The 106571-nt window shown below is 39.2% G+C and overlaps 1 protein-coding gene and 1 long non-coding RNA gene across 9 annotated transcripts; one reads left to right on the plus strand and one right to left on the minus strand.

Moving 5' to 3' along the window:
* Window positions 1-495: 495 nt before the first annotated feature.
* abhd18 (abhydrolase domain containing 18) lies at window positions 496-89780 on the minus strand. 8 transcript variants are annotated; one of them, XM_072584159.1, is made up of 15 exons: window positions 89550-89779; window positions 77257-77340; window positions 74747-74849; window positions 68133-68253; window positions 66824-66908; window positions 53871-53971; window positions 49119-49197; window positions 46839-46925; window positions 42849-42874; window positions 39804-39942; window positions 34575-34664; window positions 22116-22217; window positions 14887-15262; window positions 6973-7135; window positions 496-1826 (listed from the first exon to the last, which is right to left on the minus strand). In XM_072584159.1, the coding sequence occupies exons 4-15, from the start codon at window positions 68222-68224 to the stop codon at window positions 1775-1777; spliced, it is 1392 nt and encodes a 463-aa protein (XP_072440260.1). In that variant the 5' UTR covers window positions 68225-68253; window positions 74747-74849; window positions 77257-77340; window positions 89550-89779; the 3' UTR covers window positions 496-1774. The 8 variants fall into 8 exon arrangements, with proteins under 8 accessions (XP_072440260.1, XP_072440258.1, XP_072440259.1 ...); XM_072584157.1 differs by lacking the exon at window positions 77257-77340; XM_072584158.1 differs by lacking the exon at window positions 77257-77340 and having other exon boundaries at window positions 89542-89779.
* On the plus strand, window positions 45677-48517 carry LOC140485713 (uncharacterized). The gene is made up of 3 exons (XR_011962415.1): window positions 45677-45927; window positions 47707-47832; window positions 47918-48517. It is a non-coding gene; the product is annotated as an uncharacterized lncRNA (long non-coding RNA).
* Window positions 89781-106571: the final 16791 nt, after the last annotated feature.

Consider the following 106571-nt stretch of genomic DNA (forward strand, 5'->3'; position numbering starts at 1 on the left):
TCCTTAACTGTACTGCGAAATGTACCTAGACCTCATGGTCTTTAGCTTTTTAAAAACGCAGCTCACCACCACCTTTGAGAATAATTAGGTATGGGCAATAAATGTTGACCCAGTCACCAATGCCCATTTCCTGCCAATGAACTTAAAGTCAAAAACACTGATGCGTTTTAATTACCATTACTGTAGCAATGCAATACCCGTAACTCAGTGACCCCAGTAATGTACTTTTAATAGAACTAAATGTCCTCATGTCAGGAGTGCTTTGTAGAATGTCTGGTGCCAGTCTGCTTATAACCAGCAGTGTTGAAACATGAAACATATCAAACTTTGAAATGGCAATTATAAAAGCACATGCAAATGTTTCTTAAGACGACATTTAGGATCAAGAACAATTTCTGATTATATCTCCGCTTTAGGCAATAATTGAATCTAATGGAGGATGATTAAAGATAAGAGATATAAACAAGCTTTTATTGTGAATATTCAGCTCTGAAGATGATTCAAAGATATGTCCTGGGAAGAAACAACCAATTGTAAAACAATAGAGAAACAGTTCTTGAAGCTTTTCAAGGTCTATTTCTATGTCAAAAATTGACATGACATTAATACCAATTCTAAAATTTCAATGCCACCAGTACCATCACTTTTGCTTGGGTGGGGTGTGTGATATTGGTGTTCTGCTGCACTGTGCACAAGTCTCAAAGAGACACTGAGTCGGTACAGAATTTCCTGGAGTTACACCAATCGAAAGGTACATGAAGATACATATTGGTGGTGGTGGGGTTGTTAGCATCATAGACAACAAATTATAACACTCCTCACTCCTAAATACAACATCCGTCCTTTACACAAAAGAAGCAGTCCTGTTTTGAGTTTTAATAAAAATTGTAAATATTTAAATTTAATTATAAAATTCACATGACATTAAACTACATAATCAGTTTTTTGTGATGTTTTGCATGCAAACTGTGCTAAATTGAAACCAGAAATCATGGCTTTCACACAGGCAACCAGTATCAAAGAGATTAAGATTAAAAGATTACAGAGTCATTTCAAATCCATTGCAGATTCATCAAACCAGAATTAGTTAATCAGAATTAAAATGTCAATGGTATTTTGGACAGACAATATCTGCAACTTTTATTCATTAAATAAAACTGTCATCTTGTTACATCAAGATCATGGTTTTTAAATTCAGTAGGCACTATTTAGCACAACGTAGCACCAGATTTCTCTCTTTAGTATGTTCTTGTGCTGATATCCATTACATTTTTTCAAGTCAGTTCTAATTTCTAGCACACGAAGTTTAGTTTTCTTAATACTTTATAATTAGTCTTATAAAAACGAAATTTGCATCATTTCCCCTGCAGTTCATACTTGAGTCATGAAATTGAATTAAGGATGCTCCAACATATCCAACAGTTAAGTGAAAATGTAAAGAACGATTCAATCAAGTTGACTATTGGTGTTACAAGGAGCACCTTGGTTGTACCATTTATGACTATTATATTAATAGTGCTAATCAGTTTCAATAAATTCTGAAATGTCAGGCCAATAATAATTTGTACAGTGTAGCAGTACAGGTTTGTTAGTACTGAGTAGCTTTCAACCTGTAAGGAACAATTAAGTTTCCATTCATTCTTCAGTACATAGTTGCTTTCACAGTTCTTTTGCTTACAACAATAATTTGGACAGTGTAGTGCTCTTAGATATAAATGGCAACCACATTAGTAGTACAGAGGAGTACAATTAGCCTGGGATCCAATGTTCAATTCTAGACGGAGTACTTCTGAAGAAAACGGTCAAATGCATCATAAATGGCTTGTCTGTAAACAAAAGAATTGTTGAATTGTGAAGAAAGATGAAAGAGATGAAATATGATTATTTAGCATTTTCAGTCATATCAGTTTGTCTCAATTATACATTATCCTGTAAACCAGTGGGAACAAAGAAGAACAAAGACAGAGACCTTTGATTAGAGTTCTAAATTTATCCTAAATTCTAGCAAACAAGTCTGAATACTCACATGCAGAAGTTACAAAGTGGTTCCCAACCACCTATAAACTTTTCAACCTCCATCATTACAACCATTACCTTTCACATCAAGACTGCAAACCACATTTTCAAAGCAAGGTGAGACTGGTAGCCATAACTGGTCAACCCATTTAGCTGATGAAACAGTAAAGAAAGCTCTATCGCCTACTTTTACAGGAAAGCGTCCAGGTCAATTCATCAAATTAATCTAAGGTGGTATTTATACTCCATAATCTCTCTTCACCTAAAATTTTAATCATAATCTATTTTCTTCTTAAAATGCATCGAAGCCATTTGCTTCAACTCCCAAGTGGTGACAGGTTTCAGAATTTTATCACTCGTTCAAGTAGAAATTTATTCTAAATTTTCTAATGGAATTATGCTCGACTAATTAGGACACCTAGATCTGATCACCAGCACAAGTGGAAACATGTTCTGTACCTGATAAAATCCTTTCATTATTTTAATGATCTCTTACACAATCCTTCTCTTTACTAAAGAAAAGCCCAAATCCATTCAGTTTTTCCTGAAAGTATATCCTCAAAGTTCTGGTATAATACTTTAAACTTGGACGGCTAGTTGTCAGAGCTCGGTACTGACTCACCCTAATTATAGGAACATTGGGTGCCTGACATGGACTAAGACCACTCTCCTTTCATTTCCCATCCACTTCATTTAGATTGTTATGTATCCTCATAATTGTTATGTAGCTAGATACGCATAGCTTGAGATTTCTGTCTGTTCCTCTGCATGTGCAGTTTGACTGTCAAATTCTTAACTTTTATTTCTAGTTCTTCCTCCATTTTAAAGAAAAGTTCTCTCCATTCCTCTCACTTTCACTTCCTTGCTTCCTTTCATGTCTCATTTTAGATATTCTGCCCACCCAAGATCCTACTCCAACTCCCCAGTATTCCTCAATTTCCCTGCACTCCTGCTACTGTTCCAGACCTGACAAGTCAGTCTACAACTTCATTACTTCTCTCCTGGTATCCTCTGACGGGGCCATTAAAGCACTCGACACTATGAATAAGGTTCCTATTTGGATGCTTATATCAAAACCTTGAATGAAATATGGCTGAGGGTTAATGATATTTTCTCCTACCTGGTGATATCCTCCACAATTTGCCATGCAAAGACTGCCATGGCAGTTGTGTGGCTCTTAGCTGAGGATTAACCCACTACTTCACTGAACATCTCATATTGTTTTCTATCCCCTTCAGCTCTTATTTAAAATCCTTGTTCTCCATTACCCAACTAATAACCATTAAAATCCTTTGATCAAGATATCTCCAACGTGTTTTTTCTCTTCAGCCTCTGCCCTAGACAACGTTTCATCCTTGGTGATTTCATAAAAATAAGAGCTGGAGTATGCAATTTGACTGTTTGAGTCAAGATTAGAGAAGCACAGCAGATCAGACAGCATCTGAGGAGTAGGAAAATCAACATTTCAGGCAAAAGCCCTTCATCAGGAATGAGGCTGGGAGCTTTGGTGGTGGAGAGATAAATAGGAGGGGGGTGGGGCTGGGGTAGCTGAGAGTGCAATAGTGGATGGAGGTGGAGCTAAAGGTGATAGGTCGGAGAAGAGGGTGGAGCGGATAGTTGGGAAGGAAGATTGACAGGTGGGACAGGTCAAGAGAATGGTGCTGAGCTGGAAGGTTGGAACTGGGGGTAAGGTGGAAATGAGGAAACAGGTGAAGTCCACATTTATGTCCTGGGGTTGAAGGGTCCGATGCAGAAGATGAGGCAATCTTCCTCTAGGCATCGGGTGTGAGGGAGTGGCGGTGGAGGCGGCCCAGGACCTGCATGTCCTCGGCAGAGTGGGAGGGGAGAGTTGAAATGTTCGGGCATGGGGCAGTGGGGTTGATTGGTGTGGGTGTCCCAGAGATGTTCTCTGAAGCGCTCGGCGAAAAGGTGTCCAGTCTGCCCAAAGTAGAGGAGATCGCATTGGGAGCAATGGATACAATAAATGACATGTGGAAGTGCAGGTGAAACTTTGATAGATGTGGAAGGCTTCTATAAGGCCTTGTACAGAGGTGGCGGAGGTGAGGGCACAGGTTTTGCAACACTACAGACAATTAGCATGGCCAATTCACCTAACTTGCACATTTCTTTTTGGACTGCGGGTGAAAACCCACGCAGACACAGGAGAATGTGCAAACTCCACACAGTCAGTCTCCTGAGGCGGGAATTGAACCCGGGTCTCTGGCGCTGTGAGGCAGCAGTGCTAACCACTGTGCCGCCCTGTTAACTGCTGGGAAGGACACATGCCCAACCCTTTCCCAGTAACTGGGTGTCAGGGGAAGGCGCTGGGAGGGGAGGGTGAGTTGTTACGGGGCGTGGACCTGACCAGGTAGTCACAGAAAGAATAGTCTATCAGAGTGGTGCTGGAAAAGCACAGCAGGTCAGGCAGCATCTGCAGTTCTCACTTTCTCCAATTTGACTGTTTGAGTCTGTTTCATCATTCAACAAGATCATGGCTGATCTTCCACCTCTTCTTGACTGCCTACTGCACCTGCATGCTTTCCTTGAGTAACTGGTGTATTAGCGCACACAAGCTTTGTTGCACATTCCCCTGTGAGTTTTTAGTCAGATAATAATCCACTGTCCTGCTTTTGCTCACAAAGTAGATTATCCACTGCATATTTCATCTGCCATGCATTTGTCCAATCATTCAGCTTATCCAAGTCACACTGAAGCATCTCTACATCCTCTTCACAGCTCATTCTCCTACCCACCTCTGAGCTATCTGCAAATTTGGAGATATTTGAAGAGATTTCCTTCAATTCAGTAATGGGAAGATGTAAACTACTGTCTTGAATTCCAAGTTACTGGCTTAATGCCTGGTAATTATTTGAGGCTAAAACAGACTATTTATATTTGACCTCAAGTTGAGCTTCTGTCCATATAGCCATGTAATCATTACCAAGGCTGACTCATTTCCACCTTCACAACATCACTGATTTAGTGATTGCCTCAGCATATCTGCTGCTTAAACCCTCACCCATGCCTTTATTACTTTGATTTGGAGATTAGATTACTTACTTTAGATTATATTACTTACAGTATGGAAACAGGCCCTTCATAAACAAGTCCACACCGATCCGCCGAAGCGCAACCTACCTAGACTAATTTCCCTACATTTACCCCTGCCCCTAACACTACAGCCAATTTAGCATGGCCAATTCACCTAACCTGCACATTTTTTTTTGGACTGCGGGTGAAAACCCACGCAGACACAGGAGAATGTGCAAACTCCACATAGTCAGTCGCCTGAGGCAGGAATTGAACCTGGGTCTCTGGTGCTGTGAGGCAGCAGTGCTAACCACTGTGCCACAGTGCCGCCCTGTTAACTGCTGGGAAGGACACATGCCCAACCCTTTCCCAGTAACTGGCAAGCTAATCCCGATGCTGGTGTTGGTCTGGGGTGTACAAAGTTAAAAATCACACAACACCAGGTTATAGTCCAACAGGTTTAATTGGAAGCACTAGCTTTCAGACAGCTGCTCCTTCATCACCACCTGATGAAGGAGAGGCGCTCCGAAAGCTAGTGCTTCCAAATAAACCTTATTACTTTGAGACTTGACTATCCAAACCACTAGTGATGGCCGCCTACATTCTATTCTCTCCAAGGTTTAGGTTATCCAAAATTTTACGTTTCACATTTTTACTCATACTCTGATTCAGCACTTACCATTGTGCTCGCTGAATTACACTAGGCTACACAACACCGAGATTTAAAAATTTGTATCCTTGCAGTCAGACTATTTGTTTTGAGATGGAAGTAGCAAGAAGATTGACTTTGTTTGAAAACAGCACAAAGTTCCATTCAGTTTTAAAAATATTTTCCCATCTGAAATTTGAGATTAAGCAATTATCATAGTCTACAATCTCTCTTGATTCATTTCTGTATTGGAATACATATCTGACAATAACCTGCAAATGGTACTGAATTCTGGTTGAATCAAGATAATTAGGTTAAATGTTTTGACATTTTAATTAAATGAAATATTACCCTCAGCAGATGGAACTGGTTCTCACTGAGGGAGGACACATACGCATAATATACCATAGAGTCGTGGAGATGTACAGCATGCCGACCAGTATCCCAACCCAATCTAGTCCCACCTGCCAGCAACTGGCCCATATCCCTCCAAACCCCTTCTATTCTTATACCCATCCAAATGCCTCTTCAATATTGCAATTGTACCAGCCTGCACCAATTTCTCTGGCAGCTCATTCCATACATGTACCACTCTCTGCGTGAAAAAATTGCCCCTTAGGTGTCTTTTGTATCTTTCTCCTCTCACCCTAAATCTATGCTCTCTAATTCTGGACTCCCCAACCCCAGGGAAAAGACTTTGCCTTTTTATCCTATCCACGCCCCTCATAATTTTGTAAACCTCTATAAGGTCACCCCTCAGCCTCCGACGCTCCACAGAAAACAGCCCCAGCTTGTTCAGCCTCTCCCTATAGCTCAAATCCTCCAATCCTGGCAACATCCTTATAAATCTTTTCTGAACCCTTTCAAGTTTCACAACATCTTTCCAATTTAGATGTGACAGATTAGTTGAAGAAAATATCTCTAAGTTTGTGCAGAGTGCTCCTCTGGAGTTCAGGGAATACTGCCAGCTTGAGCATGCCCCCATTGGGGGGGGTCTTGCTATTCCTTTAAGGGACGACATGTAATTGCTGACATTCCAATGTCCCAAAACCAGCAAAGTGCTGTGAAGCTGCCTATTTGATAACTCATCTCCGCAGTTCACAAAATAGTTGGCTAGATACTTATTTGCCCCCTCAGCTGTGTATAATGCTTAATGTAGAAGAAAAATGCAATCAATTACCTATGAAAAGTGTTTCTGCTTGTACCTTTATACTCAACAACATTTCTCTTCAAGGCAACAGATAAATGCCAGTTTGGTAACTCTTCATTGCTTTTACCTGAACAGGCCTTGTTTGAAAAGGTAAGCACTGATGTGACCACCTTCCAAGTATCTGATTTCACACCCTGGCCAGATTTCATTAAGACTACGTACTCCAGCTCGAGGAATGTAGGCATCTTCCTTTGCTTGGACCACTATGATCAGACTAGGGTCTACTGGCACTGCAAATTAAATCACACAAAAGATATTTAGAACTTTCAAGAAAACAGATAAACACAGTTAAGGTTTAAATAATAATAAAACTGGCTAGATTAATTAAGTGGTCTTCATGATGCATTGTTTCACAGATAAAGAGGCAGTTTGTTAGTCAATTTTCTGAAGATGTCGTTCAGGGTCACACTTACAGCTTACTCAGATATAGGCAGTAATGCTTATAATTTAGTTTCTTATTGTCTGAACTTCCAAGAGCTGGCAAAGAAGGTTATGCAAGGAGCTTTCAAATATTCATGCTGTAGCTTCAACAGCCACATAACTTTCACAGAAAACAGTCCAAAAGCCACAACATTCTCTGACTCCTTTTCTGACAGACTGATCGTCTCCTCCATGAGGTCTTAGTTACCATACATCTGCTTTTAAAGGAGAAGATCCTTTCCAGACTTGCTGGAACCAATTCCAGGTACTGATCTCATTAATAGCCAACATCACTTATTTGTTTAAATATAACACTCTTTCCCTATGATGAAACGGAGGTCGAACATTTTGGTCAGGAACTAACCTGCAATTAACTTCCAAGGTTGGCCTCATAAATAAGCAAAAGCTCATTTGATCTAGGGTGCTTTTAAACACAAGCTGTTAGCTACAGTCTAAAAGTCATGTTCAGTTCACAGTTCCCCATTCACAACTCTAAACTAAAATTCATAAAATAATAAAATTAAAATAATGAAGAAGAGTTCTAACAATACTGTAGGGAATCTAAACTAATCTAATGCACTTTGCTGAATAACTTGTGGAAATCTTTTAAACTACATTCACTATATTTCTTTATTCAGTAATTTGTTAAAAATAAACTCAGATTTGTCAAGTGACTTGCCCGTAATAAATTCTTACTGCTTGCCTTCAATTAAAACATCTATTGCTAAATGCTTGTTATTTTATTTCAAATTATGGATTCTAAGAGTCTGCAACGATAACAATTGTTATTATTCTAAGTGCTATAGCTATAATTACTATTAGACTAATTGGTCTATAATTACTCAGCTTATTTTTCTCAAATAAGAGCATGACACTACTTGTTTGTCAATCCCGTGCAATTTGCATTCTTTAAGATTGGAAAATTGTGAACAAGAACAAAGAAAAGTACAGCACCAGAACAGGCCCTTCAGCCCTCCGAGCCTGCGCCGATCCAGATCCTCTACCTAAACCTGTTGCCTATTTTGTAAGGATCCGTATCCCTCTGCTCCCTTCCCATTCATGTATCTGTCTAGATACATCTTGAATGACGCTATTGTGCCTGCTCCTACCAACTCTGCTCACAACGCGTTCCAGATACCCACCACCCTCTGCATAAAGCACATTCGACACATATATGTCTTGAACTCTTCCCCTCTAACCTTGAACTCACGACCCCTAATAATTGAGTCCCCCACTTTGGGAAAAAGCTTCTTGATATCCACCCTCTCTATACTTCTCATGATTTTGTGGACCTCAATCAGGGTCCCCCTCAACCTCCATCTTTCTAATGAAATTAATCCTAATCTACTCAACTTTTCTTCATTGCTAGCACCCACCATGCCAGGCAACATCCCGGTGAACCTCCTCTGCACCCTCTCCAAAGTATCCACATCCTTTTGGGAATGTGGCGATCAGAACTTGCCAGAGCCATTTTGGTTCAGACTCCTTACTTCAATAAAGTGCAAGCCCTTTAGACACTAAAAATAGATTAACTAGTTATTTGTTTCTTTGCAGCTTATAGAACTTTGACATGGGTCAGGCACAAATCCAGAAAATGGCTATTTCAAAACGTAATTTTTCCACAGGAAGCACGTCAGGAAACCGTAGAAAAAGTATAAAGCACAATAAATAAATGTGATTTTTCTTGTCTTTGTTCTAATTCACCTGAATATAAAGTATTATTTATAATTAAGTAATGAATGTTTTATTTCTGATTTTCAATAGCACCATGCAGACTTGTAGGCTACTCACGGAATAAAACAAGTTATTCAATTTCTTCCCAATTCACTGAAATTTTAACCTGAATTGACAATTAACTAAGATATAAATTGTTGTTTAATACCTGACTTTTGTATGTCTTCAAAGAGAGACTTATTTATAAATTCTCTCGGCTAAAAATTTAAATAAAACACAATTTAATTTATAAGAGAAACAGATAAAAGTTTGTACAAAAACACTTACCCTTGCTAACATTTTACCCACAGTTTTCACATGAACATAGTGACATATGGCAAGTTTAAAAGTTGCCAAACAACCAACATAGAAAGCTTTTTTTTCTGGGTAGGCTGTGGGCTGTCCTGGGGAATTTTTTTATGCCAATGTTAAATAGGAGATATTCCATGTTTGGCACAAAGTCCTTTCAACTTCAGAACTATCATTACTGTTACACTCAACGAGAAAGCTACTTCAGTGTTAAACTGGAAAAATTATGTACTTTGAGACCTTGGTACTAAAACATGATGTCAGAAATGGAGGCATTATTTTCAGCCATTTTGAGAAAGTTAATGAAGGAAAAAGAAATGTGAAATGTGATGAGCGTGAATAGATCATGGTTGCAGTTAACGTACAAAGTGTTAGAAATAAAGGTGCTAAACTAAAATCAATATTTACCATTTATGGAAAGAATTTTGTAGCCTTAATAATACTTTTGTTTCAGTTAGGGAAAATTAGGAACTAAAAATATTCCTGATGCTAAGGTTGACAAGAGAAATAGACATTTAAAAACTGAATGTGGGTGACTTTATTTATGAAGGACTAACAACATTAGAAAAGTAACCCCTCATTGATTCATCATATCTCAAGAGACTTAAGAAATAAGTAACATATTCCAAAACTGGGAATACATTGCAGAAAATGTAACAGCAGGAACTAAACACTAATTTAGAGCTTTACACTAACAACTGTAATAACGCAAGGTTTGTGAAGGTTTGCAGCTCAGGTTGAGGTTTAGGATGTAGGTTTGCTCGCTGAGCTGTAGGTTTGATATCCAGACGTTTCATTAGGCGACCTCCAAGTGAAGCTAAGCTGTTGTCTCCTGCTTTCTATTTATATCTTTCTCCTGGATGGGGTTCCTGGGGTTTGTGGTGATGTCATTTCCTGTTTGTTTTCTGAGGGGTTGATAGATGGCATCTAGATCTATGTGCTTGTTTATGGCGTTGTGGTTGGAGTGCCAGGCCTCTAGGAATTCTCTGGCGTTTCTTTGCTTAGCCTGTCCCAGGATAGATGTGTTGTCCCAGTCGAAATGGTGGTTTTTTTCATCCGTGTGTATGGGCTATGAGGGAGAAGGGATCGTGTCTTTTTGTGGCTAACTGGTGTTTGTGTATCCTGGTGGCTAGCTTTCTTCCTGTTTGTCCTACATAGTGTTTGTGGCAGTCCTTGCATGGAATTTAAAAGATGACATTGATTTTGTCCATGGGTTGTACTGGGTCATTTAAGTTTGTTAGTTTTTGCTTGAGAGTGTTGGTGGGTTTGTGTGCTACTAGGATTCCGAGGGGTCTCAGTAGTCTGGCTGTCATTTCTGAACAACAAACTCGCATATCTGGACGTCACAGTAGAAAGAAAGGACAAGGGAGAATTACAAACCTGCGTATACAGAAAACCGACAAACACTGACCAAGTACTTAACTACACCAGCAACCTTGCCAACACACACAAACGAAGCTGTATCAGAAAACTACTCTAACGAGCCACCACACACTGCAGCACAGACGAACTTTGAAAAACAGAGGAGAACCATCTATATGACGTATTCAAGAAGAACAGATACTCAAAAAACACAGTGCGCAGATTCCTCAAGAACAAACCACGACAAGCAGACCAAACACAGCCAGAAACCCTAACCACCTTACCATATATCAAAGAAGTTTCAGAAATGACAGCCAGACTATTGAGACCCCTCGGAATCCTAGTAGCACACAAACCCACCAACATTCTCAAACAAAAACCTTAGGGTAGATAATCTGCTTCTGATGAAATTAGGTGATGTTCTGAGATTGCAATTAGGACATTTTCAGTGATTAATGTGCAAGAATGCTGAAAGAACAGAGAATTAAATTTGCTTATAAGTAACCAAACAGGATTGAAGGTAGTCCTGATCTTAAAGTTATCAAGATAAAGGAATTGAACAGTTTTTTTCATTGTTATGATGTAGAACATAGTTAAGAATAGTTGGTTGGAAAAATTACAGATTAAAGAACAAAAGTAACAGTTCAACTAGGTGCAAATGGGTTGGTTCAAAAGCATGGGGCTCAATGGATAGTGATCACAACAAAATAGTGGTTTAAACTTTGGTAGAGGAATTATGGAACTGGAAAACTAAGGAACTTAATTATAGAAGGCAAGCAATAGGTGAAATTAAGTAAGAAACCTTATTAAACGAAGGGAAATAACAAGAGTCATCATCAACACAAACACGTAATTAAAAAGATAGTCAAATAAGACATACAAAGACTTATGATGAAAGGAGCCATTTGAGAGTAAGGGAATGGCCGTAATTCTCACAAATACATTTTCCGAGGAATATGAAAGTGAAACTGTAGGACTCAAAATGAATGTGGTAGAACAATACAGTGATAAAAATCTAAATCAAACTAATAACAAAGTTCAGCATTAAAAATACAAAAATCACCAGCTCAATGCCCATGCATCTCAACACTTCAGGAAGTTGGCAAATACATGGTAAGAGGCTTGAGTGCAATGTTTCAAACAGCTTTGCAAACAGGAAATGGGCCCAAAAAAATCTACAGAACAGAGAAGATTGTTTAAGATAAGCCTGAAAACAGTTGATCAGCCTGTTACTTATACTTTGCCTACAGTAGTTATTTTAATTAACGTGTTCAGGCATGTTACAATACGCTTTTGCAGCAGGTGAGACTTGGGCCAAGGCCTTCTGGCCCAGAGGCAAAGTAGAAGAAAGGCAACCACTCTGCAACAAGAGTTCATTAGCAGTGGAATCACTGAAGTCAAATGAGTGAACAATCAAGAAGCATCAGCGAATGGGGAATCATCCACTTTGACTTTTAAAGGTTGGGTTAGGCTTGACTAATTGAAATTTTGAAGAAATCACAATATGCTGATAAAGAGAATGCAGTAACTTTTCACAGGGTGTCTGCTTAAGTGTCACACAAGAGATGTTATGAGAGCAAAAGTGTCTGCTTTATTCTATAATGGCTGTCATTTACAATACCAGTTGTTGCCCATCCCTAATTTGCTGTAACTAAGTGATTTAATTGGCTATTTAATCAGACTGTTAAGGATCAATTACAATGCTGAGAGTCTGCAATTCAGGCCAGACTAGGTACAGACAACAGATTTATGAACAATTTTAGGGATTCAGCAGTTTCAATTTCTTTCAATTCCAGATATATTAATTGAATTTATTATGAAATGTTAATCCACTATCTGCCACATTGGGATATGAACCCATATCTTCAGAACATTATCCCAGATATCTGGATTACTGGTCCAGTAACATTACTACAACAGCTTTAGGTGAGGGATAGAAAATAAAGAGTACGTGTAAATTTATATTTTAGATACTAGATTACGGTTTGTGAAATGCTACGAAATGCTAGTGAAACATCTTTTGTTTTCCATTTAAGAAATTTACAAATGCACATGTGTCATAATGATAAAGTTAATGCAAAGTGGTAAAACAATTCAGAATACAAAGGACAAAGATCTAGGAGGTGGTGTAGACACATGGATCTTCAAAGAGGAATGTAATAGAAAACTCATAAAAAGCAATGGGTTGATTATTAAACAAGGGTACAGCACTGATTATCAAAACAAAGTAATTCATTTGAATTTTTAAAAGACATTAAGAACAGATTTCAGTACACGTAGTTCATCCTCAACGCGATAGTCATGTTATAGAGTCATAGAGATGTACAGCATGGTCTTTGCAACCCTGCATTATAGAAAATTTGCACTTTAGAAACTTGCTTAAAATGTTGGCAATGTAATCACATTACAGCTAACACACGTTTTAAAAGTTCGTGCTTTAGAAAGTGTCCCATATTCGTCAGTCATAGCGAATTTGTGTTAATGAAACGTGCACTATAGCAAAACGATTTGTATTGCAAGCTGTTGTAGTATTTCATGATAGTGGTGCTCTGCAATTGTTTTCTCACTGCGACTCCATTGCAAGGTTTGAAATCATCATGACCCTTCAACAAGAATCATGTAAGTGAGAGCAGGGACCTAATAGTGAACAGGGGCAGGGCTCAGAGGGAGGTTGAAAGTGTGGGAGCTCCTCAGAGGAGGAGGATGGCTGCTGTAGCTAGAGTGGTAGTCCACCAGTCTTTACTGCCTCAGAATTCAACTGCAAAACTTGTGCTTGTGACTGCCCTTGGAATCTTGACATTCTCTTAAAAGCTCTGCATTACAGGGTACAACAATAATTAACCATAATTACCCTAAGAATAAGAGATTATATTTTTTGATAAATAAATGATTGAAAATTGAGAGGTATTTCTCTGTAAGGAAGATGGAGGAAGGGGCAAATAGAAGATGCCAAATTTATGGAAGTATTCAGGAGGCTTGAAGTCAAAATCAGAATTTGTCAGCAAATCATTAATGGGACTATAGACTCTGCTATCATTGTAAGTACAAAAGATAGATATCACAAGAAAATTTTCTTGTTATTGGACTGTGGGATGTTATACCATGAATGATAATTAAAATAGATTACTAAATTAAAAATATACTAGGTAAGTGCTGAAATGAAAAATATAAATGCATACATTGGAATAAATAAAATATGCTCAAATGATGCCTTTTATTAAATCTACAATGGTGGACACGAGTGCGCTTGACTGATGTTAAAATTGATGATAAAGGATTACCCACTGTAACAGTTAAACAGAGTTTACAAAGCAATAATAAAAACCAGCTGATTAGCAAGAATAAGGATTGTAATTATTTCCTAGAAATGCAGTTCTTTTGTGTTTGCCCTTCCCTGTAGAGGTTAGTTCCATGCTAGAGAGTACATACAAGTTCAGACCTTTGTCAACGCAATCTCAAGTTGAGCAATATGTAAATACAGATGGGGACAAATCCACCATTTAATTCATTTCTTGTCCAGTATCCTCTGCTACTTTCCCAGGGGAAATAAATTCTGCCTCTAAAACAGCAAATTACTCTGATATCAACCTTCTGACATTGGTCACAAAGATGTGAATCATGTTCATGCATAGAGTTCTAAAAAACAGGTATGCATTAGCTATTACAGAGCCCAAAAAGAAAGATACTCCAAATCTTTGAAAGCTTCATTTAAGTTCTTTTTTTCAATTCTATCCAATATTCTTTGGAGAAGTGACTGATGCAAATTTCCATGTGTACAGTCACCCTTCCAATTACCTCGGCCAAAGTTGTCATTTTCCACATGTCAATTTGGACAATGATTTTAACAGACTATTCCAAAATAGAATAGAATAAAATAAAACTCTATTACTGTTGAGTCAATCGTACTATGGCCAAAGAGTCATTCAAAGCTACACTTCCAGCAATGATGGGATCAGCATTTGAAGCTGCATGAGAAACATTTCCTTTCTGATATAAAGACCACCTATAAAACCTTAACCATTACCCTTACTAAAATAAGCTAAACACATGGCAAAACTACCCAATGAACTATCAGAAGAGATTCAAATGGTTCCTAAACAATGAGACACAATGCCATAATTAGGTAGATTACACCACTTTGTACATATTTTGAATTTCATTGAAAAGTTTAAATTACCTGAGAAATTTCCAATGTGTGTACATTCATCCATAACTCCTTTCATGAAGAGTATAGATTCTCGTGCTAGGGAGGCCTTCCTTTTGTCCATCTTTAACAGTTCATGCTTTACACTGGATGAATACTTGCTAATATTTGTTGATGACATTTGGTGATTTAGGCAACCAGTGTGTGAAGTACCTTCAAGTAGAATTCCTTGTGTCGAGGCATTTAAGGCAGCAGTGTCTGTACTGAACCGAGTAACTGTGGCAGTCCTCATCATTTCTCTCTTGACATTTAAATCTAACATGCCTGTGGCAAGATCACGATGATCCAAGTTTTCAAAGGTTGATGAGGAGTTCTTCACAAAATCCTGGCCCATTTTAAAGGAATCTGCCTAAATATAAGATACTTAAAATTTAGAAATAATTTAAAAAGCATTCTGATATACTCCTTTCTCTCCCCAATCTCCAAAACAGGTAGTTAAGAATCTGAATCTTATACCATGATCATTAGAATAATCCCAACCAAATTTTTTTCCAAACTAGGAATGCAGAGGTCAATTCTAACACTTTAAAAATCTTGCCGACCAGGTGAGCATTTACTTGTCATTTACCAACTGTGACTATGATGTCTGGGAACATTCAGTTCTACGTGGTTTATTTATGTACCACAGAGTACCTATGCACAACCTGGAAAGTAGAATAACTTTCCTCCCAATCATTACCCTTTTTATATTATCCCTACAAAGGATACTTTTCTGAAAGACTTTGAGTGTAAATACTGTAATGAACTATCCTGTATATGGTTATTGGTCTTACAATAAAAAATCAAGATCAGCCAACATCTGCAACAACTCAGTCACAGTTCAGTGAACATGATTTGAAGAGGTTAGGCAAATCTGGAAGTCAGTCTGTGATTCAAATTGTTGCACAATTAGAGCTCTTTCTCCTCACTTTAGAAGTCCCATTTCACCTCCCAGTTCCTTAATCATCATTTTACAGCTGTAATAGGAGTTAATGCGAACTTAGTCTGCTGTAAAGCTTGTCAACAGCTCACACAAAACCAACTTCATGGTCAGCTGACAAAAGGTGTAATTTAGCAGGACAAGACCAGTCTCTAAGTTCAACTTTCCTTAAACAGGAATGCCTAGTAGTGCCCATTACTTCATCTGAAAGCCGACAAAGTCAGCAAGCTACCCACTGTGTCCAAGGCTGAAGTTAAGTAAATAACTATTCCTTGATATTAAAACTAGAAATTCAAATTCATTCAACAGAAGGATGAATGAACTCAGCATGACACAGGGCCATGATGTCATTCAAATAATTTGTGATCATGTCTTTTGTTCTACGTGGATGAATGTTTTAAAAATAGATGTCACTTACTTCCCCCTAGGAACAAATAAACACAGCAAGTTACATCTCTCACTTACTAGCAGCTGATTTTTGACCATCAAGATGCTGTCGTTTTAAGAGGAAGGGACTTGCAGACGATACGTTTTGCTTTAAGAGTAACACCAGAAAGGGACAGCAAATAGGATATATATATATATATATCAGAATCAGGTAGACAAACTGTTTTTCTATTAATGCTGGAAAAGTGTTTTGTGTGAAATTACAATATCTAAGACCTATGTAAATCAGCAAATTAATTGGGAAATTAAGATATTGGAACTGGTTGAACACTTGTAAGAAAGGATAGATGTAACAAAGCAATTACAGGATTATTCCTCCTGGCTGATCTCTCACATTGTGCCTCCTTTAAATTTGAGGTTGCGCACAATTTTGCTGCCTATGAATGACTCTCACCAAACTTTGCTCTCCTATCAGCCATTTGTTTGCTTGCAAGACAATATTGATTTTGAAACTTACATCCTGATTTTCAAATGACTCAATGGCCTCATCCCACTCCATCTCTATAAATCTCCTCTAGCCCCATATCTGCACTCCTCTAATTCTGGCCTAATTTTAATTGCTCCATCATTACTGGCTGTGCCTTCAGTTGCCTAGGCTGCAGGATTACCTCACCATCTTGTTTTTCTCCCTGAAGACAATTCTTAAAGTCTACTACACCTTTTACCAAACTATTGATCATCTCACCAAATATATTGGCTTGATGTCACACTTTGCTTTATAATTATCCTCCAACATCCTGGATGTTTTATGACATTAACAGTGTTATAAGTTGTGTACACTTTGAGGTAATAAGATCAACTTGACAGACTTTGAGATAATTTGGACAGGTATAAAGGATGTAATGGAATTCCTGACGTGAAAAGATAAACTATAAAATCACTTTGTACATATCTAGGGGAAATCACAGGTGTCAAAAACAAGTTAAAAAGGCTTGTTATATTGGATAACATAATTACAGATTTGAAGCAAGGCGTACAATTCAAAACAAAAGTCTGCCTTTCTAATATCATGACTAAAAATGATAATTTTAATAAGGCAATGCATGGTTCATTTTTTGTTCAATGATAACTGAGATATACTAAACACAAATTGGTGCACAGCATGTTACTTGTAACATTAAATCGCAAAAAATGACAAGACAGCTTAAAACAATCCAAGGGCTCATACCAGAAACGTTGATTCTCCTGTTCCTTGGATGCTGCCTGACCTGCTGAGCTTTTCCAGCAACACATTTTCAGTTCTGATCTCCAGCATCTGCAGTCCTCACTTTCTCCTCTATGTACAAAGTTAAGCAGTCAAATCCTACAATGAACTCAATTATAATTCAGGACAATTCTTGCCACTTTTGCTTTGACTGCAGACTGCATTTTTCACAAGGAAAGCAGGAGCAATATATTGCAGAATTAACCACACAGCCTTGTACCACCAAGCTATGCAAATTAAGTCACACAAAATGTTCACTGTACATTCCTAATCTTTAGTAAGTAGGAAGACAGCACAGCCTGGCCAAGTAATTCAAGCTAAAGCTACAAACAGAAGCCAAACTAATGTACTGGAAGTATGATCACTGCTGTGATTAGCAGAAATGCTTCAACTTGTAATGTCTGATGAACAGTAATGAAATTACTGAAACTATGATGTGTTGCTTTATGAAGTTGTTGAGAGACAAACATTGGAGAGAACTGCCCGGAAAACTTCCTTTCTACTCTGAAAATAGTGACATGGGATTTTTTACAATAGCCTGAGTGAGCAGAAAAGGCCTCAAATTAGTCTCACGCACTTTGTACTACTCTAATGTGACAACTTAGATCATGTCTTCAGTTTAAGAATGAAGTTGAATCTTTGACCTTCTGACCCAGAGGTCAGAATCTCCATTACCAAAATAATTTGTTTGAATTTGTAAATCAAATGTGTGCTTGAAACATCTCTACACCTACACAACTCTTTCTAACCACCGTAACATTGAAGCTAAGTAGTTATACAGAGGAACATTGATTATCCGGCATTCAATTATCCGAATTTTGGATTATCCGGCAAGACTGCAAGGTCCTGATACTTGGCTAAACTATGTTGTCCAGCATTCGATTATCCGGAATTAGATTAATCAAATGAAACACTCCCTGCCCGTGTCCTTTGGATAATTGAGGGTCCTCTATATTTTGTAAAATCAGCATTCAAAAAACATTACACAAATCTCATTAGATAAACTCAGAAAATGCAGAAGAAACTCAGCAAGTCTGGCAGCATCTGTGAAGAAAGAAACAGCATTAAGATGTTTTGAGTCCGATATGACTTCTTCAGAACTGAAGGAAGTTGAGAAATGACGGATTCTAAAGTTAACTCTATTTCTCTCTCCACAAGTGCTGTCAGAACTGACTTTCTCCAACAATTTGTTTTTATTTCAGATTTCTAGCATCTGCAGTACTTTGCCTTTAGTCATACAATAATCCTCTCACTATATTTGAAGCAGAAGATAGTTCTTTCAATGACATCAAGAGTCACCGTTCCGAGGGGTGGCAAACACACACAGACTAACACTCCAGTCTATGACAGGAGATTCCAATCTAGGCTCCTTCAGAAATATGAACTGTACTTTAAATCTGACTGGTCTGTCATAGTACAGAACAGTCGATGGAAGGCAAATTACGCCACCCTTTTCACAGCCATTAGCTGCTATATTCTGTGATTTTAAATGCTCAGCATCACAGATGACCACTTTGACAGCTCCCGCAAAAGGATATGATAAGTGCAAGGTTCAGTGCAAGCAGGGTTGACTAGGTAGGTCATGGAACGTGTGCAGGCAGAAAGGGACCTAGGGTGTTGTGTCATGTGAAGAAATGGGTAGGGTGTTGATATTGGAGTTGAGGGTGGGGTCTCATCCCAGGGAGGGCAGGATTTTGGGTCTGGTTGCAGGAATTGTTGAGTTCTGGGGTGCAAGAGTGGGGTGTCACCCAGTGTTGCGGGTGAGTGGGGATAAGGGTGGACAAAGTTAAAAAAATCACACAACACCAAGTTATAGGCCAAAAGGTTTATTTTGAAATACTAGCTTCAGAGTGCTCTGAAAGCGAGTACTCCCAAATAAACCTGTTGGACTATAACCTGGTGTTGTGAGATTTTTAACTTTGTCCACCCCAGTCTAACACTGGCACCTCCACATCAGGGATAAGGGTGTCAGGTCCTGACTAACGAGCCACCAGAAAAGCTGCACCAATATTTTAATCATTTAAGTGGGTTGAGCTGAATAAAGGTCTTTGCTCTCTTGAATAATGTGTTCTGGATCAAACAGAAAAAAAATCTATTTTGGACTATCTGTCTGGCATAATTGTCCCTTAATGATTAAAATAATTCATACATCATGCGGTATTTTACCTTGGAACCAAACTTGGTCATATTGTCACTTCAGACTGAAGATTCTAGCTAAGAAAATCTGACTTCATGAAAAATAACATGTGAGTTGCATCAATCTTTGAATCACAGCTCAGTGCTCTTCAAAGTTAGTGGCAATTCTCCATAAGCTATTTATTTCTTGCCCTCAGGCTCCAAGGCAAGACTTTAAAATACACTGGGAGACAGTAAGGTCTGCAGATGCTGGAGATCAGAGTTGAGAAGGTGTTGGTGGAAAAGCACAGCAGGTCAGGCAGCACCAACCTCCGCATAAATCGCATCATCCGCCGACATTTCTGCCACCTACAAATGGACCCCACCTCAGGGATATATTTCCCTCCCCACCCCTATCTGCTTTCTGCAAAGACCATTCCCTCCGCGACTACCTCATCAGGTCCATGCTCCCAACAAGTCACCCTCCCCTCCTGGCACGTTCCCCTGCCACCGCAAGAATTTCAAAACCTGAGCCCACATCTCCTCCCTTACCTCTGTCCAAGGCCCCAAAGGAGCCTTCCACATCCATCAAAGTTTCACCTGCACTTCCACATGTCACTTATTGCATCCGTTGCTCCCGATGCAATCTCCTCTACATTGGGGAGACTGGATGCTTTCTTGCACAGCGCTTTAGAAAACATCTCCCAGACACCTGCACCTATCAACCCCACCACCCCGTGGCCGAAAGTTTCAACTCCTCCTCCCACTCTGCCAAGGACATGCAGGTCCTGGGCCACCTCCATCGCCACTCCCTGACCAACCAACGCCAGGAGGAAGAACGCCTTATCTTCTGCCTCGCGATCCTTCAACCCCAGGGCACCAATGTGGACTTCACCAGTTTCCTCATTTCCCCTCCCCCCACCTTACCCCAGTTCCAACCTTCCAGCTCAGCACTGCCCTCATGACCTGTCCCACCTATAAGTCTTCCTTACCACTTATCTGCTCCACCCTTCTCTCCAACCTATCACCTTTACCCCCACCTTCATCCACCTATTGTACTCTCAGCTACCTTCTCCCCAGCCCCACCCCCTCCCATTTATCTCTCCACCCCCCAAGGCTTCCAGCCTCAGTCCTGATGAAGGGCTCCTGCACAAAACGTCGATTTTCCTGCTCCTTTGATGTTGCCTGACCTCCTGTGCTTTTCCAGCAACACACACTCAACTTTAAAATACGTTGGCCTAACTAACAATAGTAAACAAAAATTATAAATACTTTCCAGGTATCATATTTCATATTCAATCATAAAATCCCAACAGTGTGGATGCAGGCCATTTCATCTACCAACCCTCTGAACAGCATCCAACCCAGACTCAACCCCCTCTACCCTATCTCTGTAACCATGCATTTCCTATGTCCAATCCACCTAACCTGCACACCTTTGGAATACAGAAGGAACTTTCTCATCTTGCCAAAGATTCTGCTCCAAATTACCTTGAACTTGTTTTCTCTTTTTACTGACTCTTCTGCCACTTGAAACAGTTTATCATTATCTAGTTTATTAACACCCCTTAGGATTTTGAACTCTTGCTTTACATTTTTTTTCACAACAACCATTAAAACAAAACATTGCCTTTGCTCCCAAGTGATTTTACAAGGTTCCAAAATCATTACAACTGTCATGAGGCTCCTGCTTCACTAGCAAGTGGCACCTGACACGCTCTAAGGCAGCATAACCACTAAAAGCACACTGTGATAAGAGCACAGACCTTTTGACCCATTGCTATTTAGCACCAGGTACAGCATAACAATTAGCTTGATGGGCTTCCCTTAAATCACAACTTCAGTAGTTTTGACTATGTATTAGCTATGAACATATTAGCAAAAGACAATATATACAGAATATTGGCATAAATTAATTTGCCCCAATGGCTGAATAAAAGCATCCATTATGAAAGCATAAAACAAGTCTGACTGATATATTGAATGTATGCTGGCAGCTACATCAATACATGCACAGCTGGCCAACATATCACGTGCCTAAAAAAATGCTGTACATCCGGGTTTCTATGAGTGATGAGTGGTAGAAATCACTAATAATTCATCAACCCATTTCTTTTCAGTACCAAAAGCCATTAATTGCTTCACTTATTTTGAGATGTTAAAATGACAGTTCATGATAGGAAAGGAAAGAATAAGTTGGTGTCCTGACAATAAGTACTTACTTCTGAGGTAATACCGATTAGCTACGTTGGTTTGATTATATCAAAATATACTGCTCACGAAACGACTAAACAATTATATTAATGAGAGACAGTTGAAACTAGAGGCCTCGGATTAATAGATATTCAGTTTCAGATTTCACAGGGGCAGTATTATAGAAGGATTTTAATCATCAAATGACCACCCATGGAAAATCTTTAAATATAATTTTAGTATAATTTGAAAAAACACCATGGTACAAAGGCAATAAACATATTCAGCACAGTAATATATAGCACATTAAAAACTAAAACTTACTCCACAGTACTCCAGCAGTCTGATAATTTCTTCTTCATAAACAGTTTCAGTGGCATACTGCTTTTCCAGCTCTCTCCAGTTCACAGCTTTACTTAAAACACCCTGTGAATTGTAATAATATTAAAATAAACAACATTTCATGGACCTATACTAAATTCTTTAAAGGACTGCAGCTACACTTTCTATTTCAACAGAATAAATTAATTTCCTATTATTCTCAGACCAGAGAGAAACCAACACTATCTGCATGATGTGTAAAATATCATTAAACATCACACACTTTCGCATTGAAAAATAATTAGTTTACAACACATACATAATAAACAGCTGCTTGGTAGTACAGATTTGAATACTAAAAGTAATCCTGCACAATAACCCTGGCACATATAATAATGCTTTGCTTTAATGTGGGTAAACTAATGGAGCTTTCGGTCTCATTGAGTGTTGTAGTTTTCATTTTAATGTTGCTTCCCTTATGATGGGTGCCATTTTGATGCTGTCTCTCCTGCTCTCTAACTCGAGACTGCTCCCCGTGCTCCACCTTCCAATGTGCAGCCTTCCTCTGTGCCTGACCCTAACCCTTAATTTTCAGCCTCTCCTATGAGGCAGGAGGTATTGCTGCCAGAGGTCTGCACGTGGAAGCTTTTACTCACCAGGCTCCAGAACACTCACTTGAGCTGTCAAATGTCTCAGCTATGTCATAACTGCTGCAGCTTTCAGCAAGAGACTGCACTCCTCTTTGCTGCTACCAGTATCCAGGATGCACTCAAACGTGGTGAAGCTGCTCCTCTTGGACAGTAATGGGACCTTGGCCTTCCTCCTCTCCATCTAGCAGGCAGGCATCAGTCATGATTTTGCTTGGTACCTGCTCTCCATATCTGACTGTGAAGAGGATAGTCAGAAGGCATGGATCTGCAGCAGCAGGAAGCAGGACATTTGGGTAGCAGGAATGGCAGCAAGCAGGAGGTACAGTATTGAAAGAAAGATTTACCCTTTCATATTTTAAGATTTATTTAATTTACCAATGTTGGATTTTAGTAGTGTAATATATCTCAATTGACGGGGTATATATACACTTTTTCTGATAAGGAAGGTCCCATAGAACCTAACTCCAGTGTTAAACTTAAATCTTCTAGAAATCAATATTCCATTTCATTTCATTTAGAGTTGTGATTTTCAAGATCATGACCACATCTTTAAGTGAAGATTTACTGTAGCATAACCTGTTGAGGTTATTTGAAATTCAGCATTCTTCCACTTGTTCTGATTAGTGCAAAATGAAAAGCTTTGTCTATATGTCTCTCATCAACAATATTCAAATATATTAAATTTACAAAGTGATGTTTGAAGATACTTTGGAGATGCTGGTGTTGGACTGGGGTGTACAAAGTTAAAAATCACACAACACCAGGTTATAGTCCAACAGGTTTACTTGGAAGCACTAACTTTCAGATCGTTGCTCCTTCATTAGGTGGCTGTAGAATAAGATTATAAGGCACAGAGGTGTTTTTCAATCTTATTCTCCACAATCACCTGATGAAAGAGCAGTGCTCTGAAAGTTAGTGCTTCCAAATTAACCTGTTGGACTAGAACCTGGTGTTGTCTGATTTTTAACTTATGTTTGAAGAGGTCATTAACTTAAATGGCAAGGTGATGACATTGCCAATTTGCCTTTTATGCACATTCCCATCTTTGGATGAGTTGAAGGCATTAAAACCATAGAAGCCATTCCACCAGTCATATCCTTGTCAGCTTTAACTGGAATAATCATTTTATAATCTCACTGACTTGCTCTGTGCTAACAGCCTTCTCGTTCATTGCTTCAAATGTTTATCCAAGTTTCTCCACAAAGATTAAAAGATCTCTGCCTGAATCAATCGCTGTGATGAAGCCTTCCATGCTCAAAAACTACACACTATTCTTTTCTGACCTTCCTACTATAAACTACTTTTTAAAATTAGATTAGATTAGATTACTTACAGTGTGGAAACAGGCCCTTCGGCCCAACAAGTCCACACCGACCCTCCGAAGAGCAACCCACCCAGACCCATTCCCCTATATTTACCTCTTCACCTAACACTAGGGGCAATTTAGAATGGCCAATTCACCTAATCTGCACATTTTTGGACTGTGGGAGGAAACCAGAGCACCCGGAGGAAACCCATGCCCATGCAGATACTGGGAGAATGTGCAAACTCCACACAGACAGTTGCCTGAGACGGGAATTGAACCCGGGTCTCTAGTGCTGTGAGGCAGCAGTGCTAACCACTGTGCCACCGTTCAGCCCATTTTAATTGATGTCAAGTCATTGACTCCAACTAAAGAAAATACATCCTCATCAATTCTATTGAATCCCTTCACAATTTTAAAAAGCTTCTGTAATTCTTCGACTTCATTGCTCAGTAAAAATAGTTTCTGCATCTCTCATCTCTCCTTGTACATACAATTGTTCATCCCTAATACCATCTTGGTAAGTCTCTATTTCACATAAATTATGGAGCTGGTAAAAAACAGATATAAAACGACTTTTAAAGAAGCATTTGGACAGATAAATGAACAGGGCAGGGAATAGAAGGATAGGGACTATGTGCATACTGATGGGATTAGTTTAGAATGGAATCATCGTAGGCCAAAGGGCCTTTTCCTATGCTGTACTGTTCTATGTTCTATAAAATAACACACCCTGATTCGCATGCAGGACACTCTTGATGAAGATGATCATTGCCTGACACTTGTGTGGTGCAAATGTGACTTGCTACTTGCCAACCCAAACTTGTCCAGATTTTGCTGCATTGAGGCATGGACTACTTCAGTATCTGGGGAGTTGCAAATGATGGTGGACATTAGCAAACAACGTGTGCAGTTTGCCACCTCTGACCTCATGAAGGAAGGAAGGTCATTGATGAAGCAGTTGAAGATATTTCTACTGAAGGATTTCTTGTTAGAGATGTCCTAAAAAGTGGAGGTGATTGACCTCTAACAATCACAATCAGCTTGGTTTGTGGCAGGTATGACTCCAACATGCGGAGAAACACCCCTCCTAATTCCCAGTGATTCCAGTTTTGCAAGTATTCCTTGATGCCGCATTTGATTAAATGCGGCCTTGAAGTCAGGGACAATTACTCTCACCTTTGGAATTCAACTCTTTTGCCATGTTTCAACTGAGACTGTAATGAGGTCAAATGCTAAGATACCCTGCAGGAACCCAAACTGAGAGTCAGTGAAAAGGTCATGTTAAGTACATAGTGCTTAGTAGCATTGTTGATTATACCCTCCAACATTTGACTGATCATCAAAAGCAAACTGATGGATTGGTAATCAGTCAGGTAAGGTTTGTCCTGTTTCTTGTATATAGGACATGCACGGGCAATTTTCCATATCATCGGATATATGCCTGTGCAGAGGCTGTACTAGATCAACTTGTCTAGAAGCATGGCATGTTCTGGAGCACAAGTCCTCAGTACTATTGCTGGAATGTTGTCAGGGCCCACAGCCTTTAAGTAACCAGTACTTCCATCCATTTCTTGATGTCATGTGGAGTTGAATTGGCTGAAGACTAGGAGGCAGAGACAGGTCATACATTCATCATTTCTGACTGATGTGTTAGGCTCCTTCATTATCAATATAGGAATATTTGTGCAGCGACCTCCTCTAAGGAGTTATTTAATTACCACCACCATTCATGAGTAGTTCAGGCATGACTGCAGAATTATTGTGCTCTACCATTTGCTGTTTATGCTGTTTGGTACATAAATCGTCCTGTTTTGTCATTTCACCAAGTTAATACCTCAATTTTAGGCATGCCTTGTGCTGCTCTTAGCAATCCCTCCTGTATACTTCATTGAACCAAGGCTGCTCCCTTGGCTTGATTGTAATGGTGGAGTGAGGGATAAGCTCAGGCATGAAGTTGTAGATTGCATTGGAGTACAGTTTGACTGCAACTGATGACCTACAGTACTTCACGGATCTGCAATCAATATTATCAGTTTACTGAATATGGTTGCCTTAGTTATAATCATTTCACAAGTTCCTCTGTAGTAACTGAGTTTTTGGGAAGAAATTAACTTCCACTATGAAAACTGACAAAGTACTGGTTTAGTGTCTCTGCCATTTGAGTTTCCCATTACCTCACCTTTTTCTCCCTCTGAAGAGCCAACGTATACTTTCACCACCCTCTTCCTTATTATATACATTTTGGAGCTTTTAGCACTAATACTTATATTTTCTGCTAGGTTCTTTTCATAGTACATCTTAGCACTTTTGATCTTGTTTTTAGTAATCCTTGGCTGATGTTTAAAGTTCTCCCAGTCCTCTAGAGAGCCACTAACTTTTGCAGTATGATATGCCTGAGTTTTTGCCTTAATGTTATCTTTGACTTCATTGTTAAGACATGGATGATTTTTCACCTTATTGCAACTCCTCTTCCTCTCAGAATTATACATTAATTGAGAGATATTTTGTACTCCCTAAGCATTTGCCACTGTTCTTTAACCGAGCTGGCTCTACTAGGGCCAAATCAGTCCTCAAAAATTTGCACAACACTAAAAATCTAGTATATGACTTTGTCTTCACTCTTTCAATCTGAATTGAAGGCCAGCATTTTAAGATCACTCCTTCTGAGAGGATCCTTAACTACAAGGCCATTCATCAATCCTTCCCTGTTACATAGTACCATATCTAAAGTAGCCAGTTCGCTGGTTGGCTCTATGACATATTGTTGGAGAAAGTGAGGACTGCAGATGCTGGAGATCAGAGCTGAAAATGTGTTGCTGGAAAAGTGCAGGTCAGGCAGCATCCAAGGAACAGAAGAATCAACGTTTCAGGCATGAGCCCTTCTTCAGGAATCTTCAGGAGCCCTTCTATGACATATTGTTCTCAGAAACAATCCTTTATACACTATGAACTTGTCCCCAAGTTTGCCCTTACCAAGTTGATTAATTCACTCAATATGTAGGTTTAAATTACCATTGCGACCTTCTCACAAGCCCTCATTATTTCCTGGTTAAAGTTGCTTTGAAGGGTTTGTAAATTACACACACCAAGGAGTTTCTTCCTTTGCTTTTTATTTTCACCCAAACCGATTCAACACCATCACCCATAGTACTAATATCATTTCTTAATACAGCCTTGATGTCATCCTTAACCAATAAAGCAATTCCATCTCCTGCTCCTTCTCGTCCATCCTTTCGGAATACTGAGTACCCTTGGACATTTAACTCCCAGTCCTGATTCTCCTGTGACCATGTTTCAGTAATCCCCACCATGTCATACCCTTTAGTCTCTATTTGTGCTGTCAGCTCATTAACTTTATTCCAAATATTACATGCATTTAGGTACAAGATTTTTAAATAAGTTCTACTGATTTGTCTTTCTCTTTGAATATCATCTTGTACATAATGCTTTCCACACTCTCCATCCGTGTTAACACTGATTGTGTGTGTGTGTGTGTGTGTGTGTGTGTGTGTGTGTGTGTGTGTGTGTGTGTGTGTGTGTGTGTGTGTGTATATGTGTGTGTGTAGGGGTTGAAATGGCTGGCAATTGGAAGGTGGGGCTGATTGCAGCGCACAAACCACAAATGTTCCCTGAACCAATTCCCAGGTTTGCACTCAGCATCTCCAAAGTAGAGGAGATTGCATCGGGAGCAACGGAGGCAATAAATCAGATTATGGGAAACACAAGGGAACCTCTGCTGGACTTGGAATGATTCTTTGGGGCCTTGAACGGAGGTGAGACGGCAGGTGTGAGGGTAGGTTTTACGCCTCCTGTGGCTGCAGGGGCAGGTTGCAAGTGTGGAGGAGGGGATTAGTGAGGAGTGTGGGCCTAACAAGGGAGTCACAGAGGAAACCATCCTTGCGAAAAGCAGATAGGGGTGGGAAGGGAAATATCATTTTGGTGGAAGATGATGCTCCCATATTCCCAATTCCTCCACCTCCACTGTATCTGTTCCCAGAATGAGCAATTCCACTACAGGACATTCCAGATGTCCTCCTAATTCAAGGACCTCAATTTCACCTCCCCCAAGATCAACAATGCCCTCAAGCACATCATCTCCATTTTCTGCACCTCTGCCTTCAAACAAACACCCCTCAGTCACAACAAGGATACAGTCTCCTGGTCCTCACATTCCACCCAACTAATCTCCAAGTCCAACCCATCATCCTCTGCCACTTCTGCCACCTGCAGTCTGACCCCACCACAAAAATGATGTTTCCCTCCCCACCCCTATCCAATTTTTACAGGGACCGTTCCGTGACGCCTCATTAGGTTTACCCCCCTCTACACCTGGAATCTTCACCTGTGGCTGCAAGAGGTGAAAAACCTGCTCCCACATCTGCATCTCACCACTGTCCCAGGCCCCAAAGAATCATACCAAGTCCAGCAGAGATTCACTTGCATTTCCTCTAAACTGATTTATTGCATCAGTTGCTCCTGATGTGGTCTCCTCTACATCAGAGCCACCGAGCGCAAACATGGGAACCGGTTCAGGGAACATTTATGGTCCGTACGCTGCAATCAACCCCACCGCCCAGTGGCCAGCCATTTCAATTCCCCCTCCCATACCCCCAACGATATGTCCATTCTGGGCTTCCTGCACCATCAAAATAAGGCCACAAGCACCTGGAGGAAGAATACCTCATCTACTGTCTCGGAAGATTACAACCATAAGGCCTTAACATAGGCTTCAACAGCTTCCAAAACCTCCCCAACCTCGTCCACCTCATCCTAGGCCTAGCCCTCCCATCCCTTTCCTGACTTAAACTATCCATCTCCCTTCCCACCTAATCACTCCACCTTTTCCACTGAACAATCACAACCACGTCCTACGTGCATCCACCTACCATCATCCCATGCACCTCCCCCCCCGCCATACCATTCTCACCCTCCCCCATTTATTTTTCAGTGCCCTTCCCCTCCCTCAATCCTGATGAAAGGTTCTGACCTAAAACGTCGACTCCCCTTCTCCTCTGATGCTGCTTGACTGCTGTACCTTTTCCAGCTCCAATCTTTATCCACTCAATTTATTCCAACTTTCAACTCATATTTTGATCTTTTATGGTTCCTTCCATCACCACGGTCATTAGACTGTTCGTGCCTGAGAAGCTAGTTTATCAAATAATTTACCTAAGTTCATATGTCACATCTAATGCACTTCTTTCACTCATGCATTGGTAATATCTTCATTAAAACACTCAACAGAACTTGCAGGAGGAACAAGAACTCTTGATATTTATTCTCTCATTAAGCCTAGGATACAGAAGAAATTACAGTGCCCACACTGTACTCAAAATCAGCTAAGTCAGTCCTCCTTGTGTAATTCAATTACATGCTAAATATAGCAACTCCAGCCATCAGCTGAGTTTTATGAAGAATATTTCAGTAAGTTATTTTTATTTCTGCAGCATAATTGTAAATATTTCATTTTTTTAGCCATTTACATTTCATGAAAGTTCACACAATTTAGTTGAAATACTATCCATTACAGAGATGGTTTGTTTAGGTTTTAGATTGACTTCCAGTTGCCCTGAAAATCAAACCCCCCCACCATTATCCCTTCATGGTATCACATGAAAGCACCTTTTCCATTCACTGAATTAATTCATCTGTAACAGCTTACTTTTTAAATTTTCTAAAACCCTGTCCTTTAGACTTCAAGTCTTAAACTGCTGTGCATTGCAATTGTACTTCTTTTTCCACATTCTTTTTGCAGCTCGATGACACCTTTTTTCCCCCTCATCATAAATTCTCAAAGTTAACTGGTTATATCAGAAGCATTTGTAAATTAAGTTATTCAGCCAATGACTTAACCTCTGGTCACCTGAAAATGGAATCATTCTAGAACCATATTCAAGCAGGATTCAAATTTGACACAATATTACTTGATTAGGTTTAACTGCATTAGAAAGCAGTCTATATGTGTGTGATACTTCTTGCTTTATAACCGTTTTATTAATTCATTCAAGTAGAATAGATAAAGAAATGCTTACAGACTTCATAATTAGTACTGTTATACTGAGCATTAAAGTATGCATATATGTAAAGAAAAATTGAAAATATTTTATTCAGAGCTTACAAGTTAAACCAAATATATAGAACAATACAGCACAGAACAAAACTTTCAGCCCTATATCTTTATATACACTACTGTATGTTATATGAATCAAAATTTACTTAATGGAAGATACAAAATTAACTTTTAGCAATCACTCTACAAATATAATTTCCTCCCTGAAACCATTTGGGACACGATTTCAAAACATAAAGAATACAAAGATCCAAATACGTGGATAAAAAAACAATCTGAGTATGTACTAAGTACAGCTGAACAACCTAAGGCAATCCATATCCATTGTCTTGCAATGCCATTCTAACAAATTATATAGAATCCTACTGTACCGAAGAGGCCCTTCAGCCCATCAAGTGTGTAACACCAAAAATACATTGCTACTTACACTAGTCCCAAACTAGTGTTATAATACTTCAACTGCTCATCTAAATACTTTTAGAGGTTGAGAGGTTTCCTGCCTCAACTACCCTTCCAGAATCCACACCCTCTGAGTGAAAAATATTTCCTCAAATCCCACCTAAACCTAACTTCCATGTTAAAATTATGCTGCCTTGTTACTGACCCTTCACCCAAGGGAAACAGCTAATTTCTGTTCACCTTGTCCATGCCCCTCATAATTTTATACACCTCTATCAGGCCCCCACTCACCTTCTTTGCGCCAAAGAAAACAACCTGAGCTTATCGAGCCTCTCTTTGTAGCTGAAATGCTCCATCACAGGCAACATCCTGGTGAATCTCCTTTGCATGCTCTCCAGTGCAATCACATCCTTCCTATTGTGTGGTGACCAGAACTGTACACACAACTCTAGCTGTGGCCTAAACAAACTTCTATTCAGCTCCAACATCACATCCCTGCTCGAATAATCTTGTCCCATGACTGATAAAGGAAAGCATCCTGTGCCTTCTTAACTACCCTATTAACCTGTCCTGCCGCCTTCAGGGATCTAGCAGCAAGTGCCCAAAAATCCTCTGAGCTTCCTAATGTTTTGCCATTTTTTGAGTACTCCCTTCTCTTGTTCTTTCTTCCAAAGTGCCATCTCCCCATATTTATCAGGGTTAAATTCCATATGCCACTATTCTGCCCAACTGACTAATCTATTTTGTTAACAACCTGGTCAATCTTTGTTTTACCCTAAACTTATCATACTACCCCCACAATCTCATCTACATGATTACAATTATCACAAACAATAAGGAATCCAGCATTAATGCCTATGGTAGGCCAGTGCACACCAGCCTCCAGTCAAAAACAGCCTTCTACCACCACCCTCCGTCTCTTGTCACAAAGCCAATTTTGGGTCCATCGTGCCAAGTTACCCTGCATCCCATAATTTTTTACTTTCTTTATTAGTTTCCCATGTGGGAACTAGTCAAAGGCCTTGTTGAATCCAATGTAAACCATATGAACTGCCCTACCTTCATCCAAACACTTGGTCACCTCCTCGAAAAATTCCATTAGATTTGTTAGGCATGACTCCCTGACAAAAACATGCTGCCTATCCCTATTCAAACCTTGCCTCTCGAAATGGATATTGATTTTCTCCTTCACTATTTTCAATGGTTGTAAGTACTCATCTTCTGTCAAAATGAAACATTACAAAATATTTTTCAAGTAATGGCACGTGTGTAGAATAAATTATCTAATGCAAGATGGAAGAAACATTTCGTAACTCCAATCTATAAGCCTTTCCTCTCCCCCAGTAATGGGCTACACATGCTTTTTTAGAACGAATCAAAAGTAATGTTTTATGTCCAATGTTGCTATTAACACAGGAAAATTAAAAACAATTTAGAAATTCAGACACTCAAATGACTGTTATTGACTCAATGGCTGCAACCCAAAGGGGATAGCTTCCATCTATCACAAGTTAGTTGAGACCAATTAAACAATTTCACATAGGTTGTGACAACTACAGACCACTATCAATCTGACTGAAGGTTGAAACTAAATTTCAGAGTTGTTTTTAAATCTAATTGTTTTATCAACTTAGAAATTATTGATGTTACCTAATTTTAAGTTTAAAAAGGAACTTGCAAATAAATTATTGGAATTTGCTCAAGTCTCACAAGGTTTAAATATTAAATTTGCATCTGGATAGCACCTTTATTGAAGTAAAAATGTCCCAAACCCTTCATTGGTATCTTGATTTGAGCACACAAAACAATTATTTAGTAACAAACAACTAAAAGCTTGATCAAAGAGATAGATTTTACGGAGCATTTTAAAAAAAGAAATGAAAAGCACAGACATATTAGGGAGAAAACTAGAGTGCTCAGAAATTGGTTGGTTGAAGACACAGCTGCCAAAGGTATGGCAAAGAAAATGGGGGAACACAGTTCTTGATGGTTTATGGCTGGTAAAGATTACAAAGATGGTGGTGAGGGTGGGAGCAGGAGACGAGACTATGGAATGATTTGAACAAAAGAACGGGCAACACCACATTTTAGGATATACGGAGGATCGAGATCGGCCTGTCATTTTCAAGCGAAAAAGGGCTATTTTCTTTTTCACAGAAACGGCGGTGCCAGGTTTAAAAGTGGAGCTTTAACTAATGGCAGGAAGCTTGTTACATTAATATGTAGCATGGAGGCCAGGAAGGAAAGTTGGGCAGTCAGAAATATAGTTAAAAATAAATTGGGAGTAGCAGTGGTTTGGTTTCAAGAGCAGGATGATCTCAGGCAAGACTGAAGATAAGAGAGAACCTGAGTTCAGAGCTGGGTTCTGGTATTTGTTCTGGAGAGTGGGTGTGGGGGAAGGTAAGGGAAAGTTGGGTTTTGAGAAAGGGGATGGAATAAATGCTGCTGACGCAGAACTTATTGGCCTCAATCTAAGTGAAAGATACATCCAAAAGCCCCAAACATGTTAGACATTAAGAGGAAGGGGTAAGTGATCAACGGAAACAGTAATGGGCTACATTCCAGGATTATTTTGGAAATTTCAGTCATAGATGACAAGGCTTGATAGAGCTTAGTGTGGTCTAGCTAAGGTGATTGCTAATCAAATTGTACGCATTTATGCTTATATTTACAAAGACACTGACCATATTACCCAATGGCAGAGTGAAGGTTACTAAGGACAAGAGAATCAAAAATGGAGGGAAGAGACGTGTTAATTAGATTAAGTAGTTAAGTATACCTGCTAATATATCAAAACCTCAAAACAATGAACTGTTGGCAATCTCAAACTGCTGTTGTAAGTGACATCACAGAGAGATTTTTCCAGAGGTTGACACAAAGCAAGTTGGCTCTGAGAAAGTGTCACTGGACCCGAAACGTTGACTCTGATTTCTCTTCACAGATGCTGCCAGACCGACTGAGCTTTCCCAGCAATTTCTGTTTTTGTTTCTAACTTATAGCATCCACAGCTCTTTCAGTTTTTACTAAGGAAGTGGAGTTCGAATTGGAAACGAAACATTGAGCAATTAGGAAGACAGAAAGAGATAATCAGCAATTGAATTTATGGGAAGAGAGAGATTAGGTAACACAGCAAGGTCATGGATTTGGCTGTAAACATGGGTAAGTAAAAACTAAGGGAGGTCAGGCAACAAAGAACTTACAGAACTGCAGCAAACTGTATTAAAGTTGAAATCATTAAGCAAAGGCTAAGTAAGTAAAGCAGTAAGAGTATCCTGGTGAGAAAAGTAGTGAGAAGCATGTATGGGCAATAGAGAAGAACTTAGAACAAGGTGTGGTGTCAAAGGAGAATACAGTGCCAGGGGAACACGGGATAGATGAAAGTGAGGTTCGCAAGCTCAGTTTCTTTGAGGTGGAAATGTCAGCAAGAATGGACTAAGCTTGTAAGAAGCTATGAGTGCTTCATGAATCTCTTCACAGAATGGTTTGAGGGGAATAGAGGAAAGTTGCAGGCTTATCCCAGATGATTAAGCACTTTTCAATTAAGGTATGCAGCATTTAGGATTGATGATTAGCAACATCACAATGAATTGGTATGGGACAGTGAGGTGGAAGCAGCAGAAAATTTAGACTTTAATTCCAAATTTGTTTTATGCTGCAACTTCTATGAAGTGGTGATAATTGTTATAAGTTATTTTAAAACTTTCAAGTTCCTATTTAAATAAAGTTACTTAGCTCAGAGCTTAATGTTTGTAATTTAAACTGGAAAAGTAAGCTCAAAATCATTATCATCATCAAAGGTTGCAATTCTATTTTCAAGAAGAATTTCATAGAGAATCTATAGTATAAATGTAACAAGACAACATTTTACAGAAACAGATAAACTCTGAAAAATTAGTGGGATGTTGTCAGAAAGTTTAGAAAATATTCCATTCAGTTTATACGTACAATACTTATACATCTGAGGACATGCGTAAGTATTGTACATAGCAGCAACAAAGCAGCAAATCACAGAACTGGAACCAACAGTAATTACTCACTGTAGTAAAAACACCCGAGGCTGTAGACCAAGACAGACAAGGTACCAGGGGTATGGGTTTCGGCCAGTTACTTGCAGCCAATGATGCCATCTATAAACAAAATATTTAGTGTCATTGCAATTAGTAGAAAGCAGTTTTCTCCAGAATCCACATATCAATTTTTCTACAAGCTAAGACTTAAACTCGCTTCTTTTACTCAAACGCAATTTGTCCAAAATTCAAATATATTTATATTCCGTGATAGGTACTAACCCAAAAGTGCATAAACATAAAACAATGTATGAGGACGTTCTCTTCAAGAACTAGTTTCCCCTGACAGGCTGGTAAGATGAGTCGATCAGTAGCTAATAGAATTCAATCTAGATGCAGAATAAACAAGACCAAGGAATACATGATGAATGGGAAGACTCTATTAAGCACTGAGGATCAGAGAACCCTTAAGGTAATGGGGCAAGTAGATAAAGTGGTGAAGAAGGAATGTGGGATACTTGCCTTTATTAGCTGAAGCATAGAGTTTAAGAGAAGGGAGGTTATGCTAAAACTGTATAAAATGTTGGTTATGCTACAGTTAGAGTATTGCCTGTAGTTCTGGGATCCACATTACAGGAGGGATGAGATTGCACTGGAGAGCGTGCAGAGATTTGAAGATGTTACCTGAGCTAAGAGTTTTCATTATAAAGACAGACTGGATAGACTGGGGTTGTTTTCCTTGGAGCAGAGGATACTGAGGCGGCTGGGGGGCGGGGGCGGGGGGGGTGGAGGGGTGCATGATTAAGATGTATAAAATTATGAGTGGTAAAGTTAGGTAGGCAGGAAGCAACTATTCCTCTCAACGGAGGGATCAATGATCAGGGAGGATTGATTGAAGGTACAGGGCAGGAGGGAAGAGAGGACATTTTGGTGGGAAGATGAAACTCGCTACCTGGAAGGTTGATAGTTGCAGAAACCATGACAACATTTATGTAGTATTTTGATGTTCACTTGCAATGCTAAGATGTATCAGGCTAAGTGCCAGAAAATGCAATTAGAATAGTCTGGTGCTAGTTTTTGACTAGAGCAAACTTGATAGGCTGAAGAGCTTTTCTCCTGGGATGCAGACCTCTATCGTAGAATCCCTATGTGGAAATAAGCCATTCAGCCCACTGTGTCCACACCAACCTTCCAAAGAGGTGCCCACCCAGACACACCCGTGGTTAAAGATGCCCTCCAATGCATCTCATCCACATCCCGCACCTCTGCCCTCAGACCCCAACCGTAACAAGGACAGAACGCCCCTGGTGCTCACCTTCCACCCTATCAACCTTCGCATAAACCAAATCATCCGCCAACATTTCCGCCACCTCCAAAAAGACCCCACCACCAGGGATATATTTCCCTCCCCACCCCTTTCCGCCTTCCGAAAAGACTGTTCCCTCCGTGACTACCTGATCAGGTCCACGCCCCCCAACAATCCACCCTCCCATCCTGGCACCTTCCCCTGCCACCGCAGGAACTGTAAAACCTGCGCCCACACCTCCTCCCTCACCTCTATCCAAGGCCCTAAAGGAGCCTTCCACATCCAAAGTTTTACTTGCACATCCACTAATATCATTTATTGTATCCGTTGCTCCCGATGCGGTCTCCTCTACATTGGGGAGACTGGACACCTCCTAACAGAGCGCTTTAGGGAACATCTCCAGGACACCTGCACCAATCAACCACACCGCCCCGTGGCCCAACATTTCAACCCCCCCTCCCACTCTGCCGAGGACATGGAGGTCCTGGGCCTCCTTCACCGCCGCTTCCTCACCACCAGACGCCTGGAGGAAGAACGCCTCATCTTCCGCCTCGGAACACTTCAACCCCAGGGCATCAATGTGGACTTCAACAGTTTCCTCATTTCCCCTTCCCCCACCTCACCCTAGTTCCAAACTTCCAGCTCAGCACTGTCCAGACTTGTCCTCCCTGCCTATCTCCTTTTCCACCTATCCAATCCACCCTCTCCTCCCTGACCTTCATCCCCTCCCCCACTCACCCATTGTACTCTATGCTACTTTCTCCCCACCCCCACCCTCCTCTAGCTTATCTCTCCATGCTTCAGGCTCACTGCCTTTATTCCTGATGAAGGGCTTTTGCCCGAAACGTCGATTTTGCTGCTCCTCAGATGCTGCCTGAACTGCTGTGCTCTTCCAGCACCACTAATCCAGAATCTGGCTTCCAGCATCTGCAGTCATTGTTTTTACCACCCTCCTAGCCTGTCCCTGTAATCCTGCATTTCCCAAGTCTAATACACATAGTCTGTGCATCCCTGGATATTACAGACAATTTTGTACAGCAAATCCACCCACACTGCCCATCTTGGGACTGTGGGAGGACCCGAAGGAAACCCCACAGACATGGAGAATGTGCAGACTCCACAATGGCAGTTGCCCAAAGGTGGAATTGAACCTGTCCCCCTAGCACTGAGGGGCCACTTAGCCACCATACCACTCTAATGACACTACAATAGACTAGTTTTTGTTAAAAAACTTGTTTTCAGTAACTGGTCATGTTTCCAATTTGCCTGGAAGACGAAAGTGGAAAAGCAAAAGGGTCAATAAGAAGTTATTTATGATGAGTAGGGGTGGGAGAACAGAAGTAAATTGCGCGTGGTTCTGTTTTAAAGCAGTTGACATTAGCACAAACTGAGAAAGAGAGAAAGCTGCTAGATGCAAGACTCCAGAGATAAAGAATATTAGAACTCTTTGAGGTGGTAACAAACATCTTTAAGTAGAGGGAAGAAATGCATTTAATAAGTTTGGATTTTTAGAAGGCTTTTGACAAGGTACCACACATTAGGCTACTTAAGAGGCCCTGGTGAAGGTAGTATACCAGCATGGATAGGGATTGGCTAACTAATGGAAGACAGAGGGTGGGATAAAAGGGGCATTTTCAGGCTAGAAATCTGCAACTAATGGTATGCTACAAGGATCAGTGATGGGGGCACAATTATTACAATATATATATATTAATGATTTGGATAAGGAAAGTGAAGAGTCAAGTTTGGGGATGACACAAAAATAAGTGGAAGTGTAAGTGATGAGGATGACATAGAGTCTGCAGAGGAATATGGGCAGGTTAAAAGAGTCAGTTAAAAACTTGGCAGAAGGAATATAATGTGGGGAAATATGTGGTTATGCATTTTGACAGAAAGAATACAAAAGCTGAATATTTTTTAAATGCAGAAAGACTGCAGAAAGCTACAAAACATAAGGATTTAGAAGTCCTTGGCTATGAATCGCTAAAAGCTTACATCCAAGTTCACTGGGTAATAGGGAAGGCAAATGGAATGTTGACCTTTATTTCAAAGGGAATGGAATATAAAAGTAGAGACAGTTTGCAAAAAGCACTAATCAGGCCACAGATGGAATCCAGTAAACAATTTTGGTCTCCTTATTTAAGGAAAGATACACCAGCTTCAGAAACAGTCCAAATGCGGCTCATTAGACTGATGTCTGTCTTATGAGGGCAGGTTGTGTAGATTGGGCCTCTACTTGATGGAAATTATTAGAAGACTGAACACGGTAGATGCAGAAAAATTATTTCCCCCCCATGGGAAAGTCCAGGACTACAGGGCATTATCTCATAAGGGAATCATATATTTAAGACAGATGATAAAAAATTTCCTCTCCAAGGTAGCGAATCTGTGAAATTCTCTACCACAGAAGGCTGTTGAAGCTGGGTCATTGAAGTCTACTGAAAGCTGAGATAAACAGATTATTAATTAGTAAAGGAATCAGGGGTTATATGGAAAAGGCATAGAAGTGGAATTGATAACTAACTAGTGCAGCAGACTCAATGAGCTGAATGGCCTATTTCTGCTTCTATGTTTTGTAGCGTTGGAACCAGAATTCAGACTCAAGGAATTCACATTCAAGTCATTCATGTTGTTTTGGGGTTGAGCTGGGAGTTGATAACCATGCAACGGTTGAAGGAAGTCTGAAAGGACAACTATACAAGAGCAAAGAACGATGCAATCTCAACCCTTGCTTGAATTTTTGAAACAGTACTCAGATCAAATAGTTAATTTTCCAATTAATGAGTTATTAAGGTATAAGTCAAAAGGGTGTAAAAGGAAAGCTGAGTTAAGAAGTTCAGCTTAGAGAATAAATAAGTGTTCATTCTACTTTTAATATATTCCACTACTTAAAGTAGAATATAATTAATAATATTTGTTCATTGACTTCTGTTTAGATGTGTGTCTTGTGGCTTAATTTATTTGGTAAAATTTGGGTTTTTAGATTTCCAGATAAAAATGTTTCTAGTGTCTCCCAAGATCTTTAGCTCCGAGTAATGCATAACTAGTCAAATATCTTATAATAGTAAATCCTCTTGTATCCATTGCATCATTCCCATTTTTCTGGCCTGCTCATGTTAATGTTGTTCCTATTTGATAAATCAATCAGGTTTTCTGCTCCACTACTATGCCCATCCAAGTCTACACATTTCTGTACACTGATGTCTAGTCTTTAACTACCCATCTCTTCTTCCGCCTTTATTCCATTCTCTCCTCATCCAGCAATCCCCATCACTGCATCCACTCTGCAGGTCCCCAATCTTCTCTTCAGTTTGATGCAAAAGTTTAAATCCTTCATGTTTGTAATTTAAAAATACAAACATTTTTGCAACATGCACGACAATATTCAAGATTTTTCTTACATCAAGTTAAAATACTACTTTTCATACTTCTACAAAATTCCACCAACTAAGCTACTTCAAGGAGATCTAGACTATGTGTTAATGATGTTAACTGCATACTAATTTTCAAAACGTAGGAAAGAAGTGGGGTACATTGGCCTAATGGTAAAGTTGAAAGGCCAGATGAAGCTAAGCCAAGTGAGCAGAAAGTCCAGCATTAAAGCCCAGGAGGAATTACCTATGGGAAAATGGAACCAAAAGAGAATGGCAAAATACAAGGGCCTGGGAATCAAAATAGAATTGCTGAATCTGACAGCTAAAGTATAAGTCAAGAATAGAGAGGCCAGGTATGGAAGGGTCAGGTAAACATTGACAGTAGTAGGGATTCGCATCTAACAACTAAATGACCAACAACTAAATGACAATCATTCATCCCAAATGATAGTTAAAGAAATACAAAACTCGAAAATGAAAATTACTTCGCACAGTCCATTTGCAGTACTTTCAACGTTTATTTCCTTCAGATAGACATGTTCTCATCTTTATATAGCTTTATGAAATGGTGAAACTTACATGACCTCCCATTGATATCCCGGTCATTCCTAGAGGTCCATAACCCCCTCTCTCCAACCAATGAAGAATTGCCGCAGACTCCAGGACTAGAGCTCCTCCCATTACAAACAAATCAGACACATTCCTTAAACTTGACCTCCTGTCCACAGAAAATAAGATGGAACAATCGAAAACTGGATCTATTTAATTGCAGCTTTAAGACTTTTTGCTACAAACCATCTTGTTATTATCAATATAAAGATCAATAGAAATCTCTGAAAAAGTTTCCATTTCCTGAAGATACAAACATATGATGCTTTATGGTTCACAGATTTTCTTCTATACCTCAAGAGGCCATTCTTGAGGCACGAACATAGACAGTGATCTAGACTAACTGACTATAACACAGGCCAATATTGAAGCGTTCAGCCTCTTCCTATGCGATATCATGGGCCATAGAATGGTGGACAATGTCAGCGAGCTGGCTCACTTTCCATTCCGATTTTAGATATATGGAAGCAACTGCACCACTTCTGTTGTCATGAAAACTACTACTCTATGGCCAATATAGAGATCCTGAACTCAGATCTTTCCCAATATCCGAAATAAAATTTACATAATTGCTGAAATGAAGGATTAAAGTCACAATTTCTTTCTCTTACATTAGATTTCATAAAGGATTAACTCTGTTCATTTTGTTAATCTGTTCAGTTCACTTACCTCAACATTGATCCAGATATAAACAGGCAACTCAATTTATCTGAATCTTCACAATTTGTAATGTTCTGCAGAGATGAGAATTGGAAACTGTGCTACCTAGAATAGTCAAACAGATCCCCAACACAAAATGCTAACAGTACTGATTATATCCAATTAGAAATTCCAGAGATCCCTGGTCACATTCACCTGATGGAGGAATAGCGCTCTGAAAGCTTGTGATTTTAAATAAACCTGTTGGACTATAACCTGATGTCGAGTGACTTCTGACTTTGTTCACCCCAGTCCAACACTGGTACCTCCACATCATGGCTAGCAATAATTAAAAAAGTTCATCCATACAATGCCACTTCTTTGGTTTACTGCGAGTTTATGCTAATGTTCTGACCTGCTGAAAGACAGGGGATTAAGTCCTAAATTTGCTAATCAAGCTCAAAAATTGAGGCATCAAGCTTGAAGAACAAAACTTCCTGCTCAGTACAAAAGTTGTTTCTTGTTTTTCTCCAATTGTACTTATTGAAAGAGACCGCAATCTGGAGAGATTCATGACAAAATAAAACACAGGAACTGATTAAGAATTTCAACTATCCAATGTTTTAAAAATTAGGCTTAAATTGAGAACAGAACAGTTTGGGGGTAAAACTAATTATCGCACAATAAGACAAGGGTTGTGAACTGATAGAAATCTCCCAGCCCAAGCATATACAGATGCAGATTCAATAAAAGAAGTAAAGAGAAAGTAGTATATCTTAGCATAACATGCTATGATAAAGGCTTACTATAAGTTATCATTTAGAATTTTGGATTTTAAAGTTGAGGCAACTTTTGATATGAGCAGCAAAAGTCAGAAAGTCATATTTGAGTTCAAATATTATTTCCAAGAAAGCAGGTAACTTAAGCTAAATGAGTAAATAAACTATCTGGCAAGTTAATTGATGTGATATTTGCAAATAGAGCTTTGTGACACACAAATGGGAAGAGTAAGGACCACAGTTAGGTTTCAGTCGAGAATAACAGTTTACTTGTGGCAGAGCAGATTTTCACAGCTGAAACACAGTTTTAACCTAGTTTTAGTATTTAAGCAGACAAGGATTTCCTTACATTTCAGTTAGGACAAGTCAGTGAAGTAACCAGTGTCATTGTATTTCAGAGAAAAACAATAATATAGATTAGATTAGATTAGATTCCCTACAGTGTGGAAATAGGCTCTTTGGCCCAACCAGTCTATACCAACCCTCCGAAGAGTAGCCCACTCAGACCCATTTCCCTCTGACTAATGTACCTAACACCATGGGTAATTTAGCAAGGCCAATTCACCTGACCTGCACATCTTTGGACTGTGGGAGGAAACCCATGCAGACACAGGGAGAATGTGCAAACTCCATACAGATCCTGGTGCTGTAAGGCAGCAGTGCTAACCATTGAGCCATCGTGCCGCCCAATATAGAATTCACAATATAGAATCACATCTGTTCAGGTGTAGAAAGTCACCAATAGCAAATGCTTGTAACTTCAAGAGGTAAGAAAGAAATTGAAGGATTAAGATAGGAGTGACTGTGTCGGATATTGCTGGGAAAAGGTTGAATCTTTATTATTGCTATTTAGGTTATGATCTTTCTAAATTGTCACACACAAAAAAAATCTTGTTGTCCTTTTCATAATAGAATTGTGCTCTTTGTTTCCAAGAACATTGGCAGCCTTGCATCAACATGTTCAGCGAGCGCACACCACAGTAACCAAACTGCAAAAGAAAACTGATGATCTATAACAACAAGCAGAGAGAGCTGAAGAAACTCAGTAGCTCTGGCTCTCCATATCTTTGGAGAGACAAGAGTTAACATTTCACTTTTATTATTTTGATCCATCAAATCAGATTTCACTCCAAGATCTGAAAGTCTTCTGTATCACCATCTGCTAGGATCATAATAATAATATCCAATTTTATCTCCTAAAACGTAATGTTTAGGAAAAGTGAAATTGTGAATCAGGAGGCGTTTCTCAAAATCAAAGAAATTAGTTGTCTTGCAGGTCCTTGACATTGACACAAATAGGAGTGATGGGTCACCTTGGGGAAATCCTAAGCACATTAAAATACTGTAATTCAATTTCTCAGAAGTAATCCAAAGGAGTTAAAGAATTGAAACATTAAATGCCTAAATACCAAAGAATGAAGATTCTCATTTAGAATTATGTCCATATGCAAACAATCTAGCACTTCAGCAATAAGGATGATCAAAATTTGAGCATGGTTAGGGAAAAGCATAGTTGTGCAATTTCCTGGGAGGAGAGAGAGGGATTAAACACAAGCAGATACAGGAGTACTGGATCACTAATTACTAAAATACTTACATTTGATCTTTAGGCTTTCTGTAGCCATGTACAATTATTGTCAAGGAAAGTAGTTCATTCAATTATATATAAGAGATAATGGATTTAAATACATTTTAAAAGACAATAAGCAGACAAAAAGTATATCAATAACTCAGATCAGAAGACTCAAATATAATCTGTCTAATTTGCTGACAATAAGATTAGACGGGTAAATTGTGAGGTGGACTCAGGCTACAGAGGGATAACCAGGTTGGATGAATGAGTAACAAAGAACATAGTAGATGGAATACGATGTGGAGAAGTTTGAAGCTATCGACTTTGGTGGAATTTTTTTTAAAAAAGCTTTTCGAATGACGAGAGATGGACTCATAGGGACGTTGTTCTCATACGTGGACCACAAAATTAACATTTGGAGCAGCAAAATAATTCGGAAGAAAAACAGCATATCAGATTAAGGATGGATTGAGGTCTAAAGGGGCAATTTTAAAAATGTCTGACAGCAATTATACAAGATAATGATGAGGCTACACATGTAGCAAACAGAAACAGGAACAGGTAATTCAGCCATTTGAGTCTGTTCCACCATTCAACGAGATCATGGCTGATCCGTGGCCTAACTTCATAAAGCTGCTTTTGGACCAAATCCATTAACGTCTTTATTTAACAAAAGTTTATCTCAAATTTAAAATTAACTATCGATCTGGCATTACATGCTGTTGGTGGAAAACAGTTCCAAACCTCTACTACCTTGTGTGTGTGGAGGTGTTTCCTAACATCTCTCCTTGACAGTCTGGCCCTAATTCTCAGACTATGCCCCTGAGTTTTAGAATCCCAAAAAGTGGAAATAGTTTATTTTTTATCTATCCTGATTTTTTTCTGTTAATTTCTTGAAGACTTCAATTATATCACACCTTAATCTCCTAAATAGTTGAGAAAACAGGCCTAATTTATATAATCTCTCCTCATAACTCGAATCACAGAGATGTACTTCCTCCAGCAGCTCATTCTATACATGCACCACCCTCTGCATGAAAATGTTGCCCCTTAGATCCCTTTTATATTTTTCCTCTCTCACCCTAAACCCGTGCCCTCTGGTTCTGGACTTCCCCATCCCAGGGAAAAGACTTTGTCTATTTATCCTGTCCATGCCCCTCATGATTTTATAAAACTCTATAAGGTCACCTCTTAACTTCCGACACTCAAGGGAAAACAGCCTATTCAGTCTCTCCCTATCACTCAAATCTTCCAACCCTGGCAACATCCTTGTAAATCTTTTCTGAACCCTCCCAAGTTTCACAACATCCTTCCGATAGGGAGGAGACTAGAATTGCATGCAATATTCCAAAAGTGGCCGAACCAATGTCTTATACAGCAACATGACCTCCCACTCCTATACTCAATGCTCCGACCAATAAATGAAAGCATACCAAACTATCCTATCTACCTGTAAACTCTACTTTCAAGGAACTATGGATCTGCACACCAAGATCTTTGTTCAGTAACACTCCCATGGACATTACCATTAAGTGTATAGTGGAGGAGTCCAGAACCAGGGGTCGGAATTTACAGATCAGGGGTAAACCTTTTAGGACAGAAATGAGGAGAAATTTCTTCACCTAGAGAATGGGGAGCTGATGGAATTCACTACCACAAAGTTGTTGAGGCAAAATCATTATATTGTTTTATGTTTTCAAGAGGGAGTTAGATGAAGCTGCTGTTGCTAAGGGGATAAAGGGATATAAGGGAAGCCAGGATTAGAGTATTGAGATTGATGATCAACCATGATAATATTGAATTGCAGAGCAGGCTCAAGGTGTTGAATGGCCTACTCCTGCTTCTATTGTCTATGTTTCTACATTAAACATGCTTCACTATTTTTCAGTTGTTTTACCCATTAGCAGATTTTCCCAGTATATTGTGCACAGCCGCTGTCTTATCTCATTAAAGTTAGCCATATCAAAATCTAAAATTCTAATAGCTGGTTCATGCTTTTCAATTTCAAAGGCTACATTGAGCTCAATCACGTTATAATCACTACTTGATAAATGTTCACAAACAATTCGGTTACTAATTAAATCTGGCTCATTATTAAACCCAATATTGTTTGTTTCTTCACTGCATCCAGGAAAAAATGCTATAGGAAACTATCCCAGACGCACTCCAGAAATTCAGTACCTTTCTGTGCTGACTGACTCTCCCAATCTTGGTTAAAGTTAAAATCCCCACCCTTCATAATTCTGTCTTTGCTATACTCTTGCCTATTTCTATATTTATACTATCTAGCACTCCAGAGCTGCTACCAGGGGTCTATACACAACACCTTGGACATGTGCATACTTAAAGCTGCAGAGTACATCAATTCATATCAAATCTGCTACAAGCAGCAAGATCATTAATATCAAAACAGATAATTTAACCAGCTGAATTATTTTTTTTTAATGAAGTACTCAGACTTAACGGAAGCAAGGAAGAAATTGGCAAAAGGTTCAAAGCCTAGCCAATGGAAAACATTTCTCCTCAAACTTGATAATGAGAAGCTATCTGGATCTTCAAAAATAGCTAACACTACCAAATGTTGATTATCTTGTTTATTATATTTAAAACAAAACTGCACCTGCCTGCTTCACTCAATTCTCAAGCCAATATAAACATATTGAAGGTTATTGTAAAGCACAGACACATGATCAAATACTCCACGGAGCACTGTGGCTCCCACACTGTTCTGAAAAACAGACTGAAATGTGCTGGAACTGAATGTTATTTAGATAACCTAGAGTTTTGGTCAATTGCTTTCAAGGTCATAAAGAGGTTTAGAATTCAGGAGTTTTACTTATTTACTACTATGCACAATCAAAAGAATAAATAGATTAAGAGTTCAGGTTAGCCCAATGCAAAACATAATCACTTGACTGCTGTGACACTGCCTCGTTCCTTGGAGAAACCAACTTCAGAGACATTGTTCAGCCTTCATTCAAGTATCTAACGTTCCTACTCTCTAATGGCCAAGTAATGCACTGACAATAACCTGGAGACAAATACCGATACTTTTGCATCATCTGAGAAACACTTATGCAAGAAAGAGTCAAGTGAACTGAAGGTAACAAATTCCAGAAAGAATGCAAATAAAAGTAATGTTAATCCACAGTACAAACAACACAGTTTTTTTTGTAAGGAATAGATTTGACAGGCTGTTTATTCTATCCTTCATGCATTTGTCACTTTATTTTCCTCATTATTTCTTATATATTCTTCAATGCATACTGACTGTAATTAAGCTTAATCAATAGTCTGAAGGAGATAAATTTTATTAATTTATATAATAATTAATTTCTGCATTTTCATCAACTCAGTTCGTTCAGGTAGTGAGTAACTGATTCATATGTTCAATATCTAATTGTACTAAGAAATCTAATCTCATTAGTGGTATGTTTGCAATTGCACCCAACGCCCCTGGTTTCTGAGGGAAGGGGAAGAGTAGTGAAAGTGCAAAGTTATCACTTTTATTTACTATTCAGTGAACCCCAATGGAAATGCAGATATGTATATCTAAAAGTCCATGTGCAGATAGGATTGGGCTATGTTTACCTATTGAGTGCTTGAAAGGTGAACAAAACTTGAGGAAAAACTACTCGCTGTCATGTTGTCAGATTATCACCTTTCAGGGATCAAGCCCAAAGTGAGGGCAAGCTCTTCCACGACAGGAGGCAGCTGTTTCATTTGAAGTTAGTTTTAGAAATCATGTTAAATTTTGTAATTTGAAAATAAGATGTTCATTAATCTGATGATTAAAGAAAATTTATTATAAAAAGAACTTAAAAAGGCATCCAAAAATAGATTTTCAATTTTGCCTTTAATCAAAAAGACTATACTTTCCATTGTTGTTTCTGGAAAATTCCTGGAAAAACATTTTCCAGACTAAGCAAAATTCGAAGCTCTCACATAAAATACTGAGTATAGCACTGCAACAGGTATTATGATAACAAAAGGTACGAAGGCACACAAAAGGATATAATAAGGATTTTCCAGTAGAAGTGATCCCATGCATGCTTCCTTTATCATTGGACGAGCCATCAATGTACGTCTTCGCCAGTAAAACTAGAAATAGTTTTAAAGAAAATGGAATATTTAATATATGAAAAGATCACATTTTTAAACCCACTGACACCATCTTTCAAGTTGCTTGATTCAAGTAAAAAATATATACTGCACCCAGATTTATAATTATTTGTTTTGTAGCCAAACATAAGTTTCCTTGCTCTCTCTCTGAAAAACACACTTCTGGAGTTTTTACAGATACATATACATTTACTGCAAGTCAGTAGTAACTGAACAAAAATTGCACCTTTTCTTATGACATGAATATGGTATAAATACTGCACTCTAGCAATGTTCCAACTTCCAGTCCTGGATCCTGATAGTGATGAATCTGACCAACAGCCAAAATGATCACCATAAATGACTGAATATTTTAAGAAATTTAAGCACAAGGGCTTGAGTGATGACAACTTTAACAAGATGATAGAGTTTAACAAAGCATTCACCTGAACTGTGTTTATTCAGCAGCCCTACAGAGCATTAATTGGAAAGAGGCATTAAGAAAAATAATTAAGTGCAAGATTTTGGCAAAAGAGATTGGAACCAATGACAAATTGCGAATTTAGTATTTGGCTACGATCTTTTACAAACTCACCAATAAAAAAAAAATTTTCAGTATTTGGTAGAAACAGCCCAAATGGAGGTAAAAATTCAGAAAGTTCTGGAGGTACTGTTAGCAGATTTTATGTTCTGTCTAAATGTATATATTCTCCAGGCGGGGGAGGGGGTCATAAATTATCAATCTGGAATTGGAATCCTGTCTAACGTTTCCTTTTGCTAGATCCAGTATGTTTACAATAACTGTAGAAACGCAATCAAATCACTGCTCTGGTGAAGGTCAGTTACAACCATGAATCATGGCTTGGGTTTCCTGGTATCAACTCGGCAATGTTTTTTGGAGAAACAGGTAATTACATAAGGAATTGAGAACTTTGTTTTGTTGAGACATTTAAACCAATTTTTACAAAAGATGTTTACTTTTTTTTAACTAGAGTGAGGTTCAAAGGCAAATGTCATTCTCCAGCATCTCACTCAAATGACCATGAATGTGTTGCAGAGGGGTATCAAAACAAGGCTAATCTGATCTTCAAACATTTGCGATAACTGGTGTTACACTTAAGGACCTTGATCCAAAAGCAGCAAGAGATGGAGAGAGAAATAAAGAGCAAAGGGAGGGCCAAGCTAATGTATCATGCCTCCTCACAGTGAAGTAATCCACTCGAATGTTCCATCAAGAATTATACATGAATGATAAGAATTGTTACAACATGAGGTAAACCCCTCTACTAATTTAAACCCGCAACACAAAAGATTTATCCCGTGCAGTAATCCGTGAAAATTCGAGAGGCTGTGCACTACTTAAAGTAAAAATTAACAAGTTTATTTCTTAAAGTATAACAGAGCATAATTAACTAACAACTTTTTACAAGTCCTTCCTCTAACCTATCTTTTACCTTCCCCTTCTACAATACTAATCTGATAAAAGTCCCCATTAAGATTTAGAAAACAAAATCTCAAAACAAGGTAGCTTTCAGTTTTCTCTGTATTCTTGTCTTCTTTTTGGGGGTTCTGCTTTGCAGGTTACTGATCGATAAAGGTACCTTTTAAGAGAGCTATTTTTCTGGGCAGCATGCAGATGTCATTGGCTTGGCAGTTCTCCGCTCAACTGTTCAATTTTCCCTGATCTTATACCCCCAAAGCATCAGATTGTGTCACTGACTTTTAAGATTGTCAATATACTAAATTCAAACTGGACTGGAGTTTGGTATTGTTCGGGGTATAATGTAAACTGATTGGCCTAGTTCAAATCTGTTTTGTCGTTTCCAGGCAACCAACTACCCTAGCTACCCCCAGCAGCTGGAGCACAAGTTACATCGTATCTTTTTTCAGAACACTTGGTGCGGTCAGGTAGTTTTTGCTAGATTTTAACTCTCTTAAAAGGTCCAGTATACTCACATCTTCATAACAGTATTAAGAGAACACATGAAATTATATTCCAGAAAAGACAATGCATTTTGATAAGAGACAATAGCTGAAACAAAGTGTTGGAAATAAATAATGCTGTGAATATAAAATGACCCCATCACAATTTTAAATTTACTTTAACACTGCCAGGTATTTATGAAATCAAGCTACACAATGCTGATTCATTTGAAGATTGAAATAAATTTTACTGCTGTTCTCTCCACTTACATGATCTCCAGTGCCAGCTAGATGGACACATACAGGTCGGTATTTACTCTTCCATTCTTTTGGAACTATGAATTGAAACCTGCAGCAATGGCATGTGAATAACTTCATGTTGCTAGCTGTACAATAATCTGACAATCATAAATCCAAAATACACAAACCTGGACTAAAAAAAACACCTGATTTATAATTAATATCTCAACAACATAAATGCAAATTTTATTATCTGTTCATGGTGTAAATAAATACAATGAATAGCTCTATCTCTAATTAGAATGACTGACAGCAGGACCTGTCATGATACAACAGCCAGGATTTTACCAGCTAGTTAAGAGTAATTGAGAGACAGGAGGGGTGTTAAAGTGGGTCAGAAACTAACCAGAACAAGCAATAACACACTCACCCCTCCACAGAATATTCCAAAGATAGAAACTGCATTGTTTGAACAAATTTGCCTATTAATAGCCTGAGCATGATAATGGACTTGTCTACCTGACATTCGCATGATAAAGAAAAGTTCTTACTGGTCCTTCAAGGACATCTCAAAGATCGATGAAGTCCCCTCTGTGGTCCTACTGTTTACCCAATCATAGCTTAGAGACATGGTTGGTCCCAGCAGTGGGACCCAGAGTGCCCCAGTAAAATTCTGGCCAAATGTGCTTTTGATATCCTATTTATCATGTTCCATAAATTTCTATTTAGTCTTAAATAAGTGTATTTTTTTCTTGGCAAAAGTGAGGACTACAGATGCTGGAAACCAGAGTCTAGATTAGTGTGGTGCTGGAAAAGCACAGATCAGGCTTTCCCATGCATAAAAGCGCCAAGAATCAGACAATGCCAAATATTAGAATTCAGAGAATATTTTGTTTTGTAAAGCTCCTTTTAAGCACAGGGAGATGTTTCAGCATGTTGAAGGAACTATGCATGTAGTAAGTGCTAAATAAATGAAGCCAAATCTTGCATTCTTTCAGTAGAAACCTTTTCCTCTGTACCCCATATTAATCCATAGCAATCACCAGGAAATGATCTTTTTTGGGATATTCGTGATTTTTCTTCAACCCACATCCAAAAAGATTGGCACATTCAAACAGACATCAACCCCAACTGAAATTACAAATCAGGTCCTTTGATCTGCATTGTCCTGTTCTATACCAAAGTTGCATTTATCTATTGGACCATCTGTAAGCTATTTCATTTTAATTATCAGATGTGAAAGACCGTAAATGATTGGCAATAGAAAATTCTTTTTTTTTTAAATTGGCGGTTGGTTGATTTGCGAAGCAATAATGTTAACTACCTCAGTAAACTATTACTAATACTAAACAAAACTATTACCTGCACTATATTTTGCTTAACTGAGTCTACAACACAGTGTGAAAGAAAGTGTAACTAAACACACAATTTGTTTTTACTACACTGAATTGGCAAATCTTTAGACCTTCAAATGAAGTCCTATAGTTGAGGAAAATTTAGCATGTCATCTTATGAGTAACCTGGCAAATGAAAGGATTTGGTTATAGTCAGGTGACTTTGAGCTCATCACAATAACTTTTGGGGTAAAACTTGTTCTTGCCTCCTGAAAATGTAAGGTACATTTAAATCTTGCATTTGAAACTGATACTTAACGCTGATACTTAAACATGGTCAGATGAGATTAAGCATAGATTAATAAAACTATATAGTAGGTCATAAAGTATTAGGGATGTTCTTTCTCTTGCAAAAGAGAGCGAGCAAGCATATGCACAGGTATATAGATGTTTACTCATAACATACAGATAAATATTTGGTTTCATCTCATGATTAAGTTCAAGTTTATCTTTTATTTAGGTATGACTTTGGCATTGTACTACAGCATGAAATAATGAAATGGATAAGATTATTCATTCCCAGAATGCCTTAGTGTTTAACACAGCAATTCACAATTGAGCTGACTATGCTGTTTGTTTTCAGCTGAGTAAAGGATGCGTGATTCCTGCCTGTTGAACTGACCTTATGAAAACATTGTGAAATGAAACAGCCATGGTAGTGACACAAACGAGTCCATGATGGTAAACAAGTCTGGTGTTTTAAAGGAACTACATAATTTCGGGTGTACTTTTCATAAAATGACAGTGCCACATTGAATCATCTGGGATGTTATTCATAATTGGAAATCAATAAAATTCTTATGTTTTTCGATCTAAACAAAATGTTTGTGTCGCATATCCAAAGTGAAAACAAATGTAATTCTTGAGCTTATTTTTATTAATGCTTTGTACTTGGAAACACTGAATGCATCGAGACTTGGTCACACAGAGGAAAAGTTTAAAGACAAAATGATAGGTTATCAGACTTGAATGTTCTTATCAGGCCTACTACACTTAAAGATCAACATATGCTTCATTACCCTCATGTATTTATCCAGATTCCCTCTAAATGCATCATTATTTGCCTCAAAAATTAAGTGGTAGTGAGTTCAATATCCTCATTATTCTTCAGATTTCTTGAATTCCTTACTGAACCTATAAGTGACCATTTTCTTTTTAATATTCTCAGTTTTCGATCCTCTAAGTGGAAACATTCTGTGTCTACCCTACAAATCTCTTCACAATTTTAAAGGCCTCGAGTGGGTCAACTCTTAATCTTCTTGGAGAATGAATGCTATCCCAATCAGTCTTTCAGTTAGTTGAACCCTCTGAGTTCTGATATTATGCATATAAATCGGTTTTGCATTTTCTATGCACCTCTATACCCTTTTAATAATATGGACAGTACTCCAATGGACATCTAACCAAGGTTATATGCATGTTTAACATAACTTGACTGTTTTTAAATTTTGTAACTATATAAATGAAACCAAGTGAATTGTTTGTATGCTTTACAGCTTTGTTAACCTGCACTGCTCTGTTGCATGATGTGAATATGTACATCTAGATCCCTGTGCCTCTAAATTCTTATAGATTTGTATTTTCAAAAGGAGTAGACAGTAACTTTGCTCTCACCAAAATGCAAGTTCGCATAAGTAAACTTAAAATCATTTACCATCTTCCCGTCCATCCTGCAAATTTGTTAATGTTTCTATCTAGGCATTCCTCAGTATTAAATATAACCCTAAGTTTTTTATCTACAAGTTGATATTACACTTCATAAACCAAATAATTTATGCCAATTGTAAACAATGCTTCTAGAACCAATCCTGATCAGATGTGCCAATGGGCTAAGGAATAGCAGATGAAGTTTAATTTAGATAAATGTGAGGTGCTGCATTTTGGAAAGACAAATCAGAGCAGGAGTGATACATCTAATGGTAAGGCCATAGGGAGTGTTCCTGAACAAAGAGACCTTGGAGTGCAGGTTCATAGTTCCTTGAAAGTAGAGTCGCAGGTAGACAGAATCGTGAAGGCAGCGTTTGATATGTTTTCCTTTATTGGACAGAGCAATGAGCATACATGTTGGGAGGTGACGTTGCGGCTGTACAGGACATCGGGTAGACCACTTTTGGAAGACTGCGTGCAATTCAGGTCTGCAATTCTGGTCTCCCTCCTATCAGAAGGATGTTGTGAAACATGAAAGGGTTCAGAAAAGATTTAAAAGAATATTTCCAGGGTAGGAGCGTTTGAGCAACAAGGAGAGGCTGAATAGGCTGGGGCTTCTTTCCCTGGAGCATCAAAGGCTGAGGGGTGACCTTATAGGTTTATAAAATCATGACGGGCATGGATAGGGTAAAAAGACAAGGTCTTTTCCCTGGAGTGTGGGAGTCCAGAACTAGAGGGCATAGGTTTTGGGTGAGAGGGGAATAATTTAAAAAGGACTTAAGGGGCAACATTTTCATGCACAGTGTGGTGCATGTATGGAATGAGCTGCCAAAGGAAGTGGAGGAGACTGGTACAATTACAGCAGTTAAAAGGCATCTGGATGGGTACATGAACAGGAAGGGTTTCGAGGGATATGGTCCAAGTGCTGGCAAATTGGACTAGATTTGTTTAGGATATCTGGTTGGCATGGACGAGTTGGACCGAAGGGTCTGTTTCCGTGCTGTACATCGGAGTCTAGGACCACTGCATATTAATAGATTTGAATCAGCGTCCTTATTATTGCTGGATGTCGGTCAAAAGCAATAATTTAATATTGACTAAGGACTACTTTACATTCCTTTTCTAAAGGCTGTCCATCACAGTAAAAAAGAAATCAATAACCAAAAAGAATGGTCTCACTGAAGGCAGTAAATGTTAGCTTTGCCTAATAACTTCCATCACCACATCACAATATCATGCTACAGAGCTATTTCGGTTGAGGAGTCTAATCACAGGAGAATTTTGCTCAATCTATACTTAGCCACAGAGTACTCTTTCCCCTTTTACAGTGTTAAATGTCAATTGTAAGCTCTCTTTAAAAAAGTTACACTGAAGAATTAAGATAGAAAGTAGTCACATGACACAATATATTAATTTACTGATGTACCACCTTTCAAAAAGAGATTTGGCAGCACTAACTTTTGATCTTGACCAAACTATGAAGACCAATGCAATAGGAAAAAAAGACTAAGAAATGAGAAAAAAAGAGCAATCACAATTCATATTTGCATCTATGTCACTGTAATCATGCAAACTAACATAAATTCACTTATAGAAATAACCATTCAGAGAATCCATTCAGGAATATAATTTTTATATTCCAAATCGATTCAGCAATTATTTTAAATAAGGTAAAAATTTACATTTCAGAAAAAAAGTGCAAACATGTTGAGGATTCAATTGAATGCCTTCACTTCCTTACCTAGCTTTAATCGATTCAGCCGGCATTATCCCTGGTAGATAATGGTCCAGTGGGGACACAAAGTGCCCATCCATGATCTGACAATCAGCTTGCTCCTCGATCTGCAACAAACAGGTTTTGGTTACATTTTAATGCAGAAGGAACAGAAAGAAGCTATTTCTTTGAGTATTTAGAATGAATACTTTCTCACTTCTAAGGCTATACCACACCAAACACATAGACCCAGGTTTGCTAGTAACAGCAAAAGACTGGAATTTGCCATTCAACTCTTCAGCAACTGCCCACAAGTGCTCTCGGGCTTATCAGTGTAACTTTGTTTAATCTGTAATCTGATCCAGCACAGCACCCTCCACAGGATACCTGCGACATCTACGAGGAGGTCAAGAAACACCTCCTTTTACCATTAATATTAAAACTTATTTCTCTTTCTTTGCAGGAATTAAGTTTGGCAAAGACAGATGGGATTAATAAAGAGACACAAAAGATTAGTAAAAAATATAAGCTTCATTTCCGTGTTCAACACCAATTAACTTGTGAAGGAACAAGACTCAACTTGTGAAATTAAAACTGAGGTCTAGATAGGATGTTCAGTGATAATTGTAATTTAATGTACAATTAAAAATTCACTTAAATATGAATAGACCTGCCTTAGTTTTTTACTGGAATATCTTTGTTAGTAAACCCTGAATTTCCAAATAGCAGTGGGGCACTGGAAGGATCAGTGCTAGGACCCAAGCTATTCACAACATACATTAATGACTTGGACGAGATAACTAAATGTAATATCTCCAAATTTGTAGATGACACAAAGCTTGGATAAAAAGTGAGGAAGATGCAGTGATGTTTCAGTGTGATTGCGACAAGCTGAATGAGTGCTTTAGCTGAGTAACTATAAGTTGAAAAAGGAATTGTGCAATGAGACTTGGTAGTCCTTGTACCCCAGACACTGAAAGTAAGTATGCAGGTGAAGCAGGCAGTCAAGAAGGTAAATGGTATGTTGGCATTCATAGCAAGAAGATTTGAGTACAGGAGCAGGAGGTCTTGTTGCAATTATACAGAGCCTTGATGCTGTTATGACACGGCGGTAAACCCTTCTGCTAATTAAACCAAATACCCAAAAAAAAGCTCACCTCCCCCGTAATCTATTAAAGTAGGAGTGACAGAGAACTCACAAGTTCCACTATTAAAAGAAAATAATATCAATTTATTCTTTAACTCTGAAAGTGAACATTAAACAACAACTATTCACAACTCTCAGCCCCACTTTCTGTTAGCTGATTATCTGCCTCCAACTCTATAGCAATATGCTGTTCCAATAAAATACTGATTAAAATTACATTAATTTAATTCCTAAATCATACAGTGACTGTTGTCTTCGGTGTCTGTCTTTTTCTGACTGAAGATTTCCCTGGGTTGTTTTCTTTCTTTCTATTGCAAGTATGTTTCACATGAACAGGTACCATTGATAGACAATGTTTCCTAATTTCTTGGATCTGTGTTGATGGCAGTTGCTCTGTCTGATTTTCAAAACACTTGCCAATTTTATATCCTCAACATTGAATTGTCTCATTGCTTCAATGCTGGCAAAACAATAAATGCAAACTCTATTGGATTTAAGTATTCTGGGGCATAATTTAAATTGATTGGTTAAATTCAAATTGTTGTAAAAACAGCAACCAATTCAGGTACCCATTTCACAGCCAAATGTTATATATTTTCAGTTTTCCAGTACGCTCTGAGATTGTTATTTAGTCTTTTGACAAGTGGTTGTCAGCTGTCAGTGCAGAACTGCATTCACGCTCTCTTAAAGGTACAATACAGACCTTCAACTTCATAACAGTGCAACCACACCTAGAGTACTGTGTGCAGTTTTGGTCTCCTTATCTGAAGAGGGATGTTCTTGACATATAGGGATTGCAGCAAAGTTTTACTCGACTGTTTCCTGGGATGGCAAGACTGATGTACAAGGAGAGGATAAATCGGTGAGGATTTTATTCACTAGAGCTCAGAAGAACGAAAAGGTATTGCATAGAAAGCTATAAAATTCCAACAGGATTAGACATGGTTGATGCTGGAAGGATGTCCTCAATGACAGATGAGTCCAGAACTGGGGTTTACAGTCTAATCATTTAGGATTGAGATGAGGAGAAATAGCTTCACCCAGAGAGTGGGGAGCCTGTGGTATTTGGTACCACGGAAAACAGTTGAGGACAAACATCGTACAGTTTCAAGAAGGGATCAAGAAATATGAGGGAACAGTGGGAACAGGTTATTGAATTATTGAACCACAAATATAATGAATGGCAAAACTGGCTCAAAGGGCCAAGTGTCCTGCTTCTTCTATTTTCTATGTTTCTCTGAAAACATGGATGCCAAACGTTGAAGAGTTTCTCCATTGCAATGAGTAATTTTAGCATCCCCTTATTTTGTCCAAATTTTGCACAGTTAATAAGTACTTCTGACTCAAGATGTCAGACAATCTTTCTCAGCCTTAAGTACATTCAATGATGGAGTATACTCAAAGGGTATTGAATTTTAGAAAAAAAATTTCTTCTCAGTCCTGAACTATCTGTTACTTACTCTGAGAGTAGATTCTCTAGCTGGTAACAGGATGGGGAGGGGAGCACCCTATAATTATCGTAACTTTTTTTTGTCCTCAAATTAGGGTGTAGGTTTGCTCGCTGAGCTGTAGGTTTGATATCCAGACATTTCATTACCTGACTAGGTAACATCATCAGTGGCGACCTCCAAGTGAAGCAAAGCTGTTGTCTCTTGCTTTCTATTTATATGTTTTTTTGTCCTGGATAGGGTTCCTGGGGTTTGTAGTGATGTCATTTCCTGTTCATTTTCTGAGGGGTTGATAGATGGTACCTAGATCTATGTGCTTGTTTATGGCGTTGTGGTTGGAGTGCCAGGCCTCTAGGAATTCTCTGGCATGTCTTTGCTTAGCCTGTCCCAGGACAGATGTGTTGTCCCAGTCAAAATGGTGGGTTTTTTCCTCCGTGTGTTGGGCTACGAGGGAGAGAGGGTCATGTCTTTTTGTGGCTAGCTGGTGTTCATGTATCCTGGTGGCTAACTTTCTTCCTGTTTGTCCTACGTAGTGTTTGTGGCAGTCCTTTCATGGAATTTTGTAGATGACGTTGATTTTGTCCATGGGTTGTACTGGGTCTTTTAAGTTTGTTAGTTTTTGTTTGAGAGTGTTGGTGAGTTGTGTGCTACTAGGATTCAGAGGGGTCTTAGTAGTCTGGCTGTCATTTCTGAAACTTCTTTGACATATTGTAAGGTGGTTAGGATTTCTGGCTGTGTTTGGTCTGCTTGTCGTGGTTTGTTCTTGAGGAATCTGCAGACTGTGTTTTCTGAGTATCCGTTCTTCTTGAATACGTCGTATAGGTGGTTCTCTTCTGTTTTCCGAAGTTCGTCTGTGCTGCAATGTGTAGTGGCTCGTTGGAATGGTGTGCTGATACAGCTTCATGTGTGTGTGTGTTGGGATGGTTGCTGGTGTAGTTAAGTATTTGGTCAGTGTTTATCGGTTTTCTGTATACGCAGGTTTGTAGTTCTCCGTTGTCCTTTCTTTCGACTGTGACGTCCAGGAATGCGAGTTTGTTGTCGGTTTCTTCCACCTTGGTGAACTTTATTCCTGTGAGGGTATTGTTGATGATGTTAAATGTCTCTTCTATCTTGTTTCATTTTGTGATGACAAAGGTGTCATCTACGTAGCAGACCCAGATTTTTGGTTTGTTGGTTGGTAGGGCTGTTTGTTCTAGTCTTTGCATTACTGCTGCTGCTATGAATCCTGATAGCGGAGATCCCATGGGTGTGCAGTTGGTTTGTTCACAAACCTTGCAAAAAATTCCTTTGCAATACAAGCCAACATGTTATTTGTTTGCTGTTTAACCACACACCAATTTTTTTCTATCCTTTTACGAGTACCTCCAAGTCGGAGTAACATTATTAGAAGTTTCACATCTATTAAAAAACATTCTAATTTTCTATTCTTATAACTTCACACCTCCCAACATTGTATGCAAACTGTCATCATGTTGTCCACTCATTTCTTTCTCTCTCTTTCCAACTGTCTTGGATCCTCCTCTCAGTTTGCATTCCCTCCCAATTTTGTACTATCACTAAAGATAGACATATTAACTTCTGTCCCTGTGTCAAAGGCGTTAATTACAGTGATAAGTGGATGAGGCCCTAACACTTACCCTTTCAGAACTCTACCAGTTACATCCTGCCAACTAATTCATTACACTTTCTATGTTTTCTGCCAAGACATTTTCTTTCTCACTGCATTGATTCTATATCATGACCATTCCAATGCTTCTGATGTGCCTCCTTTCTCCCACAACTGACGATTTCCTCAAATGTCTGTCATGGCACAACATGTTTTTTTTGGTCTCCTTACAATTTTCTCAAAGGTTACATTTTGTTGTCTGGGAGCTGTTTCTGGTTCAGAGCTTTTCATTCTCAGTAACTCACTTATTAGGTTTCGCTGTCACATGGTAATATTACCTTCTATGAGTGTTAACATTTGGATATTTGGACTCACACAAAAGAAAAATTAGAAGAATTCATCAACATCCTCAATAACAATCAAGTGTAATAAACTTAAAGCCACAACACACAAGGAAAGCATTCGTTTCCTGGACACCATGGTATTTAAACTGGCATGTGACAACGCATAAGTCAGTGCAAGATTTCTTCCTACCAAAATAACTGACACATTTCTACACACAAAAGCCATCATCCCAACCACATCTCCCAGATTGGTGAGGTCATAGTTAATGAGCTTCTATCACATGTCACAAAGCTGGAATATTATAATCAAGGAGTTACTACCTCTTATAATGCAGCCCCTTGTGGCCTTCCTCACAACCCCATTTCCCTTCCAGGCTTCTATTTCTCTCCAAGGCAACACATCTCCTTGCTATCTCTCATTTTATCTACACTACTCCCTTTGCAGCCCTCCTGTATGCCTGCATCCCATTTTCAGCCTCCTCATTCATCCACCCCAATCCTATAGTCCCTGCAGTTTCCGAAATTCCTCCACCAAACCCCTTGCAACTTATTACTTACCCCCATGTCCCTAGCAGCCTTGTTGATTGCCCCCACTGCTTCTATTTTTAGCTGACAGAGGAAATGTTTGCAACCAGCGAGTTCCACAAACATGGCACAATGTGACACTGTCTGGCTCCTTTATCACTTTTGATGTGCAACTGTCAAGAGCTATCATTTTTCTGTCAGTTAATTTGCAATCCATGTGACAAGCAAACTTGAACCAGCAGAGTTTCCTTAAATTTAAAACACATCACTGCATTGGATTGTTGTAAAATAAGGACAAACTTCTTAAGTTTTTGGAATACTTTGGCATTGTTAGTAGGTGGAAGTGTGCACATAATGGGTGAAAGGGAGAATGATTCGGCCAAGCCTCAGAGAATGCATAGCAGGATGGACTAGACCAAAGAGCCATGGGAGATAAGCTAAATTCTTTGAAAGCACTTATTTTGTATATATTTCTCAGTTTATTACAGAGATTGAAAGTAGAGCTGGTTGGAAAATTTTCATGACCACTTTCTATTTTTAGATCAACAAACTGATATGTCAGTCAGCAATGATCAAATACCACCTGGTTGGTAAGACTTCATGTGATGAGAAAATATAGAAGAGAGTAAGAGAAAGACTAGTTGCATTGAAAAATGATACTGCACAAATAAAAATGACAAAATGGTCCAAATGTCAATTCAATTTCCTTAGTTCAAAAGAAATCAACATTTTGTCCATCATGGTTTGCAACCTTAAGTTACTTAAACCCACAATACCGCATTAATGACAATACATCAGCAAACAATAAGTCTGAGGCAAAAATAGAAATTGTTGGAAAAGCTCAAGCAATCTGAGCATTTTCAGCAATTTCTGTTTTTGTTTCTGATTTACAGCATTCACAGTTCATTCAGTTTTTATTAAGTATGATCCAATTACATCATACACTATCCTTACCTACCACTCTCCCCCTTTCCTTAATTGTTTACAATTTACATACATGATTTAGAATTAAGGACCAAGTGTAGGTGTCAAAGTTTGCAGCTGACACAAAGATGAGTGGTACAGCAAAGTGTGGAGAGGACACAAAGTCTGCAAGGGGATATAGATAGGTTAGAGGAGTGGGCAAAGGTTTAGCTGATGGAGTACAAAATGCCCGCAATGCCAAATGTGAGGTCATTTTGGTAGGAGTAACAGTAAAATGGACTATTATTTAAATGGAGAAAAATTGCAGTTTGCTTCAGTGCAGAGGGGCCTGGTTGTCATTGTGCATGAATCACAAGAAGTTGGTTGGCAGGTGCAGCATGCAATTTAGGCAGCAAATGGAATACTGTTCTTTATTTCTAAAGAGATGGAGTTTAAAAACAGGGAGGTTATGCTGCAGCTGTGTTGGGTGTTGGTGAGGCCACACCAGAAGTATTGTGTACAGTTTTGGTCTCCTTACTTAAGGATCGATCTACTGGCATGGAGGGAATGCAGTGGAGGTCCACTAAGGTGGTTCCGGAATTGAGAGGGTTGGCATATGAAGGGGAGATTAAGTAGACTGGGACTATATACATCAAAATTTTGAAGGATATGGGGGGACTTTACAGAAACAGGTAAAATTATGAAGGGAATAGATAAGGTAGAAACGTCTTCACCCAAAGGGTTGTGAATTTGTGGAATTCCATGACCAGTGAAGCAGTTGAGGCTACCTCGTTGAATGTTTTTAAGGAAAAGATAGATTTTTGAATAAAGAGATTAAAAGGGCTATGGTGAACAGGCGGGTAATTAGAGCTGAGTTCACAAAAAGATCAACCATGATCAAACGGAATGGTGGAGTAGGCTCAGTGGGCCCGACGGCCTACTCCTGCTCCTATTTCTTATGTTATGAACAACTTGTATTAAGAAATATTTAAACTAAGACTTGGCTTTCTTTAAGCCATATCTTTCATATAAAATCAAATTTCAACACGAAATAGGTTGCAGCTATTAATGCACCAATCCAATTTACCATACTCTATGTATTCAGTCATATGCACAACCTTAATTTAGACTTTTACTTTCTCTACTACTTTCAATCCACCTCATAGATTGCCATTTCCTCTTACTTGGCTGCTTTCTATTATTCATCTTATCCCTTCTGTAGCTGGTATCCTAAGTATTTATATCATATTCGTGTTTTCTACCTCTATTTGCTGGTTTCCAACCCTTTCCAAAGTACCTTAAACCCTTCCCAACCACATTACAGAAATGACAGTGGTGCCAGTCCTACTGAGGTGCAAATTGTATCTTGATAGCAGCAATTGGCTCCTAACCTAGTCTCAATGCACCATGTTTTAAGTCACATCTTGACCATTGTTAACTTTCTATTTCTACCCTCATGAACACATAGCACTGGGAGTAATTCAACAATTACTATCTTTGAGATTCAACATTTTTAACTTCTTCCTGAAATCAAATTGTTGGGCTTTGATGCTTGCCCTCTTTAGATCATTAGTATCAACATGTACTACAACATCTAGCTCACTCCTTTTTTTTCCCTGCAGAGTAAATCAAAGAAATTCAATCTTGTCCTTATGCAATGGCATGATAGGTATTTTTCAACACATCAAGAATATGATAACTTAGCCAAGTTAAAAATCACACAACACCAGGTTATAGTCCAACAGGTTTAATTGGAAGCACACTAGCTTTTGGAGCGATGCTCCTTCATCAGGTGGTAGTGGAGGGCTTAAGTTATTCTTTCCTGAGCCCAGGCATTCTCAGCCAGTTATCACATGCACAATTGCCTTTCCTCAATCAGCCAAAAAGATTGCTTCCACTGGTACATTCTTGTACCTGCTGGTAAAAGTCACAGCAAAAGGATGGGAGTGGAAACCGGGTGGTTAAGAAGGCATTTAGCATGCTTGCCTTCATTGCTCAGACATTTGAGTATAGGACCTGGGATGCCATGCTGAGGGTGTACAGGAGGCCTCGTCTGGGGTACGATGTCCAGTTCTGTTTGCCCTGTTATAGGAAGGATATTATTAAGCTGGAGAGGGTTCAGAAAAGATTTACCAGGATGTTGCCTGGAATGGGGGTTTGAATCATAAGGAGACGCTGCATAGGCTGGGACTTTCTTTACAGAAGCATAGGAGGTTGAGGGTTGACTTTATAGAGGTTTATAATATCATAGGGGGTATTGTGGGAGATTTCAAGACTAGGGGGGAATATTTTTAAAGTGAAGGACAAAGGTTTTAAAAAGGCATGACAGGCAACTCTTTGTTTTACACAGAGTGGTTCACGTGTGGAAGGAACTTTCAGAGAAAATGATGGATTAATTACAGTTACAACATTTAGAAGTACATAAATAAGAAATGTTTGGAGGGATCTGGGCCAAGTGCAGGCAAGTGTGACTAGTTTAGTTTGGGATTATGGTCGGCATTGACTGAAGGGTCTGTTTCCATGCTGTATGACCCTATGACCAGGAAGACAGGGGACTTTTGCAGGGGGGGGGGGTTGGGTGGTCTCATCTTTGCTTGACATGCTTTTTGTCCAACACTGCTATATAGAGATGATGAGAATAATGTTATTTTTCACATTTGCACAAGATCACAGTGGCTGGCTACTACTTTCCAACCCAAGTATTAATTTGATAGGAACCTAGTGAAATACATTGCTGTGATACAATGCACCAGAGACACAATGTAGTTAATTGTGTACACAATGTAGATATGTAGTTAGTTATGCTATTCCATTCCTTGCCCAATAGCCCACTTCATAAAAACAAGTTCCTAAGTTCTCCTCAGAACATACAAGTATAGACCATTTGACCTCTCAATTTTGTTGTGTCTTTCTAGATCAGGGCCGATTATCTACTTCAATGCCATTTTCCTGCACTTTCCCATACCCTTTGATATAGTTTTTACCTAAAAAATCAATTGATCGCTCTCAAAAATAGTCAATAACTAAGTTTCCGTACCCCTCTTAAGTACTCACTACTCAGTTTTTTTTATTCACTTGTGGGATATTGGTATTGTTGGTTGGGCCAACATTTATTGCCCATTACTAGTTGCCCTTGATAAGGCAGTGGTGAGCTGTCTTGTTGAATTACTGTAGCCCATGTGCTGTAGATAGATACACAATGTTATTAAGATGGGAATTCCAGGATTTTGACCGAGCAGCAGTGAAGGAATGGTGATATAGTTCCAAATTGGAATGGTAAGTGGCTTGGACAGGAAGGTGGTGGCATTCCCATCTAACTACTGCCCTTGTCCTTCTAGGTGGCAACTGCTGTAGATTGAAAGGTCTTGTATAAGGATCTTTGATGAACTTCTGCATTGCATCTCATAGATAGATTGCATCTTGTAGATGCTACTGAGCATCAGTGGTGGAATGACTGAGTGTGGACATAGTGCCAATCAAGGGGGCTGCTTTGTCCTCGATGGTGTCAAGCTTCTTGAGCGTTGCTGGAGCTGCACTCATCCAGCAAAATAAGGACTTTCCATCACAATCCTGATTTGTGATTTTGTGGCTGGTGGTCAACCTTTGGGAAGTCAGGTGGTAAGTCACTTGCTGCAGTATTCCTAACCTCTGACCTGCTCTTGTAGCGACATATACATTTACATCTAGCAACTCATCCAGTTGAGTTTGTGATCAGTGATAACCCTTCCCCAGGATGTTGATATTGATAGAACCAGTGATGATAATGCCATTGAATGTCAAGGAGTGGTTGTTAGATTGTGATTAATTGGAGATGGTCACTATATGGCGTATAGGTGTTGCACAAATGTTACTCACCACTTTTCAGACAAAGCCTGGATATTATCCAAGTCTTGCTGCACCTGGACATGGAATGCTCAGTATCTGAAGAGTGGCATGTTGTGCTGAACATTATACAGTCATCCGTGAACACTCCCACTTCTGTCTTTATAATGGAAGGATGGTTATTGACAAAGCAGCTGAAGATGGTTGGGCCCAATCTCCCCAATGACCATTTGCCTTCCTAATTGCTTGCTGCACTGATACATTTCCCAATGACTACATCTGGCCAACTGGCTACTGTTCCCAGTTTTCTCGCTCCCTCTTCTTTCAAATATTATGATTACATTTGATGCCTTCTCTGATCCACAGTATCATTCTAAAATCCAGAAAACTGAGAAAAAATTTTTTAAAACACAGCCACTAATGGTACAGCAACCTCTGAGTCATAAAGTTCATTAGGTTCTAGGGATCTGTCAGATTTCAGTCCCATTTATTAGACAAGTTCCATTGTCTTTACTAATAATATATTCCTCATTTTTACCTGACCTTACCATTTTCAACATAACAAAGTTCCAATTGCAGATACAGTTTTGCCCGATAGCTTAATATTAGCTTTTAGAGATGGAAATATTGAACAGGCAAACGTTCTTAGTAATTATATGCATGATCTAGCTGCACCAGAGTTCAGGAGGCACTGAATATGCATAGTGAAAGAAAACAATGATTAACAAATAGCATCCATACCCTCAACCTGTCTTTATTCTTATTTTGGATATAAATAGGTATGCATATGTGAAACCAATGTAAATTAGTCTTTAACCTCATTCCTGAAGAAGGGCTTATGCCTGAAACATCAATTCTCCTGTTCCTCGGATGCTGCCTGACCTACTGTTGTTTTCCAGCACCACACTCTTGACTCTGAACTCCAGCATCTGCAGTCCTCACTTCTTGTACTTAATCTTCAACCTCCCCACCTAAATTTCTCAACACTTGTAGTTTTGGTTTGATCCTGTGAATAGCAAGCGCCACCCAAAGATTGTAAGGATATGTAAATTGACAATGGGTTTTAACTTTCCAAACTAAAATTTACAGAAAGATGACTAGAGGCAGCTACTATTGTTCCATAGATATGGGAATATTGAGCTATGAATTGAGTCATGACTATTGTGTTATCTGAATGAAGTCATGTTTGAGTCAGAACATTTACCAAATAAACATCGGCAAGAGTGAATTTACTGTTCATATTTGACCACAAACTCAATTCTAACAGAATCCAATATTGTGCAACCTCAATATCTTGATCTCAAGCCAGCCTTCACTATCCACCCATCAATTACATAATTTATTTCTATTTTTATTAAAACACATAACCTACTTCTTCAAACTACCAAACATTTCTTAACATTCTCTTAATCAGCCTTCAGGATCTTTAAAAATGTTAAAATTCAACAGCAACTGCAGAATTTAATGCCCTCTTGTACTAACTTACACAGAGTACTTGTTTTCACTAATCTCCACAGTCCACTAACAATTGGCAAGTCACAGGCTCAAGCTATCTTCTGTCTCTACCTGCCTCCATACCTAGATCCCAGCTAATGCTTTTTGTTCTCAACTTTGGGCCATTTCTCTCACACTTTCTCTCGGTACTATCAATAGCAGCATTTCAGTCCTACTGAATTCAATTCCTGTCCTAAATCCTTCACTCTTGCTAAATTTCACAAAACCTTCCAAACAGCATTCTCTAAACCAATACCATTATTATAGTATTGCTGTAATCTTTCTCAATTTGCACAATGTCAAATTGGATTTGCATTCTTTGTCAAGTGATCCCTACATTATAAGGCTCAATATCAGCATAAGCTATTGGTAGAAAATGCATCATGGTGTAACCGAATTCAACTGGAAGCAAATATTACTGCACTGAATCCCTACAGTGTGGAAACAGGCTCTTTGGCCCAACAAGTCCACACTGACCCTCCGAAGAATATCTCACCCAGATCACATTCCCGTACCCTATTGCTCTACATTTACCCCTGACTAATGCACCCTAACCTAAACATCCCTGAACACTATGGGCAATTTAGCGCGGCCAATTCACCTAACCTGCACATCTTTGGATTACGGGAGAAAACAGAGCATCCATAGGAAACCCACGCAGACGTGGAGAGAATGTGCAAACTGCACACAGACAGTCACCTGAGGTTGGAATTGAACCTGGATCCCTGGTGCTGTGAGGCAGCAGTGCTAACTACTGAGGAATAGGTTGAACTAGTAAACCTACAATGATACAAATACAATGTAAGCAGTTGTCAGAAGGTTCACTGGACAATACTTGAATGGGTGGGTTGTGTAATGGGGAAAGGTTGGAAAGACTAGGTTTGTACCTGCTATAGTAAAGAAGAGTAAGAGGTGACCTGATTGAAATGTACAAAAATCTTGGAGTTTCTAAAAACGTAGATATGGAACTGATGTTTCCACTTTGGGGAAGATCTTGAATTTTGGGTCACTGGTTAAAAATGAGGGGAATTCGATTCTTTTAGAGGACTGTGTATCTTTGGAACTCTTGCTCAAAATGGCTGTAAAAGCAGAGGCTTTGAATCGTTATTTCTTGATAAGAAAAGGGGTCAAAGATTAACAAGGGTGGTTGGAAATATGGAGTAATCATATCAGCCATGATCTAACTGAATGATGGAGCAAGCTTATGAGATGAGTGGCCTTCCCCACTCCTAATTCAAACATGTGTTTGTTTGTTTGTTATGAACACAGTACTTAACTACCCATAAGAAATTTTGTATGATGTCAGATCAGCCTGAATCCACAATGAAGACAAGAATTTGATTTACTGAGACATACAAATGAGGCAAAGGTTATTTAAGTTAAGTTTTAAACACAAAGAAAAACATAAGTTGCTGAAGAAGGTCAGCAGGTCTGGCAGCTCTGTGGAGAGGAATCAGAGTTAACATTTCAGGTCAAGTGACCTTTCCTGACAAAGGCTAACATTAACTCTGATTTCTCTCCACAGATATTGCCAGACCTGCTGAGCTTTTCCAGAAATTTCTGTTTCTGATTTCCAGCATCTGCAGGTTTTTTGGCTTTTACTTGAATTATATAATATCTTGTCCAACAGTGCAATCAAAAAGAAAAATATCATACCTCTACAAAAGGCTATTTTGTCACTAACAGCTTACCTTATCAATGAATATGGGGTAGTCTTTTGGGACCAAATGTTGACATTTTTCTCGATTTCCTATTGTTTTCCTAAATTCAAACAACCTAAAAATTTTAAAAACACAGTTACAATATTTTTTTAAACTATTCAATTAAATACAAGTCCAATGCCAAACAGAGGTATAACTATTGGCATCCAAAGGAATATACAGAAACTTCTTATTGCTTATTTCAAGCTGCAATTTTTGATATTTAAAATTGTTGATTGCTATCAACTACAAATAGCACTAAAAAGTACAATGTTTGGCATAGCAATTTAGAAACTATTAAAAGTCTAAGAATACATCCTAAAGGAGTTTAATGATTTGATGAAGATATTTACAGCAATTTAAGCAAGCATATGATGCCAGCATATTGGAATATCCAATAATACTACATTCACACTACATTCTACTGAACTCTTAATTTCAATTACATTACAATACATTAGCATGCACAATACATTTTCGTCTAAGTTTGTTTTCCATGACTGTTTCCCCTCTCACACACACTACAAACAGAGTGGGGCTATTTGCCCCACTATATGAAACCTTCAGTCCCCTCCTTCTATACAAGTCATGGCAGCAGTTTCACAGCAAATATCCCTGGGACAGCCGCAAAATTATTCAAGATGGAAAAGACTGAAGCAAAAGAAAGCTGAGCATACTTCATACATATACAGAGGATAATGCTTAGACCTTAGAAAATAGTACACTCCATCCCAGATTTGAACAACTGTAGAGGATACACAACAGGAGAAAAGAGCAAGGTCATGCAAGACTGACATTGGGAGAACAAGCAAATGTAGAACACTTGACCTTATGCATTGGATAAATGAAGAGTATATGCTACATCCTATTGATTAATGTAACTCAATTTAGATTTTTGAATGTCACCAGATCAGCTCATTCATCAGGTAACTGATTATATTTCATCTATTTATAAGGAAACCTTTAAAGTTACATTAAATTTTGTTTCTGTTTTTCCAAAGCACCTTTGCATTAAATTTCACCCCTACCTCTACCATACTTCAGTCAAAACAAGCAGCCAGTCTGAAAAGAAAATTTACAGGCACCAATTAAGCTTTACAGCAACTGAATGACAATTTGCTTCAACACTGCTGAAAAGGATGTAATCATTTCCCCAAATCACAAGAACTCTGAACATGAATACATGGACTGGCTTCATAATCAGTCCTGAAAAGTACAAGTGGATGATGAGGACACCTCAACAGTGCGAGTTTAAAATCAAGTAAAGTTAAATGCTATAGAAAAGTTCTTCATACAATACCTTCTGAGATCATCCGGCTTTCCCCATCCTTGAATGAAAAGTTTTGAAAGGAGAAATCGTCTGTAGAGAATGTCCAATTTACTGACACCCATTCGAAGGAGCAAATACTCTACTACAGCATCTAAATGAGAAAGATGGATTAGATTTATTTTAAGTATTATAACCAAAAGGATATTATACAAAATGGTTACATAATAAAAATGATTCAAGAAAAAGTAAGTGAGAAAACATCATTCATCAAATCTAGCTCTTCCATGGGCCATGTACAGCAGTCAATATCTCAACACTTTACAAATTATTGGTAGCTTTTAATAGACCACAGTTAATACAAGTTGCATTATTGTAAAAGAACTGAACTTCAAAAGAAAATACAGAAATCCTAGGCAACAGTCAGTCATTATAATGAACAATAAGAATCATTCTGGCCCCCAGAAACGCTCTCTCAGTCTACATTTAATCCTCAGCATGGAAGCTAGCTAGTCAGGTATCTGCCTTGAATGTCAGCTTTTATTTTGTTCTACTCTCCTGTTCTTCTATGATAGCTCTGAATTTGGTTTTTATCAAGCAGATATTCAATTTCCTTTTGAAAAGTAACACTGAACCTATTTCCCCAGCTTTGTAGACAGTTATTCCAGACTGTACTGTGCTACTTTGAAATATTTCATTCTTGCCCATAGTTCTTTGACAAATTACATTAAAACTATGATGTTTTAGCTAATTTCCATTAGAGACAATATTTTATAATCGCACAATTTATGGATTTGACTTTGCTGGCAAGGTCACCATTTATTACACACCCTAATTGTCCAAGAAAGTAGTAGCGAGCCACCTTCTTGAAGCACTGCAGTTTGTAGAGTATAGATATGTCCACAATGTTGCCCTGTGGGGAGTTCCAGCATTTTAACACTGATTTTAAGAATACAAGAAAGAAGAGGTGGTCATGCAAGGTCTCAAGCAAACCCTGTCATTTAATATTTCTTTGACCTAATTACACTGTATTGAGTTCTAAGACTGAATACCTTCCGTCATCGAGAGTGAGAAAAACCAGAGATTTATAAACCTCTGAAGAAACTTCCCACCTCAGACCTAATGGTGAACTCTTTATCCTGAGGCTATCAACGATAGCTTTAGATGACTGCCTCTCAGCATATGCTGGGTCATGCCCTCAGAATATTACATGTTTCATATGTAATATGTAATAACAATTTCATATTCTCCTAAAATCCAAAAGAATAAAGGTCCATTTTACTCCATCCCTCCTTGCTGGTCAACTCTATCATTCCCAGCAATCAAATGAATCTTTGCTGTGCATCACCCCATGACATGTATTCAAGGTGTGGTTTCATTAAAGCCCTATATAACTGCAGCAAGATTTCTTGTATACTCCAATCATCTTGCTTTAAAGGTTAACAAGCCATTTGCTTTCTCAATTCTTTGCAGTGCCTGAAGATTATTTTCTATTAAAGCCTTTCATCCTTCTGAACATCTATATTCAATCACCCTTTAAATCTTTCTGCCCCAAGGAGAATAATTTTGAATTCTCTAGTCTCTCAAAATATACCCTCAACACTGAACTACCTACCAAGGTTTAATTTATACCCACATTCAGTTAAAATCACCAGGCATGTTTGCAATGCAGTACCACCATAGTTTTATGACAAAACAATTGCAACTTATAACATCACATGAAATTGCTATATATTGCTAATCATCAAAACAATTGTGACACTGTGAACTTGCATTAATTACTTTAAATGTACAGTAGAACATAGAACAATACAGCACAGAACAGGCCCTTCGGTCCTCGATGTTACACCGACCTGTGAACTATTCTCAGCTCATCCCCCTACATTATCCCATCATCATCCATGTGCTTATCCAAGGATTGTTTAAATCTCCCTAATGTGGCTGAGTTAACTACATTGGCAGGTAGAGCATTCCATGCTCTTACCACTGAGTGAAGAACCTGCCTCTGACATCTGTCTTAAATCTATCACTCTTCAATTTGTAGTTCTGCCCCCTAGTACATGCTGACATCATCATCCTAGGAAAAAGACTTTCACTGTCTACCCTATCTAATCCTCTGATCATCTTGAATGTCTCTATCGAATCCCCTCTTAGCCTTCTTCTTTCCAATGAGAACAGACCCAAATCTCTCAGCTTTCCTTATAAGAGCTTCCCTCCAGATCAGGCAACATCCTGGTAAATCTCCTCTGCAACTTTTCCAATGCTTCCACATCCTTCCTGTAATGGGGTGACCAGAACAGTACACAATATTCCAAGTGCGGCTACACTAGCATTTTGTACAGTTGCAGCATGACATTGCACCTCTGGAACTCAATCCCTCTACTAATGAAACCCAACAGACCGTATACCTTCTTAACAGCACTATCAACCTGGGTGGCAACTTTCAGGGATGTACGTACATAGACTCCAAGATCCCTCTGCACATCCACACTACTAAGAATCTTTCCACTGACCCAGTACTCTGCCTTCCTGTTATTCTTGCCAAAGTGAAGCACCTTACATTTAGCTGCATTGAACTTCATTTGCCACCTCTCAGCCCAATTTTGCAGTTTATCCAAGTCCCCCTGCAACCTGCAACATTCTTCCACACTGTCCACTACTCCACCAACTTTAGTGTCATCTGCAAACTTATTAACCCATTCACCAATGCCTGTGTCTAAGTCAGTTATAAAAGTGACAAACAGCAGTGGTCCCAAAACTGATTCTTGTGGCACACCACTAGTAACCAGACTCCATGCTGAATATTTTCCATCAACCACCACTCTCTGCCTTCTGTTGGAAAGCCAGTTTCTAATCCAAACTGCTCAATCACCCTCAATCCCATGCCTCTGCACTTTCTCCAACAGCCTACCATGTGGAACCTTACCAAAGGTTTACTGAAGTCCATGTACACCACGTCAATTGCCCTACCCTCATCTACATGCTTGGTCACCTTCTCAAAAACTCAATGAGGTTTGTGAGACATGACCTGCCCTTGATGAAACCATGTTGACTATCTCCAATCAAATTGTTGCTTACTAGGTGATTATAAATCCTCTATCTTATAATCCTTTCCAAAACCTTTCCCACAACAGAAGTAAGGCTCACTGGTCTATAATTACCTGGGTCATCTCTCCTGCCCTTCTTGAACAAGGGCACAACATTTGCAATCCTCCACTCCTGCACCATATAACACAATGACATTGTATATCTTAGGGAAATAAGGAGTGCCAATATACTTTTAAAGAAGCAGTTTTTTTTATTCATTTGTGGGACTTGAACATTGCTGACTGGACCATCACTTATTGTCCATCCCTAGTTGCCCTTTAAACGTGGTGGTTAGCTGCTTTCCTGAAACACTGACGTCCATGTGATGTAGGTGGACCCACAATTCAGTAATGAAGAGAATCCAGAATTTTGATCCAATAGCACTAAACGAACAGCAATATAGTGCCAAGTCAGAATGGTAGGTGGCTTGGAAGGGACCTTTCAGGTGGTGGTATTCCTACGTATCTGCTGCCTATGTCCTTCTAGATAGCAGTGGTCATGGAGAAAGTGAGGACTGCAGATGCTGGAGATCAGAGCTGAAAATGTGTTGCTGGAAAAGCGCAGGTCAGGCAGCATCCAAGGAACAGGAGAATCGACGTTTTGGGCATCAGCCCTTCTTCAGGAATGAGGAAAGTTTCCTCATGACACTTTCCTCATTCCTGAAGAAGGGCTGACGCCCAAAACGTCGATTCTGCTGTTCCTTGGATGCTGCCTGACCTGCTGCGCTTTTCCAGCAACACAGTTTCAGCAGTGGTCATGGGTTTGGAAGGTGCTGTCTAAAGATCTTTGGTGGATTTCTGTACTGCATCTTGCAGATGGCACACATTGCTGCCCATGAGTGTCAGTGGTTCAAGAAGTGAATGTTTATGGATGTGGTATCAATCAAGCAGGCTGATCTTCTTCTGGATGATGTCAAGCTTTGTGCTTTGTTGGAGCTGCACACACCTGGGTAAGTGTAAACTATTCCATCATAATCATAACTTGTGCCTTGTAGATGATGGGCAGGCCTTGGGGAGTCAGGATTAGTATATGATACTCAGAGTCATAGAGATGTACAGCATGGAAACAAACCCTTCGGTCCAACTTGTCCATGTCAATCAGACATCCTAAATCTAATCTAGTCCCATTTGCAACACTTGACCCAAATCCCTCTGAACCTTTTCTTTTCATATACTAAATCAGATGCCTTTTAAATGTTGTAATCAATCATACCAGCCTCCACCGCTTCCTTTGGCAGCTCATACCATACATGCACCACCAACTGTGTGAAAAAGTTGCCCCTTAGATCCCTTTTAAATTTTTCCCCTCTCACCCTAAACCTATGCACTCTAGTTCTGGACTCCCCTATCCCAGGGAAAAGACCTTGTCTATTTACCCCATCCATGCCCCTCATGTTTTTATAAACCTCTGTAAGATCACCCTCTTCAGCCTCCGATGCTCCAGGGAAAATAGCCCCAGCCTATTCAGCCTCTCCCTGTAACTCACATAAAAGGAATAGGTAACACATCATATACTTACAAACATACATAAAAGAAATCAATAAAGCAACAGTACAACAAAATGTTGATACACAAACTCAAACAAAACCAGGAATTGCTGGAGACACTCAGAAGGTCTGGCACAATCTGTGGAAAGAAAGCAGAGTAAATTCAGAACTGAAGAAGGGTCACTGCTTTCTCTGCACAGATACTGGCAGATGTGCTGATTTCTCCAGCAATTTCTGTTTTTGTTTCAATAAAGCAACACACACTTAATGTATAAAATTATATCCAATGCTAACAAGACTTGTGAAAATTGTGAGGCACAGATATGGTCAACAGCGAGGGCTATGCGCTGCCCTTGATTTCAACTATGACAGCAAGCTGACCATCACCACATGACACATCCCAGCCAATATGAGACTATAAAGACCATAAGACATAGGTGCAGAAGACGACTATTTGACCCATCAAATCTGCTCTGCTTTTCAATGAGATCATGGTTGATCTGGCAATTCATTCCACTTTCCTCCCTATTACCATAACCATTGATTCCCTTCCTGATTAAAAAAAAATAACAACACATATGGGACAGCCTGCTGCAGTAAAGAATTCCACAGATTCACTATCCTCACAAAAAGTCTTCCTCATCATGTCTTAAATGGGTGACCCCTTTTGGTCAATCAAGACTGGGATCAATCAAGTGAATCTTTATGGACTACCTTCACAATATTCCAGGTAAGGTCTAACCAAAGCCTATAGCTTTAGCAACGCTTCCATCTGTTTACACTCCATTCCCTTTGAAAGAAAGCTTAATATTCTATTTGCTTTCCCATTATCCACTGATGTTATATGCTTTATTTTATAATTCATGACATAGGAACTCTCAAATCCCTCTATAGTGTAGTTTTCTGCAGTCATTCTCAACTTAAACAATGTTCAAGTCCTCTATTCTTCCTGCCAAAGTCCATAATCTCATATTTTCCTACACTATATTCCATCTGAGAAGTATCTGTTCATTCACTAAACCTGTCAATGTCCCTCTGTTGACTTTGTGTTCACAAGTTGTTTTCCCACCTATTTTTATCTCAAAAGCCTAGTGATTGCACATTCACTTCCCTTATCCAAGTCACTAATATATATGCTAAATAATGTGGTCCCAGCACTGATTCCTGTGATACTCCATTAGATACACATTGGCATTGAAAATGCATCCCCCTGCACCTGCTGTTCCTAGCTCTCTATGGACTTACTAACTAGCTGTGCATGCCATACCTTATTGAAAACGATCTAGAAATCCAAATATATTACATTTACTGGACCCCTTTATCTTTCCTGCTTGCTATCTCCTCAAATAATTCTAATAAATTTGTCAGGCATAATTTGTCCTTCATGAAGCAAGGCTGAGTTTCCATGATTGTATGAAATATTAATAAACACTCTGTTATTACATCCTTTATAAAATACTAGCATTTTCCCAATGACAAGCCAACCTATTGATAGGTGTTAGTTTTATGTTTACCTCTCCCAAACCTCCTTTTTGAACAAGAGTGTAACATCAGCAATTTTTCAATCCAAAATTTTCCAAATCTAAGGAGTTTTGAAAGACTGCTAGCTCAGGCATAAGAGTTTAAGAACGGGAGATTATTCTGAAAATGTATAAAATGTTGTTTACACATTGCTGTATTCAAAAGATTAATTATCCAATTATGATCAAAATACAATTGTAGGGAAAAATAGTATGACAAGCACTTAGGGCAAGCATAAATCGTAACAGAAATTAAAATGAGCTGAATTACACTTCAAAAGTTCTCCACTCTATTCGAGTGCTTCTCCAGCTACCTACAAAATTTGTCCACCCCGGAGGCTTTCCAGCCAGTTCACATGATCCCTCACCTGGATCTAGCAACTATAATACAATATGCCTGACTATCCTTGGACACCAGTGTAACTCAGCATCAGAGGTACACATCAAAGGTGCAGCCTACAAACCTGCCTGGAATCCTTCTTAGACATGCTCACCATCACAAATTCCCTATCAAATTCTAATCCCAATCTTTTTGTTCACTCATTTTCTCCTACCAGCCTACAGCCGTGTCTCCAGCATTATTTCCTCTTTCAACCAGCTATGTTGTAGCATATCTCTGGCAGCTGTTCAACGAATGCAGGGTTACATCCCATCTTCCTGTGTGGAAGAAGAGTCAAATATTAAATACATAATTAATAAAACACAGATGAAAGGCAGGAGATAGAATTAGATAATTGTAACATGTGAAATATGTATTTTATACTTCTATAAGCAATATGATTTGACATAGCTATCACATTCAGATCTTTCAAATTGCCCCGAAAACTCTGAGGTGTAAACTGAAGTGCAATAAGTGTAGTGCACCATTCACTGGGTTTGAAAATAGACTTGTGACAGAAACTATTCAATGTTCCTTTACCGTATCTCCTGTGAAAACATTTAAAATAATGTTGCTTTTTGAAAGTTTCAAACCACTGTCAACCTCTCATATAAAATCAAGAATATGGTGCTGGAAAAGCGCAGCAGGTCATGCAGCATCCGAGGAACTGGAAAGTCAATGTTCCGGGCAAAAGCCCTTCATCCGGAAAGGGCGTCCTGATGAAGGACTTTTGCCCAAAACATCGATTATCCTGCTCCTCGGATGCTACCTGATCTGCTGTGCTTTTCCAACACCACACTCTCGACTCTAATCTCCAGCATTTGCAGTCTTCACTTCCACCTAACCTCTCATATGAAGTATGCTATAAGTAGAGCTAAATGACCCCACAATGAACACACCTGAATAAAGTTCCACAGTTCTGCCATATCCACTTGAAAACGGTGGAGGAGGATTATTAAACAGGCAGAAAGTGAAGGCTGCTTCAGGAATGACCCCATTCACTAAATTTGGAGGAGAGGTACAGCTCTTGGATAAAAAAAAAGCCTTAAGCATTTTCTTCAATCTTTAGCCAGGTTTGCTGGACAGATCATCTATGTCCACCGCCTGTCAAGGTCCACATCAGAGAAGCCAATCTTCAGCTAATTTGATCCACTTTGTGATGTCAAGAATAGCTGATGTTTTAGAAAATGCTTGGGAATGTCTGTCCATTAAAAGCAGGACAAACGCAATCCAGCCGAACACCACACTGTCAACCTATTCTGAATCAAAGTGAAGGAAGAGGTTGTTGACAGTGTCATTAAGAAACATCTACTTAGTGATGCTGTTTGGCTCAGTTATATTCATTTATCTCCAGGTCTCATGACAACTTTGGCACAAACATGGACAAAATAGCTGAATTCCAGAGAGGAGGCGAGAATAACTGCATTTGATTTCAAGGCAGCATTTGTTGACTGGGATGAATTCCCTATTATCAATTCCCTGCAAATCTGTACATAAACAGACATCAAAACTCTGGCTGCAATTGCAGATCAGAAATGGGAAGTTTGCAGCTAGTGACTTAATTATTGACTCCTCAAGGCCTGCCCACCATCTATCTACAAAGGTGCAATGGAAGTCTACACTCATCCGGATCAGCACAGCTCCAACAAGCAACATAAAACTAATCTGCTTAATGCAGCTCAAATTTTAGCAACAAATCTACCACTTGCAATGCACACTCCCTCCACCACAAGTGTCTGCCGTGTGTACCATTTGCAAGATGCATGCAGCTTCTACCACCAAGAAGAGCAGCTGTATAGAAGCATAATTAACTGCATATTTTCTATCAAGCTGCATTCCATGCTTACATGGAAACACATCAGTATGCCTTCATTGCTTCTTCGTCAAAATCCTGGAACTCTGAACCTAACAGCACTCTGGATGTATCTACACTACAGGTGGCAGCAATTCATAGAATAGCTTACCAACTTATTTTGGAGGACAATCAAAGAAAGGCAATAAATTCTGGCCTTGTCAGCAACATCGTATTTCACAAACAAATTAAAAGAAACAATGTGGCCTTTCTTTGGTTTTATCAAGACTAGATTATATGTTCCAGTACTGACAGTAGAAGGTTTTAAATCAAAGTAAATTGTCAGCTGAGCACTGATGGCATCTAAATGTAATAAGCTTCCATACATTACATAAAAGGTATCAAATAAATACATTGTGCAATTAAATTCAGATGGTAAAGTGAATTCAAGTGGTTTTCTATTCAGTACACCACTTTTTGTATCTCTATTCTTGACACTTCATTTAAAATGACCCAATTCAACTCAAATAATTTACAAATATATTATATGCCAGTGTTAAGGCAGGCTTTGGACAATGAGTTTCATATCCAAAGTCTCAAATTCTTTCTACCATCTGAATATGCCTGGGGTTGCTTTCTTTGTTCTTTTCCACTTGTTTACTTAAACGTTACCCTTTGGTGATGTATTTTAGAAAAACAAATTTAGGAATGCATAATGACACTCATTCCCTCTCTCTACCACTTTTCCAGTGATACCAACACACATATTTTGAATCTTTACCTTGAGATATTTTCCTTATGTAATGCAGAATTAAACAGATTCTCATTAGAAAAGGAAATTAAAAGCAATCAGGAACTGTGGAATTTGAAATAAACACATCAGCCATAATTACACTGAAGGTGAAGCTTGTCCAAGGGGCCGAATGACCCATCTCTACTCCGAATTTGTATGTGGTGGATTTTTCAATGCTCGATATCTAAATAATTGTAACAATTCAAGAGTTAAACAGAATTCTTGTAACTGTATTTGGTGTAATATGTACATCACAGGCTTATACATAATTTTGGATCTCAAAAACTGTTCAACAGACATTTGGCTCACAATATAAACCACAAGGAAGTTTATTAGTGACTGTCAAAACTATGAAAAATAAATTGAAAGATTTACATTTATTGACAGAACCCAAACTTACTTGGAATTTAAAATATTCAAACTAGGTTGTGTCCCTAGCATTACAGCTTTTAGCAAAACTGGACTGAAAGATTGCTAAACTCTCACAATGTGAATTGACGCAATATGCAATATTTTTGTGACTGTATTTGGCCTACTAGATGCATCAAGAGAAACGTAAAAAAGGAATAGGGCCATTAAGAGATTACAAAATCAGAGACAAAATAGAAAAAATATTAGATCATGTCTTTAATGCAAAACATTACCCAGAAGGCAAATCAGTGGAGATGATATTGAAAGATGAGTTTAGAAATGGTATAAGCACATGAACAGCAGAGAGGTATCAATATAAAATAAACAAATCAAATTCAAGAGAATAAAAATCCTGTTCTGGTTGATTGAATCGGTGCATTTTAAAATAATCTGGAGGAGATAGTGAATGTACTTGTAATAATTTGTTAGAAAAAGATATAATGCAAAAGGACAGCTAAATAGCTAACATTATCTATATTTAAGGCAGATAGATATAATGTCCTGGGAACTACAAACCAGTCGGCTTATTAACCTTGGTGGAAAATACAAGGGAATTCCAAGAAAGCAGTTAAAAGAAAAAGTCTTATTTGTCTAAACTCACTGAATGCTTTAAATAATGAACAGAGAGAAAACAAGGGGAATATTATCCATGTAATTTATCAAGATTTCAATTACACATTCAGTAGGGTACCACCAATAAGCTACTACCTTCGAGCTTGCAGAACCACAACAAAGGTAGAAGAATAGTTACATGGAGAGCAGAGGTGGAGGCTAAAGGATAGTTTGAGTGACAGAAATCGAAAGCGACATGTGCACATGGATCAGTATTGGTACCACTGCAGCATGACTTTGATAACAAGGTAGGACCTTCGAATAAAAAAAACACAACCTTTAAATTTGTGAACGACATCAAATTGGAGAATAGTCATCACCAAGGACAACTTCAATATATTACAAGATTATGTTGATAAACTTGTAGATTTGACAAGTAATTGGCAAAACCAGCAACTATAAAGTATCACACTCTTAAGAATAGCGAGCTGTTAGATTATTGCCTTTCCAAACCAGCAGCAAATGGATCTGGGAGTACGAACACACAGTCACAAAGTAGCAAGCCAACTGAATAAAGTTGTAAAAGAGAAAACAAAGAAAAACAGCAATAAAGTTTACTTAGTAGGATAGAACTCTAAAGTAGATAAGTTATCCTAAACGCATATTTTATACACTCAGTCCCTGCACTGCATGGTGGCACAATACGTTCAAACTGCAATATGCACAGCTCACCATTGACAGCACTGTCCAAACCTGAGACCACCTACCATCTAAAAGGCCAAGGGCAGAAGATGAATGGAAGCACAACCACTTGCAAATTTCTCAACATCCTGACATGGCACTATATCACAATTTCTTCACTGTTATTGGATCAAAATCCTGAAACTCTGTTCCTAACTGCACTGTGGACTACCCCCTGCGCCAACTGCAGTTTGTGAAGGCAGCTTTTGATGTTCTCAAGGATAGTTTGGGGTGGGTTATAAATGCTGGCCTAGCTAGTGCCACCTACATCCAGTTATAAAATGCAAATAAAATCTAGTCTTCAGTAAACTGTTCTAACTGAAATACTATAGAGATACTGGGGAGACGGAGAAAAGCAACCTTATACCTAAAAAGGAGAAAACGAACAGCCATAATTCATGCTTGCAGGAAACAACTTACCGTTTTCGTTTACTAATACAGCCAAAATGCTACAATAGCTATGAGTTTAATAACAGCTAAAACAATCTAAAGTTGCAAGTATGTTGAAATAAAATAAGATAGAGAGATAAAGAACAATGTACTTCAAGCCATTTACTTATTTATAGCTGCAAACACCATACCATCTGTTTCTTGATGACTGCAGATCTCCGTTATTTTCTTTAAATTAATTTGGTTTTAATCATAAAGAACCAACAAATACCGATGATCAAACACACTACCTCCTGACTCAACTCATGAAATTTCTAAAACTGCTAACTTTTAGGAGCTAAAATTCGACCTCAGTGTAAAATCAAACCTACCTTTCAGTTCTCAGTCGCCTCTCTGCACCTCTTGCAAAACACTCGAGATGAAGTTTCAAAATGCACAAATTATCATACCTTTTGATAACTCAGCCACCTCATGCACATTTAAGACATGGAAGAGCTGGTGTTGGACTGGGGTGGACCAATTTAAAAATAGTCCAACAGATTTACTTGGAGGCCCAAGCTTTTGCACCACCACTCCCTCTTCAGGTGGTTCCAAAGCAGGAGAAGCAGAAGACAGAATTTATAGCAAAAGATTACAGTGTAATGCAAATAAAATTATATACTTAACAAACCTCCATTGTTGTTAAGTCTTTCATCTTTTAGAATGGATTACAGTTTTCGGTTCATTAATATGCAAATCCCAGAACTTGTTTTAAGTCACATTGCCAAGATAAGTTAAGGTTTTATAAAAAAGGTGACATCTCAGCTCAGACAATGCATTAAAGGTTTGAGATCAGAGTCTGTCTACATCCCAATCCTGACTCGGACTAGCTCTATTTCCAAAGTGAAATTTAGAAAATATTATATGGATTGACTGTCTGCATTGACTGCCCACCAGTTGTGTATTTTCTGAGCAAAGTAGACTGTATCTGTAAATACAAATTCACCCCATAGACTTGTGCAGGACAGAGTGCGTGTGAGTGTGACTACGTGAGAGAGAGTGTGTATTTGTGAGAGTGCAAACCTGGTAAAGAGAGAGAGAGAGATGAATATAACGTGAGAGAGGGTGTGTGGGTGGGCGACAGTGTGGGGTGTGTATGTGTGCATGCATGAGAGAGGGTCTGCGTCAGAGTGCATGTGAGAGAGTAAAGAGAAGAGAGCGCGTGGGAGCGAGCACATGGTGGGTGATGTCCTCATTTGTAACCGTGGTACCTGTGTCAACACTGTGACACATCTTGCAGTGGTTGCCATGACCGGGGTTGTGATCAATGGTGTCCTGAAGGCTGAGCAGTTTGCTGCGAACAATGATCTGTTTAAGGTTCGGCAGCTGTTTAAATGCGAAAAATGGAGGCATAAGGAAGGTGTTGGTGAGGTGCTCTTCCTCATCAATAATATGCTGTAGGCTGCGAAGAACATGGCATAGTTTTTTGGCTCCCAGGAAGTACTGGACAACGAAGGGTACCCTAACTATAATTCTGATGGTGGCTGATCCGACCAAAGAACACACCTGTGAACTAAACACATTGATCAAGACTTTTGATGCAGTCACATAGTCATAGAGATGTACAGCATGGAAACAGACCCTTCTGTCCAACCCGTCCATGCCGACCAGATATCCCAACCCAATCTAGTCCCACCTGCCAGCACCCGGCCCATATCTCGCCAAACCCTTCCTATTCCTATACCCATCCAAATGCCTCTTAAATGTTGCAATTGTACCAGCCTCCACCACATCCTCTGGCAGCTCATTCCATACACGTACCACCCTCTGCATGAAAACGTTGCCCCTTAGGTCTCTTTTATGGTCTTTCCCCTCTCACCCTAAACCTATATCCTCTAGTTCTGGACTTCCCGACCCCAGGGAAAAGACTTTGTCTATTTATCCTATCCATGCCCCTCATAATTTTGTAAACCTCTAAAAGGTCACCCCTCAGCGTCCGACGCTCCAGGGAAAACAGCCCCAGCCTGTTCAGCCTCTCCCTGTAGCTCGGATCCTCCAACCCTGGCAACATCCTTGTAAATCTTTTCTGAACCCTTTCAAGTTTCACAACATCTTTCCGAATAGGAAGGAGACCAAAACTGCACGCAATATTCCAACAGTGGCCTAACCAATGTCCTGTACAGCCACAACATGACCTCCCAGCTCCTGTACTCAATACTCTGACCAATAAAGGAAAGCATACCAAACGCCTTCTTCACTATCCTATCTACCTGCGACTCCACTTTCAAGGAGCTATAAACCTGCACTCCAAGGTCTCTTTGTTCAGCAACACTCCCTAGGACCTTACCATTAAGTGTATAAGTCCCACTAAGATTTGCTTTCCCAAAATGCAGCATCTCGCATTTATCTGAATTAAACTCCGTCTGCCACTTCTCAGCCCATTGGCCCATCTGGTCCAGATCCTGTTGTAATGTGAGGTAACCCTCTTCGCTGTCCACTACACTTCCAATTTTGGTGTCATCTGCAAACTTACTAACTGTACCTCTTATGCTCGCATCCAAATCGTTTATGTAAATGACAAAAAGTAGAGGTCCCAGCACCGATCCTTGTGGCCCTCCACTGGTCACAGGCCTCCAGTCTGAAAAACAACCCTCCACCTCCACCCTCTGTCTTCTACCTTTGAGCCAGTTCTGTATCCAAATGGCTAGTTTGCTCTCATCCCACATACTTCTCACATAGGGGACTTCTGCTGCCTTCCGAAGATACACAAAGCCAACACATCTGGACATCCCATCATACCAGGCATTTGGTACATGTGTGAGAACCTCTCTGGCTATGTCGAAGGCATCTTGAAACCCATTGAACATGGGACCCCCAGCTTGCTGAGCTTGAAGGTTCGTTTTCAGACATTTCTTCACCATACTAGGTGACATCATTATTGAGTGTCTGGTGAAACGCTGGTGTTATGTCCCGCTTTCTATTTATGTGTTTAGGTTTCCTTGGATTGGTGATGTCATTTCCTGTTCTTTTTCTCAGAGGGTGGTAAATGGGGTCCAAGTCGATGCGTTTGTTGGTAGAGCTCCAGTTGGAATGCCATGCTTCTAGGAATTCTCATGCGTGTCTCTGTTTGGCTAATCCTATATGGATGCGTTGTCCCAGTCAAAGTGGTGTCCGGCCTCATGGGTATGTAAGATACTAGTTGGAGTGATACAACATTCCCGTCACAATGGATATTTCAGCTTTCTACACCAGCATCCCCCACGATGACAGCATCGTGACAACAGCCTCAGTACTCAATGCCAACAACTGCCAATCTCCAAGCACCACCCTACAACTCATTCGCTTCATCCTCACTTTTTGACAATCAGTTCTTCATCCAGACACATGACCAAATTTGCACCCCAATGTGCCAACATTTTCATGCACAGCTTCGAACAAGACTTCTTTGCTGCACAGGACATCCAACCAACACTATACACCAGGTATTATTGACAACATTTTCTTCCACTGAACCCATGGCGAGGAGACACGGAAATGCCTACATGGTAATATCAACGGGTTTCATCCCACCAGATTACTATGGACTACTCTTTAGTATCTGCCTCATTCTTAGACACACGCATCTCCATGAAAGATGGGCACCTCAGTATCTCACTCTACTGCAAACCCACAGATAACCTCGCAATGCTGCACTTCTCCAGTTTCTACCCGAAACATATTAAAACAGCCAACCCCTACGCATACAGAGGATCTGTTCTGATGAGGGGGAATGCTACAGTCACCTGAAGGTGCTCAAGGATGCCCTCATTAGACCAGGGTGCAATGCTCAACTCATCGATCGCCAATTGCAACATGCCACAGCAAGAAACCATAACGACCTCCTCAGGAGACAGACACACCAATAGGGTATTTTCATTGTCCAATACCTCCCAGGAGCTGAAAAGCTACATCATGTTCTTTGCAGCCTGCACCACATTATCAATGAGGATGTGCACCTCACCAATACCTTCCCTATGTCTCCACTTCTCGCGTTTAATCAACCACCAAACCTTAAACAGATCATTGTTCACAGCAAACTGCCCAGCCTTCAGGACAACAACCACAACACCGTACAACCCTGTCATGGCAGCCACTGCAAGACGAGTCAGAGTGTCGACACGGATACCATGATTACACATGAGGACACCACCCACCATGTACGCAGCAAATACTCATGTGACTTGGCCAATAGTGTCTATCTCATGTGCTGCGGGCTAGGATGCCCTGAGGCATGGTACATTGGTGAGATCGAGCAGACGCTACAACAACGGATGAATGGATGCTGCACAACAATCACCAGATAGGGTGTTCCCTCCCAATCAGAGAACACTTTAATGGTCAGGGCTATTCGGCCTCAGATCTTCAAGTGACAATCCTCAAAGGCAGATTTCGGGACAGGCAACAATGCAGTGACCGAGAAGCTGATAGCCAAGTTTGGTACCCATGAGGATGGCCTTAACTGGTACCTTGGATTCATGTCACAGTACAGGTGACCCCACCTACACTATGCAGTCTCTCTTTCTCTCTCACACACACACTCATGCAGACCCTCTCTCATACACAATGCGCTCTTTCACATACAAACACCCCAAACTCTCACCCACACATGCACCCTCTCAGAGGCTTATACCCCATTACACACACACTTTACCAAGCTTGCACAAACATGCACTCTCTCACATGCACTCACACACACGTTCACTCTCTCTCCTGCACACACGCGCACACAAGTCTATGGGGTGAATTTGAATTTGCAGAATTATATTTACTGATACAGTCTATTTTGCTCAAAGAATACACAACCGGTAGGCAGTCAATGCAGACAGTCAATCCATAAATTATTTTGTGAATTCCACTTTGGAAATAGAGCCAGTCTGAGTCAAGATTGTGATACAGGCAGACTCTGATCTCACACCTTTAATGCAGCCTGAGCTGAGACGTCACCTTTTTTTTATAATAAAAGCTTAACTTATCATGAGAATGTGACTTAAAAGAAGTTCTGGGATTTGCATATTAATGAACTAAAACCTGTAAAGCATTCTAAAAGATGAAAGACTTAACAACAATCTAGGTTTGTTAAATAGATCATTTTACTTGCATAATACTAATCTTTTGCTATAAATTCGGTGTCTTCTGCTTCGCAACCACCTGAAGGAGTGGCCTTCCGAAAACTAGTGCTTCCAAATAAACCTGTCTGACTATAACCTGGTGTTGCATGATTTTTAACATTTAAGACATATCTAGTCACAAAAACATCAGTCTCCAACTATATCATTCTAACAGGTGCTGAAACTTCAAAACTCTATTTCAGACTGAAGTTTAATTTCTCCCACATTCCCATTTACTTCTCATCTCCAGCAGCCAAAGTAATCCAATTCAGAACTCATTAACTTTGTTTCCACGCTCCTGTTCCCAAACTTACTTAGAATCCTCACCCACCCCTTCAGATTCCTTCACCACCTTATCTGATCCTATTTAAATTACCTCTAGTCCTGCAGACATCAGTTTACTCCTTCAAAACAAAATCAGAGAATCTCGCTAGGTAAAGCAATGAACAAGACAAATAGTTCATAGTTAAGATGTGATACCTTTAGAGAAATTCCAATAGATGTTATAACATAAAGTATCAATTTATTTTTCAATAGAGATTCTTACTTGCTATATCTTTCCAGAATTGTTCTGCTGTTTCAAGTTGCCAGCAACTACAGTTTTAACCAAATTATTTGTTGCTTGTTACTTCATCTAATCCACAACATTCCCCATGTATTTACACTAAACTATCTTCATTGTTTTTAAAGCCTCCATAAATCTTTTGATTCAACAAGTCATTTCATTCAATTTTTCCCTTCCTTCTTCATCTCCCCACTTGGTATCCATTTCTCTTCCCCACTGTAGGCCACTCCTATTAACCCATCAGGATGCTGCAGAAATGCAAATTGATGTCAAACAACGTGCACCAAAAAAACATACTCAACATTAGACATGTAGTTTTGAAGTAATCTGAAAAGGTTCAAAGTGGCAGGACCAGTTTGTGTTTGCAATACACATGAAGATTCAGAAAATACTTCAGCTCTGAAGAAAGCCATTTAGCCTATCACGTCTACTATTTTAAATAAAACGAATAGCCAAATTAAGGTTGATAAACCACAAGGGCAGCTATAGCAGAAAATCAAAATTTTAAGAGAAATTTATCAATTTAAATAAAATACCATTTTAAGGGATGATAATGCTTGTCAGTATTTGTAACACACATAAAAGGGTGTTTACTGATATTCTTCAATCGTATGGTCTTTATCTTATGGCACACTGATATAGCTTTAACCACAGAAGAAAGTAGGTCATTGAATGCAATGCACTCCTACACTAAATTCCGTTGCCTCAACCTATCAGGCACAAGAGCAGACCCATGAGGAGATTCTCTGTCTTGCCATTTCACTTCACACTAGGTACCAAAGATCAGAAGCACGGGGATGAAGTGCAACCAGAAATTTAAAAGTAGCCCCTTTAAATTACAAAGAATGAAGCCCCAAACAGTTGAGGCTGGGCTCTTTCACAGATAGATCTGCTTAATCCCCTTCTTGCCTATTATTCCATGTTCCTTTCAAAGCTATAATTGAATTTATTCCTTCACCCCCTCAAACTTATTTCCAGGAACCTTCATTTGCAGCCATGCAGCAGGATGAAAGCTAATCCACGTGCCTTTTATTGAATTAAATACTGCATTTCTCACTATTAAGACATAAGACATAGGCCCATCAAGTCTGCTCTGCCATTCAATCACAGCTGATAAGTTTTTCAACCCCATCTGCCTGCTTTCAGCTCTTTGGCAATCAAGAACCTATCTATCTCTGTTTTAAATATACTTTATAACTTGGCCTCCACAGCCTTCTGTGGCAATGAATTCCAAAGATTCATGACGCTCTGGCTGAAGACGTTTCTCCTGATCTCCATTCTAAAGGGTCCTCCCTTTACTCTAAGGCTGTGCCCTCGGGTCCTCATCTCTCCAGCCAATGGAAATATCTTCCCAACATCCATTCTGTCCAGGCTGTACAGTATTCTGTAAGTTTCAGTCAGATACCCTCTCATCCTTCTAAGTTCCAGATATAGTCCCAGAATCTTAAAGGCCTTCTGGAAGTCCAGACGGATAACATTGTTGACTCTCTTTGGTCGAACCTATTTATATGCAAATATAAACATACTAAACACAAAAAATGGCTATGCAAAGCAGGAGCATTTCAAAGCTTGACAGCTAAATGCATTAAAATATTTTAGCTTATCTATCAAGTCCTTTTGCCAACCAGTTTCATTGGTGTCTTCTGAATTCTGACTCTTCAGCCTCTGAAAATAGTTTATATCTTTTACTTTGTAATCCCTTCATAATTACACAAGTTTTATCAACTCTCCTTTTAACTAAGGAAAGCAACTTCAACTTCTACAATTTATCGTAATCTCTTAACTATCAATGCTAAAGCTTTCACTTTATTTTCAATGTCTGAACAGAATTTGACATAATAGGACGAATTTCATTGATACAACACGTCTGAGCCCCCCAGCTGTTGATTCAGCAAGTGATCCATGTTGACCCCTTTTGGGGAGGCCTGCATTACAATCCAACCAGGTAATTAGTTGGCCGAAAACAGACTTCCATTAGGAACAGGACCCCATGGGTAAAAATACTATGTACAAAACAATAAAAGGTTTGGCAGGATTTTTTTCCTTAACTGCTCAAATGTCTTCAACTGGATAACTATGTTGCCTAGGATTGTGGGGCTACCCAGGCCAGACTTATGCAATGACCAGTGTGTGTTGGGGCTGAGAGGATGGGGTGGGGGTGTGGGTGTTAGTAGGCACCATGGGAAGGGAGATCGCTCTCAGCTGGCACTACCACACTTCTTGCTGAGTCCCTCAATCAGATCTTTGAATGAGAGCTCCCAGGCGACCCAAACAACCCTACATTATGGCAGCTTTCACGAAGGAAGATATTCCAAGTTTAGGGTGTAGGTTTGCTCGCTGAGCTGTAGGTTTGATATCCAGATGTTTCATTACCTGGCTAGGTAACATCATCAGTGGCGACCTCCAAACGAAGCGAAGCTGTTGTCTCCTGCTTTCTACTTATATGTTTGTCCTGGATGGGGTTCCTGGGGTTTGTGGTGATGTCATTTCTGCTCATTTTCTGAGGGATTGATAGATGGTATCTAGATCTGTGTGTTTGTTTATGGCGTTGTGGTTGGAGTGCCAGGCCTCTAGGAATTCTCTGGCATGTCTTTGCTTAGCCTGTCCCAGGATAGATGTGTTGTCCCAGTAGAAATGGTGGGTTTTTTTCCCTCCATGTGTAGGTCTACGAGGGAGAGAGGATTGTGTCTTTTTGCGGCTAGCTGGTGTTCATGTATCCTGGTGGCTAACTTTCTTCCTAGGACAAAATGCTGCCATAATGTATTTACTGTTCTTTCACATGGGAAAAATAAGGGGCAATATCAGTTAAAGGAGAGTAGGAACACTGGTAACTGGTTGTATTAGAATAGCCTTTGAGATGGTAGGGTAAGCTGAAGTAATTGCTAAAGCCTCTAAGCTGTATAAATAGTGTATGAAATGCAGGCAGTTACACTAAGCATGTATAAAAATGTTAGTTCATCCCCAATTTGGAATATAGGTGTTAATTTATGTTCTTTGGGTTTGATGGTGGGTTGGAAGTTTGTGATTCCACTATGATCATATTAAATTGAAACCACACAAGGGCCTTATCCTGCTGCCACCGGTGATGGGCCTGTAACTACATGGGGAGCATGACAAGCAAGCTTTTAGGGTTGTTTGGGTCACCTGGGAGCTCTCATTCAAAGATCTGATTGAGGGACTCAGCAAGAAGTGTGGTAGTGCCAGCTGAGAGCGATCTCCCTTCCCATGGTGCCTACGAACACCCATACCCCCACCCCATCCTCTCAGCCCCAACACACACTGGTCATTGCATAGGTCTGGCCTGGGTAGCCCCACAATCCTAGGCAACATAGTTATCCAGTTGAAGACATTGCCTCCAATTTGAGCTGTTAAGGAAAAAAATCCTGCCAAACCTTTTATTTGTTTTGTAGGTAGTATTTTTACCCATGGGGTCCTGTTATTAATGAAAGTGTTTTCAGCCAACTAATTACCTGGTTAGATTGTAATGCAGGCAATGACATCACCACAAACCCCAGGAACCCCATCCAGGAAAAAGATATAAATAGAAAGCAGGAGACAACAGCTTCGCTTTACTTGGAGGTTGCCACTGATGATGTTACCTAGCCAGGTAATGAAACATCTGGATATCAAACCTACAACTCAGCGAGTAAACCTCAATCTGAGCTACAAACCTTGCATACTCCAAGTTCCTTGACAAAAAAGTGGAATGATTGTTGTAGTGTGAAAACATAGCAGTAACTTTGTGCCACAAGCAGCAATGTGATGGCTGACAGATACATGTTAGCTATGATATCCAAAGAACAACACAGCTTTCTCTCAAGTAGTACAATGTAATCCTTTGTGTCCATATGCAGTGCCATTTTGGGCCCATTTTTAACATCTTATCAATAAGATATCTAACTCCTTTAGTGCAGTTTTCCTTCATTGTTGGACTGATGTGGCATCTTAGATTAAATTCTCAAGACTCCAGAACAGCCTTGAGTCTACAATCTAATAACAATGAATACTCACAGACTGTTGCCATTCTAGGAAATTAAAACATGAATAAAATTCACAAAATTTTACTGAGACCTATAAAAATGTTGCAAGGAAAGATTCATTCTTTGAAACTATTCCAAAATGTAATTGGATACAACAATTGAGATGTCTTAAGTTTAACGAGGATTCCTTTTGTTCCAGTTTGAATCTTGTGCATGGGTGGACTTATACTCATGAATTTATTTTTGGAGGGAAGCTCAAACCTAAAAGGTCACAAAGTATTCGTTCTGTAATCATGTATTTGCTGGTCTATACTACTCGCTCTGGCTCAGCCTATTTTGGTATTTTGCAGCCTGCCTTTTGAATTTTCCTCATAAAAGCGAAACCTAAATCCACATGAAGATCTTTAGAAAAATATTAACCCCTGTGCTCAACAGCATCTTTTATCAATGAAAATGGTCAATTACAAACGGCCGTAACTAGGTTTTTAAAACACCCATCAGTTTAGTATTCGGAAAAAAAACAAAACAAATCAAATTACCCAAAGCACATTAAAATTCGGCACCACCGATTTAACTGAAAAAGTTTTTGCCCAGCTCAGAAATCTCTTGCAGCTGTTTACCCTCTCACCCTAGAGTGGGCTGCAGCAGGCCGAACCCTCCAGCCGCAGGTCGGTCATTCAAGCGAACCGTCAGAGGATCAGGAGAACAACGACAGGAAAAGGCTGAGTAAACGGGACACACTTTGACCCTCCCTCCGTCAATCCTTCACTGTCTCACTCGGGGGACGGGACACAAAGGCTGACCGAGCCCATGGCGGAGGCCTCGCCAGCCTGCGGCCACCGTCCAATCAGCACACACCGGGGGGAGGGGGAGGGGGAGGGGGAGGGGGAGTGCCGCTGTTCATCGTATCGCGAGAGCTGGCCGGAAGGGGAACACATCCCCTCAGCTCATTCATTCATTCACTCACTCACCATGGAGGAGGGAGGATGGGGACGTCCATCCTATTTTAATCCATCGACCAGGAAATTCCCACCCCCCCCAGGCTTGGTGGCGTTCATGCATTGATTCGGCCTCTGCTGCTTCATATGGAAACCTGATGCACAGAAAAAAAAATGAAAAGTTTAAAATCACACAACACCAGGTCATAGTCCAACAGGTTTATTTGGAATCACGAGCTTTCGGTGACAAACACCTGATGAAGGAGCAGCGCTCCGAAAGCTCGTGCTTCCAAATAAACCTGTTGGACTATGACCTGGTGTTGTGTGATTTTAAACTTTGTACGCCCAAATACAACACCAGCACCTCCAAATCAGAAAAATAGAAAATAGCTATATGCTGAGCACTCCTTTTTAAAAAAGGTTTACTCCATTACCAGCAGTTAAATTACAGTACTTGTTTGAACCTATGACCTCTAATTTTAATCCCTTACTTTAATTTAGGAAAATATCTTTACAGTGGCAAATGGATGATCCATCTCTCAGCTTCCTGAGTGGTCCCCAATATCACAGATGCTAGTCTTCAGCTAACTCTGTTCACTCTATTTCAAGAAATGACTGAAGGGATTAGATAGGGAAAGGCTATGGGCCCTGACAATTCAGTAGTACTGAAGAATTGTGGTATAGGCAAGATATTTCAGTACTGCTTCAAAACTGGCATCTACCCAATATAACAGAACCTCCACCATTAAATGGCAATGTTCAGGGAAGGCACCGAGCAAGACAGCTGGTGTAGTTGTGCCAGGCCCTGCAGCAGCAAGTGGTAATGATGAGGGATGATGCCAAGTAGGGCAGAGGAGCAGTCAAACAGAACCTCTGGACAAAAAGTGTCTTTAGTAGAAGGAGGTCTCTGACAGACAAAGAATTTTCTCAACCAGATGTAAACCACAGGTGTAATTCTATGAAAATACTGTGACTTCCATGTTTAACCTTAATTTCCTTCATGTTTGTAATGACCTGATGCCAGTGGAATAAAAAAATCATTGCTTAATGATTTTTTGAGCCCTCTCTGCTATTGTGACGCAATAGCAACATAATACAATACAGCACAGGAACAGGCCGTTCGTCCCACCATGGATTCACCGATTCCTATTCCTTATTTAGAACTGCTACTTATTACCCACTTGCAGTATCTATTCCTCTGATTTGATTTGATTTATCATTGTCACATGTACCTAGATACAATGAAAGGTTTTGTTTTATGTGTAGTACAGGCAGATTATGCCAGACAATGTGCATTAGGGTAATAGAACAGAATAAAGAATGCAATGTTAAATCTAAAATTTGAGAGGTCCATTCAGAAATTTAATAACAGCGGGGAAGAAGCTGCTCTTGAATATGTCGGTATATGTGATCAAGTTTTAGTAGCTTTTGCCCAATGTGTATATCAAGATAGCAGTATCCGTAACAAAGTAGATGAATTAATGGCACAAATCATCATGAATGATTATGATGTGGTAGTCATCACAAAGACATGGTTGCAGGGGGTTCAGGACTGACAGTTAAACATCCAAGGATTTACAACTTATCGAAAAGACAGGGAGGTGGGCAGAGGGGGTGGACTTGCCTTGTTAGTTAAGAATGAAATTAAATCTATGGCACTGAATGACTGGGTAAGATGATGTGGAGTCTGTGTGGGTGGAGTTGAGGAACTACAAAGGCAAAAAAAACATATTGGGAGTTATATACAGACCTTCCAGCAGTGGTCAGGACCAGGGGCACAAGACTTACCAGGAAATAGATAGAGAATGTCAGAAAGGCAAGATCAAGGTGATCATGGGGGACTTCAAAATGCAAATCGATTATGTGAACAATGTTACTGGTGGATCCAAAGAAAGGGAATTCATGTAATGCTTACAAGATGGCTTTTTGGAACAGCTTGTGATGGAGCCCACAAGGGAACAGGGTATTCTGGACTTAGTGCTATGTAATGAGCCAGACTTTATAAAATATCTTAAAGTAAGGGAATACTTAGGACGCAGCAATCATAATATGGTAGTGTTCAATCTCTGCAGTTTGAAAGAGATAAGGCAAAATCTGATGTAATGGTGTTACCGTTAAATAAAAGTAATTACAGGGGCATGAGAGAGGAACTGACGAAAATCGACTGGAAGCAGAGCCTAGTGGGGAAGACAATGGAGCAACAATGGCAGGCATTTCTAGTGTAATTGAGGACACAATACAGAGGTTCAGCCCAAAGAAAATAAAGATTATCTGGGGGTGGGTTAGGTATTAGAAAGCCATGGCTGACAAATGAAGTCAGGAAATGTATCAAAGAAAATGATAGAGCCTATAAAGTGGCCAAGAGTACTGGGAAATCAGAAGATTGGGAAGGCTACAAAAACAAACAGAGGATAACAAAGAAAGAAATAAGGAAGGAGAGGATCAAATATGAAGGTAAGCTCACCAGTAATATTAGAAATGATAGAAAAAGTTTCTTTAATACATAAGAAACAAATGAGAGGCAAACGTAGAGATTGTGCCACTCCAAATTGATGCTGGAAGGCTAGTGATGGGAGATAAGGAAATAGCTGAAGAACTTAATCAGTGCTTTGTGTCAGTCTTCACAATGGAAGACATGAGTAATATCCCAACAATTAAGGAGAGTCAAGGGGCAGAGTTGAGTGTGGTAGCCATTACAAAAGAGAAAGTGCTAGAAAAGCTAAAAAGTCTAAAAATTGATAAATCTCCTGGTCCCAATGGAGTTCTGAGGGAGGTGGCTGAGGAAATAGTGGAGGCGCTGACTGTGATCTTTCAAAAATCACTGGAGTCAGGGAAAGTCCCAGATGATTGGAAAATTGCTGTTCTATCCCCCTTGTTCAAGAAAGGATCAAGACAAAAGATGGAAAATTATAGGTCGATTAGCCTAACCTTAATTGTAGGTAAAATTCTAGAATCCATCGTTAAGGATGAGCTTTCTAAATTCTTGAAAGTGCTGGGTGGATTAGAACAAGTCAGCATGGATTTAGTAAGGGGAGGTTGTGCCTGACAAACCTGTTAGAATTCTTTGAAGAGGTAACAAATAGGTTAGACCAGGGAAACCCTAGTGGATGTTATCTATCTACACTTCCAAAAGGCCTTCAATAAGGTGCCACACGGGAGGCTCCTGAGTAAGGTGAGGGCTCCTGAGTATGGTGTTTGAGGTGAGCTATTGGCATGAATTGGGGATTGGCTGTCTGACAGAAGGCAGAGAGTTGGGATAAAAGGTTCTTTTATGGCATGGCAACTAGTGACAAGGAGTGACCCGCAAGGTTCAGTGTTGGGGCCCCCACTTTTCACTTTATATATTAATGATTTGGATGAAGGGACGGGGGCATTCTGGTGAAGTTTGCCGATGATACCAAGTTAGGCAGACAGGCAGGTAGCTCTGAGGAGGTGGGGAGGCTGCAGAAAGATTTAGACAGTTTAGGATAGTGGTCCAGGAAATGGCTGATGAAATTCAACATAAGTAAATGAGAGGTCTTGCACTTTGGAAAAAAGAATACTGGCATGGACTATTTTCTAAACAGTGAGAAAATTCATAAAGCCAAAGTACAAAAGGATCTGGGAGTGCTCGTCCAGGATTTTCTAAAGATTGACTTGCAGGTTGAGTCCATGGTTAAGAAAACAAATATAATGTTGTCATTTATCTCAAGAGGGTTGGAATATAAAAGCAGCGATGTGCTGAGCCTTTATAAAGCTCTAGTTAGGCCCCACTTAGAATACTATGTCCAATTTTGGGCCCCACATCTCAGGAAGAACATACTGGCACTGGAGCATGTCCAGCGGAGATTCACACAGATGATCCCTGGAATGGTAGGCCTAACATACGATGAATGGCTAAGGATACAGGGATTCTATCCATAAAAGTTTAGAAGGTTGAGGAGAGATCTAATGGAAACTTACAAGATAATGCATGGCTTAGAAAGGGTAGTCGCTGGGAATTTGTTTCCGTTAGGCAGGGAGACTAGGACCCATGGGCACAGCCTTAGAATTAAAGGGGGTCAATTTACAATGGAAATGAGGAGACATTTCTTCAGCCAGAGAGTGGTTGGCCTGTGGAATTCATTGCCATGGAGTGCAATAGAGGTCAGGACGTTAAATGTCTTCAAGGCAGAGATTGATAAATTCTTGATCTCGCAAGGAATTAAGGGCTACAGGGAGAGTGCGGGTAAGTGGAGTAGAAATGCCCATCAGCCATAATTGACTGGCAGACTGGTCCCAATGGGCTGAATGGCCTTACTTCCACTCCTCTGTCTTATGGTCGTGTGGTCTTATATACCTTAAATGCTGTTAATGTATCTGCTTTCACCACCTTCAATGGCAATGCATTCTAGGCATCCACCACCCTCTGTGTGAAAAAGTTTCCCTGCATTTCTCCCTGAACTTCCCCCGTCTCACCTTGAACCTGTGCTCTTTTGTAGTTGACCTTTCCACCCCGAGAAAATGCCTCTCATAATATTGTAAATCTTATCAAGTCGCCCCTCAGCCTCTGTATTTCCAGTGAAAACCATCCAAGATTATCCAACCTTTCCTCAAAAACAAAACACTCCAGACCAGGCAACATTCTGTTAAATGTTCTCTGCACCATCTCCAAAGAATCTACATCCTTCTGATAGTGTGGCAACAAGAACTACAAGCAATATTCCAAATGTAGCCTAATGTGGAAAAATTACCAAATCCTGTCCAGGATAAAGTAGTATAATTCCAATCCACTCAATTGAGAAAAGCATTGGATGTTGTTGACATCATTAACCTGCTCATAGTTTGGCTTCCACCAAGGCCACTTAGCTCCTGACTACATTATAGCCTTGGTCCAAACATGGACATAAACTGAATTTCAGAGGTGACGCGAGTATTGCTCATAACATCAAGGTCATGTGAAATATAAGAAATCTGAAGTCACTGGGAATTGGTGTAAAAACTCAAATATTGGATTCATGCCTGGCACAAAGCTGTGATTGTTAGAAGCCAATGTTCTCAGTCACATGACATCACATCACCGTTTTTTGGAGACTCTGTGTACAAATTGGCTGTTGCATTTCGTATTTCAATGGCTACACTTCCAAGGTATTTCATTGACAGCACTTTGATCACTTCATTGGTACTCATGAAAAGTGTTACACAACGGCAAGATTTTATAATTTTAGTGATAAGATTGCCTTAGTTATCTATTAGCTGTTAAATTCAATCTGTTCTAACATTAATTCGCCATATCAATTGTTTTCCACTCTCATTTTATGGATCATTTTGACTACGACATGCTGATTAATTTCTGCCAATCTGTATTAGCATAAATAACCTCTAAACATGCTGAATTAGTTTTAGAATTTACACTGGATGTTGAATGCTGTCAGTTCAGGAAGTGAAAAGTATCAAGCATTGGACATGCTTCAGTCAGGTTAAAGATGATAATGAAATTTATTTTTGTTTAGCATTTATAGAAATCCTGTTATTCGTAATATAAAACACAAACAGTAATTCTGATTCATTGGAAATAGGGTTGAATCCTAAAATGCTACTTCAATTAAATCCTTGCTGGTTCCTTCTATTGCTTTCTGTGCACTGCTGGCTTTAAGCAAGGTACATATACCAATGTGAATTGTTATGTTCAAAATAATGCATGCTATTTGTAGCTTTCAAAGATTGCGGACATTGCTACTGGCCAATGAACCAAGAAAAGCAATAAATGGAAGTCAAAGAGTTAAACAAGTGAATTGGATATGGAACTGGATCCTTCAGCTAAACATGACTTACATTAACAAATTTATGTTAATCAAGCAAACTCTGCATAGTTCAGGGTGATTCCCTCCCTACAAGGGCAATGATCAATGTCTAAACAGGGTTTGTTGTGTCATCAATATCTTTGACCTTGTTTCTGTTTGAATCTATCTATGATTGTTCACTGTTCTGTAGGAATGTTGTTACTATTAAAGGAAAGCAATCCCACTTGTAGTATGTTCCAGTAGTGTAATAATTTATTCATGTCACAGGCATTTTTTTGTGACCATAATTTAAGTTTGCATATTTATTGATTTGATCAAAGCTAATTGACTGTTGTTGGCTCATAAATAACTAACTGTATAATTAATCTGTTATCTTGGTATATAGTTTGTTTCCAGGCGACAGTGACTCAAAAATAGAAGCCATAGCTCCAGTTTCAAATTCCTAAAGCAAAGCTGTATTTCAAAGGGGCACTGGAGGCCGTGATTATTTAGAATATAGTTCTTATGTGTATGTTTTTAATTTGCATGATGAAACACCATTATAGATTAATTTATTTTTACATAAGGCTATTATGATAATTGCTGGCAGTTTCTGGAAGGAAGGGATTAAAACTATGTACCTTCACAGAAATTACTGGAAGCCATCAGATGCAACCACATTTTCTTTCCTTAAACAAAAAGGTCACTATCTAAATAATGTTTTCAAGCACAGTTTTTGACATGGCTTAAAAAGATGCAATTTGATAATGTAATTATATTACACATGTATAATCTTGCCATTTACAAATCATTGAATTGTGATGTACTACTTACAAAAACAAATCTGTGACCTCCTTGAATGTTTCAATGCGACCTGTAGCTTTAAATTGTAGCACTGGTTTGATTTGGTGGCTTCTAGCTTTAAGGATATAATCCAGGCCGAGGTGGGGTCTTGTGGTGCAGTGGTAGTGTTCCTACCTCTGAGCCAGGATGGCTGGGTTAAAGAACCACCTCTCCAGAAGTGTTTACTAACATCTTCAAACAGGTTGATTAGAAAATATTTATAATCAGGACTGACAGTACTAAGGAAAGTGCAGTGTTAGAGGGGTCATCTTTTCAAAGAGACATTACACCAAAGGTCCATCTGTCAGTTAAGGTGGACATAAATAATCTCATGGCATTAATGATAATTACAGAATGATAAAGCACAGATGGAGGTTATTCTGTCTACTGTGCTGCTTCTTGAATTATCTCTCCCTTCACTTCGTGGTAGAGAACTTAGATTTGTTGCGAAGAGAGACAAGTTGTTAAAGATCTTTTTGTCTTGCACCGATCAGCACTAAAACAAGAATGCCAAACTTCAAACTATTACAACTATTTATACTACAAAAAAAAAGCTGGTAAGTCAACTCTGATTGCCAAGACACTACTATGGAAAGAACAACTGGGAAATAAAGACTTCCCAATCTCTCAGGTAATTCAAATAAAGTGCAGGGCTTGATTATGTTCATATATATATTTGCAGAAAATGGGTCACTATGTTTGAAAGTAAATCACTTATAGCAAACGTGAATGAGCCATGTTATGAACTTAACCGATTATCTTAAATTGGCAGTTAAATAGTCATTTGGTTGTACAGAACTTGAGTATTGTTGAAAAAAAAGATATATTGTCAAAGCTTTTCATCCTGCCCTCATCAGGTCATTTCACAAGAATGTAAATTCAACAGTCAAACCGATGTTTATATTCCATGAAATGCATACTCTGCATACTCTGATTGGTTGGCAAATTGATTTTTGAAGGTATTGCTATGGTTTTGTTAAATTTTAAACCAGGCAGGTTAACTCTGATTGGTCAGGGCATTAACCTGAGAAATGATTCAGCAAATGACTGTCGTTAATTTTGTTCAGTTGAAGCAGGTGCAGTGCGTGTACATGTTCTTTCTAGCTGCAAAAAACAGGAGCCAATATCTTAACATATGTAGTTTTCAGTACACACAAGTGCACCAGACTACAAACCAGACTGGCAATCATAAATAAGTTGTCAGCATAATTCCTTGCACATTTAGAATTATCCAGTCAATGTTGTGCAATTGCAGAATCACATCTGATGTTAGACACTGAGTTGTGAATATTGCAAATGTCTGGTTTGGTATTGTCAGTACCTTGCTGTTGTGAACAGCTGAAGAGACACGCTGATTGATATGATCTACCAGTCTTCAGCAAGAACAGCCTACATATTTGGCATCATATAGGCAATTATGTTTATATGCCACTAACTTATTTGTGCAAGAAGCAGAACATCTTTTTGGCTTAATGGCAGCAGCCTATTAGTAGCAAAAGCCACTTGTGTCACTACTGCAATTATTCTGGATTAGTGGTGCTGGAAGAGCACAGCAGTTCAGGCAGCATCCAAGTAGCTTTGAAATCGACGTTTCGGGCAAAACTCTCCTCTAGCTTATCTCTCCACGCTTCAGGCTCACTGCCTTTATTCCTGATGAAGGGCTTTTGCCCGAAACGTCGATTTCGAAGGTACTTGGATGCTGCCTGAACTGCTGTGCTCTTCCAGCACCACTAATCCAGAACCTGGTTTCCAGCATCTGCAGTCATTGTTTTTACCTTAGCTTCACTTATTGCTTAAATGTTTTAGATAGCCCAGCTTTCCACGGTAATCTGAGGTTGACTGAGTAGTTTTCAGGACTAGGAGTGAACACCATCTGGCATTCCATGAATTTGCACAATGTACAGCAAGAAACAATCTAATCAGGTTAGCCATTATCCCAAAAAATGACTTTGATGTGTCTTATTTCAGCATTAAGTTTTCATAGTGAATAAATGGAATCCCATTAGTGTTGTAGATATTTTTAAGGTGAGAGGAGAAGATTTAAAAAGGACATGATGAGCAACTGTTTTACACAGAAAGTGGTTTGCATATAAACATTTCCTCACATGTGTTAATAGGGTCCATCCTGTGCTCAAATTAATATTTGAATGATTTGCCAGAGGAAATGGTAGTACAGTTGCAATGTTTAAAAGTTGTTAGATAAGCACATGAAACGTTTGGAGGGATATTGGCCAAATACAGTTTAGTTTGGGAAATTGGTTAGCATGCACTTGTTGGATGGAAGGGTCTGTTTCCATGCTGTACGACGCAATAACGCTATGTATTCAGTGGACAGAAGTAGAGAACCCCTGAATGATTTCACATCGAGGAAATGGAGCTCAATTGACTGTTTCAGTTCCAACATTAATGTGAACATAGATTCAACCCTATTAAGATATATAAGAAAATGTATACATGCAAAGATAACATGGAATCCACAATAAAGATATTTGTAAGACCTGGCCATGGTGTGGATCTTATGGCAACACAATCTATTAGGACATACATGGTATCATTGAAACTGAACTCAGCTGCTTGAGTTGCTGAGTTCATCATCTCAATGCATACTGTTTTACACAATTGTGGTGTATCTAGATCATCATGATATAATGCTGCAGTGCAAATGTTTATGACTTTTTTGAATCGTACATTGGTGAATAAACTAGCAATGTCAAATGAGCACCTGGAAACTGCATTGCTATTAATATACAAATTATGTATGGTCTTCACAAATAAGAAGGCATCCTTCACTGTGTCATTGAAGAACTTGCTCAAAACTGGTTGTAGCAGTTCACCCAACCATTTGGCCAGTTTGTGTTGTGTACAACTGGTTGTAGGTAAGGTAGGGCATAAAAGAACAACACTTCTGTGTCTTCTGGTCCTTGGTCAGCATTAATGAGTGCATTTTCCATGGCAACACCTCAACCAAACACTTGTCAACTAATTGGCACTGTGCACTCATGCCATATAAATATTTGTTCTCCCAATAAAAGCAAAAGGCTTTGATAAAATATATGTTTTTAAGCTATGTTCACATTGGTTGTTAATGTAATTGTTCACAAACTCCAAATTTTTTATCATGTGCTGCCCAATCTTACAACCACATCTAACAGTAGACAATTTGGTTTGGGTTTTGCACCTGCAGGCTGGTGGTTCATAACAAATGATGTCAATAGAGTGTTATTTTCTTAAGCTGTTGTCATGGAAAAGGATAGACTTGGTGGCTAGGGAATGGAGTTTGGAACAGAGGTGGAAAACAAAGACTTCAATCCTCCCAATATTAAAATGAAGGAAATTTCTGTTCATCTGCCTCTGGATTTCAGAAAGCAGTCTGATTATTTTGTATTAGTGGATTTAAAACAGTGGCTGGAAAGTGGGACTAAAGTGGATAGGTCTTCCTTTACTAGCAATTTGTAGTTCAAGAGGCAAGTTTAAATAACAACTCCAGTGCAGAAAGAGGAAGAAATATACAAATGTTGAAAAGTAATTCCAGAAATGCACTTTAAATCTATAAGTATGAAACAAATTACCTCACCTCTCTCTATGTCATTTAGAATTTATTCACATGGGAGCAGTGGAATTGCTGACAATTGAGAGTTAGTGCAACACATAAACTTATTTATTCAGACTGGCAAAGAGATGAGCCAAAGAGTGGCTGAAGTGGTTATACAGATAGTGACAGACCAACACAAAATAGTTGACAATATTTAAGTTAAACACATTTTATTTTCATCAACTCTAATATGTTACTGACTGCTATATGTGTTACGTGTTGATTATGAGGAATTATAAGCGTAAATTAATATTCCTTGGAAAACAATGAATATGTATTCATTTCAGAAATTTCTTGTTCGTTGTACTGTTGATGAATGTTATTTCAAATAAAGAAAGAATTTGCAGTTTCTAAACATTAGACATTTGTTGCAGTTGATATAACACAACTTCAAATACTTTTGCTTCATCATGCCTGAAATGACATGCAACAACAAATAACAGGTAATTTAAACCTGCCTCTTGAACTACAAATTGCTAGTAAAGTAAGACCTACCCACTTTTGTCTCACCTTCAAACTCTTTTGCTTCATTACACCTGAAATAACATGCAATAACAAATATTTCATGTGTGTTTACAACTGTCTTGTGAAACATGATTGAAGTCCACAAGGTGTAGCATATAATTCCAACATTTGAATCAATTCACATTCAATATGGAATTCTGAGAGTGAAGCAGAGATTTAATTCCTATAAGAAGAGGCAATGTCAGAAGGCAATTATTATTGTCTCACCAAGGGGAAGTATTCCATGAATCTCCATAATGTACTCTATTTGCACAACATGTTAAAGCTCAGTTAAATGAAGAATGAGATAATGTTATTACGTAAACTGTTACGAAGGGCAGCACAGTGGCTCAGTGGTTAGCACTGCTGCCTCACAGCGCCAGGGACCCAGGTTCGATTTCCGGCTCAGGCAACTGTCTGTGCGGAGTTTGCACATTCTCCCTGTGTCTGAGTGAGTTTCCTCCGGGTGCTCCGGTTTCCTCCCACAGTCCAAAGATGTGCAGGTCAGGTGCATTGGCCATACTAAATTGTCCATAGTGTTAGGTGGATTAGTCATGGGTAAGTTTTGGAGAATGCGTGGGTTGCTCTTCGGATGGTCGACGTGGACTTGTTGGGCCGAAGGGCCTGTTTCCACACTGTAGGCAATCTAATCTAATAGAAGTTGGAGGCGTGTACTGTACCTTTAAGAGAGAGCAACTGCTGTTGTGATCTGAATGCTTATAAACATCTATGATATGACTTGATGGCACTCTCAGAGTGTACTGGCAAATTGAAAATATGTAATATTTGGCAGTGAAATAGATAGCTGAGTTGGTTGCTGTTTTGACAACAACTTGAATTTAACCAAACAGTTTAAATTATGCCCCAGGATACTAAACCCAATTGAGTTTGAATTTATTGTTTTGCCAACATCGAACCAATGAGATGATCTGATGTTGGGAATATAAAAGTGCAAGAATTTTGAAAATTAGAGACACAGCAATTGTTATCGAGAGACACCCAAGAAATTAGGAAACACTCTCTATCAAAGGTACCTTTTCATATGAAACATTTTCACAGCAAAAAGATAGAAGATGACCTCTGCTGGAAGAAGAAAGACATAAAAGGTGACAGTCACTGTGTGGTTTTGAAACTGATGTAATTTTAATAAGTGAAACAGCATATTGTTATGAAGTTTGAGGCAGGTAATAAACAGTTAAGAGAAATGGGGACTTAGAGTTGTGAATAGTTGTTGTTTCATATTCACTTTTAGAATTAAAAGGTAAATTGATATTATTTTCTTTAAATAGTGGAACTTGTGAGTTCTCTGTTGCTCATATTTTAACAGATTATGAGGTGTGGTGAGTTTTTCTGGGTGTTTGGTTTAATTAGCAGAAGAGTTCACCACCATGTCATAACAAAAAAGTGAACACGCCAAACTGTTGGCTTTCAGCCAGAGATTTAAAAAGTTGTGATTGGTCTTTCACAAGAATAATATATTTTGAAAAATCTGTCCCAATGTTCTTAACTATTCTAAATTCCTAAAAAATGCAATGAGAAGGTAATTGTGGGAAAAGATCTGCCACCCTGCCTACGCATAATAGGCCCACACAGAACATAGGAAAGCAAACCTGGCCAAATTATACCAAAAACACCCAGAATGCCTTAGCAGGGACCAAACAGGCTGACAAGTGAAACCAGACAGCACTCACAGACAAGGGAATACACTTCCCAAAAGCCACTAACACAATTCCAGCAACACATTTTCAGCTCCACTAACAGTACCCGGTCAACACAGCTGTCCCAGAGCCCGGAGGGCAGTCTCATAATGCAGCAATACCAAAGCCACATAAAGAACAGGTCAGATGGAGAGACACCACCAAGGGCATTGCTCCCAGGACAAGACAATGGAAACACCTTACTGTTTCAAAAGAGACGTTAGCATCTATCTGCAAAAAGGACTGGGATCCCCGACCCATTCATACTGTCAGGATGTTGCATTGTATCGAGAATCAGGTCATTCATCCAATAACTTTTTCAATTATCATCATTGTAACTAGATTGGTCCATTTCCAAATACATTGTATCTTTCCCCATTTTAATTAACCTTATTGTACAAGATTCTTATAAAACCTGGCTTCATCCTCAGCTCGAAGAAGAGAAATCTCGGCTACTTGGACAGACTGTCTGCGCTGTTTCAGTGTAGTCAATTTCTCTTCCGCGATATCACCATACTAATAAACTGTTGGTCAATTTCACTTCGAACTGTGCTTTGTGATCTCTAATTTATTGGGCTAATTTCTCCGAAAGTCATGAAATATTTAACTTATCCATATTGATCAATTTTAAGAAATGGAACAGCAAAATTACTTTTGAAAATAGATTGCATGTAAGAGATTTGTGTGTTTTTCAGAAGGATTTGTAGGAAAAAGGAAAATAGAATTAGTACTGAGCCAAATAGAAATTGGCTTAATCACTGATATTATCATGGGAAAAAATCAAATGAAACTTATATTTACATAGCAAGTTATAAATGTAAATTTAAAAATTTGGGCGGCACAGTGGCTTAGTAGCTAGCACTACTAGGGACTCACAGTACTAGGGACGCAGGTTCAATTCCAGCCATGGGTGACTGTCTGTGTGGATATGTATGTTCTCCCCATGTTTGCATGGTTTCCTCGGAGTGCTCCAGTTTCCTCCCACAGTCCAAAGATGCGCAGGGTAGGTCACTGGCCGTGCTAAATTGTCCATTGTGTCCAGGGATGTGTAGGTTAGGTATTAATGACAGGAAATGTAGGGTTATAGAGTATGGGTGGGATGCTCTTTGGAAGCTGGACTCCATGGGCTGAATGGCCTACTTCCACATTGTAGGGATTCTGCTTATATTTCTTTAATGACCAGTGGGTACCCCAAAGTACCAAGGAAGGAATTGTGAAGTGCAATATAGGAAATGCAGCAACCTTGTCTGATTTCCAAATTTCACCAAACAACTCCCACAAACAACAGGGTAATAATGACCAGATATTCTGTTATTTTGAAATGTTGATTGAGAATAAATATCAGTCTAAGACACCTGGGATAACTCCTCTGCTTTTTCCTTCAAAATCATACCTTGTGATCTTTTACATTAACCATAGAGTGTATTGGGGTCTGAGTTTAAGAGCTCATCCAAAAGCAGACACCTCTAAAAGTTCAGAACTTGCTCACTACAGCACTACTGGAGTGTGAGCCTTGATTTTTGTGATCAAGCCTTGGGACCACAACCTTCTCTCTCAGAGAAGAGAGGACTATCAACTGAGGCTTTGAGGTCAGCTGACACCTTTGAACAAAGAGCATTGCTGAAGCTTCTGAAAATGATTGGGCAATGTTGTACACAAGGAACTCCTATAATTATGCCATAAGGCTGGAGATGATTACCCTCTAACAACCACAACAGTACTAGATATGATTCTAGCACTCCCTTTGAAGAAAGTGGATGACTCTACAACAGTGTGAAATGTTCCAGATTTAGCATGAAACAGCAGCTCAATATGTTATGCAAGTCACCAACTCAACAGCGACATTTAATTCGTAGACTAGCACTTTGCTCAAGATAAGCAAACAACACAACACGATGCAAACTTCTAAGTGTTGCAAGAATTAGTGATGAAGAAATAGCCCAAAAGCATTAAGGAGAAATGATAAAATTGTCCAATCACTGTTAAACATCAAATGTTTTTGCATGTGTATGTTCAAGGTCAAAGTTAGAAGGATGATAGCTATAAATAGCATGTTTAGCTGGTGATCTCTAATTTATTGAGTGTATCCTCAAGCATGAAATGACGTGGAAAGGAAAATTTTGATTTCCTTCAGCAGGTAGAGATAAAGTCAATAGTGTGATTGTGGCATGTGAACAGTACACAGAGTCTACATGAGAATTCAACTTGACATACATTTACATGCAAAGAAACACACATCACAAACCAAAACTACATCCCATCTTCAAGGGTGAATAAAATTCTCAGAAATCCACTTGTGATCATTTAATATAAATGTATACCTCTTTGCTTTCTCCAGTAGTTTGTAAGGTCAGGGATTTTCCTTGTTTAACTCCTTAGCATGAGGGAGGGAAACAGGAAAATGACAAGTTTCATAGTGGCTCTGGATCAAAAAAGGTTACTCAGTAGTGAGGGGAAAATGGAATGAAGTCAGGGTACACAAGAGAAGAAGAGAAATCCAAAGAGGACAGAGTGTGGAATTGGGTCACAAAGGAATACAGTAGGAAGAGCCTGGTGTTCTGCATGTTGTGGGGACAGTCAGTCAAGAAAAGATAATGAGGGACCTAAAAGTCAATGTCGTGATGTCTAAATCTGTCCATCTTAGGAAGTTAAGTTACAGAGGCCTTATAGGGCTTTGAATTTACCTACAATGCTTTCAGCTATCATACACTGAACATAATCTCAAGGAATGTCCTCTACATTGCATTGCAAGGAGGAAGAGTTTCACCTGCATGTTCAGCCACTTCCCAAACAGTTTTGAGTACAACATTGGAACACTAACAAGAACATTCAATAAAGAATTAATGCAAAAACACCATTTTGTAATGAAGTCAAAACTTAAAATTCTGTTTACTTAATAAGAAAATAAAGTCACAAGATACAGAAGTTTTAAACAAACAGAGCCAACTAAGCAAACAGTCATTGTTATTTATCATAACATCCAGAAGTAACATGAAGTAAACATGAATTAATAAGCAAACTATGATGGAACAAATCATAAACTTACATATTAAGTGCCACACACAGCTACAAATTTTCTCAGCAATTCACCCTGATATCATGAAGAAGGCCCACTATCCAAAATCCCCAGCAAAATGCTCCAGACCAATTTTCGGCATATGTGGCCTGCACCACTGTCACTCTCTGTGCTTGAGCCACATGCTGAGAGTTGTAGTCCTTAACTTCCACTCAGAAACACACATCACAAACCAAAACTACACAGATTCATTCACATAAAATAAAGATAATGCCCCCCCAACTCCCCTACAACCGTTAATATGTGCCAATCCTGACACATGTCAGCACATCTCATTTTCTGACAAGTAACTTTTACATGCACAAGAACAAAGTAAAACCAAAGTAACGTAAAATATTCATAAATCACACTTAATTTTGAAAAGCACCAATGCCAACTTTGTTGTCTCAAATTTTATACAAAAGACAATGTAATTAGGTAGGAACATTGCACAATGATTAAGAGCCTCCCTGTTTGATCAGGAGTCTCTTTAATAAACTAAATGTAGATGCAGCATTGTCAGTTGATGGTGGATTTCACCAATGAATTGCTTTCCCCACTGCTAAATCAACATGTTTTCTATCCACATTGTTGCTGCTTAGAATTATAATTATAATTGTCTGGAAAATAACAAAAATAGAGAGAGCAGTTACAACGGCATGTCCTGTAAGCAGTACCTGAGTCAAATTGCTTTGTCTTTGCGAGAAATGTGAATTATTTATGTAATTCCCTAAATCAAACAAAAGTTGAAACAAAGGAAGTTCTTAAATGATCAATATATTTCTCAGATCAAAAGATAGGAGTGGGAATTGTGGGAATGAGATTGCATTTCTATCTGGGAAATCCCAGGGGTGGCATGTTGCCAAGGGGTTGAGTTGAAGAGGAGTCAAACTGTTATATTGGTTTCTCTCCCAGACACAGGTGGTGAGCGAGAAAAAACTGGTAGCAGTGGATAGTCAGAAGCAACAGAAACCAATAACAAAGGACAATCCGAAACATAGGTGTTTTCAGATTTAAGAGTCACTGAGTAAGAAAGTGGTGAAGCCGCTTGAGCTGAGGCATCCACAATCATAAGGCGATAAAAGAGAATTGCAGGGACATCTGGCTGAACACTAGTAGAAGGTTCCTTAGGGATTTCATGCCTCGGAAAATAGTAGAAACACTGAGGGACTCAAAGTCAACTCCTGAAAGCCTTGGCACAACTTGGTTTGGTCACAATGGCAACGAAAGAATTCTCAAAATCCTCGAAAGTGTAGAGGAATATTTGGGTGGAATTAAAT

This window comes from Chiloscyllium punctatum, chromosome 14 (assembly GCF_047496795.1).
Source record: "Chiloscyllium punctatum isolate Juve2018m chromosome 14, sChiPun1.3, whole genome shotgun sequence".
In the NCBI taxonomy this organism is placed as follows: domain Eukaryota; kingdom Metazoa; phylum Chordata; class Chondrichthyes; order Orectolobiformes; family Hemiscylliidae; genus Chiloscyllium; species Chiloscyllium punctatum.

Coding starts and splice junctions, on each gene's coding strand:
- abhd18 (XM_072584161.1), bottom strand. CDS start 68,224: ATGGGTGTCAGTAAATTGGACATTCTCTACAGACGATTTCTCCTTTCA. Junction 42,875..46,838: donor TACTGGAAAATCCTTATTAT/ATCCTTTTGTGT, acceptor ATAATTGTACAT/GGCTACAGAAAGCCTAAAGA. Junction 34,665..39,803: donor GGATATCAATGGGAGGTCAT/GTAAGTTTCACC, acceptor TTTTGTTTATAG/ATGGCATCATTGGCTGCAAG.